At 36.7% G+C, this 123,168-nt stretch overlaps 5 protein-coding genes across 7 annotated transcripts; all 5 read left to right on the top strand.

The window, feature by feature from the left end:
• Positions 1-13,815: 13,815 nt before the first annotated feature.
• LOC109078804 (endothelin-converting enzyme 2-like) lies at positions 13,816-66,698 on the top strand. Of its 3 annotated transcripts, XM_042770837.1 has the most exons (20): positions 13,816-13,977; positions 14,091-14,168; positions 38,273-38,359; positions 40,940-41,084; positions 41,539-41,754; positions 48,769-48,893; positions 51,704-51,850; positions 51,972-52,034; positions 52,152-52,340; positions 60,160-60,302; positions 60,580-60,694; positions 61,656-61,766; positions 61,913-62,011; positions 62,149-62,226; positions 63,123-63,226; positions 63,304-63,414; positions 63,493-63,560; positions 63,732-63,922; positions 64,321-64,416; positions 65,589-66,698. In XM_042770837.1, the coding sequence occupies exons 2-20, from the start codon at positions 14,136-14,138 to the stop codon at positions 65,763-65,765; spliced, it is 2,298 nt and encodes a 765-aa protein (XP_042626771.1). In that variant the 5' UTR covers positions 13,816-13,977; positions 14,091-14,135; the 3' UTR covers positions 65,766-66,698. The 3 variants fall into 3 exon arrangements, with proteins under 3 accessions (XP_042626771.1, XP_042626772.1, XP_042626773.1); XM_042770838.1 differs by lacking the exons at positions 13,816-13,977; positions 14,091-14,168 and adding an exon at positions 24,726-24,878; XM_042770839.1 differs by lacking the exons at positions 13,816-13,977; positions 14,091-14,168 and adding an exon at positions 34,015-34,243.
• Positions 66,699-70,063: 3,365 nt separating this feature from the next.
• On the top strand, positions 70,064-92,475 carry LOC109046877 (anoctamin-7). Its single transcript, XM_042770835.1, has 24 exons — positions 70,064-71,085; positions 72,930-73,083; positions 73,398-73,455; positions 73,702-73,850; positions 76,578-76,685; positions 76,770-76,906; positions 78,262-78,319; positions 78,625-78,735; positions 78,959-79,124; positions 79,718-79,808; positions 79,886-79,982; positions 80,103-80,246; positions 80,353-80,490; positions 80,597-80,695; positions 86,284-86,386; positions 86,467-86,578; positions 86,658-86,712; positions 86,930-87,027; positions 87,129-87,283; positions 88,640-88,845; positions 90,965-91,101; positions 91,515-91,605; positions 91,849-91,968; positions 92,105-92,475. Exons 2-24 carry the CDS (start codon positions 72,994-72,996, stop codon positions 92,240-92,242), a joined length of 2,661 nt encoding a protein of 886 aa, XP_042626769.1. The 5' UTR covers positions 70,064-71,085; positions 72,930-72,993; the 3' UTR covers positions 92,243-92,475.
• Positions 92,476-93,363: 888 nt separating this feature from the next.
• Positions 93,364-99,034, top strand: LOC109046876 (E3 ubiquitin-protein ligase rnf168-like). Its single transcript, XM_042770834.1, has 7 exons — positions 93,364-93,460; positions 94,146-94,537; positions 94,646-94,716; positions 96,135-96,305; positions 96,805-96,872; positions 97,006-97,081; positions 98,029-99,034. The coding sequence occupies exons 2-7, from the start codon at positions 94,219-94,221 to the stop codon at positions 98,695-98,697; spliced, it is 1,374 nt and encodes a 457-aa protein (XP_042626768.1). The 5' UTR covers positions 93,364-93,460; positions 94,146-94,218; the 3' UTR covers positions 98,698-99,034.
• Positions 99,035-101,312: 2,278 nt separating this feature from the next.
• Positions 101,313-104,472, top strand: LOC109086724 (transmembrane 4 L6 family member 5-like). The gene is made up of 6 exons (XM_042771850.1): positions 101,313-101,380; positions 101,560-101,754; positions 102,387-102,455; positions 102,654-102,808; positions 103,184-103,376; positions 103,856-104,472. The coding sequence occupies exons 2-6, from the start codon at positions 101,578-101,580 to the stop codon at positions 103,868-103,870; spliced, it is 609 nt and encodes a 202-aa protein (XP_042627784.1). The 5' UTR covers positions 101,313-101,380; positions 101,560-101,577; the 3' UTR covers positions 103,871-104,472.
• A 3,970-nt stretch (positions 104,473-108,442) lies between these two features.
• Positions 108,443-114,042, top strand: LOC122147663 (G-protein coupled receptor 87-like). The gene is made up of 3 exons (XM_042770833.1): positions 108,443-108,481; positions 109,842-110,236; positions 112,947-114,042. The coding sequence occupies exons 2-3, from the start codon at positions 109,857-109,859 to the stop codon at positions 113,545-113,547; spliced, it is 981 nt and encodes a 326-aa protein (XP_042626767.1). The 5' UTR covers positions 108,443-108,481; positions 109,842-109,856; the 3' UTR covers positions 113,548-114,042.
• The last annotated feature ends 9,126 nt before the right edge of the window (positions 114,043-123,168 follow it).

Raw genomic sequence — 123,168 nt, 5'->3', positions numbered from 1 at the left:
CATACTAAGTCGAGAGTAAACCTAAAGTAAATTATCAAGTACTCCCTACATTTCTTTTTTAGTTACTATAACTCTTGTGTAAGTGAACTATACTAAACAAGCATTTGTCAGTACAACAAGCTATTCCTATTTTACTTGATTTCACGTTTTTAAGGCAATAGGTTTGCATGTTTTTTTTTTTTTTTTTTTTTTTTTTTTAAGTAAGCCTGTCTAATTAGATTTTAAAGTGTGTGGACTTGTTTGAGTCCAGTCCTTGTCTCTTTTACTGTTTTTCTCCACTTCCCCATTCAATAAAAGAAAAAGCCAATACATGTGACACTTTCTGGTGGTCAAATGTTAGTGGATAGTCAAAGTTATGAACTACACCTGTGGTGAAATTGACGAGAACTTCGCTAAAATTCACTAAAATCATTGCTGCACAGTTATTAAATTACATAATATATATAGAGAGAGAGAGAAAAGATTGAGAAATCTCCCTCAGCTAAAATATTAAGCTATGAAAGGATTTAATTTCAATGACATGCCAATATTGTTTCAGGCATTACAACTCAAATCAATATAAGTGTGTTCATTCTTCTCATGCACATGCATAATAAAAAAAAAGAATGAAACATTTTTCATATTGATAGAAAAATAAGAAAACAGAAAGGCATTATTGATCCCTGAGGGGAAATACTTTCTATATAATGTTAGAAAACATGTTGGGCTCAAACTGAAATCAGGGGTTGGATTATCGGGTTGAGGGAAGGCCGTTTGCTTGAGGCTGCCCTTCACAACCACCTGCAGCGGTTAGGAGTCTTTCTGGACTGTGAGAGAGAACGGATCACTTTCTATGTGCAGACAGAAGGATAAGCTCGGATTGAAGTTCTCGTATCAAGCTGAGATGCAGGGCAAAGTGTCTGTTTGATGTGTGCTGGCATGAGTATGGTACCACCACACAGCCCCCTGCCACAAACACTTACTGAGAGCTAAAGCGCTCGCTGCTCCAACAGCACGATCAATTACAGTTCAAGAACCAAGCTCCGTGGTGCCTTCTGTGCTTATTTCTGTTGCTGTCCTCTTTTCTGTTGATTACAATCGGGTAACACACATTTCTGTAAATGCCTGTAAAACATGCAAGCCCTCCCTACTGTAATTATGTGATTCTTCCACACTTAATAAGTAACTTGCATCTTAATAGTTGGCATTCGTAATGAGTGTCTTTGTTCAGTGGGACTGTAGGAAGCTTATTCCTGGGAAATGTAAATTTCTACTGGGCTATATCTTGTAACTAAGGTTTCACATGCAACAGAAATGGCAGCGCTTCAGTTAAACAATTATTTTTATACAGTCTATGGTTGAAGAACGCGGTGGTCGCGCCATTGCGACCGCTCACAAAATTTAGTCACATAGGCAGAAAAAACGATCACAGTCTGGAGTCCGGCAATTAAATATAACCAACCAATAATTAAATAAATATAAATATAAATATAAATAAAACTCGGACAGTCGGTTTTGTAATATTCTTGAATTTTGTAGTCCATATGAAAAGGTGCATTTATTTCTATTAAAGGTAGCTTTTAGACTCAGAAAGCACTAGTTTATTAATAAATATTTAAAATGTTCTCTTTTCCCCCAACACATTCATAATCACTTTGCCGATGCTTTGATTGTTTTATGCACAAGTGCAGTTGACTAGAAAAATCTTTATTCGGGGGCAGGCCTTCTTAGCACAAGGAAGCGCTCCATTTTTTAAATAAAATGCTATATTGACATTACGAAAATGCGACAGCTGCAAATCATGTTGTTATTGCATTGCATGAGTTATGCATGCATAAGGAGGCAATTTTTTTTCTTTTTTTTTATCAACTTAATTATTAAATACAATAGGCTACAGCATGTATATAATTGGTTCCAGGAAAAAAATCTGTGGGGGTGCTATGGGGGTGCTTTTGTTTTTCTTGGGGGTGCTGAAGCACCTGCTAGCCCCTCCCTATAGCGCCACCCATGCTTACTAGCCAAAGTCAAAGGAAGCCATCTAACCATATCCTGATCTCTTTATGGCTTGAGTTCCTCGTAATTTATTATCTGCAAGGTTAAAAGGTCCAGTCACTCAAGATGATAATAGAACACCTCTCAACCCACTGCATAATTTCAGGAATCATTCACATTAAAGAGAAATTCTGTCAACATTTACTCACTATCCACCCTTTGCATACCTATTTTTCAGTTTTGAGTAGCAATTGGGTGGGTTTTGTTTGCGAAAACCTGGCAACCCTGAGAGAGACAGAGAGAGAGAGAGAGAGAGAGAGAGAGAGAGAGAGAGAGAGAGAGAGAGAGAGAGAGAGAGAGAGAGTATTGAAATCAATGGCTTCCATCAACTTTTGTGCTCAAAAGAAGGAAGCAAGTCATACAGGTTTGGAACAACTTGAGGGTGAGTAAAAGATGACAGAAATCCCTGGTGCCTTATGCTACAAAATAAAAGTTTGTTTAAATCGTTAACCCTTAGTAGATTATCTAGATTAATCGTTTATCTTGTAGCCTACATATCCACATAACTTAAACAGCTTGCTCTTTTGAGGCAGATTTGGTTCACAAACAACTTACAATTATATATCACTTAAATATGATTTTACATTTATAAAAAAAAAATTTGGCGTTGGTAACTTATTTTTCGCGGTGTCACGCTCATGCAAGTCTTGAATCATTACTCATGGTTTTTTGGCTTGTACTCTCCAACTGAAAAATCAGTACGAATCAGTCAAATGCACATAGGAATCGTTCAGTGAAGTGGTGCGATTCAACGCATTCATGACAAAAGAATCGGCTCAAAAGAATCATTTATTCACGAATCGGACAGAGCGGGTGTCGATTTGGTCACTTTGTAACAGCGAGAAATGATATATTTTAGGAAAGATAGTGGGGTAAAAAAAATTATGTTTTGAAATGTTGTGAAGTAAATGTGGAAGTTTTCTAAAATTAAAACACCTTAAAAAGTATTTATTGCCGTCTACTAGCAATAATTAGCGATGCTTACTTTACGAAACACCTACTGTATATTCCATTATATATTAGAGATCATCATACAGTACATCATTTGTACAGCACCACGCATATCTTCAGCTCACTGCGGGAGGTTAGTGATGTGACTCCTCTGGTTACCACCAGGTGGAGATATATGAGCAGGACCCTTCAGTTATGCAGTTGTCCATTATTATTTAATTCAATAAACTGAAGCTTTTAAGTTGATCGATTCGTAACACCACCTCATTATCATTATATTGAGCTTTCTGCAGTTTGAGGTGGCAAACACCAAAAACAGAGGATCATGAAACCTTTTATTGCAACTCAAAGCGTATTCAGTGACAGGTGATTTAAGGACTAATGAATAAACAGGTGTCCCGTCTTGGTCATTATGATGAAAGGTATTTGATTTGCGAGACTAATTTACAAGTCTTTCAGCCAGCTATTGCTTCCTCTTGAATAATAGATCTTTTAATAGCAGAGCAGCTGAATAATTGACAGGACATTGATTTTCCTGCTGCATGTTTTTGGTGCCAGGCCCATGCAAAGACGTGTTTCACTTCCAGCTTATTTATAGGTGAACAAAATCATTATCCAGGTGTGATCTAGGGCAGCTCCCCTGTCAGTGGCTGGGCACTTACGGGTTTAATTCATTTGAATATGATTGATAAATGAATAAATGTAAACTGAATTGGTTCTATTATAATTAATTTGTTCCTCTTCCATTTTAGCCTCCATCAAGACTTTGCAAAGACTGATAACATGAGCTTGTTATCAGAGTCAGATGGTCAGATTTATTGCATTAATTTGGATTATAATAAATTGAATAAAATGTTGAAATTCACATGCAATTAATACTGTAGATGTATTATATAATCGTCTAGATCAGTGTTTCTTGAACTTGTCTAGTGATGGGAGAGGTTTGAGAAGCACTAGAAGAATGCTAGCTTTGTGTGTGTGTGTGTGTGTGTGTGTGTGTGTGTGTGTGTGCAAATATTTGTCTCTCACAGTACAAATGTGTATTTTTATTACAACTGAAATTGTAATGTCAACATGCTGTTTCACTCATATTTTTTAAATAGTTTGTTGTGACTGTACTATCCAAAGGCAATTATTAAAGTATCATATTTATTTATTTATGTTTGTTTGTTACCATACTCAGTACAGAGCTAAAAGGAGCTGAACCCTTTCCCTATCTGTAAAATCAGTCTGGTTGATAGGAATGCTGATCTGGGAACAGGTCCAAAAGCACAATAATCATGAGGGTATTCTATTCGTTTCACTTCAAGGATCGCATAAGTGCTCTAAATATGGGCTGTTTACAACATCAAATTGCCGCATTAGCTGTTGAACTCTAGACAACATGAAACAGCTAATAGAGCAGTTCAGTGCAGCTCAATGAAATGATAAAAATAAATCTGTAAGTTGAGCAAACACTCAATGTGTGTTTTTCCCCAGACACGGCTCTCAGCCCACCATCCTCCCACACCACACTCATCCTCGCCACAGGAAAAAAAGGATTGCTGGCCTCCAACTGGCTGGATACGGTTGTCATGGCAATACTATGACAACGCCTTAGTCCGTCTCATTAGTGATGCTATGACCACAGAGGCTCTTATAGCAGAATAGTATCTGCGGTCTGCGTGCGCCAGGAATGCTCAGTCACACAAATGTGACTGCTTTATATAATGCATTTCACAATTATAGAGACAGCTCTCTAAGATACACATCACTATGTGTCTGTACGTCTGGTTTTGTTTTGTTGTCTCAGGGATGTGTCTATTACTCCGACAGCATTTTAGCACCTAGTCCGTCTGAGAGCTGTGTTTTGTTTGTGATGCCACTGCCAACTCATAAAGATAACAAGCTGGAGTAAAAAGCTCTGTAACATGAATTATGATGTGCTTCACTATTCACTAAGGGATCCCCTCAATAAACTCTTAATGTGCTGCTTATTGATAGTAAGTAAGCTAGTTGTTGTACAGTAGTAGTTATGTTTAGGTATTGGGCATGGGTTAAGGGATCTAAAATCTTGTATTGATATTTGCTTTATAAGTACTATAAATAGACAATATGCTAGTAATATGCATGCTAATAAGCAACTAGTTAATAGTGAATAGTTGTTTCCAAATCTAAAGTGTTATTCTTTTACCCTCAGCAAAAATCCTGTGCATCAAAACACACTAACAAGCAATCTGAACAATGTTTAATATGTAGTTTTGGACCAATGAAATTGCAGAATTTTGCAAAAAAAAAAAAAAACACTAAGGAATCTGTTACGTTACTTTTGTGTTACTGTTTCTCATCTGGCCTGGGCTTGCTTGCTTGTTTTTAATATAAAAGTTCTGTTTTTGGCCGATGTAAAAGCTCAGGGTGAAGGACATTCACACTCAAGCAAATCCTTTCAGCTGTGCTTGAGTATATACTGATTATTATTTTTTAGTACTTTTTTTTTTTACACCCCTGATAAGAAGATGCAGTGGGGATGTAAAGCCAGGCTGCTGGTGTATGCATGCTCTGCCCGGGCCTGACACACAGCTCTGCTGTGGGTGAACAGCGTGTTATTAGTGTGCTATTATACGGCACAATCTGGAACAAGACTGCGTCCTGCATGGCTGCACTTTCATTCTGGTGGGAGAAACAGGGACACATGCAGTAAAGTGAGGGAATACCGACTTGCAGTGGTTAATGACAGTTTAATACCCTCTTGAAAACACCAGCATATGTTGTGTTTTGGATCCTGAGATGCTTCTTTGACATTACACTGGTGAAATTCAATCCTTTCAATAGGAATCTGCAAAATCGAGTGTTTCGTAGATAAGCTTGTTCGCACCGCAGGATAAAAAAATAAATAAAATGTAATTGCGAAAAGTGTTTTGGTTGTTTCTTTGGCGGTTCTTGTTGTGTCTTTAATGTTGTATTGGTTCTTTTCCTTGCTAGTGTTCTCTGTGATTATTATTATTAAAAATATTATTTATAAAATCTTCCTGCATCATGCATCTTATTAATATCACAGTATAAGTGACAACATCTTAAACAACATCTCAAAATTATGACCAAAAATAAAATAAAAATGTTCCCCTCATGTCCCCTCTGTTCGCTTGTTTGTTGCCATCAAAACTAATTTGACCACACCCTTCTGCTTGATAGTTTCTATGGTTACTCATTAGTTCAGCTCTGTAAACATACCTCTGTTTCTGTGCTTGTTTGTCAGCCGTTGTGTTCCCTGTAGATGCTCGCGTTCCTTGTTCCCAGCTCATGGTTTCCTGTTCTCTCGTGTTCCTGTCATTTGTTAATAAACTCTGCTTGGCCATGGATCCGCCTCATCTCACCTTTGTTTAGCTCCTAACATTAAAGTAATAAAGACACAATAACTTTTTTGGTTAATTTTTTAAACTTGTGGTGGAAACAAGCTTTCTTCGAACAATAGAAAATGTGAATGCATCTTTACTTGGTCGATCAGAGTTTTTGTTGATGACTTTTTTTCTCTGAATTTTAAGGTTACGTCTCACAATTATGTTCATTGTCTCCACCAAAACACACACACACACACACACACACACACACACACACACACACACACACACACACACAAACACCAATATATAATTCCCATAGGAAAAATATAACACAACATATAGTATAGCTTTGTCAGAGGAACCAACTGAAATTTAAGTCATTGTTCACTGATAACTTCTGATAAGAAAAAGCATTTTGTCCGTTAATTTACACAACAACAGTTTTAGTTGCCTGGTTGAAAATATGTTTCAAAATGCAAGTTTCTTTGAGTTTTTATTACAGTCTTTGTCATGTAAATGTACCCTCACTGGACTGATTCAAGAACGGTTTTGATCTGATCTTTGAATCTACGAAAGAATCAGTCATATCATTGATACAGTAAAATAATGACAATTTAATTTTCTGTTTGAACTATTCCTCTAACGTGTTTTGAATCCTAAAATGTTCCTTTAAAAATGTGACAAGGCCACATGCTGAGTTTGTTCATTTCACCCAAAAGCAAGATCTGACCTTCTACCAGAAAGAATTTTGTCGGAGGCAGACACAAAAACTGCATTGAGCAGGGGACCGAGAGACACAGCCAGAGATTGTGAAGGGCAACAGAAATGAAGACTAAACTAGAACTCATTTGGAAGAGAGGAAAAAGAAATGTGTCTAACTGTCTCTGACTTCACAGCGCCTCAAGCTTTCTCCAGAGAAACTCTTCTGCAGTATGTCATTTGGAAACTGAAATGAATAGACAATCACACTAAACAGAAATGAGATCGAAAGAGAGAATGTAAGTGCATGCGGTTGCATCAGATCACTGGGTTTCTGGCAGGCCTTGATGCTGTTCAAGGTGAGAGATGAGGATGGCAGCAGACGTATCTGCCCGGCGACCTTGCTTTCCCATCTGGCCAAAGCAAGCAAACGAAGCCAGAAGTTGAGTGCTGAGTTATATTATGCATGGGGGGCTTTATGAAAACCTCCCGAGAGTTACAGCCTTCGGCTACTGATCAGCATTTAAACTAAGATAAAGACTTCATTGTTGCTGTGTCTCTTTGGGAGATGTTTTTTTTTTCTTTTTTTCATGCTTTCCTTTTGAAGCCCTGTATCATCTGATCGTATATCAGTGTTGTTGCCAAATGTTTTGGCAGTTAATGTTGAATTACAATTTAAGTTACATCAATTATTTATTTAGTAATGATTTTGTTCATTCAGCAGAAGATTTTGATCAAAGTGTCATACAAACTAATAAAAACAAACAATTTCAAGGAACACTTCACCCAAAAGTGAGCATTCTGTCATCATTTACTCCCTGTCATGTAATTTAATGGGAAACAGGGTTGTAAGGAAGTAACAATTGACTTGGTAAACAAAATAAAAAAGAGACTATTTTCCATTAATTATGTAAACTTTACAAGACTTGAAATATGTCTCTCTAAGAAAAGTCCATAAAAATAGGGCCCTATTTCCCGTGTTAATATTGATTTTTCACAGGTGTTTTACTCATATTTTGCATTATCCATTGCATTGTGTTGTATTTTAGGTTTAAGGAAATGTCTGTAAACTTAATGGATAAAGGAGTGGTAATTTTTTCTTTCTTTCAGTGTACTTCAAGTGTTAAAAGTACATACCTGGAAAATGGCTTTTAAAATTATTAATATACAAAAAGATACTACTTTTCAAGGAGATTTTAAATGGAATGGCATACCATCACTCTTATAATATTTTCAGTATATAGTATGCATGCATATACAAATGCAAGTTTTGAACATGCAATACACCTTTCAGAAAAAAGGTTCAAAAGCTGTCACTGGGGTGGTACCGTTTGAAAAGGTACTAATTTTTTTTACCAATTTGCTATTCTAATATGTACACTTTACATACTACTATGTACATTTAAGGTACTAAAATGGACCATTTAGGGGCAAATTGTAATGTAACAAGATAGTAAGGAGTGCATGATAAAGGAGAATTCCAAAATGCAGTCTTTAATAAATCCACAGGAGAAAGACAAATACATCCACAAACACTGACGTTACATCTAGACGAGATCAGACAAAGAACCGAGAAACAGAAGGAGTATATACTAGAACAAATGAGGGAGCTGAATGAGATAAGTGATAAACAGGGCACAGATGAATGTCATATGACTAATTAAACAGTCTGAGGAGAACTGGGTTACAGGGACTGAACCAAAAACACAATGAAACACAGGAGACACAAATAAGGTACAAGGGTGTAGGTCACCTTTTGAAAGGGAACCGCCCCAGTGACAGCTTCTGTACCTTTTTTCTAAGAGTGTATAAACTGACTACTGATATGTATATGTAAGTGTTGATACTGCATCCCACAATGCAATGTGCTTGACCTTACATTGTTAAATTGGTCTAACAAGTAAAGACATTTTGGGCAAAATGTAACATAACTATATTTATTTGCTTTATGGATTTACTTGAATTACTGAGTAATTAAATATACAATGCGTTGAGGTCACTTTACACCAAACAGGGAACTAATGCATGTGATTGTATAGTGCATGTATTGTTCATATGCCTTCACATGTAGTAAGCAGTATGCTAGGATGGATCCAGTCAATGATGACATCTTCAAACTCATTTGGTGCATGCACTTGAAAAATCTTGAGCCAGTCTCTGTATCTTTGTCTTGTGTATAAGCTAATCAGTCTAATCTACTTTCTATTGTTGGGCCAGCACTTTACTGCAGTTCCCATTTCATTTAAACCATGCAGGGGTTGGGTGGCCTCCAAGATGCAGATATATTTGTGTTCATTCCTAGACGAGAGAAGCAGAGAGAGAGAGCGGCTCAAATCTGTTACATAACCCTACCCAGGCTTAAGTCATCTAAAACATATGTTATCAATCAGCTATGAGATCCAGCGCTGAGCTATGTTTGTCTATGGAAACCCATTGATCAGGTTCTCATAATCCCAGGACCTGTGCTAACCCTGTAAATATAATAATAAATAAAAGTCAGAGAAATCTAATTTTTTGAAATGGGACAGTTTATTGATCTGTTAGCCAAAATATTATTATGTGTTTTTTGCTGGGTATCATATTTGATACATCAGGCTTTTTATGGCTCATAGTGTGACTATGGAGCTCACGCTTGAGGAAGAAAAACAGATACTGATATTTTTATGGACCAAAAGTAAGACAGAACCACAACCTGAAGGTGGGCATTTTTAGAATGATATTATACAGCCTTTTACTTGTTAAATAAAAAGTGACTAAAAAACAGGAGGAGCCAAACTGGACCCAGGCCACAGCCATAATGATGATCCACGGTGGAGCCGACGGAGGCCGGAGCCATGGAGGAGAAATGGCCACTGACTCCAGGGGGCTGACGGACGGCTGCGGAGCAGGTGGTGGAGGAGCCCGAGGCGGAGAGCCGATGAGGCAGTGTGATGAGGAGGATCCGGAGGTCCTAGGTGGAGCAGATGGCGCCAGCAACTGACACGAAGGCATGGATTTGGGAGGCCGCTGTGGAGCCAGAGCGACAGAGGACTGAGGAGGAGCTGAGGGGATGAAGGGATGAGGCGAAGCTGGAGGAGTGGAGACCCAAGGCACAGGATGGTCAACACCAGACCAAGGCAGCCACAACAAGCATCCACAACTGAACAAAAAATGCTGAACTGGAAAAAAGTTTTTTCACAAGTGCACTTACTAAATGAAGGTGGACTGTATGAAATGGGTCACAAAAAAAAGTTTATTAACAAGCTGTTTTATTTTAATTACTGGTTCATTATTATGCGCTGACAGAGATCTGCTCCTCCAGTTTCAGTATAAGCCATGGTAAGCTCTTTTTCCACGTTAAGCATTTTAGAGTGTCCTCAAGACCCCAACACACTTTTTCACAGTGCGCATCATGCTCACACACTGAACTCATCAGGAGTCAACACCACAGATTTTCCTACTATAGGGAGATAAAAGGGTCTGTATTACTTACTACTGGAGAAAGCATAATGGTCAACTTGGATCATGTGTGCCTTAATAACCAATCACATTACAGCCTTGACATCAAATAACATCACAACAAGTTCTACAACAATCATCCACCAATGGATACCATAGTAATAAATAATAAAAAATGTCGTAATATGTATCCCACCTGTCGCAAAAAGTCAGTAACTTCTCTTATAAAACAGCATTTTTTTTTGTAAAATCTAAAAATAGTTCAATCCAAAAGTATTGCTTAGTGTAAAACATATTGGAGATTAGCTGACAGGCTGTTGATTCATTAAATGATAAGCTGTTTCCTCTAAAAAGCTATTTATTCAGCGTAGTGAAGCCTCACCTCCATTGACATCCATTTAAAAAAAAAATGGCCTCTGGTCTTCTTTCCCACGTTCTGGCATACCGCAAGCGTTAGCATTAGCCGTTACACTTTTTTGGCTAAAGGTTGCAGGCTTGCCTTCTAGTGACTTTGTCAATGTGCTGCCAACTTCTCCAGTGACTGGTGTAGGATGCACACTATGAGAGATGAGGCAGCACAGATCATATCGCGCATCTCTTATAGTGAGGTAAACAGGAGTGGGAAGTCCCCGCATTATGAACGTGACACTTGCGGGAGTTATCAACGTTATACACAATACCTGCAACCTCACACCAAATTTCAGGTCCTGTAGATAGGCTAGCATTTAGTAAGCAGAAATCCAAAATTTACTTTATATTAGAGAAACGTGCTGTTATCTCAATGCTAATCTGCATTTTTGGCGGGGTTCCCCTGGTAAAATTCGCATTCCAGGGGCTAAATATCACGCTATTGGGGTCGCTTCAACCCCTGTACATGAAATACAGTTAATACAATTTTTAAACTACTCTAAAAAGTAGACAATTACTGATAAAAACTATTTAATTACAGTAATGTGAGTATTTGTAATTCGTTACTTCACATCCCTACGGAAATCCTAAGAGGCGATGTATTATTAATATTTTTCTTTCTTGTTTTCTCGTGATCACAACTTAATTTTCTGGTGATCTCGACATAATGACAGTTGTTCCTTTTCGAACGTTCTCTCACGGTACTGAAGCCTGATTTGTTCACGTTTGTGTAGCTGCACAAACCAATGGTGCTCTAGTCTGCCAGAATGGGCGGAGCCAACCTCTATATAAGTCGGCTCAAAGCGCCATTTCATCAGAATATACTCCTTTAAAGTTGTTGGTTGCTCAGTCCTCCTGGTGGCCCCACTTTGGAAGCACCAAACTTGGTTCCCCGAGTTAGTACAGCTGTCAGCAGATGCCCCGTGGCCGATACCATTACGGAGGGACCTTCTCTCACAGGCGAAAGACATGATTTGGCACCCCTGGCAGGAGCTGTGGAGCAGTCATGTCTGGAGCCTCGACAGGAGTCTATACAACTCCCAGCAAGAGTGAGAAACACCATTTTAGAGGCTAGAGCACCTTCTGTGACTGGTGTGCAGCTCGAAGCCTGGACACGGTTTCTTGTAACGTGTCCCACATGCTGACTTTTTCGCAAGAATTGCTGGACAACAGGTGCGCCCCTTCCACGCTCAAAGTTTATGTAGCAGCTATCGCAGTGAATCATTCCCTCGAAGCTGGCCAGTAAATATTCAGAAATGACTTGGTCATTAAGTTCTTGAAGGGTGCCTGGAGATTGAATCCTCCTCATCTTCAGACCATGCCAACCGGGGACTTGTCCATAGTTCCCTTTGAGCTGCGCAGATTTTGTCTTTTTAATCTGCCTATTTCTCCCCAAGGGTGGAAATGGTTATATCAGCAGTCCTCAGCTGTGCTTGAAACTCAGTTTGGCTCATGTTCTTTAGGGGTCTTAACCTAGTGCTCCGAGACTGGGCTCGCTCCATTCGGCCGACCTGAAGCCCATGTTGCTTAAAGGGATAGCTCACCCAAAAATGAGAATTTGATGCTTATCTGCTCTCCCCCAGGGCATCCAAGATGTAGATTACTTTGTTTCTTTAGTAGAACACAGACTACGATTTTTAACACAAACCGTTGCAGTTTGTCAGTCTTATAATGTAATTGGATGGGAATCATGGCTAAAACATACAATAAAGCTAAAAATAAAACTGCAGTCTGAACTCGGCTTTAGGTCACAAAACGCTGGACTTTTGATAGTACCTAGGATAGCAAAGTCCACTAAAGGAGGTAGAGTTTTTTCGCATTTGGCTCCCAAACTCTGGAATAGCTTTCCTGATAATGTTCGGGGTTCAGACACACTTTCTCTGTTTAAATCTAGATTAAAAACACATCTCTTTGCCCAAGTATTCAAATAATGCATCTCATAATTTTGGACTGCAGTTATATCTGATCAAATGTGCATTATTATTATTTAGCTTGGGTTAAACGAATTAATTTTACTTGGCTGGAACAGCAGCTACGCTAATTATGTCTCTATTTGTTTCTCTGTTTTTAAGTCTGGATCCAGAACACCTGAGAAGAGATGATGCCAACCCCTCAGAGGACCTCAGATGATGCTAACCCAGAGACAACATACAGAACTACCAACATTTTGCTATAAGTTTGATTGCATAATTGCTGTTAATAGTGTTAATCGTCTGTTTGTTTACATCTTTTTATTGATTTTTCTGAACATTTCTGCCATATGCACATGAACTGACAGTCATCACTGATAAGCTACTAATAATATTGTAGAAACTTAATTTTCTGTAAAGTTGCTTTGCAATGATTTGTATCGTAAAAAGCACTATAGAAATAAACTTGAATTGAATTAAATATCAAATATGATACAGCGGGCTTTAGACAGTTAAGATTCTTATGTTCCAGCAGTGTTGCATTCATTGGTTACATTTCTTCTCTGTCTTTAAAACATCTGGATTTCCAGTAAAACAATCCACACATTATAATATGATTTATATTTGGGTATTTAGGCTACATTTATTTTTAAAGCCCATGTATCTTTTACAAATGGTGTAGATACGCTTTTAAATGATAATACTAATTATTATTTCATTATATTTAAATTAGAACCTAAATGGTTTTCCAGTAACTTTTAATATAGCGTAGTTTTTTATAAAACTATGTAATGATGCTCCATAAACCAATACACTGATCTGAATAATAATGTCAAGACGTTTTAATCTCTAAAGAACCATATGGCAGCTCAAGAAGTATATACGGGAGAAATTGAGATTTGTAATAGTACGAAGAGGGTATCAGTGCTTATCCCACTTGATGCTTACGACAGCGTCAGCAACTCGCTCCATACAGATGCGGCGTGCGGGAGCGCGCATTCAATCACGGACACGGAGCCGGCGCGCATGAAAGCGAAAGGGGCGGGGGAATGAGAGAAAGAGAGAACGAGAGAGAGGGTGAGTGAACGAGTACAGGCTGATCTCTATCTGTCTCCCTCGGAAATCTTTCTATGTTGTAATACACAGAGCAGAGGACGTGCTGGTCGTTGGCAGTGGCACAGCAACCCATCATGCGCGCCGTCTTCTGAAAACGTCCAGCGGTAGGCTAACGCATCGCATCTGTCAGTCTGTTTTCAGTATTTTGCAGATGGAAAACTGCGACTGCGAATGGATGAAGGATGGTTTTAACACTCATTGATCATGTTTGTTTCAGGCGCGAGGGATGGCTTAGTCGCGTGCGGAGCGCCGATGCTGCACGATGAGTGTAGCGCTGCAAGATTTACGAAATAACGTGAGTCGCACTGATGCTTTTTTTTTTTTTTTTTACACCAAAAACATCTGCAAGCCGTCTCATGGGCAGACCATGGGGTGAACTGACCAAAGCTGCTTTAAACTGATTCTTGGCACGTAAAAAAGGCTAATTCTGTACATTTGGTGATAGAGCACATCGGTGGTTATCGCGCATCTGCTTGTAATGTTTACTCCTCGATTGCGCAAGGACTGATGTAACGAAACTCACGACAAATCATGTTCTACTCTTGTACAACGCAACTGTATCTATTTTAACAACTGTTTTACTTATATATGTGTTTCCGACAGTCGTTTCCTCGTGTCATTAAACACGAAGCATCTTTTTTTTTTTTTTTTTTTTTTTTTTTTTGGAAAATAAACAGTCAAAAAGCGCTCGAGAGAAGCTGAGTCGTAGTGCTGCTCTCTGTCGCAAACAAACTATTTATTGTAACTTGTGTAGATCCCCTGAAACCATCAAACTGCTCCTGAGTGACACGCAAGCGACGCACGCGACACACCGAACCCGTTCGGTTTCTAGAATAGCACAGATTCCTTTCTGTGGAGTCGTTCGCGAGCTGTTTTAAACACAAGACCGACAGGTTTTTAATTCATTGTGACTCTTTGTTCGCGGTTTCTCGTTTGTTTACAGGGAGTGGCTACGAGAGCATCTTGAGTTGCACAACGCTTTACGGACTGGCGTACGTTACCATGGCAACTAGAGCGCCTGAGGGTGGGGGGGGGGGGCGTTGTATGTAACAGGTATATTCCATTCTCCCGCGAGATTAAAACGTCGCTGAGATTTAATTGTTACTTTTTAAAATATCAATATATTTTCATGACCTCAGTGTTTGTTCATTAGTTATGAGATAAACCAGAACATTAGAGGGGATATTATAGAATTGTGAGTCATGTCCATGCAAAACTACAACTAAAAATACATTTTACCCTATTATTACAGATTTTTTTAGAGTGTATCTGCCAGGCAAAACGTATATGTCTAACAGCAGTCCTCTCCTCAACAGCCCACACAGTTTCAGATATCACTCATGTCTGTAGTAAACAGCGTGGCACTCGCTGGAGCTCAGTTTTTCAGAACCCATCACCCAGCCTTAGCAATCACCAACTGAAATGTATTTCTGTAAACCCAATGTAGCCAGAGCGGATGTGAATGCACTCATTTGGTAAGAGCGATCAGGGGTCACGGTGGAGCTGCTCTAATTAGCCCGTCCAATACGCTCTAAATCAATTACTGCTTGCAGAGCGAGAGCCATTTCCACAACTTCGTTATCTGGATCAGCAAGATCATTTATTTGTGGACTGACGCATGTCGTACACTGTGTTCCAGGTCTGTGTACTAATGTTATATGTTCACCATAAAATATGATAAATGATATCAGCACCACAGTTCCTGTAAAGAATGTTTCACCAGTTTCAATAAAGTATGCAAATTTAGCAAATAAGTTGAAACTGATGCAATTAACATTACATTATACATTATATACATTATTCATTGAATTTTTTGCATGATCTGCTTATGCCCCACGGAGGGTTGGGTTTAGTGGTGGACCTTTTTTTTCTAAAAATTGTATGTTTTGGGATAACTCAAATTGTACAAATTCACATGAAAGGCATTCTTTTACCAAAATGAAAAGTAGTTAAGATTCAAGATTTTTATTTGTCACGTACAAAATTATATAGAGAATATATAAAAACTCATACATGTTTGGAATGACCGGAGGGCGAGTAAATGATGACAGTAGGACCGGGTGCAATATTGACCAAAAAAAAAAAAAAGATTTAGAAAAAAATATATTTTTTTTGTATTTTAGATTATGATAATTAAACAGTATTTTGCTAAGTGTGTTTTTATGCTGGTACCTTGGCTGGTTTAGGCCTGTGATGGAAATATAAGATATGACAGGAAAACCACCAGTAGATGGCGGCAAGTCCCTGTCTTTTATGAATAGATTATTGAATCATTGACCAAAATGATTTGTTCAAAAACAGATTCTGGATTCAGGATTCATTCGTGGCCAAATGGTCTGCTCTGGCTTTGTTTGGAACTATTTTCATTGGTTAAACAGACATAAAACAGACAATCTTGTGTCTAAAATGTGACTCACTCAATATTAACTTGTATTTTAATATCTAATTTGCGCTAATGTTCAGGAAAATGGCACTCTTGCTTGTATGATATTACTTAACTATATCAACTATATCTTATATAATATAGTTGAAAAATATATATTTTTTTGCCCTCATAATTTGAATTATAGGGCAATCTAATCGGCTTAATCACGCAGTGAATGCTTTGAACTCTCAAGATGTGTTTTGTTTGTTTTTTCAAAGTGAATGACATACTCGATAATGTCAGCCCGCACATCTTTAAAACAACAATCACGATATTATCATAGATGATAAATGTCTCACACCCCTAGATGACAGGATTTTCATTTTTGGGCAAACTATCCCTTAAAGGTGCTTTTGGTAGATGGGAATGAATAATATCCATTTTGATGGTGCAGTAAAGTCTGAATTAAGACAAGATTAAGATAAGATTTCCAAAAGCACTGACCTGACCCGCCTCTTTCTGACATTCATATTGTATGCTGCTGCATGGGACTGCGTTGCATTAAACTTTTCTCCACATTTGTTTCTCTGATTCAACATGAACTCTAGAGCTTAGTTCTTCTTTATCTTATCTTCTGCTGTACTTCCTCTTTGCTTCTGCACTTTCTGCTTCATGCAAATGTGTGGTGGTTTACACACATTTAAATAGCAATGCAGTTGTTTAGTAGTGTTGTTTCAGGGGCTTGCTCTAAAAAATCGGCCAGGTTTTGCAGATGTTTGATTTGGCCAGAGACACACTGGCTTGTGTCTACAGTTATTGGATTAGGTGGTCATGAAGATAAAGATGTTATCAACCCAGCATCATCCTGTTTACATATTTATCCTTCATGTGTACTATCTCCATCAACGCTTGCTGAAAATTAACCCATCATTTTCTGGAAAAGTGTTGTCTTTAGTCCACAGTTTTAGGCTTAGCAGTGCATACTGTGGTATGGTAGTAGTAATAACATGATTTTTTGAGTAGCAGTTGCCCTTTGGCTCTAATCTAGGAGCAGCTTTTCAAATCCTGATCCAAACCGTGACCATCGATGGAGAGAGGCACTGGCTCCAGATCAGAAAGACAGGGAGACTCCAGGGTGTGGTTTGCTGTGGGAAAGGCTGGTTGTTAAGCTCTCTGGAGGTGGAGTGCACTCTCTAGTCATCCCCTGCGTGACCCCTGAAGCACTGCTCAGGGCTCGGGAGCGCTGGTACATCCTGCCGCTGGGTGTGTGAGAGCAGGGAGATGGCCACACTTTCCTGTCTACGCCAAGACTCCATCTGTACCGGTGTGTGTATGTGTGTGTGTGTGTGTGTGTGTTCAGGGTCCAAATTAAGGTCAGATATCTAGCAGTTCACCTTCTCAGTCACCATCTGATGTGTCTTACAGAAGGTCTTTCTAAATAATGTTTCATTGGACCAGAGCATTTTGAGTCATTTGTTTTTTTTATACTATACATTTCTGCAAAACTCCAAAAAATGTACCTTTACATCCAATTCACTGCAGTTTCCAGCTGGAATGAACACTGGTGGCAGTAAAACAAATGTATTCCTTTTCACACAAATTATGGTTACAGGAGCAGATTATCGATTGATAAAACATGTCTGTGTGCAGTTCCTTGTGCAATACTATGTTATGACCTCAAAAAACTTTGACCGTGATTTCACATTTGCATCACTTTACCAGCTGCATATGTTTGGCCTTTCTGAAATGGTAAACTTGCTTGGTAGCGCACCTGGTACAGCATTGCACTTGTGTTACGGAGCACTCAGGTACGAGACCTGTGCAACACGAGTCATGACACTCAATAAAAGAGCTCAAGGACAAGCAAGCTAAAATGCTTCAGAAAAGTTATTTTTTTAATATGTGACGTTGGCTTTTGTTAACACTATCAGTTAGGTTTAGATTAGAGTTCAGAGTAAGTGGTATTTTCAAACGTTATTTTCAAACTGTGATAGAGAATTAGCCTTTTAGTGCCAATCACTGGACTTTTCGCATTTCGCATGTGGAAGAACACTTCTTTTAAAAATCTGTTGTTATTTGCAATTATGAGATTAACCCATATTAAGCATTGACCAGCATTTACTTCAAATGTATCTTTAAAGATATTACATGAAGAATTCTAGAAAAACTAATTTAAGTATATCTTTAAGACTCTAGGTGATGTCAGTCAAAAATGGAGAGTAGTTTCAGAAGCGGATCATTCATTTTGCTAAAATATTATTAATAAACTGACAGATGACTCGTGCAATACGACCAAAAGTGTGTATTATATGTTCTTTTAAGATGGACTTTCCTGTTGTTTTGCTTCCCAGAGTCTCTAGTGATGGATGTATGAAAATAATTATAGTAATTTTGCAATTAACCTCTTATTTTCCCTTTGGATTCTTTTAATTTGTTCCTCTGACCTAATCAAAACCCGCTAGAGAGACATTACTGAAGCTTTAATCTTGTGTTGTTTCACAAAGTAGTCAGAAACACAACTATTATATAATATAGTGAAGTCATGTCTGCTTCTGTAGAAACATTAATCAAAATAAACTGTCAGGAGTGTCTCTTCAGTGTATATATCAGTCAGACAGAGAGTCTTGGTGTGTGAGAATTCATTGCATTTATTCATGCTTATCTGCAGTCTCGGAGCCTCCAAACATTAGAAATGTAATATTTTTCACAGAAGACGTTTGAAGTGTGTTATCAAGTTGAAATTTTGTTTACAAACAGTTCTCATAAGATTATAAAAACTCATGAAGTATTAACTGTGATTCCTCAATGTTAATTATGTTTTTGAGCTATTAAATTAGATTTAAACAGAATATGAAGCTTACACTCATATTAAAAATGCTGGGTTGTTTCAACCCAACTTTGGGTCAAATATGGACTAACCCAACTTTTGGGTTAAAAATGTAATTAAAAAATTTAACCCAATAGTTGGGTTAGTCCATATTTGACCCAAAGTTGGGTTGAAACAACCCAGCATTTTTTAGCGTGTAAGAGAGTAAATAGGGTCAATGTTGATTTCTAGGGACTGGTCTGTCCTGTCTGTCATGTCATCCTCTCTTCTTTTCAAACCAGCTATACTTTATCCATCTGCATCTGTCTCTCACATCTTTACCCTCCATGTACAATTTCATACCTTCTCTTTCTTTTTTATTTCTCTGTGTTCCCATTATTCCTCCATGTTCCCATCATTTGGTTGTTTAACATTCTGCCAGCTCTGCACTGCAGTACCTGAGACCTGGCATGAAAATGACAGAAGAGAGAGAGAGAGAGAGAGAGAGAGAGAGAGAGAGAGAGAGAGAGAGAGAGAGAGGTTTGGCTTTGCCCGCTGCAGTCTCTCCTTCTTTTTGTTAGCAGCTTGTCGACTGTGAAGAACTCAATTCCTCTTTCTCTCAATCACATCCTCCTTTAGTAAATTTACAGATTACAGTTTAGATCACTTACAGATTGCTCAATATATCTGAACAATATCATTATGATTTGTTCTCTTCATTTTCAGCTCATTCTTTTACTCACAGACTGGATTTTGTTTTGTTCGCGGTCTATGTAAATTCAGGCTATTAATTAACTTTTTTTTAAAGGTTTCAGAGCCTTAAGCTCTCAAACAAGATAAATGCTCCTGAGAAGAGAAAGTGTTAAAAGTGTTAATATATTTGTACTGGACAACTGTACAAAATGATTAAGAAAATGTGTTTTTTTGCAGTGTAAGGTTTCTGTGCACACACCTGTGTGAAAGCTTAAACAACAGGAGGGAAGCTATTTGAAGCTATTTGTCATAGTTGCACAGGCAGAAATTCACAGGAAGACAGGAAGTAAGCAGTTAATAGATGACGATATGCTGTGAAGAACAGCTCTTCAGTGGAGTGCGATGTTCGGACGGCTCCCTGCCATGATTCCTGTGGTGCATTTCCACTGTAGCTCTGAGAGAAGCTGTATGTATTTGCATAATTTGCTTGTTATGTGCACAGAGTCCTAAATTTTCCTTTCAAATGTGTGTTGGTCAACAGTTTGTGTTTTTAAAGAAAGAATAATGGTCTGGCGCTCAAGTTAAAGTGTATATGAGATTGAACCTGTAAGTAATCAGATTTTTTCATCCTGTTTCAAAGAAAAAGAGTACAATATCACTGCAAAGCACTGTCCCCACTGTCTTTTCTCTTCCTTCCTTCCTTCCTTCTGTTTTTCCTCCGTTCCTCCCTTCTTCCTCTCATGGTCTGCGTGCGGGGAGTGAGGTAACCTTGATGCCCAGATCGGTGACGTCATTCAGGCTCTCTGGGGAATATACTCTCTCTCTTTTTCAGAATCAAACAAAGACACACACACAGACACTCAGTGTTGTTCTGTTTAATCAATGACACACTCAAACCGAGAGTGGAATAGCAAATGGAAACGAGAACGTACATTCTCTAAGCAGATGCCTTTTTGTACCGTTTTACCCCGAGTGGCTACATTAACACTGCTGTTGAACATGGCTCAAATGTAATATTTTCTAGTGTGAACAGCAAAAATCATACTGAATCTGATATTTCTAATCCAATTTTGGGCAGCTTTCATATGTGGAAATTATTTTAATATACTAGAGCTTCTAGCATATTCAAAAATGCTTCTGTTGAGTTTTACATCTAATTTAATATAAACATTCAGACTGAAACTATGAATTGAACAATTTACATTAACTTCAGAATGTTTTGTTTAATTCTAGATATTCTAGTAAGCATTCTAGCTTCTGCATTTTGGATCAGTTGAACTTGCATGACATCCACCCAGTAATTGCAATAATCTAGTCTTGAGGTCATTAATGCATGGATTTGTCTTTTGACATTGATGCAATTTAGAGATAATTCTAATATGGAGAAATGCTGTTTTACAAATGTAAGAAATGTGGCTTGGAATAGAGTCAAAAGCACACCCAGGTTCTTAACTGAAGACCAAGGCCTTGCCAGAACATCAATCAAGAAACACATTGTATTCTAGGTTATTATGTTTGGAGGTTTTTGGTTCAGTATAAGACCTCTGTTTTTTTCTGACTTAAGCAATAGTTAGTAGTTCATCTTTTAATATGCAGTCCATTAGTTTAGAGAATTTGTAGGTTTTGTCTGACTTCGAGGAAATATAGAACTGATTATATTATTGAAAAAGCGGTCCTAGTATTAAGCCTTGTGGCACACCATCGAAATTGTGATTTATATGACATCTTTAAATTTCTTGCCACAAAGTGATGACAATCAGATAAATAAGATGTAAACTATATACTAATGCCTTTCCAGTAATGCCAACATCATTTTCAAGACAATGTTGTGGTCAGTAGTATCAGCATGAAGCATCAGTAATACTAAGAGAGTGATGCAACCATGATCATGAAAGAGCCCTCTGATGAGTGCAGTTTCAGTGCTATGATATGGTCTAAATCCTGAATGAAATTCCTCATAGTTATTTCTCTCTAAATGTCTTAGTATTTGGTTTTTCACAATTTCACTAGCAGTCACAAGATGTGCTTATGATACTAAATATTACATTAAGTTTTTTGCGTAGTGAAAAACAATGCTTGACTGTTTTAGCTATTCTAGCAATAACAAAACCTAAATTCCTTAGCAATTTTAAAAAAAATAAAATAAACAACATTCCCCTTCAATTTAAAAAAATAAAAAATAAAATGCTTCAAAATAATAAATATTACATTTTTTTTTTTTTTTTTTTGCAAATGCTTTTAAATGTGAACTGCGTTTAATTAGGTACACTGATGGTGTTGTATCAGTGCATGCTTTTTATAAATATCAATCCAATGACCTTGGTCTTGCTAGCACAATGCTCGACTGTTTTAGCCAGGGGAGCATTAATGTAATCTATGTAATCAATTTTACCTGTATTTAATATCTACCCTATTTATTTCCTTGATACATATTTCAAGACTTTTTCTGAGTGAATGATTCACCAGTGCATGTTATTGCAAAAATGTTTTTATACATATTCAAAATGTAGTACCTTGCCCTGCATGTGTAACAACTTTCCTTTCCGACTAATGTCATCAGTCTGCCTTAAATCCCAACCCCTCCCTTTAAACCACCTGCCTCCATTCTACTATAAAACAAACACTTTTAAGGACCTAATCAATTCCCTGCAGACAAAATCAAGTCCTGCCCTCCATTGTTCATCATTGACATTAAGGTTACGTTCAAATTATGAAAATAAAATGGGTTGCAGATGGCATTTCACTTTTACTTTATTGTCAAAAACATAATTTCACAATGAGCAGCTATCAGCAGGTCTTCATACGTTCTGCTTATTGGTTTTCAGAGGAAGGGGGGCTCGTGTGAAGTGCACTCAAGTGATGATGGGCCGCCGGCACAGAACAGAATGGCCTTTTGTACCACAACAGTACAGCTCTCTGTCCCTGTACCCTTTAACCGGCCACAATGGAAGCCCCCTCTAATGGTGCAGAAGTGTTAGCACACTCTGAGCCGGCAGCCTGAATGAAGTCCCTATGAATGAGTGGCCAGAGCACTGTGGGAATGGGGGTTAGTGGGGTTATTTTGAATGGGAGTTTCTGTGAAGCAAATATGTACCGAGGAAAGGAAGGGTTGCGGTTTGTTTTTATGTGGTATGTCCCGGTGGATACTCTAAACAGCTTGATGCAAATGTACGTTATAAACTGTGAGATGGTCGAGCCCATGTTATTTTAACTTGGATTTATTTTATTTTTGTAAAACCCATATGACTCTCTTTCTTCTGTGGAACACTAATTAAGATGTTGAAACTAATGATTCATAAATGCAGTTCAAATTTAGATTTGGACTATATGAGTAATTTAAAGTAATTTTTGGGAGCTTTATGGTGTTATTTATACCTTTTGGAGCTTGATAGCCACTAGTCATAACACATTTATATGGAAAGGGGAAGCATGAAAATTCTGCTAAACATCTTATTTTGAAATGATACAGCCACGAATGATACCGCAAATCATGTGGCTTGTACAGGAGAGTTTAGCTGCTACTTTTCTATGAAGCCGGACCATTTTTGCATGCAAGATTCGAATTTGTGTTGCCCACATGAGCACCATGGCATATTGCGTAAATAAATAATTACAGAATTAACTTTTTTGCCTAAAACTGTATTTTATTTTGGGGCATTTTAGAAGGCAAGCATCATTATTACATTATCAAACTTGGGCAGTTAGAACAAATCCCTAACATTAATTCTGTCATGACAACACTCGGGGGGATTGGCATGGTAATGTACATGACAATGTTAATGTATTTGGTCTTGGAAGATTAGATCTGCTACGCTGCTGCAGCAGAGCAAGTACCGAGACTTACTACTTCCAATACATCCACAACATGCTGCTGTGAGCATGCAAGAAATACTGCTGCTGCAAATATAACATACATGAAATAACCCCCATATAGCATACATGAATCACCTCATAGCAGATCAATACAGGTGGAGCTGGGGAAGGTGAAGGGTTTCTAAAGTAAGCTGCAACTGTTAAGGTAAGCCCTAGTCATATATTTGAATGCTGAGCAGCGAGCTCATTGGCTACCAATACAGGAGAGAACCAATCAGCTGTGCCATGTGATAATGATGTCATTAGGTCAGATTGAGTTAGACTTATCTGACTGCGCCATCTAGAGTTTCATGCCAGAACTTTGTATGTATGAAAATGATAACCTGAAAGTAGCAACAGATCTTTTCTTCTATATTGTTATGTAAATAAAAAAAATAAAAAAAGATTATTTAAAAAGAAAAAAAAAAGTATTTTAATGCTTTTGTGTTCCCCAGAGAAATTTTGCATTCACTCAACATTGCATTCAATTGTAAAACCACCTCATATTATTTCCATCACAAACACAAATGTTTTGCGAGCAAAATAATCTTCTCAGGTGAACACTAATGTTTTGCAAGGGAATGCTAAATCACTAAAATATAATTTTCTTTTTTACCATCTCCATGTCATTTTAGGGGATACATAAACTTCATATTTTCACCTGGCAGAGAATAAATTAATGTTGCAAGCAAGATTCAGACTTATGTTGCCCACATGAGCACCATGGAACAGTGTGTGAGCATGCACTAACCACTAGGCTGAAGCTAATTTTTACAACTTTCTCTCTTTTTCTGGGTGTTACTTTAATTTTTTAGGAACTGTCCTCTACTTCGTCATGATGTTGCACAAATCAAGCAGGCGCCCCAGGCGTTTTTCGTAGGCGAAACTGTTTACTTTTCCCGCTATCATCATCCCTTCAGAAAACACCCCCATTGATTGTCCCTTTTTTTCTGTATCTCAATCCTCCTCCTACGCTCACAGACCCTCCTGACTGTGATTTTCAAACTCCCCTCCTTGTGTTGTTTTTCTGTGCATTCATCTGCTTTCCTTCTTCGCTCCCATCTGTCTGAAAGCGTTCTGCTCACTGTTTATGGTCTCTCTGTGACGGAGGCCACCACCACAGAGAAGGAAATGAGAAGGCAGTGTCTTTCTTGTCTTTGTGGCATGTGAGAAACATACAGTGCTTGTTCTTGGTTCTGTGTGATACGGCGTGTTGAATGAGGGAATGATTTATTGTTTCATTTTCCTGCTGTTTGGGTGGAAACACCATTGCTGACTTAACGGAGATGGTGAGAATATATGCACAACATTGTGTTTCAATATGTTTATGGTGATGTTTCTGCCATTATTGCTCAGACAGTTTAGCCTTAGTACAAGTAGCATATTGCTTTCACTTTGTGTAGGTAGCATTTATCACTATTTGCATTTAATGCAAACGAAATCCTATTTGTAGATGTTTACATTTAGTGCAAATAATATCAGCATTTACATCCTCTCGTGTCTAGTCTAAATAGCATTTGGGTCAATGAGGCCACAAAAAAATCTAGTTTAAAAGAAAATATAGATTAAAAATGTTCAAGTTCATAGAAATGTTATATCTGTCAATGTTTATGTAGTTTTCTACTCTGAAAAAATGGTGTAGAAACAAATTTCACTATTTACAAAGAAATGACAAAAAACATGTTGGATTAAATGTGAAATTTTTAAGTAGAAAAACTTAAATATTTTCTTGTAAAAAGATCAATCATCAATCTTCATTTTTCTTTAGAAATCCACACTAAATGTCAAGTGGTGTAACCATGAAGTAAAAACTTCCAAAAAGTATTCAAACATCATTTTTAAAATAATATATTTAAATATAATGACATTTAGAGTCATGAAGAGTGAATATATATTAGTGCGGTCAAACGATTAATCGCATCCAAAATAAAAGTTTTTGTTTACATAATATGTGTGTGTGTATATATAAATACACAAACATGCATGTTTATATTTAAGAAAAATGTTTTCTTTATATATAAAATACGTATATTTATGTGATATAAATTATGTGTATATATATATATATATATATATATATATATATATATATATTAAATTGAGACTGTCATAGACATAGCATCATAAAGAGAAACCTACCGTAATAAGAAGTAAAATCTTTGGGTTTATTTGCTGTGTTTCAGTGTTTTTACGGGAAGAGCCAAATGCTCATCCAGTACAAGAGTTAAACATTCTAGCATGTAACAGTTCAAGCACTGTTTCAAATAGCAGCATTGCTGTTTTAGCTGTGTGTACTGGAGCTGAAAGAACACCAGTAAACTGCAGTGCTTTATTAAAAGGTTAATAAGTCTATATGAAAATCAGATATTTATACAACATAATCATAATATTACGACTTATATATGCACAAAAAACATGCAAATGCAGAATTTGTTTCTTTTTCAAAATCATTGATGCACTGTTAATAATAACCACCTCTTTTTTATCTTAGTTTAATTAAAATAATTTCATTATTGTCCATGTGGAGGCTATTATAATAGGAGTTAATATATATATATATAAACTTTCACTGGTTCAAGATAGGCTGCTATACTGATAATGTTTGATTAATGTTGAAGTGTTTGGGGCATGGCTTTTAATGGTGAGACATTTTTATAATTATAAAAAAAATACATAAAAATGTGGATTTAGATTGATCGGTTATCGGCTTTCAGTTATAAAGAATTATCGGTTATCGGTATTGGCCAAAATTTTTATACTGGTGCATCCCTAACTGCAAACCTCTTATGCTATCATTTTTTAAATACATGTTTCCTTTAAACTAAATCTTTAAAAAAAACTTTTAAGAAATTGAAAACAAATTTAAGTCATTTTCTGTATGAAGTGCATTTCTAATGCATTTTGTAGGTTAATAGCTCCAGAAATGTCACCCATCTATCGTCTCAGTCTCAGTTTGCTCTCAATTTAATTTCCTTTTTGGACAAACAATTGAGATATTAAAATTAGTTATCATTTTACTTTCATAAGTAAAGGTATGGCTCGAACAACTTTCTTTTCAGCCTAACATTTCCCTCAGATTGTAGTTGTAGTCAGTGCTTATGTTTGGAACTTGTTGTTCCAAGACCTCCAAAAGATGTTTATCAGTCCTGCTAAGCAGAAACAGTCAGTGTTTGGATGCAGTAGAGTGTCTGAGGATATGTCTAAAAGATAATTAGTGGTTTGCTCTGTCTGCATAACAGGTGTGAGTGTGCGTGAGTGTTTGTGTGTGCATGTGTGAGTTATTGAGCGGGTCTCGCTGTCGGAGTGCGGAGAGAGGTCATGAATTGAAGAAAAGAGGAAAGGGAGATTGCTGAACCCTGACTTCCGTTTCGTGTCACCACTGAGAGCTCGGGCCAGCAGTTTCTCTCACTCTCTCTCCCATTCTCTCACACCCTTGTTTCGCCCGCTCACCCTTTCACATTCACGCAAACGTTTGTAGCATTACAGTTACTTTACAAAAAGGAACTGAACTAAATTAGGTGATTAGAACTTAAAGCGTGTAATGTTTTTGTTAAAACTTTTTATTTTATTCCAGTGTAATGTGTAGCAAATGAAAGCTACCGGTAGCTTGACTTCCTGAACAAGACTGTGACTCTGTGCTGCTTCCAAAACATTTCTCTGATTTTTGAGCGGTCTGAGTTTGTGGTGGGACTCATCTGTTGATTGACCAAAGGGTTCAAAGAGTTTGTTTTTATCATTTCTTAAGAACTTAAATATAATTTAATGCATAAACAACTGTTTTATTTAACAGAATAACATCTGAATCACCACATCTTAAAGCCATTCATCAAAAGATGAAGCAGAAAGAGCAGCAAACACACTGTATCAGTGACAACGTTCTTGAAGCACGGTTCTTCTCCATTCACCCCACGGCAGTCAATTTTTGCCTTTATTAAAAGAGATTCTGATAGAGAGTACAGTGGCTGAAAATAAATGTATTTAACTTCACTTCATTTAGAATCCTGTGAAAACGCTCAGTGCTAAATTTGGACTTTTATTACAGAGACAGTGAGAATATATGCACAAGTAAAGCTGCATGTGGAACACTTGCAACATATTTGCAACCACAGAGCAACATCCAGGCAACCACCCACGACACAGTTGCAGTGAGTTTTGCACAGGCAGGCACCATCCACAGTTGTTGAAGAGCCATAAACAGAGTGCATGAAGTTAACACTTGAGCAGAAAGGCATTGGGTTGATGATTTCGGTGAGTTCAGGTCTCTGTAGAGCGCTGGCCTAATTACAGATCTGGTGTCATCCAATTTATCAGAGCTTTCCCAGCTGCTCAATACCCCTTTCAGCGAGGCAATGTTTTTCCATGCGTAAGTGTGTTTTGTTTGTGTAATCCACACCCTGCGAGGAATTCCACTTCCTCAAATGATCAGGCTAGGTCACTTAGGCCCTGACATTTGCTGTTAAGATTTTACAGATTGTGTCACACCTCAAAGCCTCAATCAAACTGGAAAATGCTCTCACTTCCTCTGAAAAACAACAGTGCAGTTAATGGGAGATTTTTTTCTTTTCTTTTTCTTTTTTTTTTTTATAGAAAGCCAGCTGGCAAGTAGCTTTTGCACGTTTTAAGCATAAAACTCACTAAACCTTGTTAGATTCATGCTAAAATGTAGAGAAAACTACTATAATTACATTAAACAAAAGTCTCTTTTTAAACAAATTAAAATATCTCATGCAACTTTTTCCAGTAAATGTAAACCTTGTTTTAAGGCTGTTTAGATGTTTTCTAGTTAAAATTAGACAAAAATGGATTAGGAAATGTAATATGTAATAGATTAAAATATATATATTTCTGTATAATAATCAAAATAAAACTGAAATTGTGATAGCTTAGAGAAACTCTACAGGCTTACTGCAGTTTTCCATCAGAATAAACGTTTGATGGTTTTACGTTAAGCCATAAACATTAGTATTGTATAATGTAAATCAAATTATTATGAGTTGTGTTATTTTTATTAAATACTTAAGTTTTTGCAGTGAAGTTTTACAATAGTAGTATTTCTTAATTTGTGTGTGTGTGTATATATATATATATATATATATATATATATATATTTTTTTTTTTTTAGCAATTTTTTTATTTTCATTCAACATAATAATAATTATTATTTTATAGCCATATTAATACATAGAAACACACCAAATTGTGCAGCCCTACAAACAAGCACAACAAATCTGGATTTTTGAAAAAAACAAAAAAAAAACAATCTCATTTAGGTTTTTTCCCAGATTTAAACACCCCTGCGTGAAGAATATTTGTTGTAATCACTCATCTGTAAATGTATTCATATTTTAGCATGTCAGACAATGTAGATAGTGTATGTAATTATGTATGTGTGTGTGATTATTTGTTCTTGGACCTCACCCACGTCTGCCGGCGACAGACTGTCTGAGCACCTTCGTTTGGGGTCTGCAGACGGATGACTCGCGGTGTTTCCCACCCTCTCTCTTCAGTATTCCTCTCGTGTGGATGGAGTAATGCCCATGCTGGCTGTGTAAAGCAGGCTTTGTTACCTCATCTTTCCCTCGGATGGTCTCTGAGGGCCGGCAGGGACGTGTGGGGCAGCGCTAGTATGTGTGTGTGTGTGTGTGTGTGTTGCACAGCTGGCTCTTTCTCTCCCTCTTCAAGGTGGCTTTGGCTTGGGTGGGTTTCTCGGGGCAGGAGTGTAAGGGTATTTCTAGCTCTCAGGGGCAGAGGTTGGACTATGCCCTTTTTCCTTTCGAAAACACTCCTCAGGAAACCACTTCAAACAATCACATTCCGCGCAGAGAAAGTGCCGCACCACTCCTGGAACTTGGGAAAACCTCTCCCTTCCCCTCGCAAGGCTGCTCTTTTTCTCCGTCTCGCTGCATGTTTCTCGTTGGCCTTTAACTTCATCACACATGTGATTGTTTGCACTTAGAATTAAACCAGCCCTTTTGGGTACTGTAGCTTTAAGACTTCTGTACTTAAGACTTCGTATTTGATCTGTGATCGGATTAACTGCAGAATTTAACCATCACAGAGTCAAAGTTTGTCACTTGTATGTATTTTGTCTTGCCAGTTACACATTTAAGTGGTTTTTAAAGATAACTCAATTTGGCAAACACAGAGTTGATTCCTCTTTTGCATCTCCTTGCACTTGAACAGACACATACAATAATGTCAAAATACCCGTCTCGACAGTCATCCTCGTAAACACAGTCTGTTATGTGAATGAAAACAGCTGGATGTGTATCATTATATTAGATAGTGCACCTATAAATACCTGCTGCTGTCTGTCATTAATGTTAATCAAACAACAAAACACAGCTTAAACAAAGATTCATCTACATTTAATTTATACAGTGAACACTATGCTGTGTTATTGTACACTTAATTATTGCATTTCTGTGCCTGAATACTACTGTTAGAACTTATTTAATTTTTTAATTGTATTTATCTGTGCTTGTAATTTATGTGTATTTTGTTATTTTTTTTACTGACTACTGACTTGTCTTTAATCATGTTTGTACTTTCTTAGTTAGAATAAATAGAAAGCAAAGTAGCATGGATGTAAAATATTTTTTTCTTGCTGATCTGAAAAAATGATCTGATCTGTAACTCAAAAAAACTAAAAAACCTTAAAAAACTTATAACATCTACAAAAAAATAATTATAATAGATATGTACTATATCACAAAAAAAACCTTTACTGTCTTCTAACGTTTACTTAAAGTTAATATTTAAATGTGCTAATTAGTATGTTAATATTAATATTATTATGTTAGATATGTACTATATCACAAATCTAAACTTTGTGATTGCCATACCGATGAAAAGCTGTAGAAACTTTATCATCACCAAGTAATATTAAACGTTGGCTATATAGTACATCCAACTTTAGCTGCATACATACAGTATACTCATGTGAAGTGAAATATACTATACAGCCAATTCTTGGGGGCTTGATTATATTCGCAAAATGCAAACTGTGTTATTGCATAGCTCTGTATATAAAATTGGATATATACTGTATTATATCCACATACATAAAATATCCTCGCATAGGGCGAAACATATATTACATAGTTACAAAACTGCTCGATTACTTGCATCGTTGCAAATTGTTAGCTATATTATCGGCCAGCTCTAATCTGCTAAATGCTACTATATAGCAGATATGAAGATATTATTAACATTGACATCATCATTTTCTGTTTTGAAATATTGTGTATTGTGAACAGCGCTATACAAATAAATTTGACTTGACTATTATTATATTATGATTATTTAAAAGGCCTGTTATATATTTTATATATATAATTTATATAAATATATAACATACAATAATATATTCATAATATTTGAATATTATGATACTTATTTATTTATATTATTCTCTTAAATGTGATCTTTCAAATTTCTAAATCAACCATTTTTCATACCATACATTTATAATGGTCCAACAATCCAAAACCAATCCGATGTATAGATGACATATGAGGCTTAATACTATAGAAAAGAAATAAAAGTTGTTCAGTTAAAGTGTTTTCAGCTTGTTTATTTTCATATAAAAATATGGCATGCGGTTGATTCAAACAATGGTATAAACATCATTCACTGTAAATTGTGATCATCATAATTAATAATTGCAATTCCAATTCCAAAGGAATAATTGATAATTATAAATATATTTTTGTCATAATCATGCAGCCCTAAGTGGCTTATTGTACTGGCCAGTGCGTACATCTGTATATTTCCGAAATGATCACTGTATGTTTTTCACGACAGCTGTTTTAGTGATATCTGAGCATGTATGGAGATATTTTATGTGCAGCTTTTATGTCAGATTGAGATATTCAAGGACCTTGACAATAAACTTCATCCTCTTTCCTAAGACTGGAATCATACTCATTGTTTAGAGTATATTTAGATAATATATCATGTTCGCCTTTAAAAGGATCACGGCTGATGTAGAGAGACCTTCAGTTTTTCTCCATTGCATCAAGGCTTTAAAAAGGCCTTCATAAATAACAATTATAGTTGGTTTCATAACCTCCATGTGCATGTTCGCTCTCTCTCTCTCTCTATTATTACCTCCATATTGCTGTTTATTGTTTGTGCGTCATCATCGTGTCCTGGAGCACTAAAGGTTGCTCACTCTTTCAGTGCTTGTGACCCCACACCACCTCACAGCTGTTTCTGCTGAAGGCTTCTGATTGGCTGCACCTCTATCCAATCAAACAGCCCGGGAAAGGATACAGAGCATATTGATTTAATTAGTGATTGTTCGATTGTTTGATGGCAGCTTATCGGCAGCAGAGAGTGCATGACAGCCTGACCTTTAGCCATCGCTGTATCTCACACACGGGACTGATGAATGGAGGCAAGATTTGGGTCCCTCTGAAGGGATTTTGTTGTTTGAGTACATTTCATGCAAACACTGACTCCATTTACTGTACATGACACAGCGTTAATGTTGACTAAAACTATTAAAAATATAAAAAATTGTTTTCATTAATTGAATATAAAATATAAATATTAGATGAAAAACTTAAAATACACAAAATATACATGAAATAAAACAAGTTTAAACTAAAGTACTACAAATAAAAAACCTAGACAAATAAAAAATAAATGAAAGCTGAATAGAAATATTTAAGAAACTAAAAATAATAAAAACAACAAAAGCACAAAAATATTTAAAACTAAAAATGAAAACATACATATAAAAATATAAATATAAAAATAATCATTCAAAATATAAATAAATACTGTAATAGTATGGAAATAATGGTAACGTAACACTGATATACACTGTAAAAAAACAATCCGTAAAATTTACGGTAAAAAAATGGCATCTGTGGTTGGCGGAATTCTACCGTAAAAAATACGGTAGCAACATTTTAGGTTTTAGGGTTTTAACTTAAATTTACAGTTAAATACCGTAATTTCATTAACTAATATAATGTCAGTATACCAACCTATTGAAGTACTAAAATCTGTTTTGCACCTTTGTAATACACTGATAACCACCAAATGCAGGTGATGATGAGAAAGTCACATGATGAACCAAAGCCCTTCACATGCAGCTTTTAAATAATAACAAATAAAGAAGGCACACAGTGTCATTCACACAAACACTAAACACCATCATGATAACACACATGCAAGTCAAATAATGCAATAAACATTCATTTAAAAACATTAGGTGTAACACACAACCCTAATATACAAAACTGATAAGAAAAAACTAAGAGGAAGCATAGTTACTAAAAGGGAATTCACAATTCACTATCACATGGAATTCTCAACTTTTTCACTTACAAAAACTCACTGTAAATTATACAGTCTTTTTCACTTCAAAAAAATGGTATACTACTGTAAAATTACAAATAATGTCCAATACATTTTTTCACTGTATATAGTAGGGGAATTTACCGTTAACCATTTAACAGGTTTTTACTGTAGAATTATTGTCTTTTACTGTTAAATTCAAATTAAAGTAATTTTTTACAGTGATGAATTAAAATTCACTTTAATATTTTTGGGGGGATGTCAGGTGGACTATTCTTCTTGAAAAGCAATACATGTAGTGCATCCAATAAACATGTTGTTATGTAATTTCATTATAATCCAGGTCTGTTAAAATATCTGATAATTGAATCTTTTGGTTGTAAAATGTCGTGCTGCAACTTTTCTAAAAACGTATATACAGTAGAAGTTATTTAAAGAAAGAATAATTTATGATGAAAATACGTAAAAAAAAAATGATTAAGATGTATAATATGTTTTCAATGTGTAAGCAAAATAATGCTTGATGATTGCAAAAATGCCTTTTCTGGTAAGCTTGCGAATTCAGAGGTTTTATAACCAATGTAAGGTCGTTCATGAGCTATGAGAGCTATGAAATATTTAATACAAATATTTAAGAAATATTTACTAAACCGAAGCAGATTATTGATTCATACAGGCTGTTTCTTGAGAGGCTGGAATGAGGATGTTTATAGAAGATGAAGGGTGATAAATGAATAGAAAATGTAGAAAGGCAGCCTGGAAGCCCATCAAGAGAGAAATGGAACAGATGAAAATGAATATTTGGCAAGATTTTAGCATTTCATTGTCAAAACATAAATTCTGTTAATGATTGTGCATTATGCCACCTTCTTAATTGTGATGTGATGTGCATTCCAGTCATTTTGATCAGAATCAAATGAGCACTTTCAGATTTCTTTCCATCTTTTTAACTGTTTAGAAGTGCATGATCTGTTCCCGGTTTCACATGGTTAGCATCCCACATTATCCCATATCCCCAGACATTCACCAGTGGTTCAAGCCACAACGACTGTTTACTGTAACTTCAGTGACTTTTTTACAACTTCCCCACATGTATGTGTTTCTCTGTTACCCACGTAAGCGAGGTAGGAGTCTCCTTTTCGGAAGTGAGGTTTATCTGTTCCTCACTCCCAGAAACTTTCCCTCTCCCACAGTAGCGACCTGCCCTTTCTGGGTCATGTTAACAAAACATTGGCTTTCCTCCCCCCGTTCTCCAGTCGATGGCTGATTCCAGTCATTCCAAGGCAGCGGCACAGTTCACTTCTGCTTTTGGATTGCTGGTGTCTCATTGCGCTGATGAACGGTGAGTCTCAGTCATTCCTCAATGGCTTTATCTGGTCTGCTGTGAGTCTGTAACCGCTGGTCAATGTGTTTACTTGTTGAGTTGGACTGGACTGTTTATTGCCTCTTCCAGCCATCCTCTTGTGATTATTTTTTATTTTGACTCTAATTTTAAGTTTTACCAGTCCCGTCAAATAATTTAAGGATGTTAAAATCATGGCTGATGATTTAAACACTGCTGAGAAAAAAAAAAGAAGTCTGGTCTGTTTTCCGTTTTGAAGTGGATTTTACGCAATTGTCAGTTGGCTGCTCAACTAAACTAGCAAATAACAAGCTTGACCGAGCTGGTAGACCATCTTAAACCAGCTAAAACCATCTCAGACCATCTAAGACTAGCAAGTCATTTTCTTTTCAGCAGGGATAATGGCTGTTTTAACATCGTTATTAATCATGTTCAGTTTTCATCTCAAAACTAAAAAGATTATTTTGCATTTTGAATTCAGTTTTGTGTAAAATATCGTAACATTTGCCTGTCGAATCAAATAATAAATCAAGAAATATAAGTGGGTATATTTATACAGTATCAGTATATAATATTAATGAAAAACTTAACAAATTGCATTGTTAAATAAATTAAACAAATAACAAAAAATAAAACACATTTCATAGGGCCCTAAAATGTAATTTTTGTTAAACTTTTAAAAACTGATTTTAATAAACTGAATTGTCATGATTTCAATTAATTAGACATGCTTATAATTATTAAATTTTATTTAACCATTACAATGGAATTCATAAAGGGGGGGTGGGGGTTATGTTTTAGAAACCTGTTAACTTTATTAAATTTTAATAAATTGTTGATAAATTGTGTAAGTTTCATGATATCAAGTATTTAGGTATACAGGTGCATCTCAATAAATTAGAATGTCGTGGAAAAGTTCATTTCAGTAATTCAACTCAAATTGTGAAACTCGTGTATTAATAAATTCATTCCACACAGACTGAAGTAGTTTAAGTCTTTGGTTCTTTTAATTGTGATGATTTTGGCTCACATTTCACAAAATTCCTCCAATTCATTATCTCAACAAATTAGAATATGGTGACATGCCAATCAGCTAATCAACTCAAAACACCTGCAAAGGTTTCCTGAGCCTTCAAAATAGTCTCTCAGTTTGGTTCACTAGGCTACACAATCATGGAGAAGACTGCTGATCTGACATTTGTCCAGAAGACAACACAAGGAGGGTAAGCCACAAACATTGATTGCCAAAGAAGGCTGGCTGTTCACAGAGTGCTGTATCCAAGCATATTAACAGAAAGTTGAGTGGAAGGAAAAAGTGTGGAAGAAAAAGATGCACAACCAACCGAGAGAACTGCAGCCTTATGAGGATTGTCAAGCAAAATTGATTCAAGAATTTGAGTAAACTTCACAAGGAATGGACTTTGGAATTATTGAGTACATGTACAGTAAATGAACATACTTTCCAGAAGGCCAACAATTAACTAAATTTTTTTTTTTATTTTTTTTTTATTGGTCTTATGAAGTATTCTAATTTGTTGAGATAGTGAATTGGTGGGTTTTTGTTAAATGTGAGCCAAAATCATCACAATTAAAAGAATCAAAGACTTCTGCACACAGACTGAAGTAGTTTAATACACGAATTTCAAAATTTGAGTTGAATTACTGAAATAAATGAACTTTTCCACGACATTCTAATTAATTGAGATGCACCTGTACTTTTTGATCTCTAAAATTTTATCCAACTTTGGAATCCTTAAAAATGATCATAATAATAAAAAAATAAAAGTCATAATAAAAGAAATCCAGAATAATTAAAATAAAAATGAAATGAATCAGAATTTGAAAAAAAAAATCTGATTTCATAGAGCCCTAGAAATGGTACAGTAAGTGTAGTATGGTAGTACTGTATGTTATTCCCAACATAAACGTTGAACCTGAGACTATAAAAATCCTGAATTTCACATGATAGCATGTCATGAATGTGTCAGTTGAAAGAGGAACTTCAGTACTAGAACGCATGGGTGTTTTTCATTACATTGTCCTACATTGTTTTTCCTTCCTCTGAGAAGCGTCTGTGACCTGCCACCCAGGAATCTGGTGAATCTTGTCCAGACCTCTGGAGGGAATTTTTGCGGCTATAACCTCCTAATACAACACCCCATTCTCAGTCATGCTCATTGCATTGCAAAGTGTTATGGGAAGCTATGACAAACAGCTAAAGTTAATTTACTGCTTATGAGGAAACGAGTCAACTACAGGGAAATGTCAAGGCAGTGATTAGCAGTTGTTAAACTGCATGTTTGTGTGGGCTTAGCATGTGTATTTGTTTCACATCACCATGAGTCAGAGTTTTGTCTTTGTAATCTCATTTACGGTTTCCTGTAAAAGCCCATTGAGGAATAGCTTACTAAAACTCCAAATCTGGCTGCAAAGAGACAACATTTATTCAACTGAGACACTAACAGCCGAGATGATTGAGTGTGGCGTTCCGGCTGAACTTTAAAACATGTTGCAAAGGGCTCCTGTTGCTTTCTTGGGTCTTGCTCTAAACAATATTGGTGTGTGTGAGTGTGTGTGTAAAACCTTCAATAGAGTCATCTGTCTCAAGACTAAGGCTTTTAGAAGATTAAAGTAATGTATAAAGTGTTTGTATTAAAAACCAACAAAAATTGTTGGCATTAGTAAGATTTTATTTTTTTTCTTGTAGATTCTATTCTTTCAAATTTTGAGTGAATATTGCACAAAATGTGTTAATTTAATGTAAGTTTTGTGTATGCTTCATCCAGCTCTTTAGATATCTCTGCATTGTCATTGGTCACTTAAGATTGAAAGATACTCACAGGAACAGAAAGTTACAAATAGGATCTCTTGAGACAGAAAGCGATGAACAGAAAGCCAGTGGAAACATTTTCTTCCTGAGAAAAATACACTAGTCTCACATTGTTTCATTTAAAGTCGACTCTTAAATGAAAGAATTGAGAACTCCATTAAGTCTCCAAAGATTTAAAAAAGCAAACACAGAGCTGCACAGTTCTCCTCTGGGTAGATCTCTGTGTCTTATGTCTGCTGTATGTTTACTTAGCTAGACTTTCTGGACAAATTTGCCTTCGGAAGTTAAACAAAACCTCCAGGGGCATTTTCAGTTGGAAAAACAACTGATAAAGCAAACATGTTTTTTTATTTAAGAAATGCACAGTGGGTTAGTCAGGACTATTTATGCTTATTTCATTTTTATATTATAATATATATTAATATATGAAAGTCTATGGTTGCTCTAATTTAGATTCATTAAGTCATTGTGTGTGAAAGAGATTCTTTCTCTCTGTCTTGTTTAGTCTGCTCTTGTTAAGTAACCTGGGTGGGAGGTTTTGCTCTAGGCCTGTGCGTCTGCTGTCTACATGGCTGTCAGCGCAGGCTGGGAGATTTCAACAGACGGTGTAAATAAGGTTAGATTTAACTAAGAGTGGCTGATCTCTGTGGGCTAATGCTTATAACAGTGAGATATACACAGCAAAGTGCTGCCCTCGGGTGAAGATTAGCCACCTCTCAAGTTGTGAACAGTGAGAGTCGTATATGTGTGTGTGCAAATGTGTAAATAAATTCCTCTCTGACATCCAAGATGGGGGTGAGAAAACAAGGAATCTCCCCCACCCAACATTCATCTCCATTTCACACTCTCTTGCAGTATCTCTTGTCCTCAGACTCTCGCCTCAAGGCCTTTAAAAATGTTTTCTGTTGATTCTGTGGGAACTTAATATATAAAAAATATAAAGAGCGTAAACAGGGTCGATTTTGATTTCATGGTGCATCTTTCTCAATTGACAGTTAGTGGCTGTGACTTTTTTTTTTTTTCGCAAGCGACATATAAATCAATATTTCTTTAGTAAATGTTCTACCAGTGCCTGATTGTTTTGTAAGGTCATTTAAAACAGTGAACAGGACTATTTTCCCCTGTCTGCTGTTGTTCACATTCAGGTTTGGTGTACATTGGCCTTTAGGGCTAACAATTCTACTCTGTATCCCTTTCAGATGTCTAATTACAAGCGTGCTACGTTTGAGGAGGAGGACGGGACAGACATCTCTGCAGATGGAGCCATCTCTCCTGACAGTGTGGAGGTGAGTTTGGGTCATGGCTCAGTGTGGATGGGTACGTTTTGTGTTTACATTTAGATGTTTTTATCCTACTCCACATACAAATAAGGAAAGCAATAATTTAAGCAATAATTTAGTTCTACAGAGACAGTGAGAAGTTATTACTGTTGCACAATTCCCCCCAAAAATACACAGCAAAACAACAATTGCTGGGTATTTGTGATGTGCTCTTGTAACCCCTCTCTTCCGGGTCCTCGGCGCCACACCTCATCCTCGCTCCGAGTGGGCCTCGAACCCGGGTCTCCGGCATGGGAGGCGGACACGTTAACAAGGAGGCTAAATGACTGCAGCCACTAGCGTCAGTCGCTAGAGCGTCTCTTGAGATCAGGGGAGTGAGGTTTACCTGCACAGCACCCACACACACACACAATTTACAATCACCCCCCCAAACCTCACTCCCATCCGGGTCACGGCACCAATGTAACCCCTCTCTCCCGGGTCCTCGCCCTCGCTCCGAGTGGGCCTCGAACCCGGGTCTCCGGCATGGGAGGCGGACGCGCTAACAAGGAGGCAAAATGGCTGCAGCCACTAGAGCGTCTCTTGAGATCAGTGGAGTGAGGTTTACCTGCACAGCGCCTACTACCTCACCACCTAAACACTCACCCCCCTAAAACTCACCCCCACAAGGCACAAATCAAAAACTTATCCCCCCTCTCCCCGCCCCCACCCCCCACACCTCATCCTCTCTCCGAGTGGGTCTCGAACCCGGGTCTCCGGCATGGGAGGCGGACACGCTAACAAGGACGCTAAATGACTGCAGCCACTAGCGTCAGTCGCTATTGCATCTCTTGAGATCAGGGGAGTGAGGTTTACCTGCACAGCACCTACTCGCTGGCCTCCGTTACACTCTGTTAATTTCAGCTGTTTTCTGGCCTGGTTGGATGCTCTTACCACTGAAAATATAGCTGACAGTTATGTTGTGTTGAATTGCTAGGCTAGTAGGAAAGAAAATTTGTATTGAGTTGGTGGTGATGTTCTTTCTTCCAGGCTGAGATATCCAGGCAAGTCGATATACACAGACACTGTGAGAACATCAGATGAAAGGGTAAAACATAGCAGTTGTTGGAAAGGTTCCATAATTGGGCTTTAGCAGCAATGCCATATAAGAACCACTTTAGGTTCCCCAAATAACCTTTTAGTGAGTCAACAATTTCCATAAATTGGAAAGCTTTCATGGATGTTAAAGGTTCCTCATAGAACCATCATGCCAAAAAGGAACCTTTGTTTTTAAGTGTTTAGGTCTCATGGTTTGTAAATATTTGGAGAAGAGGAAGGGGCCAAGCACTGAGCCTTGAGGTACACCAGTGGTTGGCTGATATTATGTAGATACTGACTGCTTCCCTCAAAGTCAGCATACATAATCGAATGTCCAATGTCTAGAGGGTAGATAGGAGGATATTCTTAGTCACTGTGTTTAGGGTCCAGCAGAATGAAGACATCTCTTTTTGTGAATTGTTTTAGACATTTTTTGTGCAGTTATCATTCAGTCATTTTTCTTTCAATGTTGTAGAACTCTCATGCTCTTTATAGCAGAAGTATCATGGAAGACATGATTTCTTCTTGTTTTTATTTTGACGTTCAAAAATGTGTTGAGGTATTTCATAAAACTTCCTCTCCAGTGGAGCACACCAAATTAATCCATACTAAACGGTTAAAGCCAGGAAGGTAGAAAATGTCAAAGATAATGTCACTACCATTACACCATTAATGTATTACCACGCACATTTATATATCAGCCTATTCAGTATTCAACAACTTGACCCCAGTGAGCAACAGTATTTTGATATGTGAAGATTAGCCAATATAATAGAGGTCAAGTCATAAATGTACAGTAGAAAAACTAGACATAAATGGTTCAGTGCTTATTACATAATGACTCAATTATATAGAAATGCAGATTAGATCTGAGCAATTATCCACATATGAGTAATGTTCTCAAATCACAGAAAAGCTGTATCATGGATATACTGTATGGTAATTGGAAAGAAAGCATGGATGACAGCATGAGAAATATTCAGCAACCTTTCTTCCAGTATTATTTTCTGATGTAGACATATTGTTATACCTTTTAACTGAAGAAAACAGCAGGTCAGATTTCCAGGGAATTATGAGTGACATCTGATATAAATTCATATCGATTCATGTGGCCTCTTTCATTTGCTGCTCACTTTTACGTTAAACAGGAAATGTGACACCTCTTCTGTTGGTTTGCCGTGAAAGCAATGATATGACGCATGTATCTAATACGGTATCCCCCAGGCAACTTGTTCTTTGTTCTGTGAGAGTTGAATGATGTTGAGATGTGCGGAATATTTTGACACAAAAAAACTCATGTGATGTTCCCAGTGTTTCTACTCAAGAAGACATTGCTCTTTTTTGAGACGATCTTTATGAGATGCCTCAAATATATAATAAACCTCTCAAATATATAAATAAAAACATCCAAAACCTTTTAATACCTTTTTGTCTACATAGTTTGGAATGAGTACCAGCAAATAGTAACAACTTAAAAAGACTTTTTGATCAATACTTGACTTGTTTTAGGTGGGTTTCCGTAAGGGTGGTATTCAGCTGTATGGTCCACTGGGCAGGAGGACTCAACTGGAAGTAGTGTTGGCCGGACTGCTTCTCGCTTCACTTCTTGCTCTTTTTGGCTGTGCGATCACACTGGGAGTCCGCTATAACAGAGGTAACACACATAGATGCAGTGTAAGTGTAACACACAATCATTTACTGATAAATAATGTGCTTAGTAACACTGATTAAGTAGACATGCTTTTAAGACATCACATTGGTACATTTATTTAGTATAGAATTTCACAGGTGTTATTGTGATTACATTGTAGATACTTAAAGAAATAGGGCCAAAAAAAAAAATCTTAAATTAAACTGAATTAAACTGTGTATGTATATATTTTACTGACCGTTGTTTCAAGCTTGCATGAATTTCTTTCTTCTTAGACCACAGAGTGATTATCTAACAAATATATAACTGGGTGAATTCAATACAATGGCCATACATCATCATGATTCACTTTAACAAGTAATACGTTTAAGTGTGTCGGTAAAAAAGTACAGTGTGGTTTGCTGATCATGGTTCCATGGTTTAATGCATTGCAAATACTATTTCTTGTTGTCCCCAGATCCCGCCCGTAGTATCTGTCTAACAGAAGCATGTGTAACTGTGGCCAGTAAGATCGTGGAAGCTCTGGACCGCTCCGCCGACCCATGTCAGGATTTTTACCAGTACGCATGTGGAGGATGGGTCCGCAAAAACCCCCTGCCAGATGGCCGATCCCGCTGGAGCACATTTAACAGCATCTGGGACCAGAACCAGGCTGTGCTCAAACACCTGCTGGGTAAGTGCCGGAAACACACACACACACACACACACACACACACACACACACACAAACACACACGCTTATCCTTTTTGTAGGATGGGATTTGCTCAGTAAATCACATTCAGTGTTCACACAACAGTATATATTTAGAAAGACTTCTAAATGATTTATTTGATTTTCCAATAGAAAACTGCTGCCTTCGTGCGTTTTGAAGAGTCTTAACACTTTAGTTCTCTCTACTGGGGTTGTTTTTGTAGATCCGCTCAGAAACTTCCATCGATTCTGCTCTGTGACCTGATTACTTGTTTTCTCGGAGAGTATCTATCCGTGTCTGTTTGTTCGATAAGGGACAATGACTTTCTGCACTCATTCTCTGTTGCTTTGACCATAAAAGCCATCATTAGTCACCCTCTCATGGATTTACAGTATTGTGCTTGCAAGTCTTGTTTTTTATCAGATATATTTTTTTAAAGAAATGTAAGATTAGAGTTTCAAAAACTTCCAGTGACACTAACATTCAAACTGGCAGTGATGATGCCACTGACTTTGACTTGTAGAGTGATGCTAGGTGGTTGTCAGGTGTTATTCTGTAGTTGCTATGGTGTTCTGAGTGGTTGCTGGGGTGTTGCTAGGTCTTAGTGTTCTGGAAAGTTTCCAAATTGCTGCTAAGTAGTTGCTGCTGTACAGAGTTCTTGATGATTGTCAAGTTGTTGCTAAGTGGTTGCCATGGTGTTCTTAATGGTTGCCAGGGTGTTTCTAGACTACAGTGTTCAGGACAGTTGCCTAGGTGCCGCTATGTGGTTGCTATGCTCATAGTCCTTGATTACCAGAATCTTGCTAGAGTTTTCTCAGTGTTTCCCAGGGCATTACTATGGGGTTGCTACCTGTTCAGAGAGGTTGCTAAGATGATGCTAGGGTGATCTGCGTGGTTGCCAGGGTGTTGCTAACTCTTTTGCTAGATTGTTCTGGACAGTTTCCATGGTGCTGCTAGGTATAGTAGCTATGTAGTGATGATGATTGCCAGGGTGATGCTAAGTGGTTGCTATGGTGTTCTTGATGGTTGCAAGGGTGCGTTTAGATGGTTGCTACGGTGTTCAGGGCAGCTGCCAATATGCTGCTATGTGGTTGCGATATGCATAACTATTAATGATTGCCAGGGTGTTGCAAAGTGGTTGCTATGGTGTTCTTAATGGTTGCCAGGATATTGCCAAATATTTGCAAGCTGCAAGTATGTTGTTTTGAGTGGTTGCCAGAGTGATACTAGGTCATTTGCTAGGTGCTGCTAAGTAGTTGCTACATAATTATTGATGATTGCTAGAATATTCCATAGTGGTTGCTGTGTTGTTCTGGAAAGTTTTCAGGGTTATGCTAAATGCTAGGATATTCTGAGTAGTTGTCTAGGCTACACATGTGCCTGTATTCAGTAATGCGATATATCACGGTAATGAATATGCACAATATTGTTATCGTGGGCAAGTCTTTCTGTTGAAAGACGCGTGTGCGCTCTAATGTAAACAAGCACGCATGAGAAGCACATGGAGGAACGCCTGAGAGACAAGTAGATATAACTGCAGGCCGGATATCTCCAAAATGGTGCGTGAACTCCAAAAGTGGGCAGAACCTCCAAAATGGTGTGGTGTCTTCCTCGCACAAAGACTTTCACCATTGGCTCGGCTCCAGCCAACTGTTATTAACTAACATTTAAAAATAAAATTTTATAAATTAAACATTGTTTCTAGTTCATTTTATTTTGCAATATAAATAAATATTCTCAGTGAGAGCAAAGCCCAAAGTTTGTGGCCAGTGATGTTCGGACTTGAGTTTGAAATGGGAATCACCCACGAGGTCTCCTGCGAGCCGTCCCAGCGCACCTCTAACGCTTTTTTCTCAGCAACGGGGGCATCACGGGGCTCGAAATTTGCAGGGTAGGAAGGGGTAGTGACGCTGGGTGTAACTAAAAAGGTGCCACTGTCCCGTGAGGTCCAGTTGGGAAGTTATGGAATGATCTCATATCGCATAATCTTATTGTTTATCTCCTGAACTGCAACTTTCTCAATTCAACTTTACGCTATTCAGCGCCAATCACACCGTGCAGTCAGTTTCGCTGGTTAAGGTTAGGGTCAGGTGTGGGGTAGGTATAGGGGTTAGCATTTTTTGAAGCATAGTGTAGGAAATCAACACTTTAATTGACACAACCCAATAAAATATTTAGAATCAGTTGTGGGGTGGAGTTTGCACTTAAGTTGATTGGGGGGAAAAATTAAGCTTGTGTGTCATGTGCCTGTCTGTCAATGGGAGGAAGCCACGCCCTATTTTGGAGCCCCACCCCCTTTTGGAGTTCCCGCCCCCATTTGGAGATCTCCAGGCTGCAGTTATACCCTTCTCCTGAGAGATGCTCTGAATGAAAGCACATTCACTCTCTGACAGCAGATGGCGCTAAACTGCAGAAAATGCAGTCTGGAAACCCCATAAATAAAGCAGCTGCTACTTTCTAAAACATATTTAAATAAATTTAAAAAGCCATTCAGATTTGTGGATTTGGTATGGTGTTCATCACAGCACCAAATACTTAAATATTTAGACTTAATAGGCTATTCATTTCCAAACTTTTTTTTTTTTTAATTTTAATCTGGACTACAACATGACCTAGTTATTGTTTGAAAGTGTTTTGATTCTTCTTCTTGTTCATTCACACTTTACATTAGGGCTTCATTAGTTAACATAAATTGCCAATGAAAAATTATTCTGAACATTCATTAATCTTAGGTATTCCAATATTTAATAACACGTTGTTAAAATCGTACGTTGCAACTGTTATTTAATGAGCTAACATGAACTAAGACTTGTATTTTTTAACAAAGATTAATAACTTCTGTAGCAAATGTAGCTATTGCTCATTGTTAATGTTAATGCATAAGGTTAACTAATGAGGTCTTATTGTAAAGTGAAACCTATTGGGCCTTTATAGTTCTTTTGCACTTTAATCTGTGTAAAACTTTTAACTTTATATATTTTTCTGTATTGCTTTATTGTATCTAAATGTTCAGTTATTTTTGTTATAAGATAGAAGTTATTTAACCTGTTATACTGTATTATGATACTTTTTTTAAATGAAATTTCAAAGCAATAGCAATAGCAATTAATCGCAACATGAAAATTTGATACTGGCATATACCTAGTCTAGGCATCACATGTTGATTTCTAGGTTGTTCTGGGTGGTTGCCCTGGTGTTTCTAAAAGGCTGCTATGGAGTCTTGGGCAGTTGCATAGGCATTGTTAGTTTGTTGCTACGCAGTTTTTGGTGATTGCCAGGGTGTTGCTAATTCGCTGCTGTGCTTTGTTATGACTTTGACAATGAAATTATTTATAGTTGCTAAGAGTAGTATATCGCTGTGTATCAGGATGCAGATTTTCATTAAAAAATAAAAAGGCCAATGTTTATTATTTATTGAACTCTCTGTTTATTTATTTGCTGCCTTGTAAGTTCTAGCATTCCCTACAGGAAATGCTAATGTAGTCTCTTTTGCGTTCGAACGCATTGCTTCATTCCTCTCTCTAATTGTTGGTCTGTTTTATTTAATAAGCTGTTGTAATGTGCAGGCTTTGATCAATCTCTCTCTGTCTAATGAATGCGCTCTCACACTGGGGTCCCTGCGGCCGTTTTGCCCTGATGACACTCCATCACATTGACTCTGTGTGTTGCATCACCCCCGCTGCCGTCTTCATCCAAACACACGACACTGTTCTCTCACCCTTCTGCACATTTAATAACACTTGCTCTACATGGACATTTTTTATCTCATATTGCTCTCAAATATATGATCCATATTTTGTGGATTGTGCTTCTTGGAGTGTGTGTGTGTGATTGGGTGAGTGTGTGTGCAGCAGGTGAATGTAACGCTCTAGCGAACAGTAAATGAAGAATGTTCCCTAGTGACCTGCATCAGAGAACAGAGAGAGAGAGAGAGAGAGAGAGAGAGAGAGAGAGAGAGAGCGGGGGGGGGGGGGGCGTTGCAGGACTCTAGTTCAGTGACTAAAATAGAAAGAAGGAAATGATAGATGATACACCAAATTGAGAGTACATTATTCTTTAAACAAAACAAAAGTGTAGATTCATGAAGTCAGATTATATGTTTGTAAGTGTGTGCATTTGCAAAGCAGTACGGCGTGCTTTACTCTCACACAGAGCCACTCTGAAAAAGACAAATGAGCAATTTATGGCAATGCACCGGGGCTGACTGTCACCTTTTGCCCATGCAGCAAACACAAACATACACAAGAAAATTCTGGAAATGGAACGAGATCAGCTCTGAATTCTGATAGACGAGCAGTGAGTCGTGCCAAAGCCCATTTCTCTCTCACCGTGTGTCCTCTCTCTAGACTAGACCCGCTGATCAGTAATTGGACTGCCACTGTTCCTCTGAGAATTTATTACTTGAATATTCCTGCCTCCTGTTTCTTAATGTAATTGCACTGTTAGGAGGAGAAAATACACCGGGAAAGAAAAATGAGCAAGAACAGAGGGGAATGAGAAACTAAGAGCTGGTTTAAGGATTTGCAGCTTGTTTGCTTGAATGCTCATATTGTGGATTAATTATCTCTCTTTTGCACAACACAGATGTGTGTAAAACACAAGGAGAAGAGTGAATTATTCCTCCTCCAAAGATGTGTGAGGTGTATTGCCATGACAACAACTAAAAGCACCAATCAAAGGTCATAATGACAAGCATAATTGTGTGTTCAAGAGTGGGTAGGTGTGTGCATATTTGTGACTCATCATTTGTGTGCCTTTATCTGTTTGTTCAAACCCCGCTGTGTGTTCCTCTTTTCTTGATTGAGATGTGTAAAGTTAAAGTGTATCTTTTCCGTTCCACTATAAACACAAAATGAAATTGCAGCATTGACATTAACTATTGCAAGTTTAATTCAAATTCTATAGGAAAAAGCAGTGAAGTAATTTTGTCAAAATTTTGTGAAATGAAGTGACAAAGTGAAGTGACGGGACATGTGGCCAAGTATGGTGACCCATACTCAGAATTCGTGCTCTACATTTAACCCATCCAAAGTGCACACACACACCGTGAACACACACCCGGAGCACTGGGCAGCCATTTATGCTGCGGCTCCCGGGGAGCAGTTGGGGGTCCGGTGCCTTGCTCAAGGGCACCTCAGTCATGGTATTGCCGGCCTGAGACTCGAACCCACAACCTTAGGGTTAGGAGTCAAACTCTCTAACCACTAGCCACTATTTTAAGATTTAAAAAATGGTTGTCAGCAAAGTCATGTGAGATCATTCATGTTACATTGTGTAACTCCCCCAAAACATTGAATTATATATATAAAAAAAAAAAATCACTTTGACAATCACTTGCTGAAGCAACTGTGGCATTTTAGCTTGCGTCTTCAAGTCTTTTGAGCTCTTTTATCGACTTGTATTTCACGACTCTCGTACACTAGTGCTCCACATCACAAATGAAATGCTAGACCGGGTGCGCTACCGAGCAAGTTTACAGTGTCAGAAAAGCCACACATATGTTGCTGGTAAACAGTGTGGTAAAATGGTAAAGGTGTTTTGAGGTCATAACATAGTATTGGAATTGCACAAAACAATTAGTCTAAACATTGTAATCAATTTGTGTGAAAAGTTGTTGGCACCACTAGTGTGAAAACTGCATTGAATAGTATGTATAGCAACATTTTTGGAGTTTTACAAAAAAATGTAGTATCAACAGTGTGTCATGTAAACCAAAGAGTATTTGCACTCCTCAGGAAGTCAGCCTGCATGTTGTACTTACAGGTTGGCCCTCACTGGTTGTTTCTCTGTTGATTCCAATTTGCACCCAGCACTGCCAATCACCTGTTCTGGTACCTTCCACTTAATTTAGCCATTTCTCTTGTGAATGAAGTTAGCATGGCAGTAGCAGTGCTTTTCCCCTCTGCCTGTCGTTCCGCTGGCAGCCGCGGCACACATTGTTTTGACTGCGACTGATGGCAGAGGTTATTGAGAATGAAAACCACCCTGCTTGTTTGGCCTGCCAATGGCGTTTCGTCACGTTTTGTTGCGCGAGGGCAGCTGTCATGGACGTGACATTAAAAAAGATGGATGGCAGGGCCCTTTGTTGCAGTTCTTCCAGTTCGGACTCTGTTTACCTGCACTGAATTGCCTCTGTTTACGTACCATAATTCCATGCGTCATGATGGGAGCCAATCAGAGGGCACCATTGTGTCAGCTTGACAGGCAGCTGGAGAAACTCTGTTGGCTGTTTCATGACCCTGTGTAAGTTGTTCTCGCTGCTGTCATGTTTGTTTACCCTAATGATGGTGCTCTAAGCTGCTCCTTTATCTGTGATGTTTTTGTTTCCTGTCTTTCATACTTCATGTCCTGTCTTTTATTACTGTGAGGGACAGTTTTGCTGTAGCATCCAAGCTATTCACCTAATATTGTTTCAAACACAAAAGTAGTCATTTTGAAGAACATTTTGATGAAATCATAGAGTGACCAAAGGAGCATTGTATGAAAGCTTGTTTCCACCACACGATTAAAAAAAAAGATTCAGAATTGCAAGATATGAAGTCTGAATTTTGAGACAAATTCAAAATTTCAAGATATAAACAAAATTGCAAGATGTAAACTCAGAAATCTGAGAAGAAAAGTCTGAAATGTGAGATTAAGAAGTTGCAGTTACCCTTTTTTGTGGTGGGAAAAAATAGTAATCGTGAGTTTGTCTCACAATTAACATTTTCACAATAGATATGATAGTCAAAAGCATACGTTTTGTTTGTTGTTGAGCTATAAATGCTCCGCCCCTCTTTCTGGGGGGCGCAGCTCATTTGCATTTAAAGAGGCACACACGAAAACAGCATGTTTTTGCTTCCACCCAAGATAGGTGCATTTACAGCATGGAATAATTTATGTTCTGTGATGTATTTTGAGCTGAAATTTTACAGACACATTCTGTAAAAAGGGCATAATATGACCTCTTTAAAACTTTAACTTATCTGATGCAACTTTCCTATGTGTTCCTGTAGAAAATGGCACCTTTAACTCAAGCAGTGAAGCAGAGAAGAAGACGCAGTCCTACTACCTTTCCTGTCTTAATGAACAGCGAATAGAAGAGCTTGGAGCCCAACCACTTATTGACTTGATTGCAAAGGTGAGTGTTTCTGCGTCGCCCCCTCTGGTGTGGAGGATAACCAGTGCAAACTCAGTAAGTCAGTGTCAGTAAATATCTGTTAAATTGTAAACATTCTTTCAGTGTTTTCCTATTGATTTGCAGTCATTTTTGCGTATGTTAATGAGAGACACAAAAACACCAATTTTGTTGAATGACCTTTGATTTAATTTGATGCCTGATTAATTTTTTTGATTGCTTTTCTGTGCGCCTCCTAAAAATAGACGCTTTTATTTGAGCTGAGCAAGACAATTTGTCTTAAATGGCTCTGATACTGTCAATTCCTCTCGTTTTGAAATCGGCGAGCCTTGAAATTATGTAGACATCCTTCAGTGAGAGATGTTTTCATGCACTTCTATCTCTGAATCAGCCATTTTGAAGAAGAAAGCTCTGAAACTAACCCTTAGCACAGACCTGAAAGATTAATCCGTGTTACAGACACAAAGCAGTGATGTCAAACAGCACTTCATCTTCCTAATTTACTGCCTCCCCACACACAGCTGCCTCCTGCGAGGTTTAAAAGAGGTATGGTGGGGAAGATGGCGGACAAAAATCTATAGTGCCTCTGATGAGCTGCCTTTCTCTCATTCTATCGCTCTTTCTGTCATCTTTTCTGTCATCTAAATTAATTATTTATTATTATTATCTTGTGTATTGGGATCGCAGTGACAGAGCGAGTAGTGTTGAAGAGAGCCGAGAATAGGTTTATTCTCAGAGGTGAGACAGATTTAATTTAAATGTTCCTCAAGCTTTCGCCTTTTTTCACACTTGCATAACTAAATGCTTTTAGTTTAATAGTTATAAAATTAGAATGAAATGGCACTGGAGAATGGAGAGAGAGACCTGAATGTGAATTTGTCATCAGGTTTTTATTTTTATATTTAGTTTTATTTATATTTGTATTTTATATTTTTATATTTTTTTTTAAATATAAAAGGAAATGTTTTGTGATCTTGATCAAATACTATTCATTCAGTCAAATGAATAGATTCTCACTCTGAAGAATTAAGGTTGTTACTTATGAAATCTGTCATTATTTGCATTGTTTTACTGCATTTATTGCATTTGTGTCAGACACATTTATACAAAAATTAAAATAGATACATGAATCATGCACAATAATACAATAAATAGATATTAAGAGAGAGCAGATATTAAAATAGTAAATAGGATTTGATTTCATGTCTATCTGCCCACAATAAAGATGCTAATACTTTATGAAATGAAGTACTGTATGATGCGTCTTGTTTCTAGAAACTGAACATTTGCATCCTCAAATAGATTTTCAGAGCATTTGTCTTTTACCTTTATTGAGGCATATTTTTGTGATCTTATTTAGTAACCTCGTCATCAACTCAAATACTATTATTGGCTCTTGTGTTGACCTATTTCATCCGCAACCATTAAAGTATTTGATTTCTACAGTGACTAATTTGGCGCACATCATTCTCTTTCAATGAAACTTGTAAAATGCGTTCACCAGTTCTTAATCTATAGTGACACGAACTCTACAGTGGTTTGCCCGAGCATTGCAATTATTTCGCATTTACTGGAATTAAATCAAATGGGTTTCCCAACTCAGTTTTTTGAGCGTGTCCTGTGAGCAGCATAATATTGTTCTGCGTGGTCATGGTTAAAAAAAACACATAATTGTTCACATACTGTACATTATTGTTTCTCCTCTATGCCCCGCCTTTCTGAAACGCGTCAATTTTTACAAAGCTCATCGTTCTGAAAAGCTCTGATTGGCAAGCTATCCAGTGCATTGTGATTGGCTGAATATCTCAAGCGTATGACGGAAATGTTACGACCCTTAACATACTGTAATGCCATGTCCCGGTGCAACAACACAAAAACAATAAAACCCATTACAAATGAGGCTTCTGTTGCATCCAGTGGGGACATAATTACAGATTATAATGACTTATCCTGTGTTTTTACGAGTTGCATTGCATCACGCCGTGTAAACATAAAACCATGTCTGCATTTGAGATCGGAGAAACGTCAAACAACAAGCGCTACTCTACACTGCTCAAAACTTGTGTTTGAATCATCAGTGGAAAATCCTTTAAATATGTAAACATACTTACAGGCTGTGAGTCAGAACTGATGGCAATGTAAGCTACTCTTCCAGATTCAGGAAACAGTCCTCCGTAAAATGCGTTGCACACACACATATATTTGGTTAGAACTGTTCTGGAACAGTGTTGTGAATACAACTTAACCACTGATTCCTAGTTGTGTCTTCTTTTGGAAGGCCAAACAAAGTAGTTTTGCTTTCACAATGAAAAGCACAGCATCTCCACGACATGACGGCGGTGGAATCAGCAACAATACTACAGCGAGAGTAAAACTTACGCATTATTTTTTTGCGTATGTGGCATTATGCAAATCTTCCCACATACTGACGTAGACATGTGGGGGCATGTTTAAACGAGGCGTTTTAGGAGGGCGTGGATGAGTCTTAACTTGTATAAAGAATATCTCTTTGGGTTTAAGACTTTACTCTTTGCATCTTTAGGGATTTTATCTATTTACAAACAGCTTGTAACACTCAAAAGAGAAAGGAAAACTTATAATCGCATCATATGACCCCTTTAATTAATCTCCGGGCTTTGGTTTAACATTTACACATTGGGTGGAAAGCATAACAAGAAACAGATACAAAGAATGTAAATAGGGTCAGTTTTGGTTTCATGTTAAGTCTACAAGAAGTAAATCAGTACAGTAGATATGTAAGTACCAACTTAGACTTGTTGCTAGAACTGATGTTTTTCTGTGTGTGTGTGTAGATAGGAGGCTGGAATATCACAGAGTCCTGGGACAAAGACAACTTTCTGGATGTTTTAAAGATAGTTTCTGGACCTTACAGAGCTCAGCCCTTCTTCACTGTCGGTGTCAGCGTCGATCCCAAAAACTCCAACAGTAATGTCATTCAGGTACATTTACTGACTGTATTGAGTTTAATAAACTCTGCTGGAAGTGTTTGTTTGATTGTATTTGTCGTATTTATCACGTCTCTGGTGTTTGCTCCCCAATGTAAACTTTCTGTTTCCTCAGGTTGACCAATCAGGACTCTTCCTCCCATCCCGAGATTATTACCTCAATAAGACCAATGAGAAGGTAGGACGAAGCAGAACTTAAAGTCTCAATTCACACTGGAATGTCAAGAGCTTTGAGCCTTTCCCAGCTTGCAGTGCGTGTCTAATAGCTGCTCTGTGCTGGTTTGTGTGTGTTTAGGTGTTGAAGGCTTATCTGGATTACATGGTCGAGTTGGGATTGTTGTTGGGAGGAGACAAGAATTCAACTCGAGTTCAGATGCAGCAGATTTTGGACTTCGAGACGGCGCTGGCTAACATCACAGTGCCTCAGGACGAGCGGCGGGACGAGGAGAAGCTCTACCACAAGATTACCATAGCTGATCTGCAGGTGTGTGTGTGTGTGTGTGTGTGTGTGTGTGTGTGTGTGTGTGTGTGTGTGTGTGTGTGTGTGTGTGTGTGTGTGTGTGTGCATGGGCGGCCTCGTGAGGAGTTCACTGGGTTTGGAGAAATGCTGCAGTAAACACATGAAAGTGTGAAGTTCTGAGCTGAACATTTGGGATCATTAGTTTGAATCATTATATCGTTATAATGAGTGTGTTCACACAGATTGCTTATTAAAGGTGTTTGTGTGAGAGACGAGAAGAGAGAGTTGATGAAGAATATACAGTGCTGTGAGTCTTGTTCACACTTCATAAAACAAGAAAAAAAAAAAATACAAAACAACAAAAACAAATTAATTCTATCCCTACACCTACAACTAACTATCTATCTATCTATCTATCTATCTATCTATCTATCTATCTATCTATCTATCTATCTATCTATCCATCTATCTATCTATCCATCCATCCATCCATCCATCCAACCATCATCCATCTACCATCTATCTATCTATCTATCTATCTATCTATCTATCTATCTATCTATCTATCTATCTATCTATCTGTCTGTCTATCTATCTATCTATCTATCTATCTATCTGTCTGTCTGTCTATCTATCTATCTATCTATCTATCTATCTATCTATCTATCTATCTATCCATCCATCTATCTATCTATCCATCCATCTGTCTATCTATCCATCCATCCATCCATCCAACCATCATCCATCTACCATCTATCTATCTATCTATCTATCTATCTATCTATCTATCTATCTATCTATCTATCTATCTATCCATCCATCCATCAATCTATCTATCTATCTATCCATCCATCCATCCATCCAACCATCATCCATCTATCTATCTATCTATCTATCTATCTATCTATCTATCTATCTATCTATCTATCTATCTATCTATCCATCCATCCATCTGTTTGTGTTTGTCTCATTCTCATCTTGGCTCAGACACTTCCGATTCTCTTTTTTTCTTTCATCCTTCTCTGCATATCGTATTCATTCTTCTGTCTCCTGGCATTTTTCCATCATTTAATTATTACGATTTTTTTTTCTTTGCGCACCAGTGTTCAGGAAACTTTCGTTTTGTGAAGGCTCCTGTGATTTCCGTGGCAACGGTTGCTGAGCAACTGTACAGTGAGTTGTTGAGGTGGGGGGGTGGCAGTGACAGCTGATCGCTTACTGATTAAATTATGTCTGCTGTCAGTATAAAGGGAATAAGGCATATCTCTCTATCTTCTGAATAAACCCAAATTTTGTATAGTTGTTTTACACGATTAAACAGCCATCAGTTAATTGTGATGTAAATATAGTACAAGTGTAGCATTTTTTTTTGTTGTATATTTTAATTTACTTCATTTACAAATTTGAATTCAAATTATTAAGTTATTTGTTAGAAAATCATTTGATGGAATTGCATGCAAAATTACCAGCAGTTCTTGATTCCACTGCCTCGATGCTGAATCCCAGTACATTATACATTCATATGATGTTCTTGTGTGAGCAGCCGCGCAGCTCAGATGTGTGGTGACACCCGCGACGTTCTTACATTTGACTCAACACGCAGAGTTCTTTTTTAATATAAGAAAACTAAATATCCTGCCTACGTGTCATTTTTATGTTCTAAGATTTGTGTGGGTAACACATACATTTATAACAGTGCTCTTTACTCCCCTCGCTCGCACAAAAACAACAACAGATTTTAGTTCTTTAACTGCAACACAGTGTGCTGGAACACACATCCTGTAATAAACAACAGTACTTCAATAATAAACAACTTTCCCCACACTTTATGGACTTAATCTCATATGTGAAAAGATCCCTTTACACAAAGATTCATGTGAAAATGGATTGTTTCCATCATTTACTGATAAATGGATGCTTTTCCACGAACTAGATTGTCCTAAATTGTGTCTGCGATCAGTTCCAGTAAGATCTGAAACAGCTTGTGGTAAACTTACAGAATGATTGATGTATGAAGTGAAATTGAATACATATGTTAATTTAGCTGCACGAAACATTTAATGAATCGTATATGTTTACATATTGAGTCTGACAGCCCTTAATTTAACAGAAAAATAAAAAAATAAAATACATACATTAGCTTTAAGGGTGTTTGTCTGCCTGAATTTATTTTTCTTATTTTCCTCTACTCTCATTAGTCAAGACTTGCATCAGTCAGTTCTTATTTTGCACGTCTTCATGCAGGGCTTCAGGTTTATTAAAAAACAACACAGCTTCTCATAACCATAAGAGAGAGAAAACAGTCCAGTTCAGGCAGCTAATCTGTTTTCATCTACTAGAAATCCACAGTGGAGATGAGGGCTGTGTGCTGAGAGGCGTTCAGCTGTGTGTTTATGATGGAGGGCAGAACTGCATCCAGGATTCAGGAATGAAAACATGCAACTTATTGGCTCTAGTCTGCTGACTAGTTGAGCATTTTGTGTGAGAGGGCGAATCCGAACATGCATTCTGTGTCCTTTTCATGGCTGGAAGAGAAATCATTAAGGGAAAGTTTCGAGACAGACTGAGCTCTCACAGCCAAGGTTATGGAAAAATGAAAATTGATCAGAATTAAAAAGGAACAAAAAGATTTATTAGAGTGCATCGCTCCTTCACGAATGCTATTCACTTGATTATTGAACCCCAGTCATAGAAGTTTTTACTGTAAAGTAAAATAATCATGATTGATTTAAAGGCATCTTTTGAGATATAAAGTTACAGTTGTAAGATTAAATATAAAATGCAAGTCACAAAAGTGTGACCAAATATGTAAACTCATTCTGATTCACAACTGTGATAATTTGCTATTGTGAGTGACACTGCAAGATATAAACTCACATCGTGATAGAAGATAAAGTCACATTTTGAGTTATAAAGCCACATTTACAAAAAAAATAAGGTCAGACTGTGAAATATCACACATTGCAAAATAAAACATCACAATTGTGAGATATAGATCCCTATCATACACCTGGCGCAATACAGCGCAAGTGTTTTTTGCTAGTTTCAGCCCGACGCAGTTCTAATTTTCCTATCCTGCGCCAGTTTGTTTAAATAGCAAATTTGAAACTTTCCTTAATAAATCTTTATCTGACCAAGATCTTCTGTGCTCTAAGTCACTCACAAATCATTTGACAGTTCAGTAATCTCTATTTGCTCAAAATATTGTTTGTTTTGATGCCTTTTGCAAGACATTGCATTTTTTCATAATTTTCATCTTCAGAAAGATCTTTCTGCCTCACCATATTTCATGAGAACTGTGTGTTGCTTAATAATGTGGAACAAACTCTTTAATAGGGTTTCCACTTACCTAAGAAGATCTGGAAAACTATTGAACAAACCTGTCTGAGATTAGTTATCTAAAAAGATGTGAAAAACATCACAAACAAAAATCTGACTCTTTATTGTACCAAAATCCTATTGATATATCATTTGCATTATAATTTGGAACGCAGTGTAAAGAGCACATTAGTAATATGTGCCTATAGGCGGGTGCACAACGCGTGTACACTTTGCTTATTACACACACAGGGACACGCAACAGCACACAAACATTTTTAAAAATGAACAATTACATTCTGCCATGTGAATAGTGAACCCGCCATGGCGCGAGCGCAACTGGCCTTTAAAGGGGATGAGAGATGAGACTCTGATTGGTTTATTGCACGTTATGCCCAAAAAACACCCATTACTCATTAAGAGAATAGTGACAACCTGTTTAGACCATGCGCCTGGCGCGCCGACCATTTTCCCGCCGTTAAAATAGCAAAAGCGGATTCGGACACGCCCTGAGTGCACCTGCACCATACGCTTTAGACCATGCACTTACACTCAAAAAAATGTACTTTCACTTTTGCCAATTTTACTCAATCCGTTCATGTTGTGATTACTTAAAAAAATAAATTTAACAATCTGAACTTAATTTAATCTAGTTCATTCAACAAAAAAGTGTGTCTTGTCAGCTTTACTTAAAAAATATTTGTTCAGCCAACATAACATTGTCAAGTACACCCGGCTGCAGCCTGCAGATCGAGGCGGGGCTGCACCTGGGGCGGGGTTGCACGTGCAGCCCCACCCCTTACCTACTCTGATTGGTTTGATCGTCTTTCGTAGACATACATGATAGGAAATGTGTGCGTAGTTTGGTGTAGGACGGAGAATGCTGTTTAAAAAGCTAAAAACGCTGTGCAGTTTTACAAAGCCTTCATTATAATGCACAGAAGAAGAAAAAAAAACATTAGCCTGTAACTCGCCATGTCCCTGAAATGATTGTTTTGTTAAATTAAGCTGATCTTTAGGCTAACATATTAATATAGTAAATTAATTGGGTTGATTATCCACAGTAAGACGATCAGGTCTTCAGATAGAAGAATGAATTATGAATTAAATAATTTTAGAAAATTTGATTATTTCATATCATCAGAGCATGAGAAAGGAAATGAAAAGGGTGTGTCATTACTGTTTTAATTTACACTGTAAAACCCGACAAGTAACTTAACTCAAACCGTTTGAGTAAACAGATATCCTTAAAAACCTGACAAGTTAGGTGTACTCAAACCGTTTGAGGAAACCGATTGCCTTAAACCATTTAAGTTTTAAAACTAATAGTTGTAAGTACTCTGAACTAAATTCAGTTGAGTTCACTGAAAGAAGATATACATTGCAATTAAGTAATTAAGTGATTAATTAAGTGATAATTGTGAATTAGTGATGAACAGCTGCTGTTAACAAACAGAATTACTGAAGAAAAGAGAAACACAAGAACTACAACTGACTTCAGACACAGCCTTAGATGAAATAAACTGCAATAAAATACATTAAATCTCTCAAGATCTGATTAAACAACCCCACAAACAGCATCACCAGCTCCACTTATTAATAACCAGACTGACTTTATTTCTGTCAGACGTCTACAGAAGATCTGATTGAGAATTAACTAAGGTTTAGATGTTGATTTATTGTTTCATTTAAAGTAACCATGTTAGAGATCAGTGTTTGCTTTAGTTGGGCTCTTGACCCTGACTTTTGTCTTAATTTTTTCTCTGGTTGTTGTAACCATATGTTTTTGAAACATATTTGTTGTAACTTGAAAGCCCAGAAGAAATATCATCAGGTGTTTATATTCACTCACACACACACTTAGAGCTGCTTTTGTCCAAAGCAACTTACAGTGCCTTCAGGTTAACATTTTTTACCTAACCTGTACCTAGCTGTTGGTTGTTACACTATATATTGGTGATAACAATCATCAATTATTGGACTGTTTGGAGTCTAATCTCTGATGAAATAGGTGTTATATAATTAGTTGGGATTGATAACAGTAAAAGTGATTCTAAGAGCCAGTGGTTCTGTGATAATCAGTTAATATAAAGAACTTTCCAAACAGTTTGGTCTTCTATGGTGCCAACTAGTCACACACAGACATCAATAATCAGCATATGAACCTCAACAATGGTGACCATTAAAAAAAAAAAATGCAGCAGAGCATGCTGGGAGCCATGGATGAGTTTTGTACTACATAGTACCCAGCATGCATTGCAGCATGGTTTTTTTTTTTTTTTTTTTTTTTTTTTCGTCACCATTGTTGAGGTTCATATTCTGATTATTGATGCCTGTGTGTGACTGATTGCTGCCATAGAAAAAAAGATGTATGTGCACAAACTGTTTGGAAAATTCTTTATATTTACTAATTATAACAGAACCACTGGCTCTTAGAATGGTTTTCATTGTAATCAACTGAACTAGTTATACAACAAAATTTAATCAGATTTTGGACTCTGAACAGCTCCATAATTGATGATTATCATCACCAATATGCTGTAAAACAACAATACCTGATCATATTTTTCTCTGGGATTTTGCGTTATAACAAACATGTTTTCAAAAACACGTGGTTACACCAGCCAGAGAAAAAAATAAACTAAGACAGAAATCAAGGGTCAAGAGCCCAACTAAAGCAAACACTGATCTCTAACATGGTTACTTCAAATGAAACAATAAATCAACATCTAAACCTTAGTTAATTCTCAAAAAGATCTTCTGTAGACGTCTGACAGAAATAAAGTCAGTCTGGTTATTAATAAGTGGAGCTGGTGATGCTGTTTGTGGGGTTGTTTAATCAGATCTTGAGAGATTTAATGTATTTTATTTCAGTTTATTTCATCTAAGGCTGTGTCTGAAGTCAGTTGTAGTTCTTGTGTTTCTCTTTTCTTCAGTAATTCTGTTTGTTAACAGCAGCTGTTCATCACTAATAATCACAATTATCACTTAATTAATCACTTAATTACTTAATTGCAATGTATAGCTTCTTTTTCTGAACTCAACTGAATTTAGTTCAGAGTACTCATAACTATTAGTTTTAAAACTTAAATGGTTTAAGGCAATCGGTTTACTCAAACGGTTTTAGTTAAGTTACTTGTCGGGTTTTACAGTGTTAAAACAGTAATGACACACCCTTTTCATTTCCTTTCTCATACTCTGATGATATGAAATAATCAAATTTTCTAAAATTTTTTAATTCATAATTCATTCTTCTATCTGAAGACCTGATCGTCTTACTGTGGATAATCAACCCAATTATTTACTATATTAATATGTTAGCCTAAAGATCAGCTTAATTTAACAAAACAATCATTTCAGGGACATGGCGAGTTACAGGCTAATGTTTTTTTCTTCTTCTTTTGTGCATTATAATGAAGGCTTTATAAAACTGTACAGCGTTTTTAGCTTTTTAAACAGCATTCTCCGTCCTACACCAACTACGCACACATTTCCTATCATATATGTCTACGAAAGACGATCAAACCAATCAGAGTAGGTAAGGGGTGGGGCTGCACGTGCAACCCCGCCCCAGGTGCAGCCCCGCCTCGATCTGCAGGCTGCAGCCGGGTGTACTTGACAATGTTATGTTGGCTGAACAAATATTTTTTAAGTAAAGCTGACAATACACACTTTCTTGTTGAATGAACTAGATTAAAATAAGTTCAGATTGTTAAATTTATTTTTTTAAGTAATTACAACATGAACGGATTGAGTAAAATTGGCAAAAGTGAAAGTACATTTTTTTGAACTTAGATCGTTAAAATAGGGCCCCATAAAGTGACAACTATGAGAAATAAAGTTGTGTTTTCCCCCCAAAGTTTACTGTAGTATGTTTTACAAGAAAATACTATTTAAGTCTTTCTACTTCAAAAATGTCATGTTTAATTCAGTGTTACTTGCCATTTGATTGTAATTATTTGTGAAATTTGTTTCTACATCCATTTTTTTTTCAGTGAAGAAATAGTCACTTTACCATATATAAAGTCACAATTGTGAACTAAAAATTCACAATTGTGACATTTAAAGCGACACTGCAAGAAATAATCTCACACTGTGAGAAATAAAGTCCCAGTTTTGAGATTTAAAGTCATGCTGTAAGCTACAAAGTTACACTGTCATTTATAAAGCCACATTTACAATAAATAAAGTCACATGGTGAGATATAAAGACACAACTGTGAGAGATAAAGTGACAATTATGAGAAATAAAGTCGCAATTGCACATTATGACATATATTAGTCATAGTCATATTGTGAGAAATAAAGTAACATTGTGACATAAAGGTTTAATTGTAAGATGTAAAGTTGCAATTAGATATTTATTTATTTTGGCTCAAAATGTTTGCTGTTGTGTAATGCTGCATCCACACCAGTAGGTGTCAGTAGTGGTTGGGGGCGGTTCTCACTTAATGCTCCTAAATTTTTTACAGTTTGTCAGTGCATTAGGATGGAAATATTCAGTATGCTGTTTGTTTCGGTCATAGGTGTTGTCTCCGGCAGTTGAATGGTTGGATTATCTGAACTTCGTCCTGTCACCCCTGGAGCTGAACGACACGGAGCCTGTGGTGGTCTACGCTAAAGAATACCTGCAGCAGGTTTCGGATCTCATCAACAAGACCGACCACAGGTACAGCTGTCTCAGCGGTTACAGCCAATCAGAGCTGAGGAAGAGGACGTCCCCTCTGAGACGTCTGTTTAGATTATCAGAACATTCAGTGCTAATAACAGCCTCTCTCTCTCTCTCTCTCTCTCTCTCTATCACTGTCTCTGTCTCCCAGTCTGAGAATATTTTGACTGCTCTTTAACACCGTCTCTCTCTTTACCTACATAAATAAATGAATACAAATGAAGAAATGGGCCCTTTTTTTAGATATGTGGATGCATTCTCTCTCTTTCTTCCCCAGTCTTTTGAATAATTACATGATCTGGAATCTGGTTCAGAAAGGAGCGTCCAGTCTGGACCAGCGCTTTGAGAATGCTCAGGACAAGCTGCTGGAGAGCCTCTATGGCACTAAGAAGGTGTGTGTTGTGTTGAAGAAATGGTTCACACCAAAGTGATAATTCTGTTGTCCTTTATTTACGCACCTTCATGCTGTTCCAAACCCGACTGACTGTTTAATGGAACAGTATAATGGAATGGAAATATAATGGAAGTGAATGGGGACTAGGATTGTCAAGCTTTGAAAAAAGCTTCTTATAACACCAAAAAAAGGTCCACACACAATATTACATCACGTGCTTTGTGTGATGAACAGAAATGTCAGTCATTATTCACTGAAAATCTTTTTTTCCTCACCTCTCCAATTCTCATTTGCATTAACGCATATTCAAACTTAAAGACCCACTTTAGAAAGATCATTATATGTATTTCCGTAGTGATCTATTTAAATATGTTTGTTGCAATTTAGTACATTTACAGTATATTAAATGTAAATGTAATATCAAATAACACAATACATGTGCTTTAGTCAGCTAAACTGTACTTTAATTGTACTTTAAAACTTGTCATTTAACATTAATACAAAGTGCACTTCTTAAAAGTGTATTAAGTGTGGTAAAAAAATAAAAACATGGTAATGAAAGTGTCTGTCTTTAAGTGCACTTAAAGTGGCCTTTTATTTAATAGAGTTTCAGATGTACTTTTACGATTTCAAGTACACTACAAGTGCACAATTTGGCACACTTTTTTTATAAAGGAAATGAGGAAGAGTAAATTTTGATAGAATAAAAAAAAAATCTGTATTTCAAAATTATGTGAACATTTCCAATAAATTAAAGAGTGCAGTCTATTTTTATTTGTTTTGCACAATTTGTGTATGCAGTCAGTATACATGCAGAACAATTAGTGATGTGTTGAACATGTTTTGAATTGACAGTCACTTTAAAAATCTGGCCCCCATTCTGTGTGTTTATGCTTGTTTCAGGTTGCCAACTTAGTTCATCTGCATGTAATTTGTCAATATGTCTGTTTCATATTCAGTCCTGTACTCCACGCTGGCAGACGTGCATTGGGAACACAGATGACACTCTCGGTTTTGCACTGGGTGCTCTTTTCGTCAAAGCCACTTTCGACAAACAGAGCAAAGAAATAGTGAGTCACGTAAAGCCATATGTCATGTTTAAAGTAAACAGGTTCATGTGTTTAATTCAGACTCTCATTGCTGGCGTGTGTTTGCCCCCATGTGGCAGCAGAGTCAATGACACAGTTCTCAACCCCGTCTTTCTGTCATAACGCAGGCGGAGGGGATGATCAATGAAATCCGCACAGCTTTCAAAGACGCGCTGGATGATTTGAACTGGATGGATGAACAGACCCGACAAGCTGCCAAGGACAAGGTGAGCGAGAGTGAGAATGACTGGATAACCCAAACTTGCGGATTTGTCTTGGATTCAAGATGGCAAAAACAGCTTAGCTGTAAACACTTTGGAGCACTTGCCAAAAAATCAGGATAATGTGTCTTTTCTGGCTCTAGGCGGATGCCATCTATGACATGATTGGATTTCCAGACTTCATTCTCGACTCTAAAGAGCTTGATGATGTGTATGACGGGGTGAGTCCGGAAAAAACTGATTTTTCTTTTAGATTCCTAAAAATCTATCTCCAGGTTTAAATGATTTTCAGTGTGAATGAATGAAGCTCAAATGTTAGGATATGACCATATTTGGCTGAGATACAACTATTTGAATATCTGGAATCTGAGGGTGCAAAAAAATCTAAATACTGAGAAAATCGCCTTTAAAGTTGTCCAAATGAAGTTCTTAGCAATGTATATTACTAATCAAAATTGAAGTTTTTATATATTTACGGTAGGAAATGTACAAAATATCTTCATGGATCATGATCTTTACTTACTATTCGAATGATTTTTAGCATAAAAGAAAAATCTATAATTTTGACCCATACAATGTATTTTTGGCTATTGCTACAAATATACCCCAGAGACTTAAGACTACTTTTGGGGACACATATTTACACTACCAATGAAAAGTACCATCGAGAGTCAACAAGTATTTTGCCCCCTAAAGAAATGCTGACTTTTTATACTGTTTTTAACTTTTTTACTATTCTTCAGAGAATCTTGAAAAAAATAAATAAATAAAGCATCAGTTTCCAAAAATATTTTGATAATAGTAAATGTTTCTTGAGCAGTGAATCCGCATGTTAGAATGATTTCTCAAGGATCATTTAATGATGCTAAAATTCAGCTTTGCATCACAGAAAAAAATTAAATAGTACTGTTTTTACTGTATTTTTTTAATCAAATAAATGCAGCTAGAAGAGCAGAAGAGGCTTCTTTCAAAAACATTTTAAGTTAAATAACTGCAGCGTGGGTGAGCATACGATTAAAAATCATGCCAATATGTTTATATTAGAGTAGATTGTTTTGTTAAATACTTTTATTTACGTGATTAATATTCAAAATATCGTGATGTGATTTTCTTGTAGTATGAGGTTACAGAAGACAACTTCTTCCAGAATATGATCAACTTCTATAACTTCTCAGCACGAGTGATGGCAGACCAGCTGCGCAAGCCCCCCAACAGAGACCAGTGAGTGTAAGAGTGTGTGTTAAGAGCAAGCATGTGAGACGTACTGTGAGCTGACGGCTGATTTCTGTCTGCTGTAGATGGAGCATGACTCCACCCACGGTGAACGCATACTACATGCCCACCAAGAACGGGATCGTCTTCCCCGCCGGCATCTTACAGGCCCCCTTCTACGCCCAGAATCACCCCAAGTGAGCAGACATGGCTGAAATAGTTCTAAAGAAAATCGTTTTTCTTCCATAACTGAGATGTTTCGGTGTGTCTCACAGAGCTTTAAACTTTGGTGGCATTGGAGTGGTGATGGGACATGAGCTGACACATGCCTTCGATGACCAGGGTTAGTTGTCTTCCCGTCATGTCCAGTTATACTTGATACTATACTATGTCCAGTTGCTTGAGTTCAGTGAAGGTCTTTTTTGAGTTCTGTAAGTTTGTAGACTGTTGTATTTTGACCGGTTGAGAAGAATTCAATATTTCATCATATAACCGCTTTAATTCCGTTCCACAGGCAGAGAGTATGACAAAGATGGAAACCTTCGGCCGTGGTGGCAGAACTCCTCGGTGGACGCGTTTAAGAACCGCACCGAGTGCATGATCGATCAGTACACTCAGTACACCATCAACGGAGAGCACATCAACGGAAAACAGACGCTGGGAGAAAACATCGCAGACAACGGCGGCCTGAAAGCTGCCTATCATGTGGGTCACATTTCAGCTTTGGGGTTTAGCTGTTTTTGTTCATAGTTGCATATAAAAGGAGTGGAAATAAAGCAGACATTAAGCCCCCAGTCATTTCCTACACTTGACTGTATGCCAGCCTTACAAAATCTTTCCCATATTCAAAATATTTTTAGAAGTTTGCACGGGAGTTATTTATTCATAATCATTTAATAATTTAAATGACAGGCCTGTGAGTGGATGTCCACCGTCAGAATGAATGGTCATTCAAAGACATTAGAGAAGCAAGTTACATTTTATAAAAGCATCCCACAGGAAATATTCTCAGAAGAACCTCCCCCTAGTGGTCATTCATATAAATCACTACACTTTTTTTTTTTTTTAATACAGACTGATTTGGAGATGTGTTTGTTTTGCAGGCGTATCGCTCATGGGTGCAGAAGAACGGTGAAGAGAAGAGACTCCCAGCTGTCAATCTGACAAACGACCAGCTCTTCTTCGTAGGTTTTGCTCAGGTATGAAAAGACACGCATAATAAAGAAACAGGTTTGCTATAATAGTAACATGTATGACGTGAAAAGATGCTGCGAGACCAAGTATTAAACTTAGTTTACATGTCAGTCACTGTATGATGTGGTGAGAGAATCAGTTATGCATTTGCTTAAAAAAAAAACTAATTTTAATGATTATTTTTTTTTTATAATAATAACACTTTCTACAACAAGGTTCTATAGATTAACATACATTAACATGCTGCAGGTGTTATGAACTAACTAAGTTTTTAATATGTTAATAGATTATAATCTAAAGTATAAATTATAAAATAAGTATAGTTTGTGTGTGTGTGTGTGTGTGTGTGTACAATACTGTTAAAAAGTTTGGAATAATTCTGATTTTTTGGAATGTTTTTGAAAGAAATATCTTTTGTGCACCAGGGCTGAAAAATTTAGTTGATGAAAAATACAGTAAAAACAGTAACACTGAAACATGTTAAGCAGAAAATGAGCATATTATAATTATTTCTGCTTTGCATCACATAAATAAATTATATATATAAATAAGTTAAATTGCAATAATATTTCACAATATTGCATTTTTTTTACTGTATGCTTTATCAAATAATGTGAGCAAAAGAGACTTTTAAAAGATTAAAAAAAGATGTTTTTCAAAATCATAAAAGAGTAATTGGAGTATATTATAAATAATGTCTATAATTTATAATAATAGTATATTAATGTTATATAACATATGTTAATATATTAAGATACATAGAAATTAGTGTTGAGTATTATTACTTAATAATAAATAATTGCCTTGGTTACTCTTAATTGAGAAAATACATTTTGTTTAATGTTCAAATGGGGTTATTTAATTTAATTTAATATATTTGTATAAAATTATATTAAATTTAAATGTATTTACATTGAATTGTTTAAAATATAATTTGATTTTATTAATGTAATCTAATATTAATTAATGTACACTAATATATAATATATTTTAAGTCATATAATGAAATTAATTTAAAATCATATTAACTAATATATGTTGTAAATCATATACAGCCTATGAATCATATAAGGTTTTTTTTTTTTTTTTTTTTTAATAAAAGCAGTGCATAACAGAGCTATGACTGTGAAAGCGTATGAAAACCTCAGACATGCATTCCTATGGCTCTTCTTCGTAGGTGTGGTGTTCAGTCCGAACGCCAGAAAGCGCTCACGAGGGCCTGATGACGGACCCTCACAGCCCTCCCAAATACCGTGTAATCGGCACTCTGTCCAACTCGCCCGACTTCACAGAGCACTTCCAGTGTCCTCTGGGCTCCCCCATGAACTCAGGCCACCGCTGCGAGGTGTGGTAGGACCATCACCCGCCCGCGTGCACAGACCAGCCTTCCTGGCTCCTTCTCAAGCACTGTTTTTTATTTATGTGCTCAGAGTTATTTGAGGAGTTGGGCTGAAAACAGGAGGATGAAGCAAGCACCTGCCAACGCTGATGTTCGACCCGTATCAAATTCTTCTCCACGCCACATCAGACTCTCTTTATTTATTTGTTCACTGACCTTGGGAGACATTCAGGTGTCCCACGCTTACATGTGTGTTTGTGTGCTTCATACCTTGATTTACAACAAGCCTGATTCCTCGTCTTCTGATCTGGAAGATGTGAGCACTGTGATGCCGCTGGGAACGCCTCTCCGTGACCTCAAAGGAAATGTTTGGATCCATCTGTGATGACTTCACAGGAAGCTTCATGTTCTCACAGTGACCTCACAGGAAGTGCTGAACTACATCTGTGACCCCCACAGGAAGGAAGAGCTTTCAAGGATGAGAGCCTATTTCCCAATTGTGATTTCAAAGAAACGCTATCAAACGACAGGGAGAGCCACTGTTTGTTCATCCGTCCTGTGTATCATGATTTGATCTTGACAAAGTTGAAATGAAATGTTCATTTTAAACTGCTTTTTGCCAAAGAACAATTTTAGGTTTGTTCCTTGTGTAAGTGAACGTGGAAATTCGCACTGCTTCGCCTTCGGTAACTCCATAATTCCACTGTGTTTTGCGACGTTGAGTTGCGTGTGAAGGATGTATTTCCGTCTGAAGTGCTGTCATGTTATTTTGAAAACCACTAAAAGGGTGAATCTCACATATGTTTGAGTCATATTTCACTGCATAAAAATGTCAGTTTTTAGAATTATTAAGAATGTTTCATTAAAAATTTAGCACATTATTCCACCAGATTCATTACATTTCATTAGATTGTAATGAGATCAAAAATAAAAAAATTATCAAAAATACAAATTAAAAAATATATGAAAATTAAATGAATATATATTTTTTATATATATATATATATATATATATATATAGTCAATTATCCAATTTCACAATTGCCACAAAATATTAAGCAGCGTAACTGTTTTCAACACTGTTATTAATCAGAAATGTTTCTTAAGCAGCAAATCAGCATATTAGAATGATTTCTGAAGATCATGTGACACTGAAGACTGGAGCAATGATGCTGAAAATTCAGCTTTGCATCGCAGGTATAAATTACATTTTAAAATATATTCACATAGAAAACAGTTATTTTAAATTGTAATAATATTCATAACATTTTTGATCAAATAAATCCAGCCTCGGTGAGTCTTTTTTATTACGGTAAAGATTTTATTGAGGGAGATGTTTGAAAATCATAATAATAGGCTTAATTTTCTGAGGTTGGACTGAAGTATGACACATTCTTGGAATTTCTTGAGATTCACCCAAAAGCGTTCTATAATCGTCTGCTAAACTTCCCAGCATGCCTGCTGTGTTTCAGGAAGTTGCATCAGACGTCATTGTATTAAATTTAAATCACCCGTTTCAGGTTGGATTGCTGCCGTGTGAGATTTTATCTCCAGCGTTTTCAGTTGCAACTACATATGAATCTGAACTTTTGTGCTGTTGGAGTGTTTGATAGGCCAGTTTTTCTTCTGAATCAGGTTTCTGCTTCCCTAAAGCAGGCCGGTTTGGTCGTTTGATGTTTTTTGAATGCTGCTGACTTCACCTTTTGTTGGTTTGTTGTTTTTGTTTATTTGAAACCAAAGTTGAACTGCACCATTTTAAAAGCTCAAGCTGTATGTGTGTTTGGCATCTTATTCCCACAGCTGGCATATAATCATCCACATTTCAACTCTGTTTTCTGCATAGCTCGAGGCTGAGACCGCTAATTATCTGAGCTTGAGGTGAACTGCTAGATGTAACGTCCCTAAAAATTCAACGATTCTAACGGTTAACAGTCACTGTACATATTGGGACACACATCTGGTAAAAGTTTTCAAAAAATAGTTAACATTTTATGTGCTGTAGTTGAATGGAAAAGAACAGCATGAATATTTCTTGAAATATCTTTCGTTGTTTGTTTTTTTTTTAAGAAAGTCATACGGGTTTATATGAAAGCTTATTTCCGCCACAAAATAAAAAACAAAAATAAAAAAAGGTTGAGGTTTTTAATTTTACAATTCTGACTTTTTTTTCATACAGAAAGTATATATATATATATATCTCACAATTGGGACTTTTCTCTATATTTTGGGAGATAAAATCACAGTCAAGTTGTTTATATTTCTTTCTGTGCCGGAAAAAAATCTTGCATAGGTTTGGACTGAGATGAGGTAAATGATGGCCGGATTTTAATTTTTGGGTGAATTATTGCTTTAACTTCTTAGTTTTTCTTCTTGTTGTCCATCAACATAAGTTTTACTCCGTGTCGAGTTTGTTTAATGTTTGTTTGCTTGAATGATTCACATCTGACCGAACGCCTCCTGGCTTCTGCTTCATATATTTATCAAACACCATGAATATTTTTCAGTGGCGTTACCACTGATGGGCTTCATCAGATGCCAGACTGACCATGCCATGAAAAGGCATTTGGTTTTGGCCTTAATTATTAACTGTAGACTTATGGAATAAGATGTACATATATAGACTTAAACATAATTCAAGTTAAAAGAAAAAATGTATACTTGAAATGTTTTAAAGCCTTTAAATAGCCAGTAATACCATTTAAGTGTGTTATATATCTGCTTTATTTGCGACTTCATTCTCAAATAGCAAATTGCCAATCCAGAATTTCCTTTTGATCCTTGAAAGAGGTTTTGACCAATTATCTTAATGTTTTTGCTGGATGAAAGCCATTTATTGTGGTTTGGCTTGAGTGCAATGGAGGTATCTATCATAATCTGACATTCACACTGCACTTTCAGTGTTTCAAAGAAGTTTGACTTAAAGAAATGGTAGATATGAATCATAATTTTCCAGAATGACATTAAATGTGCACACACCGCATTCCATTCATAAATATGGGACTGTACAGGGTGATATTGTCCACCCTCTCACCGTTAAATTCTGAAATAGTCTGTCATCTTTATGAAGATGTTGCCTTATTTAATTTATAGAGTGTACGGTCACCATTTAATCGACTGTAGTGTGTTGTCATTTCTCTTTTGTACTGCTGGCATTGATGTTTGAGAGGTTACACTGTCTTAGAGTTGTTTTTCTTTTCTTTTTCTTCTTTTTTTAATGAGACGACGTTCCCTGAAATATTAGTTGACGGGGAAATGCTCTGCCCGGTGTGTAGTACAACAGTCGACCTAGAGGACTGTCAATGAACATGAAATAAAGGATATATATTATAAAAAGGACATTTTCACTTGCTTTATTTTCAGAATATTCACTTTGTTACTGCTGAAATGTATTTGGTGTAATTGATGAAATATAGAAAAAGTGCACTCATAAAAAAAACACCAAAAAAGTATGTAACTATCAATGGGTGGTACAGTACAATTTCAAAAGGTAATAAAACAGTACATTGTTATTTTTTTTGTATATGGTTTTGCTCTTATTAATGTTGAAATTAGATCCAAATGTGTGAGATTTGTTCCTGAACTGTTTTGAGGTTAAACCATTTTATCACTGGTGTATTAGAATCTCACCTTTACCATGAAAAAGTTTCATTTTAATGATAACTAACAATGCATTATGTAATAATAATTGTATTTATCTGAGCTTCTTTGTGGTGTTTAGTCAGATTTTGCTGCTTTGTGCCTTTAGTGTTGTCTAGACCTCATGCCACACATGACAAATTATATTACAATGCAGTTTAATTATTCAATTTTAACTGTGAAACATGAAAAAAAAATGTTCATATGAAATAACTAGGGCTGTCAAGCAATTTAAAATTATATACTGTATATATATATATATATATATATATATATATATATATATATATATATATGTGTGTGTGTACATAATGAGTGAGTCATTCATTCAACCAATTCGTTCAAACTGCTGATTCATTCAGAAATGTAGCAAGTTATCTTTAACGAATGAGTCACTGAATAATTATTTGCTCACTCGATGCATGAATTCATTCAGTAACGAAACACTGTGTCACTCGAAATGTCAGTAGTTTTGCTGTGGCTTTGTTTGAAACTTTTCATTTGCGAAGTTGAAAACAGACAATACTGTGTCAAAAATAAATTTAACATAACTTTTTGTTTATTGAACTTTCGCAATCGTGCAATTGTTCAGGAAAAACAGCACTCTTGTCTTGCTCATGTAAAATTGCTAAACTATATCATATACAGTACAATAAACAAGTCAAAAACCAATAGGGACATTTTTTGCCACCAAATCTTAAACTTTAGAGGCATAAAACTGCATTCCACATTCCATTCATTCATCATGCATTCCATCAAACTGCATACAGTACATGTAACGAGGCATCACTCGAAGTGGGATCCATAAGCAGGCTTTATTAGAATCGTGGTCAAACAGGCAATGGTCAAACACCAGCAAACACAGTGACAGAGGGCAAACTCAATTGCCATCAGTAAACAGGCTTAAAGTCTGGGCAGGCAGCAGAGAGTCAAACACGAGGAACAGATAAGGTCACAACAGGCAGGCTACACAAAGGAACCCGCTCAGAAATGCAAACCGCAGTAATACAAGACTTCGCAATGAAATGGTAGAAACAGACTGCTTATTAAACAGGCTAGCTAATGGGCTACAGCTGGTCTGGGTGATCAGTCCTAGATACGGGGCTGATGGGAAATGTAGTGTGAGAGTGTAAGAGTCAGTATTCAGGTGAGGGAGCCCTCTGATGGCCAGAAGAGGGAACCACGGAGTTCGACACTGTGACAGTACATCACAGTCAATCGTTGATATGCATCATGTTTGTCATCAACTGCATCAGTGTAAGGTTGTGTTATTGTATCACGTTATTTCCCCCCATTTAATAGCACCAAATAACACCCTAGAAATAATGCTTAAAACTAAAGCTGACAATTAAAGCAGATCTCTTCATCTGAAAACATAACAGTCATTTATTACTGTTTGGTTTCAGTGTGTTTGTGTCCATGTGTGCAAATATGTGTAGCTGAAGTTCAGAGAAGCTCCTCCTTATCAGCAAACATGAGCAGACTCTACCCCTCCTTTCCTCTTCACTTGCACTCTATTCCTCCTTTCCTGTCGGAGAGTATTATCCTGCAGCTGCTCTGGAGTCTTGGAAAGAGCCACTTGAAATCTTTTGGAAAAGCTTTTAAATATAAAGTCACCATTTCTGAGCTGCGGAGAACTGGAGCAGCAACGGTCAACCAATGCAGAGAGGAGGAGAGAGATTCAGGACAGAAACTACAGGTGAGCAGAGGGATGCCAAACACCCATTCACCCCCCCCCCAAACAAAAAAAAAAAAACCCTACCAATGAGCTGTGAGGCATAGTTGATGGGAAGTTGGAGTGTAGTTAACATATATTTGCTTCATTAGATATTTATTTGTGTGGTTTCTTTTTTGATTAATAACTGAAATAATGTTTACACTGCACTAACAAATTATTATGCTGGCTTGAGAAAGGAAACATGCTGGTACTCCTTCTAAATCCATAAACTGATTTGAACTGTAGCTGAAGCTTGATTCCCTAAAATTTTCCCATTTGAAACCATCCCCCAAATCCTATATGCTTACACTGTACATTTCTGCTGATAATTCCATCATCTTTTCTAACTGATCTGACTTACTGTAGTTTTTCATATAGTGGATGTTCAAAAAAAGTTTGGATCTAATTTATATAAGCACACGATTCTGTATATTATTTTTAAGTATCTTTATCAAAGAGTATGATGAATTATGGAGAAAATGTAAAGAGCGTTTCTCCTGTTTGACTTATCCCACAGACCGGTGTGAAGTGAAGGCACTTAATTTGTCTAGACAGCAAGTGTCTTTTATTGAATTTTATTTTATTTTTTAAGCAATGATTCGAAAACAAAATGGTGTTCAAAATGATCACATTGATAATATTGAAATCCTGATTTAAACCAGGTTTTATGTTTTAAACAATATATATATATATATATAAAATATCTGTACAATCCATTTAGTAATAAAAATAAAATCCACTTAGCTTTGAACATTACATAGACAGGATTAACTGCCTGAAATGATGTAATATGTTAAAGCATGAATTAGTGTGACATGACAGCTGACCCAGATTGGCCCCTCAGATGGTTTAATTGGTAAGCGCTGCACTCCCTGACACCCCCACTAACATCCTCTTCCACTGTTCTCCACTACATCTGGTTTACAGATCAGAGCAAACATTCCTGTAATGACACAAAGAGAGTTTAATGCCACTTTGTTTGATATTTTGCTAAAACGCAGTAACACTCATAGATTCAAATACTTCCAGTTATATGGAATTTATTTGTGTTTTACGTAAGCGTTTGTGTTTGTTCTGTTGTTGTGTGTATGATGTTCTCTCAGAGACTCAAGGCTCTTTAGGGAGCTTTTTTATAAGTACATAGTGAGCATCTTTAATTGGGTCATGTTATACACATTACATCACATCACACATCACTTTATCTACATAATGGTGTTCAGTTTTATGTACACATTTATTGTGAGAATTATTTGGCCCTCATGCTCTGTTTGACCCAAGACTATTGAAATAACTCTTTACTGTATAAACTTTACTGAAATAGCCAAACAGGTTGTTACTCACAGTATTTATACTACCAGACAAAAGTTTGAAATAATTATGATTTTTAATGTTTTAAAAAAAATCTTCTGCTCACCAAGGCTGCATTTCTTTGATCAAAAATACAGTAATATTGTGAAACATTATTACAATTTCAAAGAACTGTTTTCAATTTGAGTATATGTTCAAATGTGATTTAATGCTGTGATCAAAGCTGATTTTCAGCATCATTACTCCATTCTTCAGTGTCACATGATCCTTCAGAAATATTTCTGATTATTAGAAATGGTGATACACTACCTTTTTTTTAATGAGTATTTTTGTTCAGTGGGGACATTAAAAAGGAACAGTAAGACATTTAAATTTACATTTAAACATTTAAAATGTAGCTTTGGTCAGCAGAAGATTATTTTATTCCAAACTTTTTACCAATATTGTACATGCCAGATTTTGTATTTTTGGTTCTTTATTACAAAATAATTGCTGAATCCTTGCATCATGTTTTAAAGAGGGGCAGAAGATTCTCAGATTGGCGGTCAGAAAAGAAAGAGGTGAACTGGCTATTTTTGGATAATGATGAAAAGGAAGAAGAACTTAGTGGAGGACAGCTCCACGCTTATCGCCCTCTCGGACCATCCTGAACAAACCTACGGAAGCTTGGAGGTACCACAACTGCCTGTGTGTGTGTGTGTGTGTGTGTGTGTGTGTGTGTGTGTGTGTGTGTGTGTGTGTGTGTTTAAATAAGTGCAGGTTGTTTACAAAAGTCATCAGCGGTCACAAAAAGAGGAAGCTAATTAGCAGTTAACAATGTATGCAAACATGCCAAATTTCCTCCCCTCTCTCACCCTCCAGCACTCCACCCTAATATCCCTGATAAGACACACATTGGAGGCTTTTCCTACGAATTTTCTAGCATGCATGAATATCAGTTCTTCATATGCATATTGATAATGGATATGTCTGCATGTTATTCACAGATGAGTGCGGCACCTCAGGAAAACAGGAATGTGTTCAGTGATGGGGTCACCCGGATCGGTGAGTACTGGGCAGACAAGCACATCAATGAAAAGACTTGAATTTGTCATTTCGACAAAGGATTGGTCAAAAAATGTATCTTAGATGTCTTTTTTTGTGTGTGTGCATTTTCTCTATAACTATATTTTCCATTCATCTGTATTTGGCAAATTAGCAATGTCTGATAAAGTTATTTCCAAATAAGTCAGATTTTGATTCTCAGTGAATTTGATCAACATGAAGACATCGTTGTGAATGTGTCATCAGATTTTGTCTTGGTGTGGGAGGAATCCGTGAACCCCCTGAAGCTTGCAGAATCAGATGAAGTATCGTCTGGTTCGTCACGTGACACTCACAGGAAGTGGAGGACAGAGTTTCTTTCCAGACTCCAGACTGCCGGCCTTCATCAGGAGACGGTATGTAACTCCATCTACATTGTCACATGCATCAAATTCTAGATTTGGGTTGCAGCCATAGTCCTATACAGCCTTGTGAAAAAGAAGTGCACTTATTATGGAAATAGGCATAATATAAAAGCATATACTTAATATATTTAATTTTATATATAATATAAAAGCATATACTTACGCTCAAACTGAATGTAATGTGTTTGGAAAACATAATGATTTAAAAGGTACTTTAAACAAGGCTTTATTAGATTGTGCACTTTTTAAAGGTTTACTTAAGTGTGTTAATTAACTGTCATGAATTCTTTCATTAATGTTATCTGCAGTTTTAAAAAAAATATACTTTACAATACAAGTGCACATTCAATACATTTAAGTCAAGTCAAGTCAAGTCTGCTTTATTGTCAATTCTTCCACATGTACAGAACATACATACAGAGAATTGAAATTGCGTTATTCTCAGACCCATGGTGCATACAGATAACAATAACAGTAGAGCCTAAAAATACAGATAGATACAGATAAAATATAAAATATAAAATACACTATACAAATAAGGGCAAGTAAATAAATAATAAAAATAAAAATAAAGTTAAATAAAGCAGCCAAAGGCACATGGCAGATAGAGTGCAAACCAGTGAGGTGAACAAACATTGTAGATAAAAAGATTGTAGTGCAAAAAAAAAAAAAAAAACTTATTCGGTCTGATTAAACTGACAAAGGGCTCAGAGAGCAGTTCTTTTTATTTAACTGACTGAAGAGGTCGTAGAATGGTGTCATTTCTATGCTAAATGAGGAAGTGAGCAGACCAATGCTGCACAAAGTGACTGGTGCATGTCATTGTATGTTAGTAGGAGGGGGGGTGGAAGGACCTGGGGATGTGGGACCTGGGTGGGGGGGTGTTCATAGTTCAGTGGTGCCTGGGGCAGAAGAGGGAATGTGGGGCAAGTTCGGGAGCGAGTTCAGCTTCCTGACAGCCTGATGCCTGAAGCTGTCAGACTGAAGAAGCTGTGTGACGGGTGAGTAGGATCACTTGCAATGCAGAGGGCTTTGTGAGTGAGACAGGTTCCGTAAATGTCCTGGAGGGAGGGGAGAGAGACACCAATTATCTTCTCAGCTGCTCTCACTCTGCGTTGTACAGTCTTCCGGCAGAACGCGTTGCAGGCGCCATACCACACAGTGATGCAGCTCGTCAGAATGCTCTTGATGGTGCCTCTGTAGAAGGTGCACATGATGGGGGCCGGGGCTCTAGCTCTTCTCAGTTTGCAGAGGAAGTAGAGACGCTGCTGTGATTTCTTGGCCAGTGCTGCGGTGTTGTTGGTCCAGGAGAGGTCCTCTGTGATGTGCACACCCAGGAACTTGGTGCTGCTCACTCTCTCCACAGTCGCACCATTGATGGTCAGAGGAGCATGCTGAGTGTGCACTCTCTTGAAGTCAACAACAATCTCCTTCATCTTCTCCACGTTCAGAGAGAGATTGTTGTCACTGCACCACCCGGCCAGGCGGCTCACCTCACTCCTGTAGTTTGTCTCATTTCTGTTGCTGATGAGACCCACCACAGTCGTGTCATCCGGAAACTTAATGAAGAGGTTGGAGTTGTGTGACGGTGTACAGTCGTGGGTCAGCAGAGTGAAGAGGAGGGGGCTCAGCACACATCCTTGGGGGGCCCCAGTGTTCAGTGTGATGGTGCTGGATGTGTTGCTGCCGACCCGTACTGCCTGAGGTCTTCCAGTCAGAAAGTCCAACAGCCAGTTGCACAGTGAAGTGTTGAGTCCCAGCTAGACCAGTTTGTAAATGAGCTGTTGAGGGATGATTGTGTTGAATGCTGAACTGAAGTCTATGAACAGCATTCTGACGTATGAGTCCTTTTTGCCTATGTGTGAGTGCTGAGTGGAGGGTAGTGGTGATGGCATCATCGGTCAATCGGTTGGACTGATATGCAAACTGGAAGGGGTCCAGGGAGTGGGGGAGGGTAGACTTGATAAGGTGGATGACTAGCCATTCAAAGCACTTCATGAAGATGGGTAAGTGCAATAGGATGGTAGTCATTGAAGCAGGATGGAGAAGGCTTCTTCGGGACTGGAATGATGGTGGTAGCTTTGAATCATGTGGGAACAACAGCCTGACTAAGTGAGATGTTGAAAATGTGCACTTCTTTTTCACAAGGCCAGGCATTGGAATATTCCTGCATACATGGCTGTTGTAAGTATATTAATTTCAGGGAGATTCCAGATGATGCCATTGGTTATACAGCATGTTCAGTTATTAATGTTATTACTAACACTTCTGAACACCTTCAAAACTGTCTGACAACACATAAATGCATCTGTTTAGCCTGAGCTGCCATTCCTAAATACTAAACAACTACAACAAATTTAAGATTAACAGTAATTAATACTACTCAAAAGGGTTGCCAGGTTTTCACAAAAAAAAACCCCCAAAAAAACACTTGCCCAATTGCTACCCAATAGCTACCCAAAACTCTAAACTTAAAACATTTTCTTTAAGTATGCTTCAACATCTTTAAAGAAGCATCAACACCTAAGTGCCCTTTTAAAAAACTTAAATAAGAAACTTGATCAAACTCACCTGCCTGTAACTTTCTAGTGATCCTTGATGAGCTTGTTCAGGTGTGCTTGATCAAGTTTGGAGCTAAACTCTGCAGGAAAATGGACCTCGAGGGCCAGAACCCCTGTTCTAATGTAATTTTTTTCTCCTGCTGTGAATGTGTCTCAGAAAGAGGTTGTGCAGGGAAAAACAAAGACAACTTACGTCCTTCTGAGTGCGCCCTGGAATGTTCTGTGTTATTATGCTGAGGAGATCAGCCTTCGAGTGCCATTACAGGTAAATCATACCTGATCTTTTATATTAAAAAGTAAATGATATACTCAGTATATCTCACTGTTCTGCTCTGTTGGGTGTTTTCAGGTTGTGACAACTCCAATATCAAACTGGTCTGAGAAGATCCTAGAAAAACTGCACATCCCAAACATAATGGCACAAGATGTGCCTAACCTTCCGCCGGACTACTACACCTGCCAGTTCCACACCAATAAACTAGAGAGGTACTGATCCAAAAAAAGTCTGCTGGTTATCAAATTAACATTAGCCATGTTTCCATCCAAAGTTTGTGAATTAAACTTTGGAAAAATGGGAATACTGCATAAAACATTTGAAAATAAGCACAGTTTCTATCCCGTGTTTAAGAGAGCAAAAACTGGCACAAAGCATCTATAATAAAAAAAATGAACAGTTGTCTCAACAGGGGAAGCATGTGAATTTTTTTTTTTCTTACATAATAAAATTGTGAATCCAGGAATGTATTCTGTAAAAAATAACCAACTCAAATGAGTACATACATGTTTATATTTTAAGATAATTTTTTTATTTTTTATGCAGTACCCCAAATTTGCATAAAAATGTGTGGATGGAAACATAACTATTGAAAGCCCTGCTTCAAGAATATGCACCTCACACAGTTTTACCAAGATGGTGGTTTGTGAACAAAATAAGTGAGCTTAAAAACAGTAAAACAATAAACATTATCCAAACCCTGCGTGCTTAACAAAGAGGATCTCAGCCTGTCATGTTACATGCAGTTCATACACTTTAGTGTTTGCAGAGAGTCAGCACCTCCTTAAAGACAAACACATCACACACTCCAAACACACACTTATGCAAAGTGCTTGCTGTGTCAAATGACCCATTTATTTACTCACACACACCTACGTACAAACAACTTTGTGTATTTTTGTGTTAATTTATTTTAATTTGGTTATATAAAGATGATATATTATTGGTTAAAATATGATAAATATAATATCGCATAATTTTCAACACAAGCAACACGTTTGCCCTAATAAAGTTTTTTTTCAGAAATGAGTGTAATTGTTTTGGGAAGAGCTCACAAATGAGATGTGTGGTCTCATGTATAAATATCACTTGTGAACTGAATATTTGGTAACACTTTACATTAGTTAATGTTAGTAACATGAACAAACAAAGAACAATACATTTATTACAGTATTTATTAATCTTTTTTAATGTTAGCTATGTTAATAATGTTGTTGGCTATGTTAATAATGTTAATAATTATAATGTAAACACAGTTGTTCATTGTTAGTTCATGTTAATTCACAGTGCATTAACTAATGCCGACCAGCACAACTTTCGATTTTAATAATGCATTAGTAAATGTTGAAATTAAAATGAACTAAGATCAATAAATGCTGTAGACGTATTGTTGCTTAGTTAACTAAGGTAGTTAACCAGTGTTAACTAATGAATCTTATTGTAAAGAGTTACCGGATATTTTTATTGTGCATTTTAAATCAGGCTTTTGCATGATTTATAAAGAGTGTGCAAAGAGAGTGTTTAATAAAATACATTATCTTACTCTAATCTTTAATGCTGCTTTTAGGTTTCTTGGTCATGAAAACAAGGATACGTTCTTCAAGACCACACAGAGGCATCAGATAGTGAGTTTTGAATGTTTTTTTCCTGAAATTTGTGGTGCATTAAGAGTTTTTTGTTTTTCGTTTGCTAAGCGATATGACATGTTTGAGCTTTATATTGTCATCTGTAGATGCAGCATTGCATGAAAGTTTTCGGTTACCAAAGCCGAAGAAACATTTGCAAGCATATTTGCATATTTGTCACCCATGATTCATTTATTTTATTAGTCATTAGTCTGTCCAATGGACAAACATTATTTTTCACTCTCTGTAACACTGTTCACACTGATCTGTCAGTTTTCTGTAATATCTCTGTCCTTGTTCTAAAGCTGTATGAGATATTAGCCAGGACTCCATATGGGTCGTTGAAGAGAGGGGAGGTTGGCATTGGCAGGCTGGTTAGTGAGCATGTTCTCACTGCTGCTTTTCCCTTACATGAGGTACTGTAAGAGTCTTCTACATCATATCTGAACATTACCTTAACAGACACACTAATTATGCACATATTTATTTCTTTGTTTAGCTATACAGCACTACTAAAGGCTAACATGAAATAAAAACTGATCTTTCTTAATGCATGTTCTTTATAATCTTTCCATAATCTATGCAGGCATTATATCATGCTGATTTTGAACAGGCAATGATTTGTGTTCTTCTCATTAGGGTCAATTTGAGATGCCGAAGACTTCAGAAGATCCAAAGTCTCTCAACATGAGACAGATCCTGCATCACTACTGGGCTCGCTGGGCTTGCTGGAGGAAGTACCAGCCTCTGGATCACATTCGTGAATACTTTGGCGAGAAGATAGCACTCTACTTTGCATGGTTGGGTATGACTGAACCTACATTTAGTTTATACCAGAAGAAAAACTGTTTCTATCATATTTTAATAATAATAATAATAACAATGATAAATAATGATAATTCTTTTTTTTTTTTTTTTTTTTGTTTGTTTTTTACTGAGTAATTCCAAGTAACTACATTAATTAACATGAACTATGGATAAAAATATTTCTTGAGAATTTATTTTTCTTAATGTTAATTTGTTAATATTGTTTTATTGACCTGAGGTAACTTAAACTAACAATGGTCAGTTGTATTTTTATTAACTAGAATTAACAAAGATAAATAAATACAGTAACAGATGTGTTGCAAATTATTAGTTAATGTTAGTTAATGCATTAACTAAAGTTAAGTAATGGGACTCTATTGCAAAGTGTAACCATTAATGCTAATGAGTAGATGATTTTGTAAATACTTAATAGGTAGACTTAATAATAAGACCAAATGAAATTAAAAAAAATATATAAAAATAAAAATGCACCAGAAATCTTGCATTCAATCTAAGTTAACTTAAACAGATTACTATTTTCATCATAACAGGCTGTGACTAGCTTTCTGTCCTTATCTCTCATGTCTGTAGGTTTCTACACAGGCTGGTTATTACCAGCAGCAGTAGTGGGTTTTATTATTTTTCTGTTTGGTATCTGGCTGATGGTGACTGATGTGGCAGCGTGAGTATTATCACAGTCTTGTTAATAATGGCGTAATGTTGATGATCCAGCGCTGATCATGACCTTTGACCACACAGAGAAGAGCTGTGCTCCAGTGGAAACGCCTTCGTCATGTGTCCACTATGCAACATCTGCAGCTACTGGAACCTCTCCAGCATCTGCTATACTTATAAGGTGACGTTTCTACAAGTTTTTAAATTATGTATAGCATTTTAAATAAGCCAAAAACAACATTCTGTGTGAACTTGCTATCACATTTTGTACTCAAAATACTTGTTCATAAATTTGCAATAGGCAGGCTTGCTATTTGACAATGGAGGAACTGTGTTCTTCAGTATATTCATGTCTCTGTGGGCCGTCACCTTCCTGGAGTACTGGAAACGCACAAGCTCCATACTCTCCCACCGATGGGACTGCTCCGAATTTGAAGAAATAGAGGTGATTAAATTGGTTACAGAGTGTCTTAACCTTTAATATTTACTAGTCCTCAAAAAGCAATGCTTTACTTCTCTTGCTTTCCATAATATTTCCATTCTGATGTTAGGAGAGGCCAAGACCAGAATTCACAGCACTGGCACCCATGACGGTTCGTAATCCTGTCACTGGGGCTGAAGAACCCTATTTCCCAGAGACTCAACGACTGAGTCGTACTATAACTGGTAACATGGTCATCATTCTAATGGTTAGTCAATGGACTTCCATTTCACATCTGTTGAGAATTCTTCAGTAATCCCAAGAAATTCTAAATCATTATCATCATGATTCAATTTTATTCTTTGTGCTTGCAGATTGCCATTGTTTTGATATTCCTAATAGCCATTATCCTGTATCGAACTATCCTAAGCATCATTATCTACAGATCGCAGAATGCCTTCTTCATATTTTCCGTAAGTTTCTTTCAATTTCTTTTGATACCTGACCAAATTATCTTTTGACAATGGCGGCTCGTGGGTTTTAAAATAGAGGAGGCACAATAATTGTATTGGTCTGGGATCCCTGCCGATTATTATTATTATTATTTGCTTGGCATTTTGGTTGCTTTTAGTCAGAAAACATAAAGAAAATGACACACATACAACAAGATAATATAATTTCACTTACCTGGCCTATCACTTGAAGCAAACATTCATCCCTTAAAAGTCTCCGTTAAAAGAGAGTTGTCTGCTGTGCTATTTAATTAAGCCGACTGCTCTATTCTATATCCAGCTTAGTCGTGTTTTCCCTTTTTTTTAAATTTGCATATACAGGTCCTTCTCAAAAAATTAGCATATTGTGATAAAAGTTCATTATTTTCCATCAGCTTGGTTATTTTCCATAATGAATGATAAAATTAAACTTTGTATATTTTTCATCATTGCACTTTGATGAAATATTTCAGTGCATTGTGTTTAATACTGATGATTTTGGCATACAGCTCATGAAAACCCAAAATCCTATCTCAAAAATTAGCATGATCATGAAAAGGTTCTCTAAACGAGCTTTATGAGGTAATCATTTGAATCAACTAATTAACTCAAACACCTGCAAAAGATTCACTGAGGCTTTTAAAAACTCCCAGCCTGGTTAATTACTCAAAACCGCAATCATGGATAAGACTGCCGACCTGACTGCTGTCCAGAAGGCCATCATTGACACCCTCAAGCGAGAGGGTAAGACACAGAAAGAAATTTCTGAACGAATAGGCTGTTCCCAGAGTGCTGTATCCAGGCCACCTCGTGGGAAGTCTGTGGGAAGGAAAAAGTGTGGCAAAAAAACGCTGCACAACGAGAAGAGGTGACCGGACCCTGAGGAAGATTGTGGAGAAGGACCGATTCCAGACCTTGGGGGACCTGCGGGAGCAGTGGACTGAGTCTGGAGTAGAAACATCCAGAGCCACCGTGCACAGGCGTGTGCTTTTGAACCAGAAACAGCAGCGCGCCAGAAGCGCCCTGACCTTGGCTACAGAGAAGCAGCACTAGACTGTTGCTCAGTGGTCCAAAGTAACCTTTTTTTTGGATGAAAGCAAATTTTGCATGTTCATTCGGAAATCAAGGTGCCAGAGTCTGGAGGAAGACTGGGGAGAAGGAAATGCCAAAATGCCTGAAGTCCAGTGTCAAGTACCCACAGTCCAGTGATGGTCTGGGGTGCCATGTCAGCTGCTGGTGTTGGTCCACTGTGTTTTTATCAAGGGCAGGGTCAATCCAGCTAGCTATCAGGAGATTTTGGAGCACTTCATGCTTCCATCTGCTGAAAAGCTTTATGGAGATGAAGATTTCGTTTTTCAGCACGACCTGGCACCTGCCCACCATTGCCAAAAAACCACTGGTAAATGGTTTACTGACCATGGTATTACTGTGCTCAATTGGCCTGCCAACTCTCCTGACCTGAACCCATAGAAAATCTGTGGGATATTGTGAAGAGAAAGTTGAGAGACGCAAAAGAAGTAACACTCTGGATGAGCTTAAGGCCGCTATCGAAGCATCCTGGGCCTCCATAACACCTCAGCAGTGCCACAGGCTGATTGCCTCCATGCCACGCCGCATTGAAGCAGTCATTTCTGCAAAAGGATTCCCGACCAAGTATCAAATACATAAAATAAAATAAACATTTCAAATTTTACTATATATTAAATTAAAAACACCATTAGCTGTATGCCAAAATCATCAGACTGCTAATTTTTTGAGATAGGAATTTTGGGTTTTCATGAGCTGTATGCCAAAATCATCAGTATTAAAACAAAAAAAGACCTGAAATATTTCAGTTGGTGTGCAATGAATCTAAAATATATGAAAGTTTAATTTTATCATTACATTATGGAAAATAATGAACTTGTATCACAATATGCTAATTTTTTGAAAAGGACCTGTATATTGTTTGAATGACAGCTTGGTAAATCAGTTGGCGATCAATTATTCAACATTGCTTCTCATCATAAGTACTTTGATCATTATCAGTGCAAGACGTTCAAACTAATATCACGTAATTTACGTCTCTGTGATGATTGGTTGATACCAGAAGGGAGGCTAGCCTCCTTTATGAGGTTTCTTTTCGCAACACTTCTCAGCACTGAAAGTGAACACTCGATGCTGATTGGCTATTTTTTTTTACCAACGGAGACATGAGAGCTCAACTCTCCCCCGGCCTCCCCTTCCCCTTCTCTGCCGAGATGGTCCTCACTGCAGAATACAAGATCCAGGGGGCGTGGTTGGAACCAGGGTTTTAGATGTGGATCCAACAAACCCCACCCGACCACACCCAAACCCACAAACCCACACCCCTAAACCTACCATTCTCCACCCCCTAGATGTGGATCCAACCACGCCCCCTGGATCTTTCTTTCGTCTGTCTCTGTCACCTAATGGTTGTAATTACATCAGCAGATTCGTCGGGCCTTCAGCAGAGTCGTCACTTCGTGATAGAAAAGCTGCACCTTTCCAGCAGCCAGTAACCCGTTATGGTATTACAGCAGTGAAATTCTATCCTCTGCTATACACATTCTGAGCCATTAACTGAAATGAATTGTGCCCTTTATTAACTTTAAATAGTCCTCTTCTCATCCACCTCAAAAAAACCCCACGAGCCGCCATAGTCTTTTTTAGATCATTTGCATGTACATTTACATGGGAACACACATAATAAAACAATTCATAAAAAAAACAACATACTCAAGCAAATTAAAAAAACACTACAAAATCAAACACTTCATAAAAAAAATAACATTTAAGTACATCTTTATATATAAATTCATAATTACTTATACATACTTATATATAAATTCATAATTACTTATATTGACAAATTCCTTGACAAATTCGATTTAGCGCCGCCACTGATAACATCCCAAATGCCTTGACAAATTCGATTGAGCGCTGTGCTGGCTGCTGGTGCTTGCTGAGATGGATCTCTGTGCTGATGGATCCTGCAATGACCCTTAGCACCTGGTCGCAGTGCCACTGATAACATCCCTCTCCCAGAGCTTAAGGGCAGCAGCTTAATATGCATTCCAGGGATCCTCTTTTTTGGCATAGGAGGCATGCAGGGGTGTCTTTTCAGGCCCCAGGAGAAGAGTTTTTTTGGGCTGGGAAGTACATTGCATACTGATTGAATAAGGAACTGGATCCGTTGTGGCTCTGCTTTCCACAACACAGCCCACAAGATCCTTCGATCCATCACCTGTTCCCCACCATCCTGCTAATACATCTTTCCTCATAAAAGCTGTGAAAAATGAACCCTAAAATGCATGTCTGTAAAATCACCAACAACCTCCAGAAAGCTGGGGTGATGCTCTGACAATCTACAGTCTGCAGGAGAATTTGACACAGAATTACAGAAGCTACACAGCAAGATGCAAACCTCTGATCATCACCAAAAATAGAAAAAGATTCTTCACAAATGTGAGCCAGTAGAGTTTTAGAACTGAGTTGATGGACCGATGAGACAAAGATTAACCTTTATCTAAGTGATTGGAAAGCAAAAGTGTGGAGTAAAAAGGGAACTGCAAATGATCCTAAGCACACAAGCTCATCTGTAAAGCTTGGTGGAGGTGTTGTCATGGCATGGGCATGCATGACTGTCTCTAGAACAGGACCTCTTCATTTTAATGATGACTTAATGTATGATGGCAGTAGCAGAATGAATTTGGAAAGGTACAAAATCATCTTGGCTACCGATATCCAAGAAAATGCCACCAAACTCATTAGAAAGCACTTTATATTAGATCAAGACAATGACCCAAAACAACCCTGCCAGTTCAGTCAAGGACTTTATCAGGGCAAAGAAATGTAAAGTCTTAGATTGCGCCCAAATCAAACTCCAGATTTAAATCCGATTGAACATTAATTTCGCCAGCTGAAGAGGAGAAACTTTTAAAGACAGAAACTCCCCCAAAACACAGCAACAGTTGGAATTTGCTGCATTAAAGGCTTGGAAATGCATTTCAAAGGAAGAGACCAAGAGTCTGGTGATGTCTATGGGTTGCAGACTCACTGCTCTGATTACACGCAAGGGATCTGCAACTAAATATTAGCTTTTACATCTGCCTTAAATTCAACTGTTCCAATACTTATGCTCACATCAAATAGTGGGATTATGTGATGAACACTAAAAGTGCTGTCCTTTTTATTGGTAAAAATGTATGTGTCGAAAGACCTAATGATAAAATGTGACATTCTGTAGTTTTGTCGCATATTCATCTTTTAATCATATTTGCAAATGTCTTGACTCCACAACAGAGAAAGCAATTTTGTCTTTACTGTTCCAATACTTATGGAGGGCACCGTATATACACATTTCCCTGAACTAAGTGGCTATTATTATGTTTAAATGAAAACGAAAGGAGGCAGTGGTATTTGATATCCTTATTTCGTCTTATTGTAAATATACAGTGAGGAAAATTGCAGTAGCCAAGGCGAGCTGACTGATGTTATAAAGTACGCTGCTGTACCGGACTTGCGTCATCCCGTCCATGGAAGATCACACTCCCGAGTCGAACTCGCAAAGTCCGAACTACTGAGAATGCAAGTCCGAAATTTGCATACTTTGTATTGAGAAACGCACGCAGACCTACGTCACCAGACTATTTGCCTAATCTTCACGGTACTTTAGACCACGGTGGAAACACAGAAAGCAACAGGTCTGGGGGAAAATAGTTCCTGGGGAAAAAAGTTCATTTTACAATTGTTCCGGGTAATTTCGGTGGAAACGCGGCATATATCTAGCTGGTAACGCTTAACCTCCTGTACTAACTCTGTGGCTTTTCTCTACCAGAGAGGTCACATTCCATATTCTGCAGACAAGGTACAGCCCTTATAGCATGTCATCTTATCTTCTCCACCACTCCCTCCACCAGAAGACCCTATCACCCCTCTTCTGGGCAGCATCTTACTACTCTTACTCACTCATATTCATCATAGGAGATTATGGAGGGATCACTCTTTGTCTGGCCTCTTACCTGGGACCAATTTGCCCAGGGAGACCCTACTAGGAGTCACTGAAGCACTCAAACCCCCCCCCCCCCAACCAATAGTGGGACATTAAATTTATATTACAATTGTATTACAGTATAAGTAGTTTTTAAAGTTTATTTAAGATTTGAAGTACACTACAATTCAATAATTTAGTGTACTTGATTTTCACAAGGGATGTCCAGCAATGCAAAAGTACAAAAACTGCCCAGACAAGTTAGATGTAGAAATGACAAAGCAACCATGAAACAGAAGAGGGAGGGTTTAGGAAGGAGTATAGCAAGGGAAAACTAACAGCAGCTTAAAATTTTAGCTGAGTTTTGGAATATAGTAAATTTGGTATTTTGCTTGTTCAAGATGGTCTGCCAGATTAGTCAACTAGCTTGGACTAGCTTAAATTCACCTACTATGATTGAAAAGTTGACGCCTTTTGCTAACACTTAAAGCTGATGTAAAATAAACATTGATTAAATCAGATAATGCAGCACAATTTTTACACAGTGCTTACTAAGAGAGCTTTTTCACCCCTGTAGGCTGGAAGGATAGCTAGTCTTACTGGTTCTATGCTAAATTTGCTGGTTATTCTGTTGTTGTCACGGCTCTACACTTACCTGGCCCAAATTCTGACACGATGGGGTAAGCTATTTCATGTTTACACAAACTATTAAGGTATTTATTTAAGCAACAACAAAGTATCCTCCACTTCCTTCTATTAGAAATGCACCGCACCCAGACCAAATATGAGAATGCGTTCATCCTCAAGGTCTTCATCTTCCAGTTTGTCAACTTCTACTCTTCTCCTGTTTATATTGCATTTTTCAAGGGCAGGTGAGTAGCTATGCAGTATATGAATTAATGAATATGTATGAAGATTCAATTTTCATCTAATATTTGATCTGCTCTACAGGTTTGTTGGATACCCTGGAAACTATAACACACTCCTAGGAATCCGAAATGAGGATGTGAGTGTTTACATTGTTGGAAAGCAAATCTTCTACCTTTTCACTTAGCTGTCCCTTGTTGGAATAAAACCAACAAAATTTACACTGTCAGTCATATTTTAATACACAATTTTGCAATATTTCCCCCACAATCATAAAATGTGGCAAAATACGCATATTCTGCAATAGGAATAACTCTTAATACTGTGTAACTTGGTTCTGTCCTTGTTTTATGTAGTGTGGTGCCTCTGGGTGCCTCATTGAACTAGCTCAAGAGCTGTTAGTCATCATGGTAGGCAAACAGGTCATCAGCAACATCCAGGAATTTGTCTTGCCGTAGGTGTTTATGTTCAATGCATCTTCTTAATGATCTTGTCTACTCATTGTTATACAGTATATAAAATTAGGCCCAAGATTTTCCCCTCTCTTTCCAACAGTAAATTAAAGACATGGTGGCACAGGAGGAAGCTGAAGCCAGCTCCCAGTCAGGAGCTGATTGATGAACCAGACGGGCAGCCAGATCTCAGCCCATGGGAAGCAAACTATCAGCTGCTGGTGTGTGAGGGGCTGTTTGATGAGTATTTGGAAATGGGTGAGTCCTTATGTCTCTTGTATCTATTTTAGACTGAATTTTAGATGTACAGATATAATATTATTATATTATATACATGTTAAAATAGATGTTTTCTATTTGCATCTATTTTAAAATGTAATTGAGTCCTGTGATGCAAAGCTGGATTTTGAGAATCATTACTCAGGTTTTCAGTGTCACACGATTCTTCAAAAATCATTCTAATAGACTGATTTGCATGCCATTTATTTTATTATCAATGTTGCAGTTTTGCTGCTTGATATTTAGTGGATACATTTTTCATCTATTTCAGATTAATAGAAGATCGAAATATCAGCATTTGTTTTAAACAGACTTTTGAAACCATGTTATAGTTTGTTTTTTTGTTTTTTTTTTCAGTCTTTTTTGATCAATTTAATATGGAAGCCCATTTTTCACCACTGAATTAAAAAAAAAAGTTTATTGCGACTTTTTATATCACAATTCTGACTTTTTTTCACAGAACCATGAGATATAAAATCGCAATTGCAAGTTATAAAGTCGCAATTTTTTTCTCCCAATTGCAGGTTTATATCTCACAATTCTGAATTTACAACACACAATATAAACTTTCAATTCTGAGAAAAAAATCATAATTGTGAGTTTTTATCTAGCAGTTCTGAATTTATTTCTCAGAATTGCAAGATTATATCTCAAAATTATGACTTTTTAACTCGCAATTGTGAGTTTGTATCACGCAATTATGAGAAAAAAGTCAGAATTGTGAGATAAAAAGTTGCAATTACCACCTTTTTTATTTTTTATTCCGTGGCGGAAACTGGCTTACATATTTTAGTGCATCCTTTCTGTACAAAATTATTAATTTCTTTAAAAAAAATTTTAATAAATAAATCTCTCTATACACATATATTTATGTAAATAATTTATTTATTTTAAGATGTCTTCTGACATCTTCTGACAAGTATCCTGGACTTCATTCTATTAGGGCCACAGATTTTATCCAGTCAATGGTTTATTGGCTCTATGATAACAGAAATAATCCCCTGTCAGATTAGTAAATTTACATCTGAACTGCTTTAGACTGGTTTATGTTCTGTGAATCTTTGTCATTTTATTAAATAATTTCTAATATCCCAGTGTCATGTTCAAAATCCCAGTGTGTATTATGTTTTGTTCGTATTGTGGCTTAAAATTTTTATTACATTTATATTATGCCTGTTTAGAAGAGATCAGTTTTCATTTTTAAAACTCAATATATATTACCATTATCAATTTATCAATTTAATAGATGATATCTATTTTGGTGGCTTTCAAATTGAATGCCATTGCCGTTCAGCTCAGATGAAATGCTGATTTAGAAACTCTCTATCTTGTCAGTTCTGCAGTTTGGCTTCATCACCATCTTTGTAGCAGCCTGTCCCTTGGCTCCATTTTTTGCTTTGATAAATAATTGGGTGGAGGTGCGTCTCGATGCCCAGAAGTTTGTGTGTGAGTACCGCAGGCCTGTTGTGGAAAGAGCACAAGACATTGGGATCTGGCTGACCATCCTGAAGTTCATTTCCTACCTGGCTGTCATCAGTAATGTAAGTGTCTTTGTCATTTATAGTGATCATTTGGGACCAAGCACCAATCTGTATGTATCTTATTCTGCATCTGGAGGAGTGACAAGAACCATGAAAAGTTAAACAATTTAGCAGTGATTAAAGTGCACTTTAACCCCTTAACTGTCACCGTCCCACCTGTGGGACGCTTGGCGCTTTTTTTTTTGTTGTCCTTTTTCTCCTATAAAAAACTTTTAGTAACTGCATGGTCATTTGAAAGCTTAGAAAAATTCATCCTGTGAAAACCAAAATCACATTGCGTTACCATGGAAATGGTACTTTAAATCTTAAAGTGTCCAAGTGTCATATTACAAAATGCATTTGGTCTTTTAAATCAAAACTTTTTATAATCTGCACAAAATATCATGGAAAGGTCTGAGTCTCAGTTCCATGTTTGGGGTTATTTTGATATGAAGTAAAATTGACAGAGAAATCTAGGGAAAAATATTAAACAAAATTCATAGTTTTGATGGCTCCCAGTGGGCTTTTGTGGTATGACGCCCTAATGTAATTCACAGGAACCTCAATTTTTTTCATGGTATGACTTAGAAACTAATAAGGCTGTAGTTTACACAGATTAAAACTTTGAAATTATAGTTAATATAGTTTTATTTACCAGTACTTTAAACTTCTAGAACTTTTTGATACTTAGAAAAAAATTCCATTTTGCTCTGCTAATTTTCCTTCTTTAAAAAGAGACAAATGTAATATTCTGTATATTAGTTTGTTTTATCTTGAGACATGTTGTAAAATATCACAAAACATACATTTTCAAACTTGTAAAACACAAAATTTAAAACTTTTCATCCACAAAAATTATTTAAAATAACACATATTAAAACTTGTCCTAAAAATGGCAGAAAATTTTTTTTTTTTTTTTTTATCACAAGTATATGACAGGTGGCTGTAGTTTCACAGCACAACTGGGTATTACTAAATTGGCAAAAATACTTTTAAATATAACCAATAAAAACACAGAATCTTTTTTTATTAAAACCAATTACTCCTAAATTGGCAGAATTTTTTTTTTTTTTATCCAAGTATAACAGGGTTTCTGTGGGTATTAAAAGGCTTTAAAAAATTCTTAAATAATACTCTTAAACAAGAGCAGAAAGTATTAAATTCATAAAGTCATATCATTAAATGCACTGCAAAAATAAATATCTTGCTCAGGTTTTGTGTCTTGTTTTCCAGTACAGTTTTCTAAACATTATCTATCAAGATACATTTACTTGAGATGTACATATGAAGTCTTGTTTTCTGAGAAAATAAACACATTTAAGTGAGTTTATGCTTAAAACATGAACAAATGGGGTATATTAGAGGTATTCAATCCATAAACTTTGTTGGAAGTTGTATTTTCATACTTTGAAGTGTTGCCAATACAATTCATTTTCTGCTCCCTAGACATTTACATTTAGAGAACATACTGATGTACTCTCTGTTCCTCTAGAATTATTCCTAAAATTTTCTTTACTTGGTTTTAAAAAGGTATTAAAAAGTCTTAAATTTACATTCATAAATCCATAAAAAAATTAACAAAATTGGCCAGTTTTGCCTCTCTTGGTCCAGTAAAAAAAAAAAAAAAAAAAAAAAAAATATATATATATATATATATATATATATATATATATATATATATATATATATATATATATATATATAATATATATATATATATATATATATATATATGTCAAATGTCTTGCGATGATTATCGACTAGTCAGACACTTTTGTCAGGGATATACCATCACTTATGCGCATCACTGATGCACTCAAATGATCTGATATTATATTATACATTATATTAAATGAAAGAAAAATTACAGTAAAATTCTAAGTTTAACTGCGACTGACTCAAATTTTGTATTTTGAATATGCAGTGCATGTATTGTGTTACTCCTCAACCCTTAACACAGTTCTGGGATCAGTCTTACAGTGTGTGTGCCATTGGTCTGCTTTGCCCTGCTTTCACTGTTAGTCTGATCAACACAGAAATGTGAGCTTATTTACAACTTTTGATGTCCAAAAATTTCAGTCCAAACTAAAGTTAATTAGACAGGCTGCATATCTTGTTTGACGCCTTGACCTTTTGCCAGGCTTTCCTGATTTCCTTCACGTCTGATTTCCTGCCACGGCTCTATTATCGCTACACTACAGGCAGCATGAGAGGATACATCAACTTCACCCTCTCAGTGGCCCCTGCAAACTTCACCCAAAGTTACATGACATGCAGGTGAAGATCAAACTCTTGACATACCATTTCTATACACTACAGTTCAATAGTTTGCAGTTGGTAGGATTGTAGGATTTTGAAAGAAGTCTCTTCTGCTCACCAAGGCTGCATTTATTTGATAAAAATACAGTTAAAAACAGTAATACTGTGATATATGTTTAAAATAACTGTTTTCTGTATATATATATATATATATATATATATATATATATATATATATATATATATGGGATGTGCATACAAAGATGTACCACTCTAAAAAACAGCTAGAAATCATGAAATCACATTACTAAATAGTAGAGGTAGTTGCTCTCTGTGTTGGGGAACATCCTGGCTTTTCATTTTGAGATATGTATGGTTAGGAATGACCTGATTAAGAGGATTTTATTTTATTTTTTTATTTTTTTTCTCAGATATCGAGGCCTCAGGGATGATAAAGGACAGCCTACACAAGATTACTATCATCTGCTGGCCATTCGACTGAGTTTCGTTATTATATTTGAGGTGCACAGTCTAGTACTAGTTTGAGCAAACATCCCTTTTTAAACTTTGCATGTACATTTGTTCTGAAAATGAGCCCATGATGTTACTTCCTGAAAGGAAATGTACTTTACTATGAAATTACTACTAAAAGTAATATACAAAAGTTTAGTTTTCAGTATAAAGTGCCTTAAGATAGATTTGATAAAGTGAAGACAGCACACAATTTTAAACACTGATGCGTTTTTTGTTTTGTTTTTTTCCCAGCATGTTGTTCTCCTGATTGGTCGTATTATTGACTGGATGGTGCCAGATATTCCAGAGGAGGTGGAAATTAAGATTAAACGAGAGCATTACATGGCCAAAGAGGCACTGGCTGAAAATCAGGTGAGACAGAATATATTATGATTAACAGCAATACCTCATTATTATTCTAATCTAATAATTAAAGCACTTTTAAGCACTGGACCGCTGTATATTTTTCTCTGTTTTCCCACATATTGTCCCTCATGTCGTTCTCCAGTCATTGAATAGAACCATTCTTGAAGAAATGGAGCAGCAAATCTCTGAGCTGCGATTCAGAGGAAGAACACAGAGTCCTAACAACATCTCGTCTCTCTCCAGTCTGTCTCCTGAACATAAAAACAAACCTACAGTCTGATATTTGACTCTTTTTATGAACCATTCTACAATGTATAGATGTTTTTGTAAAGTGTTGCCTATTGATTATTAATAACATAACTTTTGTCCTTTCATGATGAACTCTAAACTGGTTTAAAGACCTACCCTGCATCCTAATTTCAATGCTGTCTCAAATTACACAGGAATCAATCATTGTGAATCACTCAAAGGTCAAAGGATCGTGCATGATTAAAGAAGGCTGAATTAATGTCACTTGCTTGTTGTTGCTGTTTTTAAAATGTGTAACTATTGATGAGATACAGTTTGGAGAAAAGAATGGTCAAACATGTTAGTTTAAGTTAGACTTAAGTTATAATTTGAAGGACTGTAGCCCACTGTAATGGTGTTGCAAATACCTTCCAGAGTATTCTCAAAAGATCATGACTTTTGAACAAGTTAGATGTAAGAAATAAAGGAAATAAAAATGTGTATGCCATATTTTGGGCCAAGGTGTTAATAGAATGACTACAGAAAGACTGAATGAAGTAGTAAATCAGTCACCACCTTCCCTTCTCTGGTTATTGTTTATTTTATGTATAAACTAAAGTAGTTCAGTGTATGAATGATCAGCTGGGGAGGTCATTTTCATCATCTCAAACATGTGCCACTAATAAATGATGACAAAAGCAGCATATCAGCAGCAGTGAACCTGTTTTTCAATCTCGGATATCCTGTAACAAATAAAACTCCTTAAGGGCAATGATCTTTCGATCAACAATCTTTCGAATTTCATTTTCAAGTTGCATTTTTTCTTTTTCTTATGACGTTTCTTTGTTTTTATTATTTATTCATTCATTCATTTATTTTTTAATAGTCTCTCTGACTGTCTTTCAGCCTTTCTGGCCTGTGAAACATTTGATTAAAACTCAAGGCAATGCTTCATCAAACCAATATCAAATGAAGAAGAGCGTTCTTTTTATTATTATTATTATTATTATTATTATTATTATTATTATTATTATTATTAAATATATTATTAAAAATATATACAAATTTATTTTGTTTTAGTTAAGTTTGGTTTAGTTTAGTTTAACTCTTAATGTACTTCCATACATCCAGCTGGTACCACGCGAACTAGCAGTCCACAATAAAACCAAGTGACTTTTATTTTGAAATGCAGTTCAGTCATCGGCGGGCGCTCATGGCTTCACAGGCGCGCGCAACATTTCCCGGGATTTTAGGGCCTAGAAATAAATAAGTAAGTGTGAATTGTAATACTTTTAATTCTTAATTGACACTCACATTAATAGACAGTTTTAACAACCAAGCCGTAAACTGTTTTGAATAATGAAAGGTTTACATCAGTGTTGCTATCCTTCCAGTAATCTCTCACACTGTTACAAAGTTGCTAGCCTCCAGATGTGCGTTAGCACAAGATAGCATGACTTCTATCAAATAAGTCATTTGTACGTAATCTGACCATATATGTGAATGGAAAAGGGTTATAATTTTGGGCGTCTTTTGGTATAATTCGCACAGGTTAATACCATATGTACATTATGCATGATAACTAATGTTTAGACCATGTAAACAACTGTTAAAATCTGTTTTACTTAAATGTTCGTTGCTAGGGATGTTTTATTATAGTAAAATATACCTATTTTTATATATATTTTATTGAATCAGTAGCTGGTTGTCTATGTGATGTGCAGGATTACAGACGTGTGATAGTTAGTGAGTTATTGATTTGTTGATATGAATAAGCAGCTCATATGTAGAGGTTTGATTCGAATGAATACATCTAAAGCAGGAGCTTCACCTTTGCATTCCCATGCAATCTCCTTTCCCATGCAAATCCTGCTGTACTTTGGAGGTGGAAACCCTGAATCTAATGTAGAGCATTTCTTGTAGGTAATAACTGTTGCTGTTGTTTTGTCTTTCAGCTGAGTGTCAATGCTGCTCTTGAACCCGAGAGAGAGAAACCTCCCTCACTGACGTATAGAGACGGGCCGCAGGATGCCGCCTGTGTCCGGAGTGGAAGAAAGCTCCGGGGGTCTCAAACGTTCAGACTGCCTTTGTCCGGTCTGTCTGGACATATTCCTGGAGCCGGTCACTTTGCCCTGCATGCACACCTTCTGCAAGCCCTGCTTTAAGGAAACCGTGGACAAGTCCAACATGTGCTGTCCACTTTGCCGAAAACGCGTGTCCACTTGGGCGCGACTCAACAGCCGCAACAAGACCTTGGTGAACGTGGAGCTGTGGAGACGCATACAGGATGCTTTCCCCACTCAGTGTGAGCGGAGAGTGCAGGGAATCGAGGACGACGATGATGCTGGTACACAGAGCGTAGCTTGATCGAAGCAATATGTGCTACATAAGTGTTTCGTGTTAATGCATATTGTGTTCATTATAAATACTTATGCATTGTTTTTTTTTTTCCCAGTAACGATCCCGGGACCTCGCGTGTGTCAGCCGGGAGAGCTGAGGAAAGAGTATGAGGATCAGATCAGCAAGGTGAGAGGTTCAGGGCGGTCTCTCTGTTATAGATGTGCTGGATCTTCAGCCAGTGAAGTGGCAGGTGTGCCTCTCTGAATGCACATTACAGAGTGCAGTCTCGTGTTTACGTGGGCCGTATTATTGTACTGACTGCCAGCAACACAATAGTTTTTCTTTGTGTGTCCAGTCCTGCTCAATGTGCACGGAGCATAATGCTGCACACACTGTGCTGCAGTGGAAGTTTTGAAAGATCTGTAATAAAAACCCTCTAACTTTTTCACTCACTATTCTAATTATATATAAAAAAAACTAACTACCTTTCTAATCTTTTTGTATTCTATCTATTTTCTTTTCATTTATTATACAATTATAAAAAAGACCTCTAACACTAGTTTGCTCTATTCTTTTTCTATTCTATCTGTTTTCTTTTTATTTATTATATTATTTAAAAGCCCTTGCTACGTATACTGTGTTTAGGCTAACTGAGACTTGTTATATGACTTTTATATCATTGCTTTTTTGTTGTTTTTGATTGCTTCCATTGTCCTCATTTGTAAGTCGCTTTGGATAAAAGCGTCTACTAAATGACTAAATGTAAATGTAAATGTAAAAATCATTCAGTAAGTCTTTTGTTTATTTTGTTCTTTTAATAGTAAATCTTATTAATAAATCTACTACTTATATTATTATATGTACATTTTTATTTATTTTAATAATACAATTGTAGATTTTTTAATTATATAATTATATAAATTTAAATATATAATTATATAAATTATAAATTTATAAAATTGCAGAATTTTTAATAGTAATCATGCCATTTAAATTTTTATTTTTTTTATGTTTTGGAAAAAGTATTTTATGCAAGGTTGCACTTATTTGATCAAGAATGCTGTAAATCAGTAATATTGTGAAATATCATTACAATAATAATAAAAAAATAATCAGTTTGAATATATTTTAGAATGTAATTTATTGCTGTGATCAAAGCTGAATTTTATTCCAGTCTTCAGTGTCACATGATCTTCAGAAATCATTCTAATATGATGATTTGCTGCTCAAGAAACATTTCTGATTATTATCAATGTTGAAAACAATTTTACCAAATTCATTTAAATAAATTCAAAAGAACAGCGTTTATTTAAAATAGAAATCTTTTTAAGATTAGAAATGTCTTTACTGTCATTTTTGGTCAATTTAATGCATCCTTGCTAATAAAGTACTAATTTCTGATCTGAAATTAAAACACTCCAAACTTTTGAACAGTGGTGTACAATTGAAGACTTATTTCGAATTATTTTAAATATGAATTGCATTGTTTATTTTACAAAAAAAAATTATTTTATGCACTGTCAATTAGAGTGAATAAAATCTTAATTTGTTATTCGTGTTGTGTTGTGGTGAAGAGACGTGATCTCATTTCCTGTTTTGAACAGCTGGTGGAGGAGAAGCGAGCTCTAGAGGAAGCCGAGAGGAGGGCCAGTGAGGAGTACATCCAGCGGCTCCTGGCTGAGGAGGAGGAGCGCTTGGCGGAGGAGAGGAGGAGACGGGAGGAGCAGCAGCTGGAGAACGATGAGAAGCTGGCCAGACTGCTGAGCCAAGAGCTGGTGAGCTCACCTCACAGACATGCAGGACTATGTTTAATAACATGTTGACACAACAATAAAACCTGACAACAGACGTGTGGACTGTCTGGAGACAAGTAAACAATCTCATTCCATGTTCTCGGCGTTCACACACACTGACTGCGTTAGACAAGCTCGACCTTCAAACTAAAAAGTTTGCTATATTTTCTGCTAATAATTAGTCTGCATGCATTCTGCTTTTTTATTTCTTTTTGGTTCCTGTTTACTTGTTCTTAAACAAAACATATATTTTTTTATGTTTATTTAATTGAATCTTGCCAAAAACAAATCACACATTTTCTGTGAGTTTTAAAAAGTCTTAATTCGCCCTTCAACAGATTAAGGCCTAAATTGGAGCAGAAAGTCCTGAATTCATAAAGCCATGACATTAAACCTCGAAATGCTGCTGAAGTTTTAGTTTCCTTTGCAGACCTGTCAGTTATCAGAGATGATGTAATGCTGTTTTGTGGTGTTTGTGCAGAATTCAGGACCAATCTCTGATAATGCACCAGCAAAGAAGACAAAACCAAACATGGGGGACATTGAGAAGTGAGTAGCTGCTGTTGAGACCCAGTATATTGTATAATATAACTCGACACCTGTCAGACCTGGTAATTGTTGAATGTACTGAAAGAGGTTTTTTTTGATGCACTTAATGCATTAAACTTCTCTTATGTGTCAGGTTCTTGCGTCCCGTGCCTCATAAGCAGCCGAGCAGTTCTCACAGCAGCCCAGAATCCTCTCTGATGGCTAATAAGGTGATTTCTTTCATTTTAGGAATTAAATGATTGCAAATGAAATCAACTAAAATTAATATGATAAAAAATAAAACATTGAAAGAATATCAGAATCAATCAGATCTAAAAGAAAAATGCTCAATAAATCCATAAATAAATGTCTTTGGGACTAAACATGCTACATAAGAAACAGTAGCTTTATTTTATTTTTATATAGTTATAATCTTGTTTTATTTTTTTTATTTTTTTTTTTATTTTATTTTTTTGTAAATAAATATCTCAGGAAAACTGAGTGTGTTTTAGTGAGGCTGAGGATTTTTTAACATTTTTAATTTATATATTTATTTATGAGATACATTGATTTTTATATATATATATATATATATATATATAATATATATATATATATATATATATAGGGAAACAATATGCATGTTTACAGATGAATAGGATAAAAGTAAAAGTACAGTTTTTTTGTACCAAACTAAAAATATTTTTTCTCTAAAATGCATGAATATAAAAAAATAGACATTAAACAAGTAAAAGTAAAATGAATGATTGGGAAACAACTCCTGTGTTTTTTTTTTTTTTTTTTTATGACATTGTTGAGAAGTCTCTTCTGCTGTATTTATTACAATTTAAAATAACCATTATTTCTTCAAATATATTTTTTAAAAAGTAATTTATTTTTGTAAAACCGTGATCATTTTTTTTTTTTAATTCTTTGATGAATAGAAAGTTCAAGGAAAAAGAAAACAATTTTCGCACACTGTCAATTAGTGCAAGAACAACGTTTCGGTTGCATAACAACCATCAAGTATCATCAACAACACCATGAAGACTCAATAAATGTCTTTATTGTCACTTTTACTGGCCACAAACTTTTTGAATGATAGTGCATGTGCATATTTAGTCAATTTCCAGTTGTTAATGGAGAAAACAAGTTCATAAATGTTCCTGTTTTTCAGGAGAACATTCTAAGCCCTCCAAAAACCCTCTCAGCACAGTCTGTGGAGGACACAAGCAAACTGAGCAGGTCTGTGCTGGACTACAGCGGGAACCCCTCCACCTCCAGCTCCAGCTGCTCAGAACACACGCTTGTTTTTAACAGTCCAAGCGGCAGCTCGCTGAAAAGGAAGAGTTCAGAGATGGAGCTTCAGACTGAAGCGGATCTGCTCGGTAAGAGGCCCTGTGCCGCTCCGCAGTGTGAGTCTCCTTTAGCCGACAGCACGTTCCTGTCTGATGTGGCGTGGTACGATGAGGCCTTACAGAGCCGCTGGCAGCAAGAGGAGGAGGACCGGAGACTGGCCTTGAGACTTCAGAGGGAGCTGAACCGCGAAAACACCGTGGACCGCAGGAAGGGTTCAGCCAACGGCTATTCGCTCCGGCAAAAACACACTCCACCTTCCACAAGCACAAACACAGACGAGGAAAATACGAGTAAGGACATCAGTACGACGCGGTCGACTGTGAGGAACAGCACGGGGTGCAGGGACGGCGAGAAAACCGAAAATAGACTCTCTGGAACAGAAGGAACAAGCCCTGCATCTTCTCCTTCAACAGACGTCCCGGCTGCTCTGAAGAAGGGGGCGAAACAGACCACCCTGACTGAGATGTTCCCCAACCTGAGCAGCTGAACGATGCTCTGCTGCTTTTATCTGGGATCTTATTCACCCTTCAGACTCGAAACCCTTGTTAGGTGCTGTGCTGCTACTAAAGGACGTCCTGCAGCCGGTTTCCATTGTCTTTTTTGGCTTCTGCCCATATGTTGCTAACACTCCTTCAGTGCCTTTCTAGGGAGGGTCATCCTGTAAAGTCATGATGAAATGGTTTCGTTTTCTGCAGCGTTTTTATAGTCATGACTAACTTAGAGTTTGTGAATGCTGCAGAAGAGAGTCATTTTGTAAGCATTTGCAGGCATTTTCACTTTGATTGAATAAAGGGAAACTTCAGTTTACAAAAAAAAAAAAAAAGTGTTGTGTGGTTATTTGACAAGTGAATAAAAAGCAAAGACCTAAAATATTCTGGGTGGTTTGGGGTTTTAAGGAAAAAAAAATCTCTAAATATTTTTGTGTGTGTTGGACATAATAATGTGATCACCTGAGAAATAGGCATTTTTTCTTAATTAACACAATTTGCCTTTATTATAGATGTAGAATAGATTCATACAGCGTCTGAATGTTGTCTATCAGAACATCTGCTAGCTGCTTCAGAGATGTTTGAGGAGGGAATCTGTTTCTCACTCTTCTCTCTCAAACTGTCCACAGTGGTTTGATAAGTCAGGTGATTTGTTCTGTCAGGGCAGATATTGAAGTTCATCTTGTTCTCTAATTGTCCTGGTTTTATGATCATTACTCCATAGTTTTCATATGTGGATATTTTCCATATATTGCTTAAACACTGCTGAACACACATGCTCTCTATATAAGTGATCAGATCTAGACAATTTGAATGAATACATAAAAAATAAAGGCATACATGTACAGTAGGTTTCTTTTATTTATATATATATATATATTTATAAAAATTTCCATCCATTTGGATTAGTTTTGACTAACTGTATATTTTTTTTTGTATTTGCATTTACAATTTCCATCCATTTGGATTAGTTTTGACTAACTGTAAATTGCTTGTCTCATGGCTAGTTATATTTGTTTTTTTTTTTTTTTTTTTTTTTACAGAATCGGTTTGTTTTCATAGTGAACATGTGCTGATTCTAAACTGTTATATAGCATGCATTTTGAAAATAGATGCATAGTTTGCAGAAATTCTTACCAGCTTCATTTATGCATAACAGACAAACATGCATCACACAAAGATTATTAGTTTATTTCAAAATTGATCCAAATGGATGGATGTGCAATACTAATATTATCTCACTAAAATTTCACGTTAAGTTCAATGTGTACTAGCAATTTCAAAACAAGTGAAAATTGTTTCACTACCAAATTTTTTAGTGTAAATATGAGAATCCTAAATTCTCTGATCCTGGTGAGCTGTATTGTCATGGCCGTCTGTGGGACTTTTCTATATAAGGATTGCAACAAGTTTGAGAAGTATTATCCTCTGAAGTGTCATGTGAAGCCTGAGAAATAGTCCGTCAGATGATCGGTGAAGCAGACTGTGCATGTTCGGTCAAGTCTTGCCTCATCACATTCCACTCTATAACGTTTATAACAACTCAGACGATTTGGTTCCTTCCTTCTTGCCTTGCTTATAGCCTGTTATGGACTTCTTTTAGCATTTCCCATATTTTTTTGGGTCAGATTTGGTTGCAGCATTTCCTGCTTGAGTCTCGTGCATCTTCATACAACATGAGTAATATTCCTCATTTCTGGTGACAAGAAATCCCCCAGTGCTTCATAGAAAGCAGCGATGTTCAGAATGAAAGCTATCGTGTATCATAATAGTTGCTTCAAAAATGAAATGTCTGGCATTATTTACTCACCCTCATGTGAACCGATATGACTGACTTTCTGCTGAAGGAGAGATTTTGAAGAGTTAGTCACTGCAATTATAATGAATAGGAACTGGAGATGTCAAGCTTCAAAATAGATCGTAAAAAGTCTTAAAAATAGCACTGTTTATACAAATCATGCACACTGTCTATAGTTATCTGCCATTGTTTGTGGAACAAAAGTACACTTTAGTATACTTTTATAAACTACTTATTAAATAATATGCTTTAAATAAAAATACTTAATTGAACTGAATATAATGTTTTTTTGTTCATTTCAATTAAATGGAAATAGTTTTTATATATTTATATGAACTGGAATTAGTTGCTTTTTCGACCCACTTGTGCAGGACTTATCTGTGTGTAATTTCTTTGAAATATGGCTAAAGTGAGCTAATGTTGTTTCTATTTAAACTCTTGTTCACATGTGCTTTAGTATGTTAGTCAACACATCAAAATAATCACTTTAAAGCACAACCAAAGATTATTAAAACAGAATTAAAATGCACATTCAAGTTAAACTTTAATGTTCCGAGCTGCTGTGATTTCTCTGCTTGTACATTGTGGTGCTCTTGTACATATGCTGTCATTAAAGTGATTTGATTTGTCTGATTTGCTCTCCATTAGTTCACTGTTCCACTAACCAATCAGTGTTTGACTATTAGTACAGCGTGACTGTTTTAGTTTTACCGTCCTCAGCTGTTTGTGTGTCACAGAATCGTGGGTAGGAAACACTCAGCTGTATTTAAGCAGGCAAAGTTCCTCATCCTGGAATAATCCAAGACTCTTCTGAGCTTTCCTCACAGCACCTGCCTTCTCTGACAACAGTCAGCCTAAACCTATATTCCACGGTCACAGAACAGGTAGGCAGTTTTTCATTATTTCAATACACGGTGAGTCCAGTGTTTGGACACTTGATCATATATACAATATTATTTATGTAGACTTTCTGATTTGTGCAGTTTACATGTATACTGACCAAAAAAAACAAAAAACAAAAAATCCAGCAGTCACTGTACTCTCTGATGTTGTGTGGATGCAGGATCGCTGTGCGGCTGAGATGTGCACCGGTCACTGCTCCAGGTCTGTGGGACTGGCTCTGATCCCTACAGCCATCGTCTGCATGCTGGCAAATGCACTGCTGCTGTTTCCGGATCTGAAGCATCAGTACCTGACAGAGAATCACGTGACCAGAGAGGCCATGTGGGGCTCTGGGATCTGGGCATCAGGGCTCCTGGTGAGCTGCTCTGTCCTTTTATTGGATTTGTAGGAGATCCGATACTAATCGATAACATAATAAAGACATTTTGATTAAAAATTAACATTATATATTATATATTAAAAAATGTAATTACTTTTTTTTGTATATTATTATTGTTGTAAGAATATAGTATTTGTATTTACAGTATATATACTATATATAAATAAGTATATTATTATTATTATTATTATTATTATTATTAAATTAATATATTGATAGTTACTTATTTCTTATTATTTTTCAAATGAAGTAATAAATAATGTTTTACAATTACATGTTATATACAATAGAATAAAACATTTACAATAATGATGTATATTATATTTAGTAGAATATAGACAGAATATATAACAGAATAAAAATGTAATAATTACACATTTTATATATATATAATATATATATATATATATACATATATATACATATATACATATACAATATATTATAATATATATATTATATATATTTATTGAATAAAATATATATTTTACATTTATTAATATACGTATGTGTTATAGATATTAATAAAAATAATAGGGACATCAGGAGGGCTTTACAATAAAAATCTCACATAATATAGTTGTCATCAATGTTGTGTGTTTTGTCAGGTGCTTGTGGCTGCGCGAGGCTTTACGACACACTACGAAAAGAAAAGATGCTGTTATTTTACAGCTGAGGTAGGAGAATTGTATTTTTTGGATTTTTTTTTTATTTTTCTTCTTAACCACTATCATCATTTGAACAATAATTGATTAACATCATGAAGCTTCGAACAAATATCCTGTCCTAATGACGCCACATCATGGAACAAAATGTTTTGGGAATCGCTAGCCATTTTTGGGAGCTATTTATTAATTTTTGTGTGGTTTTTCCAGGTTTTGCGTAAGTTGGGCTACGCATGTTTGGCCGTTCTGGCAGCTGGTGTGTGTTTCGTGGTGAGCGGGACGGGGCTGGCTCTGGGACCCCTCTGTTTACACAACAGCACTGACGGTCTGAAGTGGGGACGGCCATTAAAACAAGTCAAAACTGGGTGTGTAAGAACTCACATTGTTCTATTCCTTCACTATTTTTTTTTTTAGAAGGAGAAAAAAAAGAAGAACTAACTATCATTCATCCATTAGGCAAAATCGTCAACATTAGTATAGTTTTGTTTCACTGAGAAACACATTAAACCTGATGTATCCAAAAGGCTTTGTGACCTCACCAATCAAACATTAAAGCATTATACAATAAAAAGCTGCATTAAAGTGAGTTTACTTCAGTTAAAGACCATGACGTTGTTTTTGAGGTTGTGTGCTGTCAAGTTAAATTTGTCATGTAGTGTTAATGTGTGTTGTTCTTTTTGCTTTGTGTTCAGTGCATTATTAAATGACTTGTGCTCATGTTCCTCTGTGTGTTAACGCAGAGAGAAGCTTTACCTCTATGCTCCGGAGCGGTGGTCGTCCGCCTGTGTGGAGCCTCGAGGTGTTGTGGTCTGGAATACAGTTTTTTTCTCCGTCCTCATGACAGCAAGTGGCCTTGAGCTCGCTTTCTGCGTTCTTCATCTCCTCGCCGCCTTACTGGAGTTCATGTGTGGACCGAGATTCCGCAAGAATAAGGTACAGATGTTTACAAAGAGCCTTCCCTTGTCAAAAAGATAATATTAATTTTAAAAAAGGCCACTTAAAGAGAGTACACCTTCATGACTGCTTTTCTTAACACACTTAAGTGAAAATTTTTGAATCATTATGTTTAATAACCTTGCCGTGTTTTATAGAAAGTGCACTTATGTGTTGACTAGAATTAATATATTTTAAATATCATTACAAAAGTGTCATTTCAAATATTTGTCAATACATGCATTAAAGGGTTCAATAGAAATTACATATATAAATTGATTTTAACATTCATAAATGCTTGTAAGTACATTTTGCAGCATGCTTTAACTCATATTTCAAAAATAAAAGTAATAAGAATTTAGATGTAAAGATGTACTTAAGTATCACGTAAATGAGTCAAAAATCCACTTTAAAGTTCAGCGAATTGCATTTTTGTGTTTATACAGCAATTTAAAAAATCTACTTTTCTCTCTTTTTAGGTTGTTCCTGCTTGAAAAGACTCGAGGTTCTATTATTTTCATCTCCATGTGAGAGTGAGAATGCCATTTTTGGGTTAAACAGTCAGCTTCGACTGCTTAACTTATTTTAAACAGAGAGGAAAAAAATAGAAATGGGAAGTGGATCAGAAAAGGCAATATCACTGTGCCTGAAGTGTGTTACTGCACTGTCATCACACACACGTCCAGTCTTCCTGTAGTTCAGCTGCTTGAGAGTGACACTAGTGATGGTAAACTTTGAATCCCAGAAACCCTTGAACAGATTAAACACTCTGAATAACCTACTAAACTCACACAAACTAATAAGCTGTTTAAATTATTCTTTATTGTCATATATATTCAGAATGCACTTTAATATTTATGCACTGTATGTGTGTGTAATTTAATGTATGATGTGTGTATGTGATAAAATACTGGGTTATTTTTTAGATGTTATTTTATTGTTTTATTTCTACTAGATTAAAAAACTAATCGTATGAACACTTCATTGTGTAAAGGAAAGCATTATTCACTAAATTCCACTAAACTGTGTTTATTTAAATGAAATATACAAGCAGCACACTTGTCAAGAAAAATGAATTTATCCTAATGGCCACAAGAGGGAGACATTTATATTTTTTCTCCATCTTTACTCTCCAGGGAGAAAATAACTTTTTATTATTATTAATAAATTAAGAACTAAAATGATTTTATTTCAGCAAGGATACATTAAATTGATGAAGAGTGACTAATGATTTAAAAACATATTGTTACAAAATATTTCTATTTTTTTTAAATAAATAAATTCCTTTTCAACTTTAAATTCCTAAACATCAAACTATAAAAAAAAAAACACAATCACAAAATACAAAAAACAAAACAACACAACTCAACACCAACAATAATAATAAATGTTTATGACCAGCAAATCAGCATATTAGAATGATTTCTGAAGGATCATGTGAGACTGGAGTTATGATGCTGAAGATTTAGCTTTGCATCACTAAAATAAATGACATTTTCATAGATATTCACATAGAAAACAGCTGTTTTAGATCTAATATTATTTATCTGAATTAAATTAGTGCAGATAAATGCTGCCTTGGTGAACATAAGAGGCTTCTTTTAAAAATAAAAAATCTTCCCAACCTCAAACTTTTGAACATGTATTTTTGTGTATGATTTATTTTCTTTTATTTTTGTATAATGACTGTAATGCACGCGTGTGCCCATTTCTCAGTGGTTTTGGTACTGTCATGTTTGCACCCTTGTATGCCCTAGTTTCTAGTTTGATTGTTGTATTCAGTTCACCTGTGATAATTATTTATTATTCTTATTTTTATTAAAAATAATGAAATTGGCAGCACCTGTAATTACAAACAATGCAAGTATTCATTATCATTTCATTTTGTTTAATTGATGTATATAGCACAAATAAACACAACAGGAGTTAACCACTGTGCTTTACAAAGTATAAAAGTAAGTTACTGTCACAGGCCGGCTCATAGCCTGTGGCAAAAATGAGGGGACACAAACAAGTATAGGCCAATCAAAGAAAAAGGTACTTTATTGTAAACAAACTATTAACTTTAACCAAAGAAAAAGGAATGAGGTGTGAGAATGTCATAATGTAAGGTGTGTGTAAAGTGCATGGATGAAGGAATCTGTGTGTGTGTGTGTGAACATGACTGAGTGGAAACTAAGTAAAACTATAAAGGAACAAACAAAACAGGATCATACCTGGAGGAGCAGAGAGAGAGAAAAGAGTGATTAGAAACAACTTAAATACCCTGAGCCCAGGTGGCTCCAATCACTAACGACCCACATCTGCCTGCAGGAGGAACCGCCCCTGCAATGCAGAGGAGGGGCCGTGACATTACATATAAAAAAAAGAAAGAAAGCAATAAGACATAATAAAAATAAAACATAATTAAGAATTATTCCACTTACTGTCCTCAAACTGTGTATTGAAATATTTCGTGTTGTGATCACAGCTTTAAAATACATAAACATAACATCTGAAGTTATGAAGGGTATTGAACTTTTCCACTGCTATTAGGCCTTCGTTTCAAACAGAATTTGCACTGTGGTTTTCCGGAAACAGCAGACTTAAAATGACTTAGAGTTGAGGAAATCCCTGCTATGGGCTCTCAGGATGTAATTAATTTAGTCGGTCTTATCTTCTCTACTTCTTCTTTTCTCTCACTTCTTCTTTTCTCTCATATAGTTTCTCTCTGCTGGCGTCTCTGTCACAGCTCACCACTTTTCCTCTCGTTCTTTTAAACTTGCTCTGTTCGGACACCCAAATATTTACAGCTAAAACCCTGTCCCTTCAACACAATGACTCAGAGACACAGAGTGGATTGTTTTTCGAAGGAGAAAAGCACAGGAACGGTAAACTTGCAGCCTCTCACATGCATCAGAGAGCTTCAGCAATCTGATCGTGCTAAAATAATTCAGTCAGCATGAGATGCTTAAAGGAAGAGTTCATCCAAAAATGAAAATTTGCTGAAAATGCTCTAACCTTCAGGACATCCAAGATGTAGATGAGTTTGATTCTTCATCAGATTTGGAGGAATAGCATCACATCACTTGCTCACCAATGAATCCTCTGCAGTGAATAGGTGCCGTCAGAATGAGAGATAAAAACATCACAATCCACACCAAAATCCACCAACATATTTGTTTAGAGCTGTTTTGGCTGGTAAACAGATTGATCCGTGCAGATTTCTCTCCTGATTCAGACGAGATGAATTTATCACTGGAAAAAGCAACATAGAAGACTCAAGCAATGAATAATGATGGATTTGTTTCTTACAAACACGCAGCTTTTGTCTTCTCAAGACATTAACTGATGGACTGGAGTCTTACTTGTGGATTATTGTGGTGTTTTTATCAACTGTTTGGACTCTCATTCTGACGGCACCCATTCACTGCAGAGCATCCATTGCTGAGACACTGATGTAATGCTACATTTCTCCAAATCTGATGAAGAAACAAACTCATCCTAATCTTGGATGGAGGGTGAGCACATTTCAATAAATTTTAATTTTTGGATGAAAAATACAAAAAAAGAAACACCACAAAAAAAAAAAAAAAATAATTCAACTTCAACACAAACACATCCCACTCTTACTCTTCCACTAAACAAAAAAAAAAACATTATGAAGAATGTTGATGCAACTGTTTACAGGTTCCTTATTTTGTGTTGCACAGAAAAGACTTTCAGGGAATATAAAAGTTCATTTATGTGAACTGAGGAGCAGTTATTTTGATCTCTCACATACTGTACTTCCTTAAATAGTGGCAGAATTTGATGCTATAGAAATACAGATACAACAAAAGGGAAACAGAAAGAGGAAGTTAAAGACAGATGTGACATTACATATTTGGCCTTTTTCTTAGACAGTACAACAGAGAGAGAACAAGAATCTAATGTGGTTTAATTAAAGGCCGATCAGGGTTGGGAAATGGCGTGAGCCCGACTTTATCCCATGTTACCCACATGAAGGGCATAGTCTAGGTCAGATCATGTGCGCTAACCACTAGGTCATATTTCTGACAGTGCCTGTTCCATGTGATTCAAACTAGTGACGTTCACACTGACCAGACAAAACGTCACTGATAATTTAATAAACAACTTCAGATGCTCCTGTAGAAAATATATAAATGTACAATATTAAAAATATATATACCTATAAATAAAATGGATTTATACATAATGGATTTATGGATAAATGTATTTATAAGAATTTCAATTAATTATAAAAAATATGAACATTTAAATTAAATAATGTATTAAAATATGAGTATGCAATAAGTAAGGGATAATGTACATCCAGCCAGTTGTTCTCGCAGAATAAACCCCGACAGGGTGATCAGGACCCCGACACAAAGCGCACTTTATTCACTTTTTGCAAATTTAAATAAATAAATTAAAAAAAATGTAAATGCCTGAAATTAGTTATTTGTAAGCGTATATTTTCTGTTATAAACTATTTATGCTGGTTTGTTCTGTCTATGGATTTCCCGACCTCCACAGTGACCAACAGAAAAAGAAAATTCTGATTCCAGGGGATTAAAAGGGTCAGAATCCAGCAGAACCGGAGGTCATGGCTGTCCTGAGAAATAATGCAAGATCTAATGCGTAGTTGGATTGCAAACAAGCTCAAGTAAATACTGATCTGAGAGGTCATCTGGCTTTATTTAGATGAATGCAATGTAGTGTTATTACAGTAACAGTGTTAGACGATGAAGTTAGCAGACATAAGTTCTAAGTCAGAACTGAATTATGAAAGCAATTTAAAGTTCATTTCGTTTTCTGAATTGTCAAACAGGGTTCAAAATTGTAGCGTGGCACCAGAGCGAACAAATAATTGTTGTCACAAAACTACAAAAAAACTTCTGTTAAATATTTGTGATATGCAAATATTATCCTTTAAAATGTGTAACTAATTCTCACAGTGCCTCTGATATGCAATTTAATCTGCCCTTCCCATTTACCAAACAAACTAATACTGTTTACTGCGTCATCTTAAACATCTGACAAACTTAAGATGCTTGAATTTCCTGCATTTAAGGAAGTGATAGCCAGTGTTCATCTGTAAAGCCTCAAGATAGAGCGTTACGGTAGGTCTTGCTTTGTTTTAAATAATGTGAAACTAGAAGTATCCCAAAAGTAGTTAAAATAAATGACAGTAAAAAGTATATGAATCCAGATCAAATTGAGTTTAATCATGATTTTTCTTCTGGTATGTGAAATTTAGAATAATGTTGCAAAAGATTTCTTAAACATGCTGGTATTGTATATTTATTGTGATATTTGGCTAAAGAGTAGAAGTGAAACATGAACATTAATATACATACATGTCTAGAAGAATGTAGTTGCATTCTTCTCAGTATAACAAAGCGTTATGTTGTATATTTAGATTACGTTTGATTCGTTTGATTACGTCTTTGATTTTTCCGCACATTTCTGGCATATGTACATTAACTGACAGTCACCACTGATAAGCTACTACTAAATATACTGTAGAAACTTAATTTTCTGTAAAGCTGCTTTGCAATGATTTCTATCGTGAAAAATAATAATAACCATATAGAAAACCGAAATTAGATGCACATTTGATTTTAGGTTTTAGAACAGCATGTAACAATTCAGTGATCAACTGATGACTGAATAATAGTGTAAAATAGCAGTAATAGTAATAATAATAAAAAAATAAAAAAATAAAAGAGGGGATAAATTATTACTCGTGGGTCTATGTCATGTGAAATAGTTTAGAGTGTCTGTGTGGTGAACTGTGGTCTTACTAAGGTAAAGGGTAGAGAACAGGAAACTAAGACAGACAGAGACTAAAACATGAACATTATTTCAAGTGAATACTGAGGTAAAATTCAGTAATGTAGATAAAGAAACAAATTGTTACAAAAAGTTGTTTCTGTTTCAAGAGTATTTAAAGAACTAGTTCACCCACACATGAAAATTCTGTTATAATGTAATATAAGCCATATACTGATTTTACTGTGGTTTTGAATAGGTCTATGAACTGATGAAAAAATTGATATCAAAGTAAGCAGTGATGGTATTTTCTTTATTTCGAGTGTATTCAATTTAAGCATCTGAACTGTGAGGATGCACAATGTATTTTCAGATACAGAAAAAACAAACAAACAAAACAAAAAATGTGACCAAAATATATCTTAGATACCAAAATATATTTCAAAATGTATTTCAGGGACAAGAAAATAAATGTTCAATCTTACAGTAGCTGACATTTAGGCTAAATGCAAATGTGGATGGAATAACCAAGAGATCAAAACTACATTAATAATGATTATTCATTATGAATGTAGTTTTTAATGATTATTATTATTATGTTCATGAGTGTTATGGACAACGGATAAAGGTTTTCTTCAAATTTAAAAATTTAATTATTTATTTTTTCCATATGGGTCGTACAGTAAAATGCAACCTTTCTTCCTATAGGTACCAATCTCTCCCATGTCTGGTTCACTGTCCAGCTCAATCATGGACCACAATGCAACCAATTCAACTGAAGGATCTTTTGGCTTGACTGAAATGCCAGCTCGTCCGTTCTTCTTATGTTTATACACAGTGATTTTTCTGGCAAGCCTGGTGCTCAACAGCATTACAATATATGTGTACTTTTGTAAATCTATAAATCAGTCCAGCATCACAATCTATATAAAGAATCTGGCTATAGCAGACTTGTTTGTGTGCCTGTGTTTGATATTACGCATTGCTAAATATGCTAGCACGTCAATGGAAATTCAGCGTATCTACTGTAACTTTGGTGCTCCCACTTCCTACCTGAACATGTACTCCAGTATTCTCTTCATGGGCTACATCGCTGCAAACAGGTATGGATGCTCATAAAGGAGGGTCACTCTCAGGAAAAAGTGGTTTTCCACTATAATTTACTACACAATCTCTATTTTCATTGCTTTAAATAAAATATTTTTCTTATAAGGAATAAACAACTTTGTGCATCAAAATCTTTACGTTTTCTGGGAAAAAAATTACAGTCTCTGAGTGACATGTAACTATTACAACCTAAATAACCTTCATTCTGTAAAGAAATGTCTTTTCTCGGTATGGAAATAGACTCGGTCGCCATGTTCGCACAGCTTACAAATGAGCGCGTGCAGTCACTGCTGAATTGCCTGAGACAATTCAAGGGCAAGAGAGCGGTTCCACTGAAACTGTTTCAGAAGCTCCTGGGGCATATGGCATCCGTGGCGGCAGTCATACCGCTCGGGTTACTCCAAATGAGACCACTTCAGCACTGGCTTCACGACCGAGTCCCGAGATGGGCATGGCAACAGGGCACGCTCCGAGTGACCATCACTCCGGCCTGCTGCCGAAACTTCACCCCGGTGGGTTGGACCCCTTGTTTCTACGGGCCGGCATGCCCCTAGAACCGGTGTCCAGACATGTTGTTGTGTCAACAGATGCCTCTGCCACGGGCTGGGGTGCCATGTGCAATGGGCATGCTGGCATCGGGCTCCTGCTGGACAGGACCCCGACTTCAGTGGCATGTCAATTGCCTTGAGTTGCTAGCAGTACGTCTTGCTCTGGACCGCTTCAGGGCCCTGCTGAAGGACAAGCACGTTCTGGTCCGTACGGACAACAACTGCGACCGTAGCGTACATCAACCGTCAGGGTGGTCTCGTCTACGCTCCCGCCGCATGTCGCAACTCGCTCGCCATCTCCTCTTGGTGGAGTCCACAAGCATCTGAGGGGCCACGAACGACAGTCGCTTCGTGCCATTCACATTCCGGGCAGGCTCAATCGTGCAGCCGACGAGCTCTCACGGCAGCAGTCTCACCCTGGGGAATGGAGACTCCACCCCCCTCGACAGTCGGTTCAGCTGATTTGGGAACACTTCGGAGACGCTCAGGTAGACCTGTTTGCCTCTCCTGAAAATTCCCCACTGCCAGTTGTGTTTTACTCCCTGACCGAGGGCACCCTCGGCACGGACGCCCTGGCACACAGCTGGCCTCTGGGCCTGCGCAAGTATGCGTTTCCCCCAGTGAGCCTTCTTGCACAGACGTTGTGCAAGATCAGGGAGGAAGATGAACACAACCCCATCTTTGCGCCTTTTTGGCCCGTCCGGACCTGGTTCCCCGAACTTGTACTCCTCGCCACAGCCCCTCCCTGGCCACTTCCTCTGAGGAAGGACCTTCTTTCTCAGAGACGGGGCCCCCCTCTGGCACCCACGTCCCGATCTGTGGAACCTACATGTGTGGGTTCTGGATGGGTCATGGAAGGTTTAGGTACCTTGCCACCACAGGTGGTAGCTACCATCACTTCAGCTAGAGCCATGTCCACCAGACATGCCTATGCTTTGAAGTGGAACCTCTTTGTCACTTGGTGTTCTTCACGGCGTGAGGACCCCTGGGAATGTCCGATTGGGTCAGTGCTTTCCTTTCTTCAGGAGGGGTTGGAACAAAGGCTGTCTCCTTCCACCCTCAAGGTCTATGTGGCCGCCATTTCGGCTCACCATGACCCTGTTGAAGGTAAGTCTCTTGGGAGGCACGATCTGATCATCAGGTTCCTGAGAGGAGCAAGGAGGCTCAATCCGCCTCACCCTCAGCAAGTCCCCTCTTGGGACTTCGCAGTGGTTCTATCAGCACTGCAGAGAGCTCCCTTCGAACCCTCAGTAGAGCTAAAGTTTTTATCTATGAAAACTGCGCTCCTGATGGCTTTGGCTTCGGTGAAGAGGGTCGGGGACCTGCAGGCATTTTCAGTTGACGAAGCATGCCTGGAATTCGGGCCGGCTAACTCTCACATTATCTTGAGACCCCGGCCTGGGTACATGCCCTAAAGTTCCCACCACTCCTTTTAGGGATCAGGTGGTGAACTTGCAAGTGCTGCCCCTGGAGGAGGCAGACCCAGCCCTGGTGCTGCTCTGTCCAGTACGTGCGCTCCGCACCTACGTGGACAGAACTCGGTGCCTTAGGACCTCAGACCAGCTCTTTGTCTGTTACGGAGGCCAGCAGAAGGGAAAGGCTGTCTCCAAGCAGAGGTTATCCCACTGGATAGTGAATGCTATTGTCCTGGCTTATCAGGCTCAAGACCTGCCATGCCCCCTAGGGGTGAGAGCTCACTCAACTAGGAGCGTAGCTTCCTCCTGGGCGCTGGCGCATGGCGCCTCGCTAGCAGACATCTGTAGAGCTGCGGGCTGGGCGACGCCTAACACATTCGCGAGATTTTATAATCTCCGTGTAGAGCCCGTGTCCTCCCGGGTACTCGCCCATTCGGGCGAGTAAGGACCTGCTCGGTGTCAATCCGCTTGCTGCGCCATTCCACTCCGCGGACTTTGTGTACCATTGGCTCGTTTTGTACCACTCGAAAGTGATTGGGCTCTCGGGCGAGATCCCATTCATAACGTCTCCGTTCCCTCCTTCAGAGAACGAGGGTTACATACGTAACCAAGACGTTACTTTGTTTTCAAATTTATTGAATAAAAGCTTAAAAAATGATCAGTAGCAAGTCATAGAGACACAAATGGCATTGTTTCCTGAGGGTGGCCCTAGCTGTATATTATATATTTCTCTTTTGTTTCAGGTACATGAAGATTGCACGACCACTGGAGACCCACATGCTGCAAACAGTCCGTTCGACCCGCTACATCTGCATTGTGACCTGGGCCGTCCTTTTGTGCTTTAATTGTGCCTACATTGTTGCGTTTGTCAGTGCTGATAAACAAACCTTTGCCCACAGTGGTTTTGACTGTGACAGCTTTCATAACGACTTAGTCAAACAGATTTACTTGACCTTGCAGATGACTTCCTTTTCAATGTTTTTGTTTGTGCTGGTATCCCTGATTGTGTTTTACTGGCTGAACGTACAGAAGCTTCGTCAAGCGCAGCGCACGATGCCGGATCAGCCTGGTAACACTAAGCTCAGCAAGTCAAAGCGCAACATGCGAGTTTTGGTGGGGATTTTCTGCGTGTGTTTTGTGCCGTATCATCTGGTGAGACTGCCATACATGTTCATCAAACCCCTGCTGCACGACTGCACAGCAGAGCAGGTTTTCTACATCCTGAAGGAGCTGACCGTCCTGCTCGCAATACTAAATGCCTGTTTGGATCCACTTATTTACTTTGTCTTTTGCAAGACCTTCAGAGCACAGCTTAACCTTCAAAGATTTCGTCGATCTGAATGAGATATAAAGCTCTGGGTTAAAAGTAAATATTAAGTTGAATTACTGGGATTCTGACATCATTTGCTCAGAGCTAATAATAATAAATTAATAATAATAATAAATTAATTAATTAACCTTTCAGACAACTGGTAAATGTTGGTTAATTTTATCAGGTGTTTATTTTGTAAATGTTCACATGTTCTTTTTATACATATTTGAATGTATTTGTAAAAATAACAAAGTATTTAAATTTAAAGTTACTTTAAATTATAGTGTTTACAGCAAACAGGAGCTAATTTACATAAGCCTATGGAACTTTAAGTTAAAATCGGTTGGTATTGTACATATTGTGAGCATTCTTTCTGAATAAAAGTGTTAATTGTTATTTCATATATAATATAGATTTGTCCTATTGTCTCATACTTGATGTAACTCTCACACCATTCATTGTAGCATCATTCATTCTTCTGTATACTTGTGTATGGATGTGCTGACAATAAAGCTCTTTTGAATTTAGAAACATCTGAGACAACGTGGTTTATTGAAACACAATTGGGACTCTGTTGACTCTAATGAGCAATGAAAGAACAATCACATTATCCTGGGTGGGTTATGCTGGAGCACAGGAGGAAGAAGCTGTTTGTGTACAGACACGAGTGGTAGGAAACTCCTGCAGTGCTGAGCAAACAAACCCAGCCACTGAGACAGCTCCTGTCTCAAAGTCAACGCCCCCTTCATTTGAAATATCATATGAGGCTCATCCTAAAACGGTTCTTCTTATTTTCTGTCATGATACAAGCTGACTTAATTCTTCAAGTAAGTTTCTTTTTATTATGGAAAAACATTGTAATAGACTCTATGCACGGTCACTTCCGCGTTTTGTCTCAGCTGTACTGTTGCTTCCGGCACAGCGTTTAAATGAGCGCTGTCAGCATGGCATTTTAAAGTCACTGCTTGCAAGAGCTTCCCCGGATTACGGTGAATGACGTCAACTGAATTGTAAGGTTGGCATCTGTCATTCCTTCTAGTAAAAAGGAGAAAGGTTTTAAATTGTATATTTTGAGTTACATCGAAACACAACTTTGAGGGTAAGGCGTTCACCGATGGAACTTTGCCCCTCCCGATCATATCAAACATGTTTGATATTTAGGATTTAAATTGGGATGATGATGGCTATTTGATTACGTCAGTACTTTCACAACAGCCAATGCGCGACTGCAAAACAGCTGCTGTAAGTTACGGTTCTGTTGGATAGTGGAGAAATATTTTTAAAATAAAACAAAACTCTAAATAAAAAGAAAAAAACTTAACACAAATCAAATCAAAAATAAAAAAATCTGCAGTGAAAACATAACAGTTAAAATACTAAACTTACCCTTACGAAAAGAAGTTTATTCAAGTGTGCTATTAGTATACTTCTTTTAAACTAAAAATAGGAAAGTATACTTCTTTTAGTTTACTTTTTATGTACTTCTCAGAAATGGGCTTTATGTACTCCTCAGAAATATACTTAAAATGACATTTAAGTATACTTGACTTACACTTACAAAAAGTCTAAATATACTTGAACTTTACTTAAGTATACTTAATAAAATAAACTTGAAGTATACTACTTTTTGGTAAGGGTAGCTAATGTAAACATCACTGAAATATCAATGATGATCTGCTGCGTGAGATCACTTGAGGTGCTCCCTCTGGCATGATAATCTTAATAATATCTTGTAGTGTGTGCTGCGCCACGATGTTCAAATCTTGTAGTGTGTGCATGTTTAAGATTTGAGGGAAGATAATCTGTGTGTGCTGCAACCTCGGTTAGGATTTTAAAACTCCTGTAGTGTGAGCACAGCTTTAAATGCTAATACAGTTTATACTACAGGGCCGTTGAATGGTTGAATCTGATTGGCTGACAAACATTCTGAGGTGTGCAATTATTTTCTGGGAAATGCACGGCGAACGTAGTTCCAGGCAGCTCTCCTCACCGCATTACAGTTCCATATCACTTCACATATAGTAAAGCTGTAATAACGGAGATTACAGGACTAACAAAAACAACAACATGACAGAGGATTTTCCGAAAGTAAATACACATGACATTTCTCACTAGCGAGGTAATAACAGCGGTGTTTTAGAGATGCTGCTGCAGCCTAATTCACAAAAGGTCTCTCTCTCTCCCTCTCTTTTTGTCATCCACGCCACAAGGATGCGCTATTTTATTTCAAATCAAAGCTAAATAGACGGAGAAACAGCGCATCCTAAAAGAAAAGAAAAGAAACAGCGCATCCTTGTGGCGTGGATGATACAGAAGAGCATTCGCAGCATACAGTGATGGAGAGACACAAAGGAGACCGTTGACAAAGGAATTATTGAATGAAGTCATTATTTTTGTTTTCTTCGCTTACAAAAAGTGTTCCCGTCACTTCATATAACCCAGATTGCACGTCAAACAGAGATTTTACGGGTTTGGAACGACTTGGTGATTAATGACAAATTTTTGATTATCCATATAAAAAATCCAAAAAATAAAACTAAAAATTATTAATCATATTCAACTAATCCATAATAAAACACCAAGAAAATCAAATAAAATACAACTTTAACATACTGAGAAACATTATAAACATCAACTAAAATAAACCATTAAAATAATATCTACATTTTATAAAAAAAAAAAATCTTACCACTTTTAGTAAACAGATTTACTACAAGTGGTAACAAAATAATTTTTTTAATACATTTTTAGCACATTTTAGTTCATATTTATGGTCTCTTAAAATAGAGTGCACTTACAGATGGTAGACAACCAAAATGAATAATACCGCCGCGCGTACCGCCGCCGCAGGGCCGCGGTGTTAACTGCAAGTCAGTCGCGTGTTAAATTCATTCGCGAAACTACAAAAAGATATCAAAAAAGGAAGTAAAACAAAAATAACATAATTATAAAACAATATAAACATTATAACTGTCACGGAACGCTCGACAACGCCTGCTCCTGGTTCCATCTTTAAAAACCATTAAAAAAATGTACAGTGAGTTAATTTCAAAATGTAGGATAGTCTTAGGCTACAGTCTACTCATCAAAAAATTAAAAAGAAAGACCTTTACACAAAGGACTTATGCTTGCTATTGTTATTAAACAGTCATTAAATATAAGGCCTATATATACACGATAAAAAGCTAAAATGTTTTCATTTCGGTTCATTCTTGGTTTAAAAAAGAATCCTTCAGGTTCCATTTGCAGATCGAAATGAGAACGGTCCCAGCATTTAGCAATAATTATTATTAATTCTGTTATTATTCTTGATTTTTCAAACTGCTGACACTTTGCATTTTTGAATTTTGCCTTTACTGTGTGACCAAAAATTTTGTATTTTTGTTTCAGCTGTTTGATCATGCTGGTGCCTCACGCATCACATTGGCATATTTTTGTTAATTATGATTTTTTTTATTTTTTTTTCCGTTGATACTGAAACACGCGTGAACTACAAAGCCTATTTTTCCTAATGAATAATAGTTAAAATAGTTGAAATAAAATAGTTGAAATAGGCAAATCACGAATATGGAAACGTTTGGGATTTCTCCCGAATGAGAGAGCCCACCTTACCTTATGTTTCGCTTTCTATTATTATTCATTGTTTTGTTTGTTTGTTTATAGTTAAGCCTATATTATTATATACTGCAATTTTAATTATCCATTAGAATTATATATTTGTAATTATTGTTCTGTTCTGATAAATTTTTTAAATTTAAAGGATTTGTTGTAAAGTGAAGAGAACTAAAAATATCCTGTTGGCACATTATAACATTATTAGGCCCAGCCGTTATTATTTCTGAATGTAATAAAATGCAACTTATACACGACTTATATATTTTTTTTCCTCTCACAAACTTAATTTTTTAGCCTGTTTTAAAAAATAAATAAATAAATGAAATAAAATAAAATAACATGCAGCAAACGAAAATAGGCGATTAATCGGTTACAATTTGTTACTGTGGGGTAATTATAATTATTATATACTTAGGAACAGAGTCTGGGCCTAATCTAGGCTATCCAGGGTTTTTTATTTTTTATTTTCATTGCATCTGAAAATGACTTTGTGCAGCACATTCACTTCGCACGCTCAACCTGCCTCGCGCGTTGCTCAGCTGTGGACGATTTAAAAATGTTTGCTATAAAGGTTGCTGTCGCATTTTATACAGGAATTGTTCATTAAAAAAAATCGAATTATATTGTTAGTTCTAATTATATTGTTAAAACAAGTTCATTTAGGCTATTTAACATGCACTGTGACATTTTTGTCAGGAGAAACAGGCTGGATTCAGATGCGGGTTTACACAGAGCTTTATTTAAGCAGAGGAGGCAGAGCAGATGAGTAAAGTTCCACAGTCTCGCTCGTAGTGAGAGGACGAGAATTCGAAGCAGATGAGTAACGTTCCACAGTTTAGTAGGTATGACTGCCGAGACCGGAGGGTTGACAGCTGGAAGCTTCTAGGAGCTCTGCGCTTGTAAGAACAGAGGGGCAGAAAAAAACAGCTAAACACACTGGAGCCTGAGGACAAGACACGACAAGGTGAGTACGAAGATCGGAGCTATTGGAACGAGTAACAACAGTCTGACAATAGACAGAGACACACAGGGAATAATAAAGGGAAAAAATTAGAAGAAGAACATAGAGAACAGGTGGCGAGCAATTAAGGTTAACAACGGGGAAACAAGGAAGACGGGGAAAATCTCAATCAGGCAGACGCGGTGAGCTGTCAAACCATCCAACACACACACACACACACAAATACACACACACACACACACCAAAAAAGGCAGGTGATTAGGCCCGAGACCCGACAATTTTACCCTTTTTAACTTATAAACTCCTTGAGATTTTAAAGTCAGTTTAATAGTATTGAAGTTCAAGTTTTTAAAAAAAGGTTTTAAATGCTTAAATTATTTCGTCTATGAATTGCTTAATAATATATTAATAATATGTGATCATGTTTATTCTTGTAGAAAATAAGTGTTTATTCTTTAAGAAAATAAGGGAAAAAAAAATAAGGGATGATCCAAATATTATTCATATTTGTTTTTGCTTCACCTATTTATGTAAGCTACAATTATTCTAAAAAAAAACAAAAAAAACAAAAAAAAACCAATGCAATTAAAAGTGCCATCGGCCTGAGTAAATTTTATCATTATAGAATTGTGACTTTTTATAGGTTAGTGATTTAGGAGGTGAAAATACTGTGAAATTACAAATGTTATGGGATTTTAAAGCATAACAACTGAGGGTCTATGAAACGTTAGCCAATAAAGCATTTTTTTTTTAAACAATGGCACTTAAAGTTTTGAACTAAAATATTATTTCAACCATATAGCCTGTGAAAAAACAAAATGTATACTTTTCAATGAAAGAACACTGAGAGTTTGCTTCTGGTGTTTGGATTTGTACTTCAATATAATGAGCTCCAAGTTTAGGAATAGCCAACACACGGGTTTTCTTTCTCTCTATTCTCTTCTCCCACACTCTCTCTCTCTCTCTCTCTCTCTCTCTCTCTCAATTTAACTCTCTATATAACAGCATTAACTTACGATGAAATACATCTTCCTTCAGGTAGACTGAATGTTTTTCTGTCTTGCTAAATGTTGGGCTCATGATTAGTAAGTTGTATTCGCTCAAACTGATTTAGTTAAATCAAAACTTGCGACTTTGAAGCTGGGTGCAGTTAGCGCGAGTCCTGCGCGCTGTGAAGCGGGAGCAGCTGATGGAGGACTCCGCTTGGTCTTAAAGCCTTCCGCAAACGCTTCGTTCACAAATAACAATGATTTTCGTAAAATAATGATTAATTATCAATTGATAATTTGTTATTATTATGGTCTTGTGAAAACAATAATATGGGCTGCGGGAAAATAATGAATAAAATGAGTAGGGCTGCTGTGAGTGCAGGCATGTTTCAGCCCAGTAATATGACAACACACCGTTCCTCACAGCCAAAAAAACAGACCGAATTCAGTTCAGCTGGAGGGGGTTGGGGGGTAGTTATGTATAGCTTGTGGGGGTCGAGATAAAGGTGTGAATCTCTTGGTCTTTCATATGGACAGTGTCTTATGAGGGTATCAAACTTGCAGAACAGGTTTAGATAGGACTCGTCATTTTGGTTTTAGGGCAACTTTGAAGAAAGGTTTTGATTCACTTCAAATGTTGACTAATGTATAGCGCAATATAGTTTATTAGTTATTATAACTTCAGACGAAGTTGCCTTAACTCAAAAAAAAAAAAAAAAAAAAAAAAATTCGCAAACTGTTGCGTTAATTTTATTTTATTTCGTCTAAACAATATTTTTTTTAGACTATGAAATATAAATTCTCACAGAATGTAGCCTTTTCATAACCATATATTGAACCATCTCTTTATGTTTTTCTAAATCCCAAACAGAGTCCAGACATCAGTATGATCTGTCTATGATGTTTTATAGGCTTTTTTAGATTTGGGAATATATGCGTTACAGACATGACAAAAAAAAAAAAAAAAAACATTTTGGAGTTTTTGGAGACATTATCATTATTATTATTAATAATTAATTAATTTTTTTTTTTTTTTTTTTGTAGCCTATTTACAATGCACAAACCAGAAACAACAATATCTGCAGAGAAGGGTTGGCCATTCTCAAAAAAAAAAAAAAAAAAAATTTATTTAAATTTTCGTTTTTGTGTTTCAGAGGAAAAATCAGTGTTAAGGTATCTCTCCATTACAGACCGTTCTGAAAGAAGAATTTATGCAAACGCTTATATAAAATGCTTTAAAAACTTTAACAGAGATGTCTAGAGGTTATTTAATAGGTCTGCCTGTAAGATTTTTCTAGTTACTAGTCGTTCATTTGTCATTATTCAACTAATCGCAGGTTTATATTAAATTTACATCTATAATCCATAATGAGCCTTAATATATTCCGCGCTCAAACACATGCATTAAGTTTGCCACAAAGCACAGGCAGAAGTAGCCCAATAATTGTGAAAAATTAGACATTTTAATTATTTATTAATAAACAAATGTTTTCTTGTCGGCTGCTAGATGAAATTCACAGTGCTGACTAGAGATGCGCGGATGGGCTATTATTTCATCCGCAACCGCATCACAAAACTCATCATCCGTCCGCCATCCATCCGGACCAACGTTTTTGACCAATTTTCAAAACCGCACCCACCCGCCATCCGCTGATTGGGCGATGCAAGGCACTGCTGATGACAGCCGCAAGACTAGAAAGCTCTCAGAATATCAGCAGTGAACTCCGTCTCCGATCGGCGCACAGGGATAAAAATAAATATAAATAGCCTAAATTAAACGCACTATACTGTACAATATTTTCATTGTAGCCTAAACGCATTTTGGCACATCATTTCAACATGCTGCTATTTAGCCTACTACTAAATGCCTATTTCACTTTATTTTTTAGAAAATAGATAGAAAGCTCGAATAAAATAAGTTATTTACATTATAGGCTAATAATGTTCACATTTGCATTTACACAAAATTACCCCAAAAACTTACCTGCTTGCCTTGTACATCTAATTAATGGGCACAGTTTTTCGACTATTTTGTTTATTTATTTTATTTATTTATTTATTTTACTGTGGATGTTGAGCTTGTAGAAATCGGAAACAACACCAATTCTGCGACACAGATGAACCTTTATTGATATCTCTATCAGACAATGCCTATTTTATATGCCAAAAGAAACAACAGGCAGTAAAAAAAAAATATTAAAATAAATATCTTAATGTAGGCATAGGCTATAGTCGCATGTTTTGGCAAACAGTTGAACAAAAATAAATAAAAAACGGCATATCGTAGCTAAGCCTTATAGGCTCAGTCACCCTCACAAACTTAAATTAGAAAAATAAATATGCTATCCCTCTTTGTGGTACTCTATTGGGATCTCGACGGACAAAACTTGTCAAGGTGTTCGTGGAAGTTTAGCAGCACACTTGTGATGCACCATGTTAGATGTACCCGTCTTGTGGCTGTCATGAACATAAACTGCTTCGCAGGTTTTGCAAATTACATAGCCTGGTGTCATCCTGATTTAACACTTTGTAAAACTTATTCCAGGCAGCACTTTTCTGACCTTCTATTTCCTTTGTTTTTAATTAATACACATTACAATTCTCACGTACCTCCTTTGCCAACGTTGCCATCTCTGATAATAACAAGCAGTCGATCTGCATAGACTCGACTAGCCATATTACTGCCTGATGAAAATTTGACTATTTCAAAGTGTGCTCGATTTTTTTGGATGTAGGTATAGTCAGATAACAGTATTTAACAATGTATACATATATTTTTAATTTGATTGGTTCAACCGCCCGCCACCCGCCCGAATTTAATTAAAATATTATTTTTCGTCACGTCATCCGCCCGATCCGCGGTTTATCCGCGGCTGTAACCGCCACCCGCGCATCTCTAGTGCTGACTCTCTCCACATGGACGAGCCTTTAAAGAGAAATACAACCCTCACAGATTACATAATGCTTTCGTTCTGAATTGATTCGTTTAAAAGACATTTCAAGCTTTCTGTAGATATATTTCTCATGTATGTGAGACACCACAATTTTAAGTTAATTCATTATCAGGAAAAAATTCAAGTGATCTAGAGGGCGCCTCCCTGTCCTGCATGCGCATTAATAATTTTCGCACAAACACTTAAATATGAATAATTATTCACATTTTGCATATGCATTACAACGTAAATTATTTTTTACATGCAATTATCCAAAATAAAACCAAACAAGATTTGTAATGAAGATAAAAGAAATAAGAATAAATGCTGCGCGTGCACTCAGCATCACTAGCGCCGCGCAAATCTTGCACGCAGACATTTTACACACCTGCATTTAAATGCGGCTGCAATTTTTTTTTTTTTTTTACTTAAATTCTATGTAAGCAAGTAACGGCGGCTCCCTTTAAAATCACTGAAGTTGTCTATTAATGAAGCTCTTTTTTACATCATTTGAACTTTGGTGATTATAATGAGAGAACTTGAGTTTAATCGTGAGGATGTTTTATTAATCAGTCCATTCTTTAGAATTTCAATGATTTAGCTAAATCGTGCAGGTTTAATTTATTCGTTTCTTGTTTTAATTAGGCCTAAATAATGGGAACGAAATTATACAGTGCCTCACGTTTTACTAAAATAAAGAAAATAATTTATAAAACAGCAACAATTTCTTAATCAGTCTACAGACAAATATATTTTCCCAAGAAGTTGTCTGTCAAAATAAAGGACAGGTAACGAATAACAAAAATGCATATTGTTTTATTAAAGGAATTTTAAAATAAAGGCCTAATATATGAGAATATTGACATTTTGCATATAAATCCATGTAGCCTAGCTCACAAAATAGGCTACCACTTTTAATGCTACAATGCAAAGTAAACCACAATTTATTTTGAATAACATAACACATAATTCATATAATATAAATAACACTGCACACCTATTAAATGTGTCAAATCTAAAATATGGTGTAATACTGTGTAGCTTAGAGAAAATATAAGCACAGGCTCAGGCACAGGCTTGACATTTATCCTGCTTGAATTCGTTCTAAGAAATGCACATAACTTCATAAGTACCAAACTTTCATCTGTGAATATT

Source organism: Cyprinus carpio, chromosome A15 (genome assembly GCF_018340385.1).
Source record: "Cyprinus carpio isolate SPL01 chromosome A15, ASM1834038v1, whole genome shotgun sequence".
Taxonomy (NCBI): Eukaryota; Metazoa; Chordata; class Actinopteri; order Cypriniformes; family Cyprinidae; genus Cyprinus; species Cyprinus carpio.
This window is presented reverse-complemented; position numbering and strand designations above follow the sequence as displayed.

What these genes read in the sequence shown, in the direction of transcription:
- LOC109086724 (XM_042771850.1), top strand. Translation starts at nt 101,578, where the DNA reads ATGTGCACCGGTCACTGCTCCAGGTCTGTGGGACTGGCTCTGATCCCT. An exon ending in TCTGGGCATCAGGGCTCCTG is followed by an intron (nt 101,755 to 102,386) that starts GTGAGCTGCTCT and finishes GTGTTTTGTCAG; the next exon opens with GTGCTTGTGGCTGCGCGAGG. An exon ending in GCTGTTATTTTACAGCTGAG is followed by an intron (nt 102,456 to 102,653) that starts GTAGGAGAATTG and finishes TGGTTTTTCCAG; the next exon opens with GTTTTGCGTAAGTTGGGCTA.
- LOC109046877 (XM_042770835.1), top strand. Translation starts at nt 72,994, where the DNA reads ATGATGAAAAGGAAGAAGAACTTAGTGGAGGACAGCTCCACGCTTATC. An exon ending in CTGCTTTTCCCTTACATGAG is followed by an intron (nt 78,736 to 78,958) that starts GTACTGTAAGAG and finishes TCTTCTCATTAG; the next exon opens with GGTCAATTTGAGATGCCGAA. An exon ending in AGGCACTGGCTGAAAATCAG is followed by an intron (nt 91,969 to 92,104) that starts GTGAGACAGAAT and finishes GTCGTTCTCCAG; the next exon opens with TCATTGAATAGAACCATTCT.
- LOC109078804 (XM_042770837.1), top strand. Translation starts at nt 14,136, where the DNA reads ATGAGTGTAGCGCTGCAAGATTTACGAAATAAC. An exon ending in CCAACAGTAATGTCATTCAG is followed by an intron (nt 51,851 to 51,971) that starts GTACATTTACTG and finishes CTGTTTCCTCAG; the next exon opens with GTTGACCAATCAGGACTCTT. An exon ending in TTGATGATGTGTATGACGGG is followed by an intron (nt 62,227 to 63,122) that starts GTGAGTCCGGAA and finishes ATTTTCTTGTAG; the next exon opens with TATGAGGTTACAGAAGACAA.
- LOC109046876 (XM_042770834.1), top strand. Translation starts at nt 94,219, where the DNA reads ATGCCGCCTGTGTCCGGAGTGGAAGAAAGCTCCGGGGGTCTCAAACGT. An exon ending in CGAGGACGACGATGATGCTG is followed by an intron (nt 94,538 to 94,645) that starts GTACACAGAGCG and finishes TTTTTTTCCCAG; the next exon opens with TAACGATCCCGGGACCTCGC. An exon ending in ATGAGGATCAGATCAGCAAG is followed by an intron (nt 94,717 to 96,134) that starts GTGAGAGGTTCA and finishes TGTTTTGAACAG; the next exon opens with CTGGTGGAGGAGAAGCGAGC.
- LOC122147663 (XM_042770833.1), top strand. Translation starts at nt 109,857, where the DNA reads ATGTCTGGTTCACTGTCCAGCTCAATCATGGACCACAATGCAACCAAT. An exon ending in GGCTACATCGCTGCAAACAG is followed by an intron (nt 110,237 to 112,946) that starts GTATGGATGCTC and finishes CTTTTGTTTCAG; the next exon opens with GTACATGAAGATTGCACGAC.